The 144179-nt window shown below is 42.5% G+C and overlaps 5 protein-coding genes and 2 non-coding genes across 10 annotated transcripts; 3 read left to right on the forward strand and 4 right to left on the reverse strand.

Moving 5' to 3' along the window:
- Positions 1–2108: 2108 nt before the first annotated feature.
- ENOSF1 (enolase superfamily member 1) lies at positions 2109–25048 on the forward strand. Of its 2 annotated transcripts, XM_060028758.1 has the most exons (16): positions 2109–3114; positions 6590–6698; positions 10604–10719; positions 12629–12715; positions 13044–13070; positions 15114–15186; positions 15296–15334; positions 15764–15846; positions 16627–16661; positions 18564–18651; positions 20099–20233; positions 21057–21098; positions 21907–22036; positions 22276–22375; positions 23962–24043; positions 24662–25048. In XM_060028758.1, exons 1-16 carry the CDS (start codon positions 3031–3033, stop codon positions 24761–24763), a joined length of 1332 nt encoding a protein of 443 aa, XP_059884741.1. In that variant the 5' UTR covers positions 2109–3030; the 3' UTR covers positions 24764–25048. The 2 variants fall into 2 exon arrangements, with proteins under 2 accessions (XP_059884741.1, XP_059884742.1); XM_060028759.1 differs by lacking the exons at positions 2109–3114; positions 10604–10719 and having other exon boundaries at positions 6636–6698.
- Positions 25049–25156: 108 nt separating this feature from the next.
- TYMS (thymidylate synthetase) lies at positions 25157–37061 on the reverse strand. 2 transcript variants are annotated; one of them, XM_060028757.1, is made up of 8 exons: positions 36805–37061; positions 34912–34985; positions 32350–32524; positions 30008–30109; positions 29134–29309; positions 28308–28379; positions 25921–26095; positions 25157–25493 (listed from the first exon to the last, which is right to left on the reverse strand). In XM_060028757.1, the coding sequence occupies exons 1-7, from the start codon at positions 37013–37015 to the stop codon at positions 25958–25960; spliced, it is 948 nt and encodes a 315-aa protein (XP_059884740.1). In that variant the 5' UTR covers positions 37016–37061; the 3' UTR covers positions 25157–25493; positions 25921–25957. The 2 variants fall into 2 exon arrangements, with proteins under 2 accessions (XP_059884740.1, XP_059884739.1); XM_060028756.1 differs by lacking the exon at positions 25157–25493 and having other exon boundaries at positions 25722–26095.
- An 8701-nt stretch (positions 37062–45762) lies between these two features.
- CLUL1 (clusterin like 1) lies at positions 45763–71484 on the reverse strand. The gene is made up of 7 exons (XM_060029508.1): positions 71373–71484; positions 70066–70214; positions 64966–65133; positions 62628–63060; positions 58417–58554; positions 49853–50067; positions 45763–45951 (listed from the first exon to the last, which is right to left on the reverse strand). Exons 1-7 carry the CDS (start codon positions 71476–71478, stop codon positions 45763–45765), a joined length of 1398 nt encoding a protein of 465 aa, XP_059885491.1. The 5' UTR covers positions 71479–71484.
- On the forward strand, positions 65249–65324 carry TRNAE-CUC (transfer RNA glutamic acid (anticodon CUC)). Its single transcript has one exon. It is a non-coding gene; the product is annotated as a tRNA-Glu (tRNA).
- A 1107-nt stretch (positions 71485–72591) lies between the features above and the next one.
- Positions 72592–72702, reverse strand: LOC132436703 (U6 spliceosomal RNA). Its single transcript, XR_009521855.1, has one exon. It is a non-coding gene; the product is annotated as a U6 spliceosomal RNA (small nuclear RNA).
- An 11179-nt stretch (positions 72703–83881) lies between these two features.
- On the forward strand, positions 83882–84310 carry LOC132436593 (endothelial differentiation-related factor 1-like). Of its 2 annotated transcripts, XM_060029510.1 has the most exons (2): positions 83882–84091; positions 84143–84310. In XM_060029510.1, the coding sequence occupies exons 1-2, from the start codon at positions 83882–83884 to the stop codon at positions 84308–84310; spliced, it is 378 nt and encodes a 125-aa protein (XP_059885493.1). The 2 variants fall into 2 exon arrangements, with proteins under 2 accessions (XP_059885493.1, XP_059885492.1); XM_060029509.1 differs by having other exon boundaries at positions 83882–84310.
- A 16960-nt stretch (positions 84311–101270) lies between these two features.
- CETN1 (centrin 1) lies at positions 101271–101789 on the reverse strand. Its single transcript, XM_060029512.1, has one exon. It carries the CDS (start codon positions 101787–101789, stop codon positions 101271–101273), a length of 519 nt encoding a protein of 172 aa, XP_059885495.1.
- Positions 101790–144179: the final 42390 nt, after the last annotated feature.

A 144179-nucleotide genomic window follows, 5' to 3' on the forward strand; every position in this document is an offset into this window, starting at 1 on the left:
TTATGGATACTTTCTTTTACTCTGTCTTCATATTCACTAATCTTTTCTTTTGAAGTGTCTTTTCTGCTTATAATCCCATACAGTGTATTTTTTTAATCTTAGAAATTGTAGCTTTCATTTTTTTCTTTTTTGTATCTTTCATACCTCTCCTCTTTATGCTTGTAGTTTCCATCTTGAAGGTCCTTGTCTGAATTTTAGGACTGTTGGGTCTGTTTCTATTTATTGACCTTTATCTTGTTCATGGGCTATATATTCCCGCTTTTATATATGCCTAGTAAATTTGATTGGATGCTGGACACTATAAATTGTAATTTTTGGTTGCTAGAATTTGGAGGGGGGCATTCCTTTAAATAATGTTGAATTTTGATTCATGTACACTTTCTACCCTGGCTCATGGGGACAGGAACTATTTTAAGCCCTGTGGAAACTCCAGGTATTATTTTGTCTAGTCTTAACTTGGAATCAGTTGAATCCTTCCAAGTTTTGCATTCAAGTTCTGTTAGATCCAAAACAATCTTTAGTCTTAGGAGACTTTTTCTGCCAGTAAGGCAATACCCCGTTGAGGGTTCTACCTGATGCCCCATGTATTACTAAATCTTCTCACTCTGGCTGGCAGGAATAGGTACCATTCCCTACCTTGTGCAACCTCCAATAATTTTTTTGCCTATTCCTTTCTGGTGACTTTCCTCAAATTTGAATAATTTCCTCTAATTCATGTGCATATCCACACTCAGCCAAAGATTAGAAGAGATTCTTCTGTTTTCTGCCTCTAAAATTACAGCCACATTGGCCTCCTCAAACACTAATATTAGTCTTCTCAAGTCAGTAACGCTGCTAGGCTCAGTTTGGGACCCCCCTTTCCAGTAGCCTCCAGCCTCCAGACAGTAAGCTGGTGCAACTGTAGGGTGCTTTGTTTTTCTTCTCTCCAAGATCACAGTTCTGCTCTCCTGTGGTCCAGTGTCTGAAGTCCTTTCTTCCAAATATTTTAACTGGTTTTCTAGCTGTGTAAGATGGGAGTATAAATCCTGTCCCTTTTACTTTATTTTTCCTAGAAGTAATGGGGCTATTAATTATAGGGATTTGGATGGGGGGTGTGGTCAGCATTTGGAATAGCTGGGTAGCCAGGCCTCTCCCTGTATGATAAACTGATCCAGTCAGTAAGCTGGAATATTAAACCAAAGGATATGCCCAGAACTCAACAAAGAGTCAAAAAAATTGTGGATTTTTTGTTTTTGTTTAAGTTAAAGCATGGGTGACAGATTCAGATTTGAACTTAACAAACCAACGTAAGTTCCAGATGAAGAGGAAGAACCAATGAAAGGAACAGTAGAGAAAACTTTCCAGAGCAATACATTGCTTCTGGCTTGAAAGAATCCATCAGTTGTAGAGTAAGATTAATACTTAAGTTCATCCTAAACATATATTAGTAATATTTTTAAACCATAAAGAGAAAATCCAAACATTTTCCAGAGAGTGGGAAAAAAACCCAAAACTCAGCGTATTCTTTAAAGAATGAGACTTAACATTACTTTAAAAAGTATTCATTTGAACTAAGAATTCTATACAATAAAATCCTTCAGATCTGAAAGAAAAAGACATCTTCAGAACACAAAGTACTCGGAATATATCACCCAGGCCAGAGACCCATTCTGAAAAAAATAAATTGAGCATATATTCCAGCCACATACCCCCAACCCCCAAAATCAAGAAAGCAAAAAATAGGGGTGAACAAATAGGTAACACAATTAAGTGTTAATAAATGTTGATCCATATGTAAAATTATCTCTATCTAAATGGCAAAGTGGGTAGGACAGGGAAAAGAAGGGCTATTTCCTATTAACATCCGAATTTCAGACTTCCCTTGGAAAATGTGAAGATGCAGCAATCCGGGCTCTAATTCCCACAGGGCCACAATCAGCTGGAGCTAACTGGCTGCCCCTTAGCTGCAGTGACTGTCTCTTGCCTCACGCCCCGCCCCCACACACACCTTTGCTTCTTGGTGTCCATGCAGCCTCTGTAGGCGTTTGAGTTAACCATCTCAGTCTTTAGCCAAAGGAATTCATTCAACGGGGTTTGCATCCTTGAGCAGCAGAGGTGACCTGGGTATCCCTGAAAACATCCTTGCCATACCAACAGGAACATATATTAATGGAATATCTATACAGCACTGCTTCCCAAACATTTAATTTTCAAAGCAGTCCCCAGAAGTAGGAACTGAAAGGTGGCCTGCTGTACTACAAGGCAAGGGGTCAGTGACCCCCGCCCCCCCAAAATGGTATAAAAACTTACATGTGCACGTTGGAGGGGGCGGTGTCCATAGCCTTCACCATGCTGTCAGAGGGATCCTATAGCTCTGAACCCCAGAGTCCCTGCAACCCAGAGGACAGAGCCCTGGGTTTGCAGCTAGAACTCTCAGCCACTTAACTAGCTTTGTGGCCTTGGGCACGTCTCTTAAATCAATCTCTCCAAATCCCCATTCCTTCACCAATAAAATGGACATGACCTGCCTACTTGTAGAGTTGGGCGGATAAGAGGTCATGTATTTAAAGCACTCTGCATCAGCAAGGGTGTAATAAATCGTGAGCCGCCTCTTTATCAGGTGGTAAACAGGCTGAGGTCACTTAAAAGACCCTTAGGATCTTCTAGCCCAAGGCTATCCTGGCTGACCTTCCGACTGAGGGCAGGTGCTGAGCTGACCCGAATCTGCTGCTAGGCGATCTCACTCTGACCGGACACGCACTCTCGGGCTCGCACTCTCGGGCACCGCTCCCGGTAAGGTCACTTTGCGTGTTTCTAGTCTGGGCGGAGCAGGGTCCTGCGGGGTTGCCGACGCGGAGCGAGGTGGGTGGAGAACCCGAACGAGTCCGCCTGTGGTGCAGCTCCCCCAGTACGGGCGGAAACTTGGCGCGAAAAACGTAGGAGTCATGGGACCCTGAACTGGGCTGGCCACTCCAGTCGGGCCAAGTTCACTGAGTTCGCCAAGTTCTCGAGCGCGGCCGTGAGAGTTGGCAGCCTCGGGGTGCGGGCGACATGGTGCGCGGCAGGATCTCTCGGCTCTCGGTTCGCGACGTGCGCTTCCCCACGTCGCTCGGGGGCCACGGCTCGGACGCTATGGTAAGCGCTGCCTGACCGCCGGTGCCCTCCCGCCCCTCCGACGCTGGGCCGTTTAGGCTCGGGGCACCCCACAGGCCCCAGGAAGGTTCCCAACCTTGGAACCGTTGCTTTTGTAAGTGGAGAGGTCGGGAAGGGGAATGAAGGTATCTAGAGACTCTCCATTCTCCTAGGTTTTTTTCTCTTTTCTTACTGTTCCTTTCTTTGCTGACATTTAGTATTTCCTGTTTTTACATTTACAATTCTCATTTTGCTGGAAATGCGAATCGTATTTGCAAAACGATGTTGTTAGGTTCCCACCAGTGAAACTCTAAAACACAGCGCTAGCTTCTCAACCAGAAGGAGACCAGGAAGACCCGGGCAGGGTGTTAGGTGGTGATCCTGCTTCCGCCACAGCTTGCTGTGTGACCTGGGAAAGCTCCTAACCCAAGAGGCCCATCTGCGAAGTGAAGGAGTCACAGTCTGGCTGGAAAACCAGACGAACAAACTCGCAGTAACTGGGTCGTGTAAGAGGGGGCTCTCATGAAATTACCTGAAAACATGGTTATAGAGGATGTGTCACATAGAGTTAAGTAGATGTCAGCCTTTGGAGATGCAGTAAAGTAAGCACTGAAGGGCATTTTTGCTCCCTGAGAGTGTTAGCGGGACAGCCCACGCCGCCACCACCTTCTAGTGCAGTGGTTCCCAAATATGAGTCCTGTGCAGGGTCTCCTCCAGGCCTGTCCCCACTGGATCCTCACTGCCCCTCCCGGCCCACTCACACATGGCACACTGGAAAAACAAAGTTGCAGGGTATGTAATGAATGTGTGAAACATCCGTGTTAGGATAATGATTATCTGTTACTTGTATGGAGGGAGGGGAATTGAGTACCCAAGGACTTTCATTCACACTGTAAAGTTTTGCCTCTTAAGCTGGATGGAGGGCACCCTGATGTGTATTACATTCCCTATGCTCTTTGTGTACCTGAAATGACCTTTTGTTAAAAAGTGCTAAAGTTACTTAAAAGAATGTCCTTTATTCTGAGATTAGGTTCTTCCTGCTTTTAAAAACCCTTATTTGTCCTTTCTTATATGATGTTATGGTAAATGACAAAAAACACCCACTGGGCAATCCTTTGTGGATCTCCAAACAAATATTTGAAATTTTACTGACTTGTAAAATTCAAATACCTGATCATGTGCTATTGCCTCTGCCCCTCTGAGGTGTAGCAGCTGTGGGGAAACCACACAATCTCTCCAGGCCTGGGTTTTCTCATCTGTAAAATGGGTGTAACAGTGTCTGCTTTATACATGTAAATGAGATGTGTGTAGAGAGCCTGACACAGAGAAGGCTGGCAATAACTGTGGCTGTAATTACTGTTTACATATGAAGAAACTGAAGCAGAAGAGTGCTGACCTCCATTTTTCTCTTCTTTGAATTTGTGAAGTGTTAAGGTTGCTGGCTTACTGTGGAATAACTTAGGAAATGGAATTTGTCTCTGGCCTGAGTGGTTTATGACCTCTGGGTCAGGAGAGATTATTATCTGACAGCTGTATTGCAAGCTCATAAATACTGAAGTATTATCTCCCAGAGATATGGTGTGTGTTGTATGCTGATTTCCAAGTGCCTTCCTTTTAATTAATTAATTAATTAACTTATTTATTTGGCCACCCCGAGGCATGCAGGATCTTAGGAGATCTAACTCGTGCCCCCTGCAGTGGAAGCGCAGAGTCCTAACCACTGGACCACCAGGGAACTCCCCCCAAGTGCCTTCTTAATCGCAAGTCTGCTTGTCAGTCCTCAGCAGTACTGCCATGACTGAGGATTGCTCCCCGCACCCTCACTGCACGCAGCACTCAGCAGTTCAGCTCCCTTAGCACTTAGCAGCAGAGCGAGTCTTCCTGATCACAAGTAGGGTATTTTCATGAAGGAGCCCTGAAACTGTTCCCCATATTTGTTCAAGCAGTGGGTTCCAGTTACGATTTCTTACCAGCCTTTTAAGAAACGTGGAGCCCTCGGGCCTGCAGTGCTCTTACCAGCACTTATGCAGGAGCTAACTATGGTTCCAGAGAGCCCAGCTCTGCTGAGCCTGCCACTTCCCAGCCCGACTTTTTTTTTTCTTTTCCATTATAGTTTATATTAGATATTGAATGTAGTTCCTTCTGCTATACAGTAAATACTTCTTGTTTATCTATTTTATATATAGTAGTTTGTATATGTTAATTCTAAACTCCTAATTTATCCTTACCTGCCTTCTCCTTTGGTAAGCATAAGTTTGTTGTCTATGTCTGTGACTCTGTTTCTGTTTTGTAAAGTCCATTTGTGTGTCATATTTTAGATTCCACATATAAGTGATATCATATGGTATTTGTCTTTCTCTGTCTGACTGACTTCACTTAGTGTGATAATCTCTAGGTCCGTCCATGTTGCTGCAAATGACATTACTTCATTCTTTTTTTACAGCCGAGTAATATTCCATTGTATATATGTACCACATCTTCTTTATCCATTCATCTGTCAATGGACCCTTAGGTTGCTTCCATGTCTTGTCCCAGCCATACTTTTCCTCTCCATTCCCCGTTGTCTGCTGAGCTCCCTGGAGCTGCTGTCCAGACCACTCTCTCCCGCCTCTGCCACCCAGTCCTGTGCCACTGTGTCACCACAAAGACTGAAGACTAATGCGCCCTTGGCCCCATCTCTGCACATCAGCCTCCAGCCATCCCTCTCATCTTTCCCTTTATTCTGTAAGGCATGTCCTTCTCCAGAACTGATTTATGCCTGTGTCCCCATGCCCACCTTTTCTGACTGCCAGGGCCTGTTCCCTTTTCATTTTAAGCCTCTCCTTTTCTAGTGGCCCCTCTCCATCCCACATGGACAGGGCTTCCCACTTTGGAATAGTCTTTACTTGGCCTCTCCACCCCCTTTCTGTCCCTTCCCCACCGAACCCTAGATTACTGGTCCATGCCTGTTGCCTCCATCCGTTCATCTACTTCCTCCTTAACCTGAAGTTGACCTGTGTCTCCTTCCTTCTCTTGGAACTGCCCTTTCTATTTCTGCATCCAGTGTCCTTCACCCTGGTCTACATTTCTTGCTGTCTGCTGCCCATCCCTCCCTCGCTGACCACTTGCCTCTCTGGCTGCTCCTTCCTATACTGACCCCCTTCTTCCCTCTCAAGGCTCAGGCCTCAATGCCTTTCCTGTCTCATCACACACTCCCATTAAGACCCCCTCTGTGTTCATGGCTTCAGTGACCACTTTTATGCCAAAGACTCCCAGATCTCATTCCTGGATCTTCACTCTCACCTCAAGTCCAACTGCCATCCTTCAGGAGGACATTCCTTTTGTCCATTCAGAGCTCCTGTGTTTCCTTTGGGGAACATGAACAGTTCCCTCTGATGGGAACTCTTTTTGGTGTTTTCTGTTCTTACGTGACATCATTCCCGGGTTTATTTGGGGATTTCTCACGTTTGCGGATTTGGGGGGATCATTTCCCCTCCAGCACACAGACCCTGATTACTCAGCTGCCTATGTTGTCTTGGAGACGGATGCGGAAGATGGACTCAAGGGCTACGGAATCACCTTCACTCTGGGGAAAGGCACTGAAGTTGGTGAGTTGAACATCCCTTGAGGTTCCAGAATGCTTAAGTTTCATTTACATTCCAGTTCTGACCTTATTTTCCTCCGTATTTACACTGCTTGAAGTGAGTAAAAACAATGTTTAATGGTTTATTTCATTGGGATAAATTTTTAAATAGCAGATTTTGGCTTCTCTCCTTGTAGTCATCCATAGACTACAGGTGAATCCTTGAATCTCAGCCGATTTCTGTGCAGAGCTTTGAGGACCTGAACTGTGTGAGTGAGTGAGGGACATGACGTAGGCAGGCATGCATTCACAGGACAAGGCTTATTGTTGTGTGCAGAGAGCCTACTTGCTTTTCTGAATATTCCACACTGAGTTGGTTTCAAGTTCACTGCTCTTCTGGGCAGAAAAGGCTGTAGGTCCTGCCCAGTTTCAGAACTCTCATCTGGAAGAGCAGATAGTGAAGAATGCACATTGAGCCGTGAGTAAGCCTGTCTTTTCTCAGAGCTGGACGAGGGCTCAGCAGTCTTGAGAGTCCACATTTTTGGAGATAAGGAAACTGAGGCCCAGACAGCTGCTCGGTTAGTCCTGACTGCCCGAAGTGCTTTCTCTCCGGAATATTTACATACAAATTATTTGCTTGTTTTTTTTTAAATGCATAATTGTTTTTTTTAATGCACGCACAGTGTACAAAATTCAATATGTACAAAAAGAAGACCTCTGACAGATCAATTTCAATGGCTCATTAGGAGCTGAAGCCGAATTATGATAGGTTGAAGGGTGAGGGTCCAGGAAGGGAGGAAATAGATTCTCTAACTTTGGTGGTGATGCGATACCTCCCTCATGGATATTTGTACTGTCAGCCCTTGCCTAGTTGTAGAAGAAAACTCTTGACCCACCGAACGATTTTGGTATCATCGAGCAGATAAAAGGTGTGTGTGTGTGTGTATGTATGTGTGTATGAATGTATGTGTGTGTGTATGTATGTGTGTGTGTGTGTGTGTGTAGGACAAGGGAACCTTTCTTGAGCGTTATGTGGATGCCATCAGGCTCTTCCAGCTCCTCCCAGGGCTGCCGTCCAGTCATCCGTCAGCTGGGCCTTCCGCAGACACCTCCTGTGTGCTAGGCGCTCTGCCAGGCACTGCAGAAATGACTTTACAAACAAAGAGAGAGAAAGGGGACAGAGTCCCACGTACAAGGAGAAGGAAATCACGAACTTCTCAGGGAGACAGACATAAAAGAATCAATAGTGCAGTGCGAGAAGGACTTTTTTTTTTTTTTTTTTTTGAGTACAAGCTACACGGAAAGAAGTTTAGTTCATTGTCCAGGAGGGTCAGGACGGCTTCAGAGCAATGATGAGGTTTTGAGATGAGCCTTGAGGGGTAACTAGGAATTGGCTGGGCAGAAGGAGGCACCTCGGCAATGATTCCCTGACCCCCTCCCCCTAAGTCAACCATTCACTGTTGATGTTTTCTCCCAGGCAGTGACCGCTGACCCCCACAGGTTGCTGAGCTGTGTATCAGCTTCTCCTGCAACTTTAATTCACTGGTGTAAGTTGAGCACTTTATGAAGCTGCTTTCTCCAGCCATACAGGGCAGCCCCCAAAGTTTGTACAAAACTCAGCAGGCTTACAAGATGTGTTCTGGGACAAGCCATGAGAACCACTCTCTGTTAACAGCCAGGACCTGGAACTGGGCCCGCAGTGGAGGGACGCTGCACTGTCACGTGGTCCCTGGGACAGATGTGTTGCTGAGTTCACTGTGTGGGGACCTCCCTGACCCCTCCCCTCCCCCACACTGTCCCAATGGATGCCTCGAGCAGGAGAAATCAATTTCCATCTCTCTGTGCCTGGAACAAATGGCTCTTTTGTGGTGATGGAGGTGGCTTCCGCCTGTTTCAGACCACAGCATGACGGAACCCATTTTAATTTTAACCTTGTTGCATTTTTCACTGCCACTGCCGTCTCACTGAACGTGTTACATGGTGTTCAAATTAAAGTTGAAAAAAATTCCATTAGCTCATCACGGTTCTTCTGCAGCCTTTATCAGCCTACTTACCTAATCATCTTTTATGATCCAAGAAAACAGAAAGAAAACAATGCTTTCCTCATTACTGTGAAGAAAGCGCCTATATGTGAGAGAGCGGGGAAGTTATGGTTGATTTTTTATGTATAAATGAGACCAATATAGTTTCTTTTAATAGGAAAAGAAAAAGAGGTGAAAAAAGCATAATTTTTAAAGAGAAAAGATGGCCACAAGCGTTCTTGCCAGCATGAGAGCTCAGACCCACGGTCCTCCATAGCCTTTACTGACTTGTCCCTCCCGGGCAGGAGGTCCCAGGAAGTGAGTCCTGGAGAGATGTAGTCACAGGAGAGAACCCTGGCCTCAGTCAGCACGGAGCTGCCTTCAAGGCCGAGTGTTTCCAGACAGATTTCCCACCCATTGCTTCAGATGTGCACACCTGAAGCAGACTGTTCTCCACACTGGAGTCAGACCACCACCGCCCAAATTTCTGTGGAAGGCACCAAATTTTAGTAAACTTCCTGCAGTGGCCTCAGTTTGAGCAAGGAGAATCCACATCCTCTAGATGAATGTGTTAGTGTTGCTTGCGCTTCTCTTAGAGCTGTGAAAGATGAGCCCATCCTTAACATTTGTTAAATGTGTTTGCTTTGTGATGTGAACAGTCCATGGTTTTCAGCAACCATCTCAGTAGAACAGAGGTTTAATGCAGATGATGATACGAGAGTCGCTGACTTACTCTTCAGATGTCTTTAATCCAAGAGCACCAACCATCAAGGACTGAGGAGCACTCTGTCTTCTCACAGTTCTAGGGACTGAGCACCTGAACTGGAATCAGTCTGCATTCCATTAACAAAAGCCCTAGAGAACACAGAAAGTGTGGATCAGCCCTAAATGCTGTATGTGAGAGCCAGTGCGAATCATCTGAGGGCTGCGTCACAGAGACCAAGCAGATCCTAAGAACATGTTTTAAATACTTTCAAAACATCTTTCTCCTAAGATCTGACTGATAGTAAAACTGTGCCTCTACAACTATCCTGTGAAATGATGTGAGAATTTTAATATTGAAGCAGTGGCTATACCAAACAAAAGTCGATCAAAATTTTTTATAATAAATTCATTGCTTTAGGGCTAAGTTGATGACTTGGTTTGATTATTTTGGCCTTTTACACATAGACTGAGTGTTTTATAGACTGAGCAAAGGATAGAAGGATCTTTCCCATACAGTTTGTTACTTTACTTGTTCATCTGAAATAACACAATAAAGTCTTTTTTAAGTAGAACACCAAAAATAAGTAATTGATGGTAATGCTGACCCAAATGCAGATTAACTTTGAAATTAGTTATGAAAAATGTAGTCTATCACAAGTCAATGGTAAGAAATTTAATGTTTATGAAAAGTGTTTTCATGTAGTTTAACATTTTACATGTAAGTATTAAGCCATTTGCAAATTCATTTCATTTTTAATAGAGTTATGCTGTGAATTCAAGATACTTTCTATACTTGACAATGATCAAAAGGCATTTTTTAAAAAAATTCTGTAAGTCAGAGTCTTATTCCTTAGGAACAATGAATTAGCAAGGTTTGGTTTTGAAGCTGACATATGGACACTTTACAAAGTGAACAGGAAAATGATTTGGGAACGTGATTTAAACTTTCAGATCTATGGCTCTGTCAATCAAAATGGGTTTGCTCTTTTCAGAAATTAAGCTCAGTATATAGATTAACAGTCATTCTATCGTGTGCTATTAGTTATGACAACCATAGAAGACATATTTGGGGCAATTTTTAAAGGCATGTACCTTTTGTATTTAAAATTATTTTCATTAATGCCCACATTAGATTGTTTGTGGTGCTTGCGTGTCTTAATTTATTTACACCAAAACTAAACAAGAATTAAATCCCCTTTAATAGTTGTCTGTGCTGTGAATGCCCTGGCCCCCCACCTGCTTAACAAGGACCTCGGGGACATTGTTGGTGATTTCAGAGGCTTCTACAGACAGCTCACGAGCGACAGCCAGCTCAGATGGGTAAGGCACCTGTTTTGTAAAACACTTCTATAAATAACTCAGGTCTCATGTCCTTTGATTGCAGCATTTGTGAAAATAGAGACAGGTTTACAATTTTAAGGTAAAACATTTTATTCAGATAAATTAGGGCTTGAACCATTTGGACAATCAGTATTTTGAGGTAATCTGTTCCTTTCTGTAAGACTTGAATCTGGACATATTTGGATCCTGAGAGCTATCTCTGCCCTTATGGACCTCATCTCTGCTCCCTGGATGGGGAGAAGTGGTCTAGACTCTCTAGAGGATAAAGTGCTGAATGGGCAACATTTTTTTTTTTTTTTTTTTTGTGGTACGCGGGCCTCTCACTGTTGTGGCCTCTCCCGTTGTGGAGCTCCGGACGCGCAGGCTCAGCGGCCATGGCTCACAGGTCCAGCCACTCCGCGGCATGTGGGATCCTCCCGGACCGGGGCACGAACCCGTGTCCCCTGCATCGGCAGGCGGACTCTCAACCATTGCACCACCAGGGAAGCCCATGGGCAACCATTTTAAGGGAGACATAATGTGAGTAGAATTGAAGTTGTGGGAGGCACTTATTAAGGACAAACGTAAGAGAAGAACAAAGGTTAAGAAGAGAAAGACCAGAGCACCTTTATGTGTATAGGGCTATATTTGAAACCTAAGTTCAAAGCATGAAGAAAATGAGGTTCTAGAGAGAGGATTTTATCACAGTAAGGTCAGTCTAGCAGCAGAGACCTTGCCGATGTCTCCTGACATCAGCTCTGTCTTTTCCTAAGTGCTCAGTCTCCTGTCCATGCACAGAGAAAGGCTTATTGTCCACATTGCCTCGAATTTCATTCTTAACTTCTGCCAACCAAGTGAAACTTGCTTTTAAAGCATCCCCTCGAAGGAGTTCCCACTGGTCGAATCTGGGACAATTCAAGCATCAAGAGAAATGTGGTGGTGATGTGTACAAGTCACTGAATAACCTAAGACTCCATGAGTCTGTTCAGATAGCAACCAACCAACCAACAAGGGAAACTTTGTCATTACAATCGAATACACACTAATATAACAGGAATGGTAACATTAGAAAACCACCATATTACAACCATACCTGTAATTGACTGAGGCAAGAATCACCAATGGATGGTAAAACTTGGGGGCAATATTAATCTCCTTACTTAGAAAGGGAAATGGTAACCACACAGTGGGGAAGCCTAAAGGATACGTCTTACCCAAGTGCTAAAAGATAATAGCCCTAACAAAAAAATGTGGTGGCAACGTTGCAATCTAATCATGATGGGGCTGCAGACCAACCCAGGTGGAGGAACATTGTGTAAGTCAACTGGCCTGTACTCTTTGAGAATATTGATATCATTTTTAAAAAGAAGAAAATTTGCTCCAGATAAAGAGAGACTAAAGTGAAATGTCAGCTAAATCTAATATGTGAATACAAGAAAGAACATTATTGGGACAGTTGGTGAAATTTGATTATAGACTGTCTTTGTAGGTAATAGTATTCTATCAATGTTATATTCCCTGAATTTGATCCTTGTTCTATGGTCATGTAAGAGAATGTCCTTGTTTTTAGGAGCTACATTCTGAAGTATTTAGGGTTAAAGGGGCATGATATTTGCAACTTACTCTCAAATGACTCAGTAAAATAAGTTTATATAATATATTTTATTTTTCTGTACATATGTGTATATGTGTATATATGTATATACAAAGAGAGAGACAGAGAAATATATAGGAGTTCTTTGTACTATTCTTGCAAATCTTCTATAGGTTAGAAACTATTGAAAAAGAGCTTATCCTCTAAGTGAGTTTCCATCGCTGCCTTTTAATTCATGAAACATGTCCCTGGCTAGAAGACCTAAATATCTTTTTCTTTTCTAAGAAGTGCTGGTGTGTTTTGCTTCCTAACCAGATCGGTCCCGAGAAGGGTGTGGTGCATCTGGCCACGTCGGCCGTTCTCAATGCCGTGTGGGACCTGTGGGCCAAGCAGGAGGGAAAGGTAATCCTCCAGGCAGCACCTCTGTGACCCTGCAGCACAGACACTTCCTCTATGAGCAAAGGCAAACGCACAGCAGGCTCCCAAGTGACATATGGAGAATTGTTCGATTATTCGTCTCCGCTGAGAGGTACTGGCCACAGTCAGGTTGTTGTTGGAGTAGGTTAGAAAGGGCTGAGCAAGAAGGGGTAGCAGAGGCGAGGGGCTGGGAGGCAGGTGTTAGTCTGATAGTGGGAATTCGCCACTAGTGCATTTACTGTCAGAAAACAAGTGGGTACTTAACACGTTTTGGGTACTTCACACATTTTACAAATCTTTTCTTTTCTTCAAGCCTCTGTGGAAGTTACTTGTTGACATGGTAAGTAAATTCTTTAATATTCTCATTGTTTCTGTAAATGAAATGGATTTCATGGATTACTTGCCTTTTGATAATCAGTAAATACATTCAGCACTGCCTCTGGATCAATCACTATAGTGCTGATCAAACAAAACCCAGTAAAGTCTAATATTCTTTTTTTTTTTTTGGCTGCGTCGGGTCTTTAGTTGTGGCACACGGGATCTTTCTTTGCCGCGCGCGGGCTCTTCATTGCGGCATGTGGGCTTCTCTCTAGTTGTGACCTGTGGGTTTTTTCTCTCTCCAGTTGTGGCGTGTGGGTCTTTTCTCTCTCCAGTTGTGGCGTGCGGGCTTCTCTCTAGTTGTGGCTCATGGGCTCCAGAGCGCGTGGGCTCAGTAGTTGTGGCACACAGGCTTAGTTGCCCCGCAGCATGTGGGATCTTAGTTCCCCAACTAGGGATTAAACCCACGTCCCCTGCATTGCAGGATGGATTCTATACCACTGGACCACCAGGGAAGTCCCAAGTCTAATATTCTTTTTCTGGTATTTGAAGTAACAAAGAGCTGTGCTCACACAGGCAGGGAGGTCCGATGGTCCCACCTCCCCCACTGTGGCACTTGTTTCCACATGTAACACAAATTCTTGAGTTTCCGCTTCCTAACTGTGAAAAGGGGATAATCATAACTTCTCTAGAAATTCCGTAGAATTGGTTTAAAGACCAATTGAGAAAAGTGCTTTACAAACTCTGACGAGCAAGATGTTATTATTGAAATATTATCTGGTCACTTTGACTCCAAGAGCAAATGGCAGATCAGACTCTTGAGCAAGGAGCCCACAGTGAATTCTAAAGATGTGCCCCTGCCGTTTCCTTTCTCCCTGACCTGTTGATATCAGGGATGAGCACCTGGCTGCCAAGGAGGAAAAAACTCTGGGCAGGTTAAGGGGAGTGAACTTCAGACCCAGGCAGACCTGGCTTTGAATCTGGACTCCACCACTTCCTGGCTGTGTGACCTTGAGCATGCTGCTTAACCTCTCTGAGCATCATCTTGCTTGGGGTAATGCCTTAGATGGTTGCTGAAAATCTGGTGGTTAACAAACGAAGGTCCTGGGACTTCCCTGGTGGTGCAATGGTTAAGAATCCGCATGCCAGTACAGGGGACACGGGTTCAAGCCCTAGTCCAGGAAGATCCCACATGCCTCAGAGTAACTAAGCCTGTGTGCCACAACTACTGAGCCTGCACTCTGGAGCCCACGAGCCACAACTACTGAGCCCGTGTGCCCTAGAGCCTGTGCTCTGCAACAAGAGAAACCACTGCAATGAGAAGCCTGCGCACCGCAACGAAGAGTAGCCCCCACTCGCCGCAGGTAGAGAAAGCCCGCGTGCAGCAATGAAGACCCAACGCAGCCAAAAATAAAATAAATAAATAAATTTACTAAAAAAAAAAAAAGAAAAAACAAAGAACCATGGCCTTCAAGACTGTTGGGCCGGCAGACGTTGTCTCTTCTCTGGAGGAAAGTGAAAATGAGAGGCTGTAACATCATCTCTCTGACATGGTTGCGGGTGGCATGGGGGCGCCATCTGAAGGGGAAGGACGTGGACCTTTTGAGCCACCTGCAGGCTCAAGGTTGGCCTCTGAGAGGGATGTTGGAGGTGGCCCCCAGAACTGAATGATTTGGGGCCACTAGGAAGGTGCCTGAAATCCCACCTGTGGACTTTTCATTCTTTTGGATCCTGTTCCGTTTCAATGCCAGTGGTCTTAAAAGAAGCAGAATCTCGGCATTGAGAGCTTTTATGATATTTAAGGGTTACAGCGGAGTACTATTGGTCACAGTACAACCTGCTTCCAAACTGACTGACTTAGATTGGGGTGGGGAGGTCTCGCCAGAGACCCAGCCTAGAATGTGGGCCTCCCCAGTGAGGCCAAAGCCCCGACTTCGGGGAGGGAGGAGAAGGGGACCCAAAGGTCCTTTCCCGGTCAGAATAAGCCCATGTCCAGCAGATTCTTAGAAACATAATCCACTTGTGAATTGATGTGGGCCTTTCCTACCTGCTCTCTTGCTGCCAGGACCCCAGGAAGCTGGTATCCTGCCTAGATTTTAGGTACATCACTGACGTCCTGACAGAGGAGGAAGCCTATGGTGAGTCATCCCCAGGAGCTGGGAACTTTCTGGTCCATTCTTATATGGAAGCAACAGGGCCGAGTGCTTTGTTGTCTAAAAGAGTGATAATGCTTTTTATTTTTTCCAGAAATTCTGCAGAAAGGTCAAGTTGGGAAAAAAGAGCGAGGTGGGTTGTGAGGAAATTCTCTTCATTATTTTTGCTATCATTGTGCACTTTTGAGTGTCCCCGTCCTTGAGTGTCCAGGGGTTCGCATCATCCCCCTGCAGCAGGCCCACGGACAGACGGTTGAGTCTAGATGCAGCGGCCTCCTGGTGTGACCTCTTAGGTCAGAGTTCACTTCGGCCACTGCTGGGAGCAAGGCTGTTTTTAGGGTTACACCACACGCCACGGGCAAGGCCTTGGCCAGCAGGGCGTCCCAGAGGGTATCCCAGGACCTGGGTGTGACATCCTTGGGATCCGCACCGCCTCCAGGTGCCTGTGTAGGGCGGGCAGGAGAACAGCTGGATTCTCCATGGGCAGCGCCTTAGCCACGGGCAAGTCTAAAGCTGAAGGTCCCGCAAACACAAAATGTTGACGAGCGTTGTGTTTCCACAGAAGAACAAATGCTGGCGCACGGCTACCCCGCCTACACCACGTCGTGCGCCTGGCTGGGCTACTCGGACACCACGCTGAAGCAGGTGGGCGCTTGAACCTGGTTTTCTAGACAGGCTTTCTGGAGGGACATCATGTTTTCCTCTTAGCCTTTCTGAATCGTTAAGGATCCCAGGCCTTGCCCTGGAGGTCCTTGGATGTGAGCAAAAGGAAAGCCGTTTCCGTTGTGGACGCTGGGCCCGTGAGCTGGTGAGCCCCACCTCGGCCCTGGAGGGGGAAGCTGATTCCCGGGCAGAGGCAGCAGCATAACATGGTGCAATGTGAGCCCTAACCGTGCTCTGCCTCAGTTTCCTCACTGCGAAGTGGGGAAATAATAGCTGTCCGGGGTGGAGGGGGTTGAGGATTCCGATGAATGCTGCCGTGGTGTGATGCTCGCAGCACATGGTGGCACCTGATGGGTGGTCAGCGCCTGCCTGCTTTACTGCCCTTTCCCATCACCCTGTGCTCACCTGCCGCTGAGAGCGAGAGAGAGGGGAGACTAGCTTCTGTTCGTTACTCTTTTATCCACTCTTCCTGTGGATACCACAGAACATCCTGGCTTTAAAAAGAGGGACAGAAATGCTCCATTCCCCAACCAGGAATGTTGTGACCATTAATGAAATGGTTCCCATAGAGATGAGGAAAGAAAGTCACCAAGCGGTCATGCTCTGTTGGCTAAGCTGTTTCTGCTCTGAATTTCAACACATGGTGGTTCTTCTGGTTCATGGTACAGCCGTAGCATTTGTGAAGCCAAATCAGAGATGGCCAAGGTGCTGCTTAGATCTAGGAGTGTGTGTGTGGTGATGGCTCTGCTCCTCTCCCCACAGCTCTGCAGCAAGGCGCTGGAGGACGGCTGGACCAGGTAACTTATTTGGGTGAACTTGACTCTCCAGTTAGCGAGAGAGGCTGGTTGGTGGAGAGGAGCCAGGATCCAAAAGTACCAAGGAGGCCAGGATTCGCCCGGGGCAGTCTGGTGTGTAAGGACACACCAGGGAAATTTCAGCTGAAGCTCTTTCTCCAAAGACGAGTTATGAGTCTAGTTAGAATCGTGGAACATCAGAGTTGAAAAAGATAATTGATTTCCAGCCCCGATCTAGAAATCTACTCTTTACTATAGTAACAAGCGTTGATTCAGCTTCTATGTGAAAACCTCCAGAGGCAGCGAGCTTGTGCGTTGTTGGAAGGCTCTGAGTGTTGGAAGAGCTTCAATGTAGCAGACCCTTTGCTTCCCTATAACTTCCAGCCACTGGTCGCAATAATTATCTTCGGAGTTCTTCTCCCAAGAGTCTGGCCCCCCTCTTCCCCAGGCCACCTCCTCTCCAGACCAAGCCTCTGCCTTCTCTTCTCCTTCTCCCTCATGGTTATGGACCCCTGGGCATCCTGGGGTTTCCTTGGGGTAAACTACGGTGGGCAGTGGCCCCGAATCCCGAAGCTGTGCAGGACACAGGGACCATCACCTTTTGATCTGGTCACTGAGCCCATCCATGCGGCTCAAGGTGGACATTGTGCCTGTGAGCCGTCACCAGGCTCTCTGCGCGACAGTCTGGCCACCTGCCTCCTGTCGCTCCAGGTGTGGTCTGTGGAGCAGCAGCACTAGCGTGCCCTGCTGCTCGCGGTAGATTTAGAAAACCATTTGTATAGGTTGCTTAATAAGTAAGGACCAAAAACAAGATCTCCCATCAACTTTAAAAAACAAGTGCAGAATCTTGGGCCTCACCCCAGACCTGCTGCATCAGAATCTGCATTCTAACAAGATCCCTGGGTGATCTGCATACCCACTGAACTGTGAGAGGCACTGAGTTATGGTTGAATCCTCAGCTACGTAAAGGGTTGGGGACTGAGAACTTGATGGAGGCAGCATGAAGCAGTGGAGAGGCTTGGGATGTGGTGGATTTGGAATCAACATCATGCCTTTTCCTTTCATCTCCTGCAGTGCCTGCCTGCTGTGTGACCATGGGCAAATTGTTCAACCTCTCTGAACCTCATTTTCTCTCTATAAAATGGGAATCATAATATCTCATGGTTTTCAAGGTTGCTGTCTCTGAAAAGGACCAGCACAGCCAGGATTGGTAGCAGGTGCTCAGTGAGTGCTGGCACCTTCCCTCCCTCCATGTGCCCAGGAAAGGCTGGAGCAGACACCGCTAGGAGTCAGAGAAGGCCGAGGAGAGATTCCTAGGCCCCTGAGCATGGGAAGCCCAGCATCCAGAAGCTAAGGCTTCCACCCAGGATAGAAAGGTCATCTTTAGTGTGTTTGGTGTTGAGCACAGGGGAGAGAACAGCACAGGCTGTGAGAGGGGCTTTTTTGTTAGCACAGCGGGTGGGCGTTGTGGAGAGGAGGACCTTGGGCCATCCTGGCTCCAAAGCGGCAGCCTGATGTCCGTGTGTAGGACAGAGAGGCTGGTGAGTGAGGCAGAGGATGCCAGCTCACCCGCCAAGTCTGACTATGCCTTTTCCGTTCTTAACTCTTCTTCATGGCACAGCAAAAAACTCAGTTAATGTTATTAAAGATCTAGCTGCTCTGTCCATTGCTGGACTTCAGGACAGTAGGTAATTTAGAGTTACTGCCCCGATACTGAGTAAAAAGATACACTTACAGGGTTATTTTTGAGTGGCTTGTCTGAAGATTGATTGGGAAAGGGCAAGAGTTTACTAGAAAATGTGACCTGTGAATTATTGACAGAAACAGTTACTTCTGCAGAAAAGCCACGTGTCTTTGCCAAGTCAGGGGACAGATCTAAATTATGAGACCAAACTTATTTTATAGGTTTAAGGTAAAAGTTGGTGCTGATCTCCAGGATGACATCCGTAGATGCCGACTCATCAGAAACATGATCGGCCCTGAGAAGACGCTGGTAAGTAACCTCCCTGCCACTGAGAAGTAAGCAGCTGTATGTGAGAAGCCTTGTCCAGGGCCAAAATACAACTTGTTTCAAGCAAGGATTAAAGAACATTGGGAACTTTAACACCGTATGTCAGAAGTACAGCTTTGAGCTCTTGGAGTAGGCGAATTGTTTAAAAAAACAAAAAACTGAGGGGGCTGATTGATAGTTTTTTATTCTGCGGAACTAAGTAAGATCAGGTTTAGGGATTTGTTCCTTTGTGCTAGGACAGATGCGCCTGAGCAAACAGGTCTCCCATTGGCGCCCCAGGTGTGTCAACCATTCAACCCCCCCCCTTCTTAAATCCGCCAACCCGCCTTCAGGTAGGTGGGTCTCAGGGAGCCATTGCTCAAGAAATGCTGGAACTTTTGCCGAGATAAATGTTAAATATCAGTCATTCCTACCTATTTTTATAAAACATTTCTTCCTATGTGTAAAATATTTTCATAAAATAGTCACAATAAGATGTTTTTATATCTTTTTTGGAGGCATGTTTCATATATTAAAATAGAAGTTTGAGTCCTGGACCTAAGATCAAAAGTCCCACTATTTATACATGAATTAATGTTATTTTTGTCTTGTGAGGTCATGCTCATCTAAATAATTTATGACAGGAATAGATTCTGGGCGCACTATCCTCTGGTTCCCACAGAGTCCCACAAGGGACCTCTTGCCACTCAGCACATTCTACTAAAGAATTCCATCTCTGTGTCTGGCTTCTCCAAGTGTGATGATATCGGGGATGGAGGGGCCCTTTCTTGTCTCTGCACACCCTGGCTTCCTGGCAGTCTCACTGCACACAGAGGGCCCAGGCCTTAGAGTGAGAGGCCTGGATTTGAACTCGCCATTTACTTACTGTCCTTGAGCAAGTTACTTCTCTGCTTATGTTTTCTTGTCTGTAAGATGGGTTAATGTGAACTGCCTCATAGAGTTATTATAAATATTAAATGGAACAAAATCCATTAAATGCCTAGTGGAGTAGATGCCTAATTAATGGTAGAGTTTGGGTTTATTATTGTGCCAAACACATAGTAGGTAATAGCCAATAAGTGACTATTGAACAAACTCGGTATTAACTGTGCATGATTCAGAATGTGATAAAACAGTTCCTACAAATGATGAACCCTGCAAGACAAATGTATTTGGGTGGTTTCTAAATGTAGATCAGGCTGGAGCTCCAGGGCCAGCAAGCACTTCTGCACCTCACAGTGGCTCCCTGAGCAGCTTGCATCTCCTGAGACAGTATCTGGAGCCAGAGTTCGTCTTGGTGGCTGCTCTTGGGGTCCCTTTGTTATGGGTGTGTGCTGGGCCCCAGCAGTCAGGGGCACCAAGTGGCAGCGTTTCCTCCCTGGGAGCCACAGCCTGCAGCAAGGTCAGCAGCGGGCACACCTCCCCATGAAGGGTCTCTCCCTCCTTTCAGATGATGGATGCCAACCAGCGCTGGGATGTGCCTGAGGCCGTGGAGTGGATGGCGAAGCTGGCGGAGTTCAAGCCCCTGTGGATTGAGGAGCCCACCTCCCCTGATGACATTCTGGGGCATGCCACCATTTCCAAGGTAAAAAACCTGCTGCTGCTGCTAGAGTGGTGGTCACAGATCCTAAGATTGCTGGGCTTATTCCCTTTCACAGTTCTATTTATTTTAGAGAAACTAAATTGCTACCAGTTGAAAGGCTACCAGCAATCCAAAGGTTAACAGACCTGATTCCCATACTTTGTAAATACAGAAATCTGACTGATACTCAAATATTTTACTCACCCAGATTGAAACAAAGTGTAGATTCCTCTGGCTGATTCACAAGCAAAGGTTTGCTTAGCTAATGTCAAGTTCAGGCCTCCCCATGAGAAGGCTGCCCATCCGTTTCCACAGAGCCCTTTAACCAGGGCGCTTCCTGGGCAAACTCACCTGAATTTGGGCCGGCTTCTCTCCCTTTCATATGTAAGAATATGTGAGAAATATCCTGTCTCTCAGGGAGTCTCCCATTAGCCGGGTTCACAGCACAGATCTATAAGCCAGAGCGCCAGGTGGGTCACTCATAGGAGAAAGTGTAACTTCTGGGAGCCCTATATTTTTGCATCCTCTGACAGAGCGAGCTCCATGAGCAGCCCTATTTAAACCAAAGGCTGCCAGATGGGTGAGAAATCAGGGAGGTACTGGTTGTGGGATGGAACACGTGCTGGCGTCAGACAGAGATGGCCCAGTGTACCTCCCCCACCCGCTCTACCACTTTCTGTGGCTCCTTAAACTTCACACGGCTCGATGGCAGGGCTGTTTCCTTCTTCAGCTCTAAATAGCTGAACAGCTCTAAATATTTTTAAACATTAGGAGTCTCAGTTCAAAAACTTAGGAAAATAACATCAGGTTGCCTTATATTTTACAGGCACTGGTCCCCCTGGGAATTGGCGTTGCCACCGGAGAACAGGTAAGAGATGTCTCCTCAGGGTCAGCACACACTGGCCACCGACTGGGGACACTGGCATACGCTAGGCTCCATCACCTGTGTTGTTGTTCTGAGTTGGGAGATTTTCTTCATCTTAGAAATTGGGTCACCTTAGACCACTTCATAGTCTGGAGTAAGACATATATATAGTCGAGTTTGCATGTTCTTTTACAATTCCTATGACTAAGGTCATTTATCTTTTTCAACGTAGCTCCTCGGAATTTACAAGGCAGCAATTTAAAGCTGCAGGGGCCTAATGTGCACCATGTGGTTTTAAGAAAGCCAGCTTCCAAACTGGGTAAACATGATTGCGTTCCCTTTTTGTGCTTATAAACGAAGCACAAGTGCCTGCCAAAGCCCGCGGCAGGCGGCCCACGAGTAGAGCTCTGTGAGGGAACAGATTCTCGGCTTTCCCAGCAAAAGGAGCAGTGCCGTTCTGCCACGCTTCTGTTTTGTCGCCCGTGCCACCTGCTCATCGCCATCCCCTTATTTCATCCTGATGCTTTATCTCCCACTTAGAGGTGGCGGTTATGCACTGATAGATGGTGAGTGGTGTGACTTTTACATGACACACACGTGGTTCCGCCAGCAAATCTGTAACAAAGTGATCAGAAGGTCCCTGCCTGGCTTGTCAGGGCTCACCTCATGCCAAGTGAGAACAAAAAATGAATACAGTCCGGGCTTCCAGGAGGCCACCAATGAGAGACTTGGAATGGGGGCAGTGCCAGGTATACAGATCCTGAAGGCCGAGGCTGACTCTTCTGTTGGTGTATTTTAATTCTATTTCCAGTGCCACAATAGAGTGATATTTAAGCAACTCCTACAGGCAAAAGCCCTGCAGTTTCTCCAGATCGACAGCTGCAGGCTGGGGAGTGTAAATGAGAACCTCTCAGTGCTGCTGATGGCCGAAAAGTTTGACAGTAAGGGCACCGCGGGGTCGCGGACCAAACACCATTTCCCTACCTGGTTCCCTCTGGAGTTTCCCATTTTGACTTTTTTCTAACTCTCAGTTAGGCTTAATCAGGGAATCTTTGATGATTTTCATTCCTAACTATTAACGATTTAATCACCTGCAGGCAAAAGAAAAGCCACAGGTTCTCCTTCACTTCTCCCTCGCTGCCCTACTTAGCACTCAGTGGAAATCTGTCTTCACTTTTAGTTCCTGTGTGCCCGCATGCTGGTGGAGTTGGCCTCTGTGAACTGGTGCAGCACCTGATTATATTTGACTTCATATCAGTCTCTGCAAGCCTCAAAGACAGGTCAGTGATGCGGCATTAACTTCAGTACTGTCTCTCACTCCAGGCCAGACCCCTGGCCACTGGCACATCCCATAACTCAAAGGCAGTTTGAGCCCCACTACTGAATAGTCTTTTTTCTTCTAGAGGGTGGTTTCCTGGTAGCTGACTTACTGTTTTCTAGGTACATAAGGGGGATGGGGAGAGTCTGCAACCAAATGGAAACCAGAAACAGCTCCTGTTTCTGATTTTCTAAAGCCCCGCTTTCATATGTATACTCTCTGCTTCTGTCCAATTTCTTCCCAACACTGGAGTCTTCAGGATCTGGCTGCATCTTTTAGTTCCGTCTTATTTCTCAGCATGTGCCAGGTGAGCTTTAAATTAGGACAGTCTCCTTCCAGTCACCTGCAGACATACAACTTTATTATGCCTTTCTCTCCTCCAAGAATTAAATGCAATAGTGCAGAAAGATCACTAGGAGTATACAGTGAAAGCATGAGGACATGCACGGGAAAGGTGAACATCAAGTTCAGGATTGAGAAGTGGGACCTGTGAGGGTCTACGGGGACTTCAACTATAAAGTAATGGTTCTTTCTGCAGCTGGGTATTTTAAACCTGAGATATTTTAAACTAGAAAAACGAACACTCCTAGGTTATTCTGCTTTTGCCCCCTCATTTCAGTTCCTTAAAGCAGGACTAAGGGAGGGGCTCCAACCAACCTTGACAGGTCCTGCAAAGTTTTGAGGAATACAAAAGAGGGTCAAGCTCTGACCCACTGGGCACTATGCCCGCCCATGAGTGGGTGAGAACCTCATGCCACCCCCTGAAAGCAGACCTCACTGTTTGGGAATGCCACCATGCAGGAGGGACAGCCACCAGACAGAGATGCCGTGTGCTGTCACCTGCTTTGTAACCCTGTGTGTGGAGCACCGCTTCCCTATTCATTCTTCAAGGCCCGCTGTCCTCTCCCAAGCGGCCGGTTCTTCATCTGTAGCCTGTTCTTTATAGATTATACACAGTACATATTATAGTCAACAACTTGGTATCTACGGCCATTGAAACCACAAGGCCCTCTCTTACCAGTTCCTTTGTGTCCCCAGCACTGGACACATGGCCTGCTCATCTCAGCTGTTCATTAACCAATGGCTGAAGTAAGGCAGTAGAGTTAGGTCACTTGCCCCAAGTCACAAAACTAGACAGTGGCTGACACCAAATTTGAACAGATTGGTCTGATCCTAAAACCTGTGCTCTTCTAAATCATTTGTGTAGCTGGAAGGGACCTCATTTGGTGACTTTAATCTGTTCACCTTTTGGCTAGAGGCACCCAAATCCCAGATACGTCTAAGTCTAAATTGATGCCTTTTGGTTCCCAAAACCTTAAGTTAAAAGATACTTCACAGTTCATTTCATCCAATCCCCCATACTGCTTTACCTTACAGAGAAGAACCTGAAGTCCAGAGGCTGAGGGACTTACATAGAAATACATGGTATCAGCCAGGCCTTGGCAGAGTCCATCCTTTCTTAGTGGTGCTCGCCCCTTTGCCCTAACAGCACCACATGAACTATCTAACTGAAGGCATTTTTACCCCAACCCGATTCCTTCCTCCCAGGATGTGTGAATACGTCGACCACCTGCACGAGCACTTCAAGTACCCCGTGATAATCAAGAAGGCTTCCTACATGCCTCCTAAGGTGAGTTTGGCCAGGGAGGCCCCACCCCCATCCCCGAGGAGGCACTGCCAGCCCTGCCCTACTCTTCTCAGGAGCTAGACCCCAGAGCACAAAGCTTTGTCTCCTTCAAGTCTGTTTTCAATATCTAGAAACATATCGCTCTTTAGTCAAATTCCCCAGACCTGAATGAAGGTCAGGATGCCCCCGACAAGGCTTCTCTCACGCCAGCCTTTCCTCACCAGCTGGACCTGAAAACATGCACTCCTTGGGTCCTTCCTGCCCCAAACAAAACGAAACTAAAAAAAAACCCCGGCACCATCTAGCAAGTTAGTGAAAGGTTTTGACTGCAGTTGTGTTGTCTGCGCCATTTATCCGTCTATTCAAGAGATCGGGGCTCATTTTCACCAACAGAGGTTGAACTATCAAAGGGTGTGAATAGTTCACTAATCCTGAGAAGCAGCCAATAAAGGACGTCCCTCTCCCCCATTTCAAACAACCTGCAAACTTATTTTTAAAACATTAATTCAGTTGCCTCTGACTTAGATTTAAAAGCATTTCTAGGAACAGCAGAAATAAGTAAAATAAATGACTTTTGTTCTAGGTGGTTATTAACAAGTTTCCATTTTTTGTCTTTGATAGGATGCTGGCTATTCAACAGAAATGAAGGAGGAGTCTGTAAAGAAACACCAGTATCCAGATGGTGAAGTTTGGGAGAAGCTCCTTGCTGCTCGAGGGAATTAGAGCTGAATGCTTAACAGCTTTTGCTTTAAGTGAAAAGGCTTAAAATTTCTTGGGTATGGTTTTACAAAAATAGAAAAAATAATTCATCCTACCAATCAGAACAAGTTCAGCTGAAAGTCATACTAACCTCAGGCATCAGCTTAGTCATCATTACTTGATTCTTTCAGCAAAAAACATTCTCCTATGTAATCTTTAAACAAAAGTAGATCCAACTGTCTCAAAGTCCAGGAAGATGTTAAAATTTCTATCAAGTGCTGGTACCTAGACATTAAACTTTGAAAATAAGCAGCATGTTGGAATAATTCCTTAATCTTTTTAAAAAACACACTTGTCATAAATTAGCATAATAAAACAGTCGTGCAGCACTATGAGGTATCTGATATGCAGCAAAGGTAAAAACATTCACTGATCAGCCCTGAGGTGGTTTAGCATCTTTCTCTTGCTCAGTCTAAGCACTGTTATTAGAGAATTCACCATGCTGAAGCTAATGAGGGTAAAGGGATATTTCATAGACTATTTTTATAACCCTTAAAGCCTTTATCCCAAATAATCATTGTATTTTAATGATAAAATGCAGCTAGAATTAGATGAATCATAGAAAAATAGGGTGAAATACAGCTTAGTCAGCATTTCTAAAATATACCTTACCCATCTAAGCAGCATCCAAAAGAGAACACAGCACAGGTATGTTTGTTTAGGAGGGTTCAGTTAAATCTGTTTTAGGCAGGAACTGAGCAGATAAATGGCAACATGGAATTAAAAAACAAAACAAAACATGAATGCAGAACATTACAGCAAGATATAAAACAAATATGTTCATAACCACACTAGGCATTATGACTGATGGTGTTATCCAGCTTGCTCCAATTTGGGCAATAGTTATACATAATTCTTGAAATTCACTGACCATTTTCATAAAAACATAAAGTTTGAATTAAGAGTATATATATTTTCTCCTTCCTGTCCGTATTCACAATCTCTACATTTACATACATCCTCAGTGAGTTACCCTAACTCCAGGTCTTTTATTACTAAGAGAACCAGCACAGTTCTATCTGCCAGTGGCAACATCCTTAAAAGTTAATGAATAATAACTGATAGATCACCAACAGGTTTTGACCTAGTTCCTTCTCCTTTAGAGCAAAATGAACTTTCACCTGTAAATATCCTTCAAACAACTCCTTCAAAAGCACTCTAAACAGCCATTTCCATTTTAATGGTCGGGTGAGGATTGTAGCCTTCAATCTGAAAGTCTTCAGCCTTGAAGTCATCAATTTTCTCAACTTTTCGAAGTATTTTGAGCTTGGGGAAAGGCCTTGGTTCTCGCTGAAGCTAAAAACAACATAAGGCCATTATTTTGCCAGATCCATACAACCTGCTTTAATTTTGCTCCCTGTGTCCCTTCATGAAACAAATAACAGTATTTTACCAATAAAGTATCAATATTATTTTTCAGGGGTGGAATACTACAGATACCTTGTCCCTGGTTATTCAATGCTGCTGACCAATTCTTTCACCCACGTGGAGAGTGAAGGGTGTTCAGTAGAATCACATGGTGTCAGGAGCCTTGGTGGCTCACCAGGTTTAAGTTCTTATAATCGACTGCTCTTGGTAAATTTGTTAAAGACAGGGCCTAGTCTTCTACTTTAATAAAAAGTAGCTACAGAATGGTTACTTGAGTCCCTTGAACCCTAGCCCAACTGTCCCTGGCAGAAAGGGCAAAGAAGATGACACGTGTTGACAACAGAAAGGGATGCAAGCCAGGACTCCTGGGATGAACAGACAGCAGCAATGAGGACATGGACACAGGTCACGACCACATAGTATTCCGTCCAGCATGACTGGAGCAGACTGCCAGAGAGGAGCATTTGGATGAGCCCTGGGTCACCCTCTAATCACAGCAGCCAAGCTCCTCAAAGACTTGCCAAACCCAGACCTAATCCATAAGGGGCTAAAGGTTTTTGGTTTGAATTTTTTTCCTTGAGGTTCATTAAGCACACTCATATTTTTATTGCCATCTTAAATCATCCTTTGTTGGAAATACATAAGACATGACACCATAAAACGCCTAGAAGAGAACATAGGTAAAATATTCTGACATAAATTGTATCAATGTTCTTAGGTCAGTCTCCCAAAGCAATGGAAATAAAAACAAAAATAAACAAATGGGACCTAAACTAACTACAAGCTTTTGCATAGCAAAGGAAACCATAAACAACACCAAAAGACATTTCTCCACAGAAGAAACACAGATAGCCAATAGGCACATGAGAAGATGCTCAACATCGCTGATTATTACAGAAATGCAAATCAAAACTAAAATGAAGTACTATCTCACACCAGTTAGAGTGGCCATCATTAAAAAGTCTACAAATAACAAATGCTGGAGAGGGTGTGGAGAAAAGGGGAACCTCCTACACTGTTGGTGGGAATGTAAGTTGGTGCAGCCACTGTGGAAAATATGGAGGTTCCTCAGAAAATGGAAAATAATATTACCATATAATCCAGCAATCCCACTCCTGGGCATATATCCAGACAAAACTGTAATTCAAGGATACATGCACCTCTATGTTCACAGCAGCACTATTCACAATAGCCAAGACATGGAAACAAGCCAAATGTCGATGGACAGATGAATGGATAAAGAAGATGCAATACATATATACAATGGACTACTACTCAGCCATAAAAAAGAATGAAATAATGCCACTTGCAGCAACATGGATGCAACTGGAGATTATCATACTAAGTGAAGTCAGAAAGGGAAAGGCAAATACCATGAGATATCACTCATGTGAAATCTAAAATATGACAGAAATGAACCTATCTATGAAACAGAAACACGAACAGAGAGAATAGACTGGTGGCTGCCAAGGTGGGGAAGGGGTGGGAGTTCAGGATTAGCAGATGCAAACTAGTATATATAAATGGATAAACAAGGTCCTACTGTATAGTACAGAGAAGTATATTCAATATCCTGTGAAACCATAATGGAAAAGAATATGAAAAAAATGTATATACATGTATAACTGAGTCTGCTGTACAACAGTAATTAATACAACACTGTAAATCAACTATACTTCAATTAACAAAACAACAACAAAAAACATCCAAAAAACAAATCCTTTGTTGGCTGCTGTAAATTATGGAAGTGAACACAGACTTTTCAAAGTTCAGACCTAAATACTGTACGTTAGCATAAAACTAAGGGAAAATATTTGCATTTAAACACTCTTCCAAGTAAAACAATGAATTAAAATGCCACCTCTGGGAAGGTCCTAAACCTTCTGGTCCAAAGATGGCTCCTCCTCTCTGGTACTGGTACTTAATACCTCACAGCACGTGTCATGTAAAGTGTCTGTGGCCATTGAGGCCTGTCTGCCTTGTCCCTGCCTGCCCACCACCCCCCGCAAACCTGGAAGCAGGTCCTCTTATCTCTGTCAGAGCACCGAGGAGAACACTTATTACAGGAGGGATGTTTCCATATCGACCTTTTATCAAGAGAAGGTACCAAACCCCAAAGTGTGACAGATACATTTCTTACCTGAATTTTCAGCGGCTCAATGTGATTCAGGTAAATGTGTGCATCTCCCAAAGTGTGTACAAAGTCACCTGGCTAAACCCCACAGGAGAAAGCAGAACAGTAAATTCTTTAGTTTGAATTCCTTTAAAACACATCATGTAGAAACACATGATACAGAGTATGCAGACATCCCAAAGCTTTTCACAAGGAATTTAACCAGCGTCAATTTTGAGAAAAGTTGATTCATCAAAGTTATAATAAATAACCTATACGATCCTGTTAGTTTATACAGAGCAAAAGGACGGGAAAGCTCCAAGGAGGTTACAGAGTAAGCCAGTTCCTCATTTACATCTATCACATTTAAAGACTAATTGGAGACGAAATTCTCTGCAATTAGTTCTTCCACGTTACAGGATCTAAGAGCTCAGTGCTTGGGACTTCCCTGGTGGCACAGTGGTTAAGAATCTGCCTGCCAATGCAGGGGACACAGGTTTGAGCCCTGGCCTGGGAAGATCCCACATGCTATGGAGCAACTAAGCCCGTGTGCCACAACTACTGAGCCTGCGCTCTAGAGCCCGTGAGCCACAACTACTGAGCCCACGTGCCACAACTACTGAAGCCCATGCGCCTAGAGCCCGCGCTCCGCAAAAGAGAAGCCACCACAATGAGAAGCCCACGCACCGCAACAAAGAGTAGTCCCCGCTCGCCACAACTAGAGAAAGCCCGCGCGCAGCAACGCAGACCCAATGCGGCCAAAAATAAATTAATTAATTAAAAAAAAATCATTGAAAATAAGAGCTCAGTGCTTTAGGCTGGCAACAGCCGTTCCTCCCCGAGAGGAGCCCACCTTCAGGCCCGTGATGTGTGCGATCATGTAGGTGAGCAGGGCGTAGCTGGCGATGTTAAAGGGCACACCCAGGCCCATGTCTCCTGACCTCTGGTACAGCTGGCAGGACAGCTCACCGTTCACCACGTAGAACTGGCAAAGGGCATGGCACGGGGGTAGGGCCATGAGAGGGACATCTGAGGAGACGGCAGAGGAAAGTCAGGAGGGGCAGTGGTTTTAAAGAACACAGCTCTAGGCAAAGCGAAACAGAACCAACTCATACAGCGGAGATGGTGAGAAAGAGCCACTGGGCCAGCGACCCCCATGACCCTCACAGACCGTTCCAACCCCAGGGATGGCATACGGTCGACAACAGAGACCTGTCCATCAACGTGAGACTTCTATGGATGCATGCTGACAACTGAAGCCATGCTCTTCCACCCGAGCTGAAATGAATTACTTGTGCTACCACCATGGCACCAAACCACAAGTATAGGAGGAATGAATTCATTTGCAGGGGCCACAGGATATTGGCCACTCAGGCACACCTTCCCGTATTCAAAATCTCTATCATAAATGCAAATATTCCACTCTGGGTATTTAGTACACCTTGGTAGAGTTTAGTTTTACAATATAATTGTTTAAAATGTTCATAATAGTGAGGGGGAGGTGATCTGAAATTCCATCTGCCTCAATTTAAAATGTTAAAATTTTCATGTGTAATTTTTATAGGCAATTTAAAGCCCATAAAATACAAATTTCATCTGGGCCCAACCTCACCCTCTGAAGGTGAAAATGGGACCACGTGCGACATGGCCAGGGTCACAGGGGCAGCCGGGCAGCCTCTGCAGGAGGTACAGTTAAGACATGGCAGGGTGACTGGGATGCAATCAACCTTTTGGATTCCAAGCACACAGGATGATTCTTCTGTCGTCAGGGTTGGTTTTGATTGTGTCAATCACTTTTTGCAGTTGATCTACTCCTTTATCTGAATAATCTGCAGAATTGGCAAAAAGAGAGAACACCTCACACGTGAATCACAGCATCCCATGAGAGGGTCTCAGAGGTCATCGACCACACTGTCCTCCCACGGCCTCCCCTGGCGCACAGTTACATGATAGCCAATGAACAATACAAATGTCTTATATTTCGTCGGGTTATATTGAGTCTTGGCTCCTAGGTCTGTCCTCTGGAACCGTAACAATGTCTATTTCTTACCTACTTAAGAGTCATTTAAATACTTGGCCATGGTGCCCCTCCCCCCCCTTCTCCTATCGCTAACCTTCTTCAGCCTTAACAATCTGTTTCTTCCAGTGGTCCCCACAGGACGTAGTCTCTATACCATCAACCAATCTTGTCACACTCCACTGCCAGGCACAGGGCTGGATCTTCACTAATTTACCCTACAATACACGGTCCAACTAACAGAGGATGAGAATTCCTTTTTGTCATCTAGACACTATCCTTCCAACACTCCCACCTAAAATTACAATTTAACAGCTAAATACCTACTGACTGTAAATATCAGGAAACCTCTAATTATTATACCACCTTATACTTTTGTCCCATTTCTGGTCTCTGGACTTTTAAGTCCCTGCCTCCTTCTGAAATGAACTGGAAGCCGAGATGTGCAGAGCTTCACACCCCTCTGGTTAAACTTCCACTTATTGGAGTCAGACTATGCTCAAGTCCAGTAGTTCCAAATTTGGGGAAGAAAGTCCTATCACCATCACAGTTCCAGAAAAGTAACATCAAAGATTTAAAAAAAGATGAACTGTGAAGGAACAGTTCTGTATCTTGATTGTGGTGGTGGTTACCTAAATCTACAGGTGCTAAAACTGCACACAAATATATAAAGCTGGAGAAATCTGGTAAGTGCTGTGGGTTTTACAAATGTTAATTTATGTGAGAGGTTACATTTTCTTGGGCAATTTCCTGGGAACCTATAATTATTTCAGGGTAAAAATTAAAAACAAAACAAAACAAAAACTCTTGTACTGAAATCCAACAGCTAAGCGTTCATACAACTCTAAACTAAGGCCATAATTTCATCAGGTCCCTCAAGGAAGAATAAATAATTGAACATGAGGCAGGATTTAAGGCACAATTAAGCCAGGGGTGTAGCCTCACATCCTGAGGATGTCCTAGGACGGGGGCTACATTCTAACAACAGAAAGACCATTCACCTGCAGAGAAATTGTTTGGCCCACAGAGCATTTTTTTTGGTGTGTGGCAAAATTTATATAACATTAAGTTGACCATTTTAACCATTTAAAGGTGTGCAGTCGGTGGCATTAAGTACATTCCCAATGTTGTGCAACCATCACCACTATCCATTCTAAATCTTCTTCATTTTCCTAAAATGAAATTCTGTACCCATTAAACAACTCCCCATCCACTTTTGGTCTCTGTGAATTTGCCTGTTTCAGGTTGGCATGGCATTTTGAACTTACCAAAGTTGCCACCATTCCAAAGACTTAGCCATTTATTGAAAAACCCAACAACATCAGGCCCAAATCCCTCCAGCTGGCTAGAGCTGAGGTGTGACTGTCCCCTTTAGATGGCACAGGCTTTCCAGGTAACTGGTTTTTGCCCAGCCAGCAAACTGTTACTTCCTGTGTGTATGCACATGCGCGGCGTGCGCACACACACACCCCCACCCCGAGGTAGGCATTTGCTTTTGCAACTCCTGACCTAGGGATGGGGGGACAGGAAGGGTCAAAGGACCTGGACTGGATTCTGTGACAGTCAGCAAGTGGAGCCACCAAGTGACAGAGGAGGGTGGGCGCCCAGGGGTGAGATGTTTCACCTTCCTCCATCCCACCAGGATGGGGAAGAGAGGGTGACCAGAGACCGGTCCCCAGCACCACTACAGTGTGCTGGGCAGCTCAGTCTTTAAAAGGGGAGATCAAGGCCGCCACAGGGCAATCCCTGACACTCTTGTCCCCCAGATGAACTTCCAACCCTACACCCAACACACTGACCAACCACCAACCGGGTCACTATCTGCTGATGAACAAGGTATGGAAGGTGCTAAGACCCAGCAAGTGCTAACCACCCTGCTATGATCTGATCTGATCCTCCACCTGAATCTGAAGCGCCCCTCACAAGGTCCAAGTTATACATCCACTTCCCCATCACCGGTTTCCTATCCCCCAGGCTCCACTTGCAACATTGGAACAAACTCAGGCTGTGAGAGGCACTCAGGAAATTTGAGGCCCCACTCCGTCTCCTCACCTGAATCCATCTCTTTGTATTCGGCCCCAAAATGCCTCCACTGAAAGCCATAAACTGGGCCTAAATCCCCTTCTGCTCTGGTGGAGAATCCCAGGCTGTCCAAGAAGTCTCGGGACCCATTAGCATCCCAGATTTTCACTCCCTTGGAAGACAGCTCCTTAGCGTTTGTGGATCCCTGGAAGAGATGGGAGAGAGCAGCATCCAGTGAATTCTGTGCCATCAGTCGATCCCCCAAAAGCCTCCTCCCAAGTGGGCCTGTGCTGACAGACAGGGGACAGCACCTGACACATCCCATCATTAAGCAGGCTGGTCCCAGTCCAGACTTTCTGAGGGCCCCCAGGATGGTCCAATCCTTCTTTGCAATCACAATCTCAAATCTTTTTTCCTATTCCCCTCAACTAAAATTCGAAACACCTCCAAGTCCTTTAATTACTTCCATCTCATCTAACAGTTTTGTGTTTCTTAACTAAATGTGTTCTGTGTCTAAGTGTGATGCCCCAGGATGAATCTAATGCCTCATGTGCAATCTGTTTGGTGTATCTTAGACCTGGTATATCAGATATTTCCACCGATTGGCCTAATCAGTCTTAGCTTTTCTGGCAAATATGTCAGTCACACATCTTACAAGTGCCACTATCAAGTCATGTTTACCCCCAACCTATATTTGCAAAGTTAAGGTGTGGGTTTTGGGGGGTTATTTATTTATTTTTTTGGTGCCAAGTACAAGCTTTATTTTCCTTATATTTTACCTCATTAGATTTGGCCCATGTCATCCTAACCTGTATTCTGATGGTGCATCCAGGTCAAGGACAGACCCCACTGGCCTCTGGGTATGATATGCTGTAAGGTTCCAAGCAAGGCTATGAGGCCACACACACCTGGGCCCCATGCCTCTCTTCCTCCCTTCTCTGACCAGCTTCCTGACCCCTCTAGCCTCACCATCTGCACCCAAAAAAGAGCACAGCAGTAGTAACCACCACCCATATTACTGTGAGTAGAAAATACAAGCAAAACGCTTGGCACTCGACCCAATATTAACTATTGCACAGACCATACATCTCCATATTGCCCAAAGATCCCAGCTGAAGTGCAGGTAAACTCTGACTGCTGTATTTTTTTTTTTTTTTTTTTTGCACCACACAGCACGTGGAACTTCCTCGACCAAGGGTCAAACCCGTGCCCCCTGCAGTGGAAGCACGGAGTCTTAACCACTGGACTGCCAGGGAAATCCCTAACTCCTGTATTTTTGAGTCACCCATGGAGTGATGATCAGAGGTGAGTCTGATGTGTTCCTGACAAGGATTTATTAGAATCCTGCACTCAAGCTTTAAGATAAAACAAGCGAATACATTTTATTTCTGAGCATCTCAGTTCCACCCTTTGTCGCTGAGTTTGTACTAATTTTTTTCACTTCCAACAACTCATTTCTCAACCTTTCACATGTGGCTTCAAAAGTCTCCCTTCCCATCTATTCAGACTGGCTCTAGCTGCTTTACAAACGTCCTCTTCTGAGATTTGCGCTGGTGTATTTGGAAGTAGAAGCTCGCTCTCAGTTGAGATAGGCCAATGCAGAAGAAAATACCCCGAGAATACAGAACTAAGGGAGACTGGATTGAATCCAAATCTAAACCTTTTCTAAAAGGTGTTAAGAGGCCTTGGGCCTGCTTTGGCCCAAGACAATACAAGCCACATAAGTGCCCTGTAGAAGGGATCCCAACCTCTAGCCCAGCCCAGAACAGAGCCCATTTCCTCAGGTACCCTGTGACCAGCACTGGCCAGAATATCACTGGTCTGAACCAGATGGAGCGAGGGGAAGCCCAGGTGTGGCTGCTGCCCATCATCACTTCACTCTAGCTTGTTACTCAAGAGACCCTTCCAGCTTATCCCAACACAAGAGCACAGTTGGGATCTATATTCAGTGATCACTCCATGTTGAGTGCCTACTGTGTGGCAGGCTGTGTCTCAGGGGATGCAACAGTGGACAAGAGAAATTCTCTGCCCTCATGGAGCTTCTAATACTTTTCTAAATTAAAAAAAAAATTATTTTTAAATATATTTTCATTTTAAAAAATTTTATTTATTTGATTGTCTGCCTTTACCCTTGAAGGGGGTAAAGGGGGAGGGCAGACCTTATACATAAGGTATTTCTCTGTAGAGAAAACAAAGGAGGGGTGGGAGGAGAGGGTGGGGAGGTAATCACAGTTTTAGATCCGAGGCAGGGAAAGCTCACTGAGCAGAGACTTGAGGGTGAGGGAGCGAGTCATGCTACATGGAGCAGAAGGTTCCAGGGAGCAGGACCAGCGGGTGCCTGGGCCCTAGGTGGGAATGTCCTGGTGTGCTCGAAGATTAGCAAGGAGGCCAGGGTGGGAGGGGCAGAGTGAGCAGGACTCTGGCGGAGGCCAGAGCTGAGACAGGATGGTAAGGACCTTGGCTCCTACTAAGTGAAATTGGAGCCACTAAGGGCTTTAGGCCGAGGAGTGACATGGTGTGACTTTTAAAAGGATCTAGCTGATGCTGTACTGAGAACAGATTATTGATTTCCGATAGCAGCAATTTCTTTACCTTGATAAACCACAGCAACTCCTCCAAAACACCCTTCCAGAAAACACGTTTGGTTGTCAGCAGAGGAAATTCATCTGGAAAACAAAGTTTATCGTATAATTTCAAGATGGGAAAACAGAACATGCCATCCAACTTTCTCTGTAAAAGCAAACTGCTCCAGGACACAAGGCCCTGGAGTGACCACAGAGCAGCTGGAAAACTGCAACCTCTGCCACGTGGGCACCCCCGGATCAGAGTGGAGCTCCCAAGGCTGCAGCCCCAAGTCAGTGACACAATTCAGACCGAGACCACCCTCCTGTGCCCCTTGACCACCAGACACAGGAATTCCACACAGTGATTTGGGGCAGGGAACAGGCAGGGATGCACGTGTACGCAGGGAAAGAGCTACCACCCACTACCTGGTTAGCGTGAACCCTTCATCACAGAGGTGCGAAGACAACACATAGAATGTGACCTAGGACAAAGCCTGAAGGCTCCTATTCCATGATTATCCTGCCAGGGATAACTTGCTCAAGGCCACGGGATAGTAGATACTGCCCTGGCCCAAAATGAATAGTTTCTAGATAGTCGCAAAGAAAATTAACCTCTATTCTTTTAAGTGTAATAAAAATAGTTAACTGTTTAAACACTTGATATGCATGATCCTATTTGATCCTCAAAACAGCCTTCCTTGAGGCTCCATTATGACCTCCCTTTTTACAGACACCAGGAGGTAACACGTAAGTTTGCGTCAAGCAACACAGAAAACTGTAAAAGCTTCTCTCTAAATTTGGTACCTATTCAGTCGACATTATCACTTGTACAGGTGATACTCATGTAACAAGAACAGAGTCTTCAAGCACCTGCTTCCCTCCATTTTGAGGATGATTTCCTCCATTTTGAGCACATGGGGACGCTGAAGATGGGAAAGTTAAGCCACTTGCCAAAGGTCTAAGCAAAGGGGCGGGGGTAGAAACGAGGTCTGTGTTTCCCCGGAGGCCACTGCGCTGGAGCTGCAGGAAGGTGGATCCCTCTGCTCAGGGATCCCTCCCTAGGCTGTCCAAGCCACATCGGCCACTGCAGCCCCGTATTTTCCAGTCTCTCCAATGGGTGCGCGGCGGAGGGTTTCTCTCCTGACCTGGGTCAATCTGCTGCACCAACAGTTGGTCTCCCCACTCACAACCGCCCTCCACGCCTGTTTCAACTTTCGTCCGGTGCCGACCCCCACCCCGCCCCTCTGTCCCCTGAAAGCCCAACCCTAACAGCCCCCTAGACACACTTCTTCCCAGGAGCCACCCTGTTTTAAAGACAAAGACAAATAAATATGAACTCCTACTCGGACTCTCGCGTTCCTGTTTCAAGGTTTAAGAGGAAAGCTGGTTCGCGGGACCAAATGGCAAAACTGTAGTGAACCACAAGTTCCCGCCCTTGCTTTTCGGCTCGCTCCTCCCAACGCGGCCTCGCCCACGTCATCTTGGCTCCAATTTTTAAAAACTTTGCAAAGCGAAACAGCAGACGCGGAGGGAAGAGGAGGGGCAGAAAAGGGGCCCTCCAGCCAAGGCCCCGGTCAAGCCCGAGCAGATCCTCTCCCACCCTCTAATCTGGGGCAAACGCTGCAGGATCGCGCCCGCTTTGGGGAGACAGCATAACTGCGTGATTAAGAGCCAGAGGACCTGGTTTTACCTCCCAGCTCTGTCCCTCCAGTTCGTGTGACCCTACGCAAGTCATCTCTCTAATCCGAGCCTCAGTTTCGGCGTCTGCAAAGTGGTGCCAAGGCCGCTTCCCCTCCTCGCGGGGTTGAGGTTGAATAAACGCCGACCGCGGGGCCCGGCCTGTCCGGAACGCTCTCCCCACCGCAGCTCCGTGCGCACCGGGCGCGCCCGCCTTCCCGCCCCCGTGGCGCGTCCGCCTCACCTCTCAGGCTGTAGCGCGCCTGCATGCCGAACACCGACAGGGTGCCGGTGCCTGTGCGGTCATCCTTCCGAAAGCCGCAGCGGAGAATGTGCTCGATCTGCCCCAAGTACTGCAGCTCCCCGTGCGGCGGCGGCGGCCGCGACTCGGCGCCCTGCTCCTGCGCGGCGGGCGGCGACATCGGGCGCGGCAGCTCGGAGCCGGCGGCGGGCATAGCGCGACAGCGGGCGAGGCGACCCGCCGCTTTCAACGGTCCTCTTTTCCCGCCGCCGCTCCTGAGACTCCGCCTCTTCCATGACGTCGGCCCCGCCCCGACCCCCTCGGGGCCCCGCCGTTCGCGTCCCTTGAGCGCGCTGGGCCGCCAGCTGGGACCGCGATCGCTTTCCCGAATCGCGTAACCTTTATGGCATTTTAAAAGTCAAGAACCTTTGGCCTAGAAGGAAATCCTAAAGCTGTATCTTGGTGCGTTGCCTGAGACAGGCCGCCCTCGTTGGAAAGATTCAGGGTCGACCGCACGTTTAGGTGATCAAGGGGACCCTGAAACAATTTACACGTGTTCGCGCAATCGAAAAACAAACGAAACCCTGTTACCTGCGGTGTTTCCTACAACTGAGGGAGGCTGCTGCAAGTGATTTGCATTTCCATTTTCCCGCGTCCTCCCTCAAGGCCGGCAGCTGGAGCAAATAGAATAAGGCAGCTTTTTTACTTGATTAATAACAGCCAGCCGTTTTCAGTTTTGAATACCAAATTTTTCAGTTTTAGCGTAACGTTTATAATATAAACACTGGTGGGTAGAAAATATTTGATAATGAGTTTAAAAGGTACTAATACATGTACATGCAACAGCAGTCTTTTGAATCACCTGTTTATTGAGCACATAGTAGATGCTCAATAAATTTCTTGATGTCGCTGCGTCTAGGGTTACCAAGAAGGAGATGTGGGCTCTCTCTGAAACATACTAAACACTATTTCTTTCCATTCAATAAAGTCGATGGTTTTTCCTTTTTCTCCCCTCTCCTCCCCCATCTCAACTTTATTGTCTGTGGAAGATTCTCGAATCTTTCTGCTAAAGGGCACTTCTCAAACTCAAGGTTAAAATTTTTGTAACAGGAAAACATTCTGGGAGGAGATAAATATCTTTCACCTGCAGCTCTGCCTAATCTGCTCGGCAAAAACAATGTTACATTTGTGTTTTCTTTTGGGTGGAATGTTCTTGCTCTTTGGTTGTATGAGTGCTCACAAAGGGTAAACTGAAATGCACTGGATAGCAGATGTTTTAGATATATTTAATCTATTAAACCTATCTAATCCGTCACCTGCTAGGCTGGCCTTTCCCAGGTCAACTAGATTCATCCTTCTCCTCCCCCAGCACCTTCCTCATCCCACCCCCCACGCCCACACCAGTGTAATAATAGTATTAAAAAGTCACCTGTATCTGCTTTGGGGATGATGGCCGTCCTGTGTTGCGCTGTACTGCTTGGATGGGGTGGACGTGGTGGCTGTCTCCAGACGCGGCGGGCTTTTTTTCTGATGGTCATTTGGGCAGAGACTGCTCTGTGGGAAACCTGAACTCAGAAAACAGGCTTTAGACAGGGATGGGGACTCACGTTGTCTGCCTTAGCTTGAGAGCGCCCCTGGGTGTGAGAAGCTCAAATGCGATGTGGAGGTGCAGTCTTCGCTGCGAGGGATCGTCCCACACATTAATTACCGCAGGGCTGTAGGTACCTGTGCAAGGCCAACTAAATGCAGATAGATATTCCCCCAATCCCACGCCGAGCAAAAGTGTCTCCACACATTTCCAACCATGTGCCTGGTCCCAGTCTGAAAATCTCCCAGATTACCTAGTTGCAGTTACTCTCCGTGTTTATTTCCCTTTTGTTGTTTTGAGCTGAGTTTAATTGTTCCAATTGAATATCACTTGTACCACAGGGTTAATCTTGGGACACAAGTGTAGACTCCCCCGCCTGTGTGGAGACTCCTCTTCCATTGTAGTACTTGGAGGACCTTGGTTTGATGATAATGGAGAGAGAACGGTTTCCTTCCCGGTTACTGCTCTATAAACAAATGATCCTCTCAGACAAGCTTATCATTCATTCATTCATTCATTCATCCAACAGCGTTTACATCATAGTGCCTACCACGAGTCACCAAGGAGCAAGATAGACAAGGTCACTCTCACAGCCTAGAGGAGCAATTTCTAAATCTGAGAACAAGACATCTGCAGAGAGCGACAAGTGCTATGATGATTACATAACCGGGTTCAGAGAGAGCACTTTAGATCCCACCATCAGGTGAGGCCTCCCTGAGGAGGTCACATTTGAGCTGAGATCTAAATAGTGAGAAGAAACCAGCAGGGGATGATCTGGGGAAAGAGCATTCTAACCTCAAATGCATTACACCAGCAGCTTTCACAGCACTCACATCTATAAAAACGCAAAATAAGGATGATATTGATGCTGAATCCTATCTCATTCTAGGAAGAAATAATAATTATTAACGGATCCATTAACTTACTGGAGGAAAAAAAGCTTTTTCTTCTCATTAAGAGATCTATTTCTGTTAAAAATTTCACTGTTTATGTTTAATAGCCATAGAAATGTGTAATATATTTATTTTGATCAATTATGTACAAGTAATAAATTACAATGATAACTCAATCCAGAATGAATATTTGATACCTAGATTTTTGTGTCCCAGGAAATTTTTAATTTTCAAAATTTAAAAATATTTATATTTTATTGATCAATAAAGATGTTTAAGCATAAAATATATTACATTAGAATAAAATTCTCTGGAGAAAATAGAATGAAAATATAAGAGTTTAAGGAGAAAATGGAATGAGATAAAATTTCTTACTGATAAAGAAAAACTTGTGTATTTGTTTAAATGGATGATACTGGATATCAAATTGCCATGATATGTAGATTCCATTGGGCACATTTCAAAAAAGGATGAGATATTTTTAAAGATGCTACTATTTACAATACATGGGAAAATTAAAATTCCCTATTCTTTCAACTTATATTGAAAAATCATGTGCAAGAGCATATATACATTTTTCAGTTTCCTTTTCAGTGTGTATGAGAGCAAGAACATTTGAATATTATTGGTCTGGATATTGATTCTTCTTTACACGACAAATTCTCAAAAATGTTGGCACAATTAGGTAAAGGAAAGCAGGAAACTAAAATTTTTGAGAGCCAACTATGAGTCAGATACTAAATAATAGTATTATTTATATAGTCAAAGCTACCATCGATTGATGCTTATCATTATGGATTATTTACTGTAGTTCTCACAACTACCCAATAAAACAAAAACTATTACTTTTATCATTTTATAGATTAAAAACACAGAGGTTCAGAGAGATTAAGGATCTTGCCTAGTCAAACACCTATGAAATCTGGCAGCCAGGATTAAAATCCAGGTCAGCCTGCACGGGAAGGCTTTTCTCTGCCAGGTGCTTTGATGCCAGTATCTTCCTTTCCTTTCTTTACTCTACAAGGTTTTGATGGCACATTGGCTATAGTCAGGTTCCCTTTATAACTTATTTTTTGGCACCTTCTCTGACAAGTATATCAAATGTATGGCTGAATAGGCTCTATTTATTTGAGATTTACTGTACATTACGGTATCCAGGATTCTATCAATAGTATCCTTTTTTTTAAATATAGCCTTCAGTTATGATAAAAACAGCTTTGTCTTCATTTGGAATTGACTATATTCGATGGGCTGCCTTTGAACTCTAAGTCTCTCCGACAAGCTTTCCTACCAAATAGCTCAACTGGGTGAAAAATGCTTTAAAGGTTTCAAGTTCTCTCTTTATATTTCTTTTTATAATTTGAAAGACTGACTATAAATATATCCCCAGTGTAATCCTTAGTGAGATATACTGGCAAAAGATTCTCCTTTTGTATTGCACCAAGGTCCAAATTCTGAGGTTAAGTAAGAGTCAGTCAAAAACACTTTGTGTTTTATGTAAAATCTGTATGACCTTGTTAAAAAAGAGCACTGTTGTGTTAATTTTTAAAAGAAACTATGCAGTACACCCATATGCATGGCAGCACTCTCCACTATGGGCAAAAGAAGGAAGCCACCCAAGTGTCCAACTCCAGATGAATGGATAAACAAAATGTGATACTCACGTACAATGGAGTAGTATTCAGCCTTAAAAAGAAAAGGAATTCCAGCATATGCTACCACATGGATGAACCTTGAGGACACTACCCTAAGCCAATTGCAAAAGGACAAATACTGTATGATTCCACTTATCTGAGGTCCCTAAAGTAGTCAGGGTTGGGCAGATCGTGGCTGTCAAGGGCTGGGGGACAGGGGAGAAATGGGAGTTATTGCTTAATGGGGACAGAGTTTCAGTTTAGGAAGATGAAAAAAGTTCTGGAGATGGTTAAGGGTGATAGTTGCATAACATTGTGAATTTACTTAATGCTACTGAACTGTGCACTTAAAAATGATTAAAATAGTAAATTTTGTTATGCATATTTTACCACAAAAAAAAAATCTATGCAGAAGCTATAGATCTTTACTAAACAAAGGAATGAATTACAGATTTTTTCAAGAAGTCAAATATTTTATATTGTAAAAGCAAATTGAAAAAAAGAATCTTTGTTAATTAGAAAGTGGCACATTTGTAGTAGAAGTGATAGAACACAGACCCCTTGGTGATTTAATATTTAATATACAAACTATGAATATACCATAGAATACAGTAATATTTACATTTGATTTTTTAAAAAGGAATTTTCATTTTAACTCAATTTGAAGTTATTAAACTGCCATTCAGCATAAGACAATTAACAGTACTTTACAATATATAACTGACATACTCTCCTGCAGCTACATTTCCTGCATTATCTTATGTATTTCTGGATTTTCAGGTCTCAGCTGAAGAGGTAATTCTACTTGCCACATATAGGATGCATCAGTTCTTACCTTAAAAAAGCATCAATAATCAAAATATTAATAAATTACTTATAGACTGAGTGCATTTTTCTTGGAATAAAGTCCAGAATGAGTGACAGAATAAATACCCTTGGCTTTTGAAAAAATTAATACATAGCAAAATAACAGAAAACTCATCTGTATGGATATTTTAATAACACTATTCAAAGGGATCTTCTCAGTAACCCTGGATTATTAAACCTTTACAATTGCCCCTGCCTCTGATGTGAAGATACTCATTCTGTATTCTACATGCACATAGTACTTGTTCGATAAACTTCTACTGTTTACGACACATTACTTTATTCAAGGTGTTTCTTCCCTTTGTGTGCCCTTCATTCTCATAATGACGGTAAGAACCAATCACCAAATGCTTATTGGATACTTGGGATGTGCAAGACATTCTGTTACAGCCTGTAACTGTGGATCCCAACCACAGTTACAGCTGTGAAAGTCTGGAATAGGGAAATAAACACATCCCAAACCAATCAATAAAGTTAGGCATTTAGGATGCTAGATGACTAGATGAGAATTCCAGAGGGTTCTTAATATATGTTCTACCCTATAAAATTGGGATTCATGTTTTAACGAGCTACATTCTTGGAGTAAGGGCCTAACAAATATTCATATATTTGAATGGAAATGACAGGGTGATTCTTTTCCCCCATCTTTCCTGTTATTTTCCTTAGTATGTTGCTATTTCACTGTTGGCAGGTTTGAGAGCTTGGTATGTTGATCTAATCAAAACACACAAAGTCTTACCCACTGAATTAAATAGGATGCACAAAAGAAGAAATTCAGGTAGTAAGCAAACTTGGAAAAATGTACATTATAATCAAAAACATAAAAGTTGTAATAGTAAGAAAAGTTTTCATTTATTAGTAAAGATTTTTTTAAATTGAAATGTTAGGATATGAGAAAGTAGTACTTTAGACATTGCTGCTATCAAATTTGGCAATATATATCAATAAAATGTTAACCTTTAAACAAATAATTCAATTTTTTGGAATCCATCTAAGAAAATAAGTGGAAAATGTGAATAAGAAAAAATAGTAAGATGATAACAGTTTTGTGAAGATGGTGGGACTGTGGATAATCTTTGCCTTCTAAATTTTGGGGGGAATTCCCTGGCAGTTCAGTGGTTAGGACTCCGTGCTCTCATTGCTGGGGCCTGGGTTTGATCCCTGATGGGGGAACTAAGATCCCGCAAGCCGGGTGGCATGGCAAAAAAAAAAAAAATTAAAAGAAAAACAAATAAAGTTTTGGAATTTGTGATTTTGTTACTTTTAGAATTAAAGAACTATAAATTAAAAAGAAAAAAATTAGTACTGCCTTTATGAAAGATCATTTTGTGAGCCATATTAGTAAATAATTTGTTCACTATCTCAATTTTTCAACATATTTTCCATTGTCATTGCAGCCTCTTCATTCCAAAATCTGTGAAAAGATTTTATTGAAAATATATTTATTATTCAGTCATAAATAAATCATCAATACCCATTTGAACAATAGCACACTGTTTCTTCCCTCAAAATCCTGCAGTGTCTCACTGTGGCCCACTGAGTTTGGGCCCTAGGCACAGCTGCCCAGCTTCCCCACTCATTTTGTGAGGCAGACAGTATCCTTCCATGTCTTTTTTTTTTAATATATATATAGAATATTGGAAGGTGTTTAAGCCCTTCCTATATTCTTTTTTTTAAATAAATTTATTTATGTTTTGTTTATTTATTTGTGGCTGCGTTGTGTCTTCGTTGCTGCACGTGGGCTTTCTCTAGTTGTGGTGAACGGGGGCTACTCTTCATCGCGGTGCGCGGGCTTCTCACTGCAGTGGCTTCTCTTTGTTGCGGAGCATGGGCTCTAGGCACATGGGCTTCAGTAGTTGTGGCTTGCGGGCTCAGTGGTTGTGGCTCGCAGGCTCTAGAGCTCAGGCTCAGTAGTTGTGGTGCATGGGCTTAGTTGCTCTGCGGCATGTGGTATCTTCCCGGACCAGGGCTCGAACCTGTGTCCCCTGCATTGGGAGGCGGATTCTTAACCACTGCGCCACCAGGGAAGCCGCCTTCCATGCTTACAAGTGAAGAAAGAACACAAACTCATATGGGGGAGGTTCCTGGATAGAGGGAGGTGCAAAGGGCCCTGGTGGGAGTAGACTCATTTAATAGGACTTCTCAGCATCCCTAGTATCTAGACACTCCTGTCTTTCTGGCCCCGTTTGCTCACATTTTCCCCTATTTTTGGAATCTTTTTTGGAATATTCTCACCTTTATATTTTGACCATATATATATATGCACATATGATCAAATATATTATTTGATCATATATATATGATCAAACATATATATGATATATATCATATATATTTTGGTGGGGGATGAAGGGAGAAGGGGGGGGAGGGAGGGAAGGAGGGAGGGAAAGAGAAAAGAAGAGGAAAATATGAGGGGGATAGAAGACCGATGGAAAACGAAGAGGAAAAAAATGGAAATGTACCACACTGAGAAGTTTCTCCTCCATGGTAAAGTAAAGACACTCCCCTCAACTCCTAGAGGGCCCCCTTGGGCACTCACTAAATGCTGCCTCCTATTACTCTTCTGTGTGTCTTGTATCTCTCAAATTCATCATTTTCTCCTCCACCGTACCTGGGTCTTGTGCCTTCACTTAGTAGATGCTAAAAAGATATTGGTTGATTGATGTAACTTGAAAAGAAACTTCTCCGAAATTCAGAGGTAAAGGGAGAGGCAGCAAATCCAGTAATATTCAGCTTAATTATACACTGATGGTGACCTACTAACAAGATCCCTTATGAATAATAACTTAGAATTAAAAATTATTCTTTTAAGATTGATCATGTTACCAAAGGAGACTATTATGTACAGTTTTAATTGTGCCACTAATTTAGATCATCCTAAGTTTAACAGAGATGGTGACTAATGTATGCCTGAAATGTCATTCATTTATTTTCTCTGCAGACTTAATAGATTTACATTTTATCTCAATGTAGGATTATCATGGAATGGAAGTACTTATACTAAGGTTTAGAGATGCTGAACACATTGATACGGTTCGATCTACATTTACCTAGCTATTTTAGCAAAATAACATCTTCTAATTTGAAATCTTAAAATTATTTATTCACTACAGAAAATTGTAAAAATATCAGAAAATGGAAAGTTTTTAAAAGAAATCATCCATTTCCCATTGTAATTCCTGACAATCCTTTTTATTTTTAATGCAGATTTTAGATTTTTTTGATCATTACATTTATAGAGTTTTGTACTTTTTTTTTTTTTTTACCAAATGTCCTAACAGGAACCAGTATAATGTGGCAATTTTGAGTCAGAGAGAACTGAGTTAAAATTTGACTCTACCACCTGCTGACTTGAATAATTCATTTAACCTTGGATCCTGAGTCTCAAGTTCCCTTTCTGGAAAATGGTAATAATAATATCTACCTCACAGATAGGCTTAGAATAAACCCTTGTTCCAGTAGTTGTCATGTTATGATTTAAATTTTATAAATATCTTTAATGGTTTCATAAGACTTACTGAGCATATTTAGCCATAATCTTTTAACCATTTTCTTATTTTTAGATGTTCAGATTGTTTTTAACATTTTAAATAATTTTGCAAATATAGATCTTGGGGTAGGAACTTTTATTCAAATTTAGATTTATTCCTTCTGATTGATTCCAGAAGTGGAATTAATGTATCAAAAAGAAATTTTATGACTCTTGATATGTATAATTGAATAGCTTTTCAAAAAGGCAAAAACAGTTTATGTTCCCGGCAATAACATACGGGAATTCTCATTTCATCACATCCTATCAGGGTTTTTTTTAATTTGCAAATTTAATAGGCAAAAATTGCTATCTTGTCTTAGTTTTCATGTCTTTGATTATTAATGAGGTTGAATATATTTTCAAGGTATTTTAAAACTAGTTTTGTCATTTTCCCCTTTTATGAATCATCTATTCCTGTTGACAAGCATTCCTAATCAAGCACTCTGCTTACCAAGATTTAAAATGTTCCTTAAAATGCTGTACAGCTTTGGCCAGCATGTAGCTAATGAAGTTAGAACTCTCAGCACTTTCTTCATGAGGGATGGTGAGTGTGAAATTAGGGGAAAGCAGAATGCTTACCTCTGTCATCGTTACATCTCGTTTGGAAAAATTTCCTTCATGAACACCTGGAACTACCTAAGAAGAAGGATTATACAACAAAAGATTACTAAATTCCAGCACACATTCAGCATTAATTTAATACCACATTAGTCAGGATAGGCTAAGTTGTGCTGAGGTAACAAGTTAGCCCCAGCATTCCAGTGGCTTCTTATAATTTATTTTTCACTCATGTTACATGCCCATTACAAGGGCTCTGAACCACCTAGATGCTCAGGACCCTGGCTGAGAAAGGAATATCATCTCACATGTGCTGTAGCACATGTAATAACGCATGGCTTTCTTTACATCCTCATCAGAGAAAGAGAATGGATAATCACACACAGACTCTTCTCTATCTCAGTCTAGAAATAACTCTTTTCATTTTTGTTCCCATTTCATTGGCCAGAACTTAACACATGGCACCACTTAACTGCAAGAGGAGCAAGAAAGTGTGAGTGGGCGGATGGAATATTTGGTGAGCGCTCCTGTCTGTCACAAATGTTAATGTGATGTACCAAGTTTTGTACTGAGTTTCCACAGGAAATTTACAATTTATGGTTGTATGTGTGATTTTTGTAAGAACCAGTCATCTGAAATGCATGTCGTTTACTTTCTTAATAAGTTCTCAAGGGCATATACTTTGATTTTAATAATTTACACGAAACTGTAATGACATGCAACTTGATGTAACCTTAAGAGAACTACTTTGGGGCTTCCCTGGTGGCACAGTGGTTAAGAATCTGCCTGCCAGAGAGACTTCCCTGGCGGTCCAGTGGTTAAGACTCTGCACTTCCACTGCAGGCGGCGCAGGTTCAATCCCTGGTTGGGGAACTAAGATCCTGCATGCCCCACGGTGTGGCCAAAACATTAATAAAATAAAATAAAAATAGGAGAAGAATCTGCCTGCCAATGCAGGGGACATGGGTTTGAGCCCTGGTCCGGGAAGATCCCACATGCCGCGGAGCAACTAAGCCCGTGCGCCAAAACTACTGAGCCTGTGCTCTGGAGCCTGCGAGCCACAACTACTGAGCCCATGTGCCACAACTACTGAAGCCCGTGTGCCTAGAGCCTGTGCTCCACAAGAGAAGCCACTGCAATGAGAAGCCCGCGCACCGTAAAAAAGAGCAGTCCCTGCTCGCCGCAACTAGAGAAAGCCTGCGCACAGCAACAAAGACCCAACGCAGCCAAAAATAAAATAAATAAATTTATATAAAAAAAGAACTATTTTGAAAATGTGTTCAAATAAATTTCCCTATCAAAAAAACTAAAGCAGAATATTAAGAAGCCAAATCAACACTGGTGATTTCTTAATTCTAGTTTATAAAGCTAACATAACTTTCCCCCTTTTCCTTTTGATACATGTAACACACATAAAAACTGCATAAAGCGTTTACGTCTAGTTGAATAAACAATTATAACGCTAACATGTAACTACAACCTAAAAAGCATAACTTTTTTCACCTGCTGGAATTTGTATATTTTTTTACAAAAGATTCCTCTTCAGTATGTGCTGTTTTACAAATTTGCACTTTCCATTACATGATGAAATAAGAGCCGTTTAAAGAAAAATAAGTTTTACAAGCGGTTCAGCAAAGTGGTTAAGTCCAAGGATTCTGAAGAAAAGCTGTTTGGCCTTGAATCTCAGTTCTACCATTTACTAGCTGTGCGACCTCAGACAAGTTGTTTAACTTCTCTGTACCTCATCTGAAAAATCTGTAAAACAATCATACTCACCTTATAGGTACACAGAGTATTAAATGATCTAATACACGGGAAAAGTTCTTAGAACATTGCCAGACAAATATTGAGTGCTCTTTAGCAGTGATTATTATTAGAAAAATATACCATTGAAAACCATAATTTTATTTTCTATGGAGTTTTTTGTATAGAAGTGTCTTTGTTATCAATATCAAAAATTTTAGTTAAATCAATTAATGTTACTCAGAGCCACTAGAATGGAAGCAAATTGAAGCATAGAATGGAAATCCTGACGACGATGAAAACAGTTAAATATTGGCTCTACTTTTCTAAAGATTGAAAGCATTGCTAAAATTTTTCTTAAAATTTTATTCTTTCCCTCATTCCTTACAAGAATTTTTCCTTTTTAAACTAAAAGTCTATATTTGTGAGAATGATCAAATATATCACATTATTTTACTCTCCTAGGGAATGATCTATCTAATGAAGTAATAGAGAGTCAGCAGGAATTGATAGTGGCTTTCAAAACCTTTTGACTATGGTCTACAGTTATAAACACATTTGTCATCATGACTCAAAAACACACATTTCTTAGAAAACAAACTTAGGGTTACCAAAGGGGAAAGGCGGCAGAGGGATAAATTAGGAGTTTGGGATTAACAGATACATACCACTATATATAAAATAGATAAACAACAAGGACCCTGTATAGCACAGGGAACTACATTCAATATCTTGTAATAACTTATAATGGCAAAGAATCTGAAAAAGAATGTATATATAAAAGAATATATTGACATATATATAACTGAATAACTTTGTTGTACACCTGAAACTAATGCAACATTGTAAATCGACTATACTCAAATAGAAAAAGAAAATAAACCACATCTTACATATAAGTTATACACATATATAAACACACATCATGGAAATGAAAGTTCCAAGACATATGCATCTGACTTATTAAATGCAATGCACTCTAATATTTTTTCTTCTGGTGTGTTCTATTCTGCTTTTGTTTGTTTGTTTGTTTAATGTGCTGGTTGTGACTCTCTAAACTTATTTCTCAAACCACAACCTTGTACCTTGAAAGAGAGTGAATCACTAGGATACAGAATGTCTTAGGTCAGACTGCCTAGAAGCAGAGCCTGAGATTCTGACACAGTTATTTATTAAGGGTGCTTTCAGTAAAACTTTTAGGGGGATGAGGCGAGCAAGACAGAGAAGAGGGAGATGCTAATCTGGGAGGTGGCCTTCAGGTGACCTCCAGCCTCAGCCTGATCCTGCAGGGAGCTCTGGAGCATAAGTGCCCCCAAGGACAACCCTTTGGAGAAGATTTCAGGGGTGAGCAGTTAGCAGCAGCACCAGCTGGAGTTGGTAAAGGGATCCCGGGGGATTGTTAACATTACATGCTACACAAAATATTGTACCTTCAATTGCTCTGCAGGTGATTTTTGTATCTGGGCCTTTTTAGGAGCCCACCAATACCAACCTCATCAGAAATCACTTGCCCGGTGCATTGTATATTAATGTAATATGGTGTGTGAAGGGGGTGCATCAGGGAAGAAATTCAATCACTATTTTATGTTATGCAACAGGAGTTATTGATTGCAAGTGGGAGACATGGTATAAGTGCAACTTAAGATAGCAATGTTTATATGTGAATATTAATATATAACTGTGTTTAATTTTCAAGGTAAGTCAGTAGCTTGTTGTGTCAAAAGCTAATGAGAGCTATAATTTACAGAGCTCTTGTTTTGGATAAGGAACTTATACTCATTGTTTTACAGACATTAATTTTAAGGTAGCTATTATTATTCCCATTTTCCAGATGGAAAAACTGAGGCCTAGAAGGATTCTGGAACTTTCCCAAACTTATTCAGCTGGTAAGTTTCAGAGTCAGCCTTTGATCTCAAGTTGCTTTACCTGAAAGTCTTCTCCCTTAAAAACGACATTGGCCAGGTTTCTTCATGGTTACTTGTATCAGCACTATAGCTCTAAGCAGAATTAGCCATCTCTGGATTAGAAAGTATTTTGTGTTTTAAATTGGTTTTCTTTATAGAGTTTCTTGTTTTCTAAAGACCATGCACAAGTCAGCCTGAGTACAATCACAATGGAAGTAGAATATCCTTCTAGAGCCTGTTTTCAAATTCAGATGTAATTAATAAGTAAATTAACAGAAAAATCAATGTATGCACACTTAGTCTCCATAACTGCTCTTGAGTCTCTCCATTACCTTTATGAAATTGAAGATGTTCTTGGTTCCTAGGGTCTGGTTTGCCAGTTCTGTCACCCAGCCAAACTGCTCTCTCATCTTCTCCATCAGGTATGTAGTGTCCTCCAAGTGATGCTGGGTCATCTGGAGAACCTGGGCATACTGCTGATTGGATATGTTGACCAACTCAAGGGCCTCATCTACTTTTGTGTATAGTTTAGGAACATCAGGACAGTCTAGCAAAGAAGAAAGTAACATGGTAAAGAAAAATGTATGTGGGACTTGGAGTTGGGTGTTGTGGATTTAAGTCCCAGCCCTTAAGCTTTCTACTTCCAGCCTTTTGACCTTGAGTGGGTTTTCAGCCAGGTACAATCGTCACGAATGAAATAACACTGCAGAATGCCTGCTCACAGAGCCAGCACACACTGAAGATTTAAAATGTTCCTTTTCCTTGTCTTCCTTTCCGTAGTGTCTCTGAAGGTCATTAGGGCTGCTCACTTATACTCTGATCAGGACACATGGGAGATTGTACTTTTCTGCCACCTGGAAGTTGAGCATGGCCATATTCAAAGTGATGTGTCTTACTGCTGGAGGAATCCTTTAAGAATGGTTTAGGATTTATCACCCTCCCTCCCCTGACAGTGGAACTAGTTTTGCTCCATATGGTGGAGGCTCCATTATCCTGAGTGAGGAGATGTGCAGCAGAGCTCCCATGCAAGCTGTAACTGACAAGACAGAGAGAGAGAAAGAAAGCTTTGTGTTCACAAGTCACTAAGATTCTGCAGCTCTGTGTTATTATTGCACAACAGTCCTTCTGAACTGAAACAGGGTTAAAGGAATTTATAGAGCTGCGTTGATGAGCATCTTGATACTGTGTAAAGATTATTTATCTGCAAACTACAGAAGTGTCTATGTGTTAGGGCATCTGGGATCATAAAAGATTGTTATTGTAGAAAAAGATCACAGGTTCTTTCGACTATGTCTTCTGCTGTTTACTAAGAAACCATGCCTTCAGGAAGATAGGGGTGGGGGAGAATCCACAAACCAGAAGCTAGGTGACTACCTCATCTCAAGTCTTAAAAATCAGTTATTGTTTCTTTTTGATATGTAGATATAATGCAAGATCCTCCAGCCTTCACACTTTTCCAAAATTTGTGTTGGGATCTTCAGGAAAGGGAGACCTTTGTACTTGCAGGTAAAAAAATTTGCAATAGTTTACATTTGAAAAGTAATTCAAGAAAATATTTTGAAAACAAAGAGAGTCACAGTTAACAAGATACATTATACATTTGAAAGGAGATCCAGATATTCTTTTAAAATGTCTTCATTTGCAAGTTTAGAGTTGTTAACTTTTAGAATAGTGGTGTAGTTTTGTTTTTTTTTTAATTATGGGGGAAGAAGGTGGTGAGTTACCTCATGATCTTAGGCAAGGAGAATTCTACAAGGGACACTCATTTACTCTTTTAGAGAGTGGAAAAAGATTTCCCTAAAATAAAGGTGAAACTTTGTGCAAAACACAATTGCATGAGAAAGGAAAAAGTAAAACTATCTCTATTCATAGACGACATAGTCTTGTATACAAAATATCAAGGAATACATACACACACACACACACACACACACACACACAAAACTATTAAAGGTAATAAGTCAGGGCTTCCCTGGTGGTGCAGTGGTTAAGAATCTGCCTGCCAGTGCAGGAGACATGAGTTCGAGCCCTGGTCCGGGAAGATCCAACATGCCGTGGAGCAACTAAGTCTGTGTGCCACAACTACTGATGCCCGTGTGCCCTAAAGCCTGTGCTCTGCAACAAGAGAAGCCACCAGAATGAGAAGCCTGCGCACCTCAATGAAGAGTAGCCCCGCTCACCGCAACTAGAGAAAGCCCGCCTGCAGCAACGGAGACCCAATGCAGCCAAAAATAAATAAATAAATAAATTTTGTTTTTAAAAAAGTAATAAATCAGCAAGGTTGCAGAACACAAGATCAATATACACATATCAGTTGTATTTCTATACACTAACAATGAACAAACCAAAAATGAAATTAAGAAAATTCCACTCACAATAGCATAAAAAGAACCATATGCTTATGAACAAATGTTTTAAATGAACTGTAAGACTTGTATTGAAAACTAAAACACGCTGTGAGAAAAATTAAAGATGACTTAAATAAATGGAAAAACATCTATTTTCATGAATGGGAAGACTTAATATTGTCAAGAAGGCCATACTCCACAAATTGACCTATAGATTTAATGCAATCCCTATCAAAATCTTAACTGCCCTTTTTGTAGAAACTGACAATCTGATCCCAAAATTGACATGGAAATGCAAAGGACCCATAACAGCCAAAACAATCTTGAAAACAAAGAACAACATTGGAGCATTCACACTTCCCAATTTCAAAACTTACTACAAAGTACAATAATCAAGACAGTATGGAATTGGCATAGGATAGATATATGGACAAATGGAAGAGAACTGGGAGTCCAGAAATAAGCCCTTACTTTTGCTGTCCATGGATTTTCAACAAGAGTGCCAAGACAATTCTACACAGGAAAGAATAGAGTTTTTTAACAAGTGAAACTGAGACAACGGGATATCCAATTGCAAAAGAAAGATGCTGGATCCTTACCTCATACCATATACAAAAATTAACTCAAAATGCATCACAGACTTAAATGCAAGAACTAAATATATAAAACTCTTAGAAGAAAGCATAAGCATAAACCTGTGTGACCTTGGATTGGGCAATGGTTTCTCAGATATGACACCAAAAGAAAAAAAGAAAAGAAGAAATAAAGTAGACTTCATCAAAATAAAAAACTTCCATGCTTCAAAGGACACCATCAAGAAAGTGAAAAGACAGCACATAGAATGGGAGAAAATATTTTCAAATAATATATCTGATGAGCATTTGGTATCTAGAATATGTAAAAAAAAAAAAAACTCTTACAACTCAACAATAAAAAAACAAATAACAAAATTAAAATATGGACAAAGAATTTGAATAGACATTTCTCCAAAGAAGACATGCAAATGGCCAATAAAAACATGAAAAGATGCTTGATATTATTAGTGATTAGAGAAATACAAGACAAAATCACAATGAGATACCACTTCACATCCACTCGGTTGGCTAAGATAAAAACGATGGGCAATAACAAGTGTTGACAAGGATGTGGAGAAATTAGAACCCTCATACATTTCTGTGAGAATGCAAATGGTACATCCACTTTGGAAGAGAGTTTAGTAGTTCCTCAAAATGTTAAACATAGAGTTACCGTATGACCCATATATATTTCATGGTATATACCCAAGAAAATTGAAAACATATGTCCAAACAGAAACTTGTACACAAATGTTCATAGCAACATTACTCACAATGGCCAAAAAGTAGAAACAAACCAAATATCCATCCGTTAACGAACGAATAAACAGAATGTGGTATATCCATACAATGGAATATTAAGCAGCCATAAAAAGGAATGAAGTTCTGAGAGATGCTACAGTATGGATAAACCTTGAAAAAATTATGCCAAGTTAAAGAAGTCAGTCACAAAAGACCACAAATTGTATGATTTCATTTATATGACATACCCCGAATAGGCAAAATCAGAGACAGAAAGCAGATTATTGGTTGCCAGGGGCTGGGTAGGGGAAAGGGGCGGGGAATGGGAAATGACAGCCAATGAGTATGGAGTTGCTTTTTGGGGTGAAAATGTTCTGGAATTAGATAGTGCTGATGGTTATACAACCTTGTGAGTATACTAAAAAACACTGAATTGTATACTTTATGGTATATGAACTGTATCTTAATGCTGTTACTTAAAAAAATACACTCACATGATCAGTACCTTAAGGCATTTTTTTAGTCACCGTATAGACATGAGAATGAGTGTTTCAAGAAAAGGAAGAAAGAAAACCCACATTTAGCAGGTGTCTCTTATGAAATGTGACAATATGCATCCATTAGCTTTTGTTGCACAACAAACAAATATTTATTATTTCTCATGTTTTTGTGGGTTGGTTGGACTATTCTTATGTCTGAGCTAGCTCAGCTGGGGCTGGATGGTCTAGACCCTCACATTTTGAGGGTCTCAGCTGGCATGGCTGGGACCTCTCATCTTTCAGAAGGCTAGCCTGGGCTTGATCACGCAGTGGTGGATAGGCTTCCAGTAGCAAGAGAGGACAACTTTAATTCACAAGCACATTTCAAGCCACTCACATTTGCCAATATCTTGTTGCTTAAGGACAGACCCATGGCCGAGCCCAGATTCTCAGGTTGAAAAAACAGACTCCAGCTTTTGATGGGAGGAGCTGCAAAATATTGTGGCTATTTTGTCTTTAATCTAGTGTGCATGTATCACCTTCTGCCTGTGAGAGTTTCCAGTTTATACCTGTGGTTGTCAAGCAATTATTAATATTGCCTACATCACTTTCAAAAGAGATTCAGTTTAATTGATAATTATATGGTCTCATGTAACAAAAACTGGGCTGGAGACAGACATTCCTTGGTATAAATTCCATGTGCCTACCTCCTATATTAAGAAACAAAATATAACCCAAACAGATGAACCCCCCCACTGTGACCATTCCACATCAAACTCCTTTATCTTGAAACTACTATTTTGAATTTAGGTGTATACATCTAGTACCAGTAACTGGTATGGGAAAAGAGCTACTTACAGTGAGTCCATTTAAAATTGGGACCAAAAATGTATGGTAAATAATGAAAAAAATGATTTATAATGTTTTGGAACATATTTCATTTATCTTATATTTTTCAAATATAAGATTATAATTACAGCTGTATGCTTAGTCTTAGAACAAAGAATGAGTTAAATGTTGATAAAAGAGGCAAAATCATTGTTTGACAAAACATACAAGAGTTGTTTGTAAAATACTGGAAGCAACTTAAATGTGCTTCAGCAGGAGAATGGATAAATAAATTGTAATGTGCTTACACAGACTAACATACAACAATGAATTCGTGAAATTAGAAACACACGCATTCACATGACTAAATCTCCCAAACTGTACTGAGTGAAACACCAAGGTGCAAAAGAATACATAAGCGATAACATTTATACTATTAAGAAATATTATCCAAAACTTGGAAACAATGCAGAAGAATGGCTGTGTGTCCTTTCAATGTCACATAAAGTATTGTCTAAGAGGTCCACCCAAAGATTACTTAATTCTCTAGGGAAATGATCCTTTGTTGGATTTACTGGTCACTGTTGATTTGGGCCAGACTCCACGAAATTAGATGTAAATTACAGATTGAAAAGTTGCAAATAATTTTTGTCCAGTAGAGACATAAATTATTTTGGTCTGACAGAAATCATAACTGCAAAAGTTACAGTTTTATTACCCTTCGGAACATCAACTAGTTTTATATCTAACTTTGCAATCTTACTTCAACATTCTGTCCTTGACTGTAAATACTTCAGTCTCTCCTGTACTCATTTAAACCAGCTTAATCATTCTGCTCGTTCCCTTGTTAATGGAATCAATCTTTTGAATTTTTTTTTTTTTTTTTGCGGTACGCGGGCCTCTCACTGCTGTGGCCTCTCCCGTTGTGGAGCATAGGCTCCGGACGCGCAGGCTCAGCAGCCATGGCTCACGGGCCCAGCCGCTCCAAGGCATGTAGGATCTTCCCGGACCGGGGCACGAACCCGCGTCCCCTGCATGGGCAGGCGGACTCTCAACCACTGCGCCACCAGGGAAGCCCTAAATCAATCTTAACATGCTCATTTTGTACTTGTATGAGTCATATTTTTAAGCTTAAAAGTTATACTTTGACAATATAAAAACTAAAAACATGTAAAACGTTGCTATGTATGGTATATGTGTGTATGTGTGCTATATATAAACACATGATAAAAGTATAAAGAAACACAAGGAAAACAACAAGGTCCTACTGTATAGCACAGGGAATTATATTCAACATCCTGTGATAAACTATAATGGAAGAGAATATGAAAAAATAATGTATATATATATGTATAACTGAATCACTTTGCTGTACAGTAGAAATTAACACATTGTAAATCAACTATATTTCAATAAAATAAATTTTTAAAAAAGAAATACAAGGAAATAATAAGCACCAAATTCAAAACAGAAGTTTCCTACACTGTGGGGAATATAGTCAGTGATGGTGACAAAGGTGGTTAAAAGTTACAAACTTCAAGTTATAAGATGTTAGTAATAGGGATGTAATATACAACATGATTAATATAATTAACACTGGTATATGTTATATATGAAAATTGTTAAGAGAGTAAATCCTAAGAGTTCTCATCACAAGGAAAAAATGTTTTTCTCTTTTAAAAATTTTTTTACAGGAGATGATGAATGTTTACTAAACTTACTGTGTTAATCATTTCACGATGTCAAATCATTAAATTTATAAGTGCTGTATGTCAATTATATCTCAATAAAACTGGAAGAAAAAAAACCCCAAAACGATTTCCTTATAAGGGGATAAAGAGGATGTGATGTGGAAGGGGCACCAGCGGGGGCTTCATCTATTTTGGTAATGTTTTATTTCTTCATCTAGTATTAGCCACATGTGTTTCTATTATTTTATTCTATATACATTTATCATAAATATAAAAGTTTAAATTGTATGGGAGGGCTTTCCTGGTGGCACAGTGGTTAAGAATCCGCCTGCCAATGCAGGGCACACGGGTTCGAGCCCTGGGCCGGGAAGATCCCACATGCCACAGAGCAACTAAGCCCGTGTGCCATAACTACTGAGCCTGTGCTCTAGAGCCCGCGAGCCACAACTACTGAAGTCCATGTGCCTAGAGCCTGTGCTCCGCAACAAGAGAAGCCACCGCAATGAGAAGCCCACGCACCGCAACAAAGAGTAGTCCCTGCTCACCGCAACTAGAGAAAGCCCGCGCGCAGCAATGAAGACCCAAAGCAGCCAAAAAAAAAAAAAAATTGTTTGGGAGCACATTAGGACAGCCTTTCCTCTGTGTTTTACCTTTGCAGCAATCAATTTATACTGCATGTATACTGTGTGACTTGATGTATACTGATTATTTGATGTGTTTATATTGTATTATCTGATTTCTTATATATTGTCTTTCTTTTTCCAGTTTTGTTGAGAAATAATTGACATACATCACTGTATAAGTTTTAGGTATACAACATGATGGTTTGGCTTACATATTCACAATATATTCTGAATTGATTACTGTTGTGGGTTTAGTTAACATCCATCATCTCATACAGATACAATAAAAAGAAAAAAAAATTCTCCTTGTGATGAGAACTCTTAGGATCTACTCTCTTAACAACGTTCCTATATATCACACAGCAGCTTTAGCTATGGTCATCAACTTGTACCTTACAGCCCTAGTACTTATTTATTTTGTAACTGAAGTTTGTACCTTTCAATCACCTTCTTCCAATCACTTCCCCCACACCCCCCCCCATCTTCTCTATTATCTTATGACAATCAGGGAGAGATTATTCTTCAAAGCTTTTAACTGGAAGTTACAGGAAGTTAATGATACATAGGTGGCATGTTTGAGTGGGACTATTTTTGTAAGAGGTCAGTATATTAGTGTATATTTTTCTCTTGTAAAAACTTCTGTTGTCTGTATGCAACCTTGTAACTGTGACTTGAAAAACAAACACTTGAATAATGAGAATCATGAGTACTTCAGACATTTTATTTAATCCTCAAAACACTTGTGTGAAGTAGCTATATTAATTTCATTTTCCAAATGATGAAACAGAGCTGCAGAAAGTCACGCAGGGAGCAATTCTGAAGAAATAAGACCCTCATCTGCTCTAATAAAAAGGTCCAGCGTATATTCAATCTCTTGCTTCAAATCTTAGCCACATTTTTTAGAATGTCCTTCCCTTAGGGCTTTGGCAAGGTAAAAAGCAGAAGCACAGGAATCAAAAGCTCTTCTTGGATTTTTCAAGAAAATTTGCGTTCAGACCCTAGCGGTTGGGAAGTGACTTCAGCTGGGGAGGAGAAGGGACAAGAGGGTCGGAGGAAAGGGGGAAGGGCCGGTGGAGAGAATTTTTCACCTGGGGAAGGAATGAAAGCTGCTCTTGGTCAGATCTGGGAGGAGGCGAAACGCGCTGCTCAGGGCTTGGGAGGAGAAGCTACTATCTGTATTTAAATACTAATTAGTAATTAACCCACCATCTGGAAAGAGTTAATGCCATTTAAAAAAAACTTATTTGGCAAAAAATTTGCTTACACATTTTGAAGATTTCTTCATTGGTGGTTTTCTTTCTTTGCAGTAAGAAGAAAGAAGTTACCCTGATTTGCTGAGTTCTCTTTTGCACACAAGAGTGTTCGCTTGGTCTTTAACCATAAAAATTTTTCACGGGAATAATGAGGGAATTTTTTAAAAGGGGAAAAGTAAGTTGACCTACTTTTGAATAATAAACGTTTATAAACCTGCCCTGAGCACCCCCAGACGGCAATGAGCACGCCAAAAAGAGCTTGAAGGGAAGCAAATGAATCCACGATGCCTGTAAAAGCGAGATTTGTGACCTCTGACCAGAATACAATCGAAACCCTGAGAACATAATAATCATTTACCTTCCTGTAGGTAATCCTGACATTTTTGGCATCTTGCGTGAAATTGGAAACATTCCGACGAGTTCTGGCGAAGCTCTCCGCACAGCCCTCGGCCCCGCACAGGCAATGCCGTCCTACTCAGGCCGCCGTGGGCGGAGTCTACAAGTAACAGCATTTTCACATCAGTGTCGTTAGAGAGTTTGAACTTTAAAGGCATGGATAGAATGTCATTTCTCTTTCTAACCAGCACTTGCAAAATCTTTGTTCTGTATGCAATCGTAGGAGTGCATACTGGTGCAACCAGTTACTAGGACAATTTGGCATCTATTAAAAAGTGCATGTATCGGGCTTCCCTGGTGGCGCAGTGGTTGAGAGTCCGCCTGCGGAGGCAGGAGACACAGGTGTGTGCCCCGGTCCGGGAGGATCCCACATACCGCGGAGCGGCTGGGCCCGTGAGCCATGGCCGTTGAGCCTGCGCGTCCGGAGCCTGTGCTCCGCAGCGGGAGAGGCCACAACAGTGAGAGGCCGGCGTACCGCAAAAAAAAAAAAAAAAAAAAGTGCATGTATCCTTTAATCCAGCAGTCTCATTACTGTCATTATTACTCATCATTACTATTATTACTACTTGCTTCCCCCAAACCCCACTCCCCACACAGAGGTTAATGCATATAATTTTATTTTCAGGAAGGAATCATGAAGAATTATTCATAGTAACTCTATTGGAAGAGAGACTTGATGGGGTGGGAGAAGGCAGCTTTCATTTCTTTTGTTCCTTTGTATATTTAAATTATTTTAAATTTAGTGTGTCTTATTTTTATCATTATTATTTCTGATATCATTGGGGTTAACTAGACAGGGAATTGTAAGCCACTTTTCTCTTTGGGCGTCTATTAAAATTTTTTCTAGTAATTATTTTAATTTTTTCAAGCTGTAATTCGAATGTGTATTGGAGTTCCAAAGATATTGGAAATGTCTGTTTTTTAAACTGGGTGGTAGGTATTTATTACTATTCTTTTTTGCATTTCACATATATAATGTTATAAACAGTACGTCAAAGATTTAGGAAAACATCTAAAGCAGATCAATTTTTAAGAAACTTTTTTTTTCCTGGAATAATTAACCATCCATATAAAAATGATGTAAAAAGAAGTTGTCCAACAGCAAATTGACAATTCCCAATTGAGTGTTTCACATTAGGAAAAATTTGTTATTAATTTTTAACCTGATGATATTCTGTTATATTAAATCCTTGATGTTAAAAAATGAAACATTTCGAGATAAATTGTGAAGTTTACTGGGACTTCCCTGGCGGTCCAGTGGTTAAGACTCTGTGCTTCTACAGCAGGGGGGCAGGGGTTCAATCCCTGCTCAGGGAACTAGGATCCTGCAGGCCGCGTGGCACAGCCAAAAGCAACAAACAAAAAATGTGAAGTTTATTGTTTAAAAACCTACAAGGCATTTGCTAGATCATCTGGTGGGTAAGGCAGCCATCCCCTTGGTTGAATAGGAGTCATTTTCTCCCATTCCCTATAGATTTAGTGGCATCTCCTCTCACCCCAGAGAACCCCTGTGAGTTCTACTGTAGAGCAAGTCTGCATTATGTGCTGTTAATTTTGTCTTCTCTATTAGACTCTGAGTCCTTTGAGAGAGGGGATTTGGTCTTGTCATTTCAATCTTGTCATTCTTCCATAACTTCCTCTGTCATTTCACTTAAGATATGGTAGTGCAACTGTTCACTGACCTGTTTTTCTTTCTCTGGACTAAACTCCTAAAAGTTAGGGGCTGTGTCATCTCTGTCATAATCATTGCTTATTCACAGCATCTAGATGAATACTTGGTATATTCAAGGATGGCAAATTGAGGGCTATCTAAACCAATTCCCCATGCTATACTCATGAGAGTAGCCCATCGCCTACCTTCGGCCATGCCAGAACAGAGCCTGAGGGCCCTTCTAGGCAGTTACTTCTAGTAAATCATCTACCCTCCCAACTTGCCTGTTTCCCCCATGGGAAAATTAAGGACAGCAAAATTCTCCAGGGCAGGATTAAAACCCAGAACTCCCAGCTCCCAGCACCCAGCACTGTGTGAAGCTGCTACACCACAGTTTTACTGAATGGATCTCATCTATTCTCTCTAGGGATTTGTAAGCCAAGGGAGGACAACTGCAAAAGCTATCTTATTCTGTTTCAACAGATTCAGCAACTGAAGTCTAGAAAGAACAAAGTGGGAAAGAAATTCTTTCATATGGAGACTAAAATGAAACAACAATCAATAAATTTAAAAAATATATTAAACAAGATATTTCATATTTTTATCACCTTTTTCCTTTTAACAGTGTTCATTATTCAATTTTAGCTACTTTTCTAATTTTGGCTCTTAGGATGATCATGACAAATAAAGCCTATCTGTGAAGGCTGCCAGATACTAGTTTACACTCAGAAGATATTAACCACTGTAATTGACAGGAGGCAGCTTTCCTAGTGCTATTGTAACAGATTCCACAGATTTAGTGGTTTGAACAACATAGATTATTTCACAGTGCTATAGGTCAGAAGTCTGAAGTGGGTCTCAGTGGGCTAAATGAAGGTGTTGGCAGGGCTGTTCTTTTCTGGAGGCTCTAGGGCAGAATCCATCTCCATGCCTTTCCAGAGTCTGGAGGCCCCCCCCCGCCCCCCCCCCCCCCCCCCCGTTGCCTCCTGTTCCCCTTCCTCTATCTTCTAAGCTGGCAAAGTAGGGACAAGTTCCTCTCGTGAGGTTGTCTCTATTGATTCTTTTCTGCCTCCTTCTTCTACTTTTAGGAGCCCTTGTGATTTCACTGGAGCCACCTGGACAACCCCAAATACTCTCCCTATTTTAAGGTCAGCTGATTAGCAACCTCAATTCCATCTGCAACCTTACTTTCCCCTGCTGTGTAACCCAACATTTTCACAGGTCCTGGGGATTAGGATTTGGGTATCTTTGGAAAGCTATTATATTATTCTGCCTACCGCAAGGGACAAAGGTTTATTCTCATTAGGTGGATTTTCTAGGGGCAATAGGTTTATTCCTCACCTACCACCAGTCCAGAAAAGTGATGGAAACTACACGCAAATACCCCACAGCCCCTGCCTGCCTATTTTTGGTAAACTGTCCTCATGTACTCATCTGGGAAGAGAATCTGTTGAACTTGCTGTCTGGTTAGGGTAGGGACACTGGAGAGAGAAGAGTATAAAGGTGTAACAAAGGCTTTTTTTGTTTGCTGTTTTGTTTTTACTTTCTGCACTTGCAGGGGACCCTGGATCTCTAGATTATCACTGAGGTGATGGTGGTGCAAGGAAGGAATTGACTAGTTTAGGTTCCTCATGTAAGTGGGATATAATATTTGTCCTTCTGTGTCTGGCTTATTTCACATAGCATAATGTCCTCCAGGTTCATCCATGTTGTCACAACTGGCAGGATTTCTAGAAGGAGCCCGTTTCATTTTTTGTTAGAGAAGAGCATCCCTGTCCTTGACTTAATGTTCCATAGAGATATGTCCAAGGAAACACAGATTCTACCTGTGGCCCCCACGGCAACTCTCATTTCTGAGATGCTGCCTCCCAGCTCTCCACAGAAGCCCAAAGAAGTTACCTCCTTCTGCCTTAACAACATAAAGCAGCATTGCTTTCTCCAATATGGAATATCAGAGGGCATGAGTGGTATTGGTAGAAGGCGATTATTATCATTTACAGAAATTTCTCTATCATGTCTCTGAGTATTTTCTCTGGTTTTGTGCATAAAAGATGTGATCTAAGGGATTACAGTAGTGATGCAGAGGAGGTCCTGGAAGGCACTAAATATGACCTGGTTTTACATGGCACTAAGCTTTCTCCCCAAACTGGAAGTTGAGGAGCCTGGACTGATTTTAAAGAAACCCCATGGTGTTCAAGCAGAATAGAGCCAAGCATCTGCCTGAGTTTTAATAAAGGAGGCAACTGTCTTTTTCAAGTTCTTACCTTACCAGCATTTTCTTTCTCAGCTTTGAAAATTTGCTTTAGAAATAGAGAACAGCCCCACAGAGCTCTCAACAAAGATGGGAGAAGGCTAGTGTTTGGCAGACCTCAAAGCTTTTTCTAAGAGGCTGTGAGACTTTGATCATCCATAAACCATCACTCTCAGAAACATTGTACAATGACTTAGAAATGGCTACCATTTCCAAAGTTAAATAAAACTCAACTTTAGTACAGATATCTAAATAATCTTTTAATACTTGCCTTTGTCTTGTTTTGATAAATCCTCGATTGCCTTCAGCATCTCAGTAACTGTTGCACTGACACTTTGATAAATAGAGAGACTGAAATTACAAAACAGCTGGAAGAAGCTGGGAATGTCCCAGCTTTGCACAGGATGTGCTTTTTTTGCTGGCTCTTTGGAAAAAGCTGGAAAAAAGTAAGGCTCCATGAAGTCTGTATCTGACATGAAATACGATTGAAAAGCCTGGTCAAATTCTTGCTGCATCTGTTTGAAGACGTCAAAACTCCTGTTATAGAGAAATCCCACATCCACAGTCAGTTGGCTGAACATGTTCTCTATCTGGGTCAGTTGTGCATCTTCCTCAACGAACTTCTCACCGATGGGAAGGTCTTTTTCATTATCTTCATGGAAAGGAAACAGAAACTGATATATCTTCCCGAAAAAATGTTCAAGCTGTGGGGTGGGATGGGGGACAGAAATGAAATAAATTGATTTTCTTTTGGACTATTTTTTTATTGTGAATTTTTATGTCAACTTACAAGTAGTCATTCCAAATCAAGAACAGTTCTGGGCAAACTAGGAAAAGGTGATCCACTTTAAGATAATTTATTAACATTCATGTACCTGGCTTTGGCTTTGACCATGGAAATAGGGTCTGAAGTTCCTCCTGGTTTCTGTTTGTCTACCAAGGCCTAAGAAGGCCAAGTTTTCAATATTATTGACAAGCCACAGTCCTGATGTACTGGTTGGCATGCATGGTTTTAGACCGTGCAGCCTGAAAACTGTGAAGAAGGCTCTTGTCTTTCACCTCTGCCTTAGTTCTTTTTTTTTTTTTTCTTCAGTGGCATGCTATTCATGTCTTTATGCTCTCCTCTCTCTCATCTCATAAATTAGTCCAGGGAAAAGATCAACACATTCACACTGAACTATAGATGCTTAATACAGCTAAATAGGTTACTTCGAGATGTTACATATTACCGGTGATCAAAGCCCTCCTTGGCTGTAGTCAAAGGAATGAAGCTCTAATTATAGAATTTCCCATTCAGGGGGAGATCTTCCAGCAGTCACACCATGTTCTACTTCATCTATGTGACACATAAGTTCGTGCCAGAACACAGTTGCCCTTGTATGATAGTGATATGACCCTGTTGTATGTTTTGGAATGTAGCAACCATCAAACATCACTGTGGGAGCACTCCTCACCCCTGCTCAAGGGCTGTTCAAAGAATTCTCCAGGGATTCTTAGAAGACTCATGCCTTTCTCAAAAAGTAATCTGGGTGGATCATCTGCCTCTCCCTCTGCCAGCTTCTGTTTACCTGAACCCAGCCACAAAAATGAAACTTCAAAGGCCCAAGAAATTGTCATAAGGTCACACAAAAGGTGCAGATAGGAATGGTCTCCAAAGCTCCTGACTTCCAGCCAGTGCTCATTCCAGTATACTCTGGTATGTTAGAGAGTGGCTATAAAAATAGAGCAGATGCAATTAACAGTGGAGGCAAATTAACTTGGCATATGAATTATCCTAGGGGTTGTTCCTTCTGTAATTGGGGAAGGCATTGCCAAGCCAGGCGCAGACTCTGATTACTGCATGCTCTGATATGGAGAGGGGAATTTCTCTGCATTGCCTACTCAGCCCACTTCTTGAAGGGGAAGGGAAATTCAGGCCAAGAGAAGAGGAGCCTTTTATGGGTCAGAGCTCATCCTAATCAGGTCACCACCCTCTGTGATTCCCTCTGCCCAGAAAAGAGCCAAAGAGGACAAAAAAGAAAACATGCCAGTCCTACAGGATGTGCATGGATTGGGGTAAAGGGGACGTGAATGTGGGTACGTGTGTGCACGGGCATGTGTGTGCTGCCACAAGAGGGCAAGCCCGTTGAAGGAGAGACTCAGGAGGCAGAGGACGCCTTCAAAGGCTTGGCCTCCAGAGAAAACATTAAAGCAGGTTGAAATCAGAGACTATAATACTATTATTCAGAATGCAATTCAGCAAACATTTATTGAATGCCTACAATGCTTAAATGAAGGCAGATAAGATATGGTTCCTGCCCTCAAAGAGCTTACAATCTAGTGGGAATGTGTTCATAAATAACAAATACAAGGCAGAAAGAGTCAGGGTGTTTCTAAGAGATACACAGTGTCCTGAAAGGGAGGGCAAGAACTGGATGGCTGTTCTAACTTAAAAATTATATATCCACAAGTGATTCATACATAAGCATGAATGCTAGATTCTAGGTTGCAAAAGGCCAACATCAGATCATCTATATCTATTCTAAATATTAACATAAGTTAATTTTTAAAAGTAAGCTGAAGCACATACCTTAAGAACTTAGAAACCTTGAGCTCTATTTTTCCCTTACCTTGTTTTTCATAGAGGACCAACTGTTTGGGCAGGTTGTATAAAATCTCATGCAGTTACTTTCCAGGCAAGATTTGCATTCATCCCAGGAACCTGTCAAAGACACCTGGCATAGCCTTTCTTCCTCTTCTAGATGTTCTTGAACTTCATTCATAAGTTTCAGAGCCTCCTAATTAAAAAGTAGAAACACACACCCTATTTCCATTTCATGACTCTATGTGTTGTACCTTGGTTGATTTCACTCTTTACAAAATGTGCGTATTCTAAACTAAACCTCTGGGAATTCCCTGGTGGTCCAGTGGTTAGGACTCGGCACTCTCACTGCCAAGGGCCCGGGTTCCACGATCCCTGGCCGGGGAACTAACATCCCACAAACCCTGTGGGACAGCCAAAAATTAAAACAAAAACAAAAAATACTAAACCTCATTCCTTCTTCAAGCCCTTAGCATCTGACAGTTCTACCCTGGAGCTTTCTGTTAACTTAAGAGCACTGCTTGATCTCTATTGAAGACCAGGCAGTTCTTATTCACCTGTTCATTCGTACAGTCAACAGCTATTTATTGAGTGCTTGCTATGGGATGGACATTCACTGCCTGTGGGTGAAGCAACAGTGAAGACACAGCCCCATCTCTGCTGAATGACTGTAACTGATCTGTTTACTTGTCTGTATTCACTTCTAGTCCTTGAAGGATGTGGAAGATGGGTTTTTAAGGCTTACAAAGTTGATACATTTATTTCCTTCATTTATGCTGCTTTTAATTTTTGTATGTTCTTAAACACTGCAAGGAAGCACAATTCTTGTGTATCAAATCAAATCTTGTATATCAAATTCCTGTGTACTGTATATCACAATTCTTGTAGTGAGTTGCATTCTAATGGCAAAGATGCTGTATTCTGAGGGGCTTCGTTCTTCTCATCCACATTCCAAGCACTCCCCCTTGTGGTGCCTGCTGTACTCGGCCAGGTCCCGCCCAGCAGAAGTGACACCTGTCCCTGAGAACGTCAACCCTGCCCCCAGAGCTCCCCCCAGGCCAGCCCCACGTAGACCCCACCCCCACCCCTGTCTCCCTGCAAGTGTGGGCTTCTGCAGACCGGCTCCCTCCAGGCCTGAGAAGTAGTTCAGGGGATTTAGGGGATATAATGGACCTGTCCATAAGGAGAAAGCCTCAGAGCGGATGAAGACTCCCTTGAGTGAAAAAAAACACGAGGGAGCACAGTTTCTAACACCAATGTAGTATGCACTTTTACCTACGGGAAAAGAAAAAGAAATCACCCTTTCCTGGCATATTAAGTCCAAAGAAACACCTGGGCACTGACAATCCCCCCACATTTCCTCTGCAGGGCTCGGATTTTTTCAGCTGCTCTCATGGTAGAATCCTGGGGCTAAGCTGGGTGTCATTTGCTACGTCCCACATAAGAAACCTGGCAGGGCTCCAGTCCGCCAAATGCACCTCGTGATCCAGACAGGTTTAACTTGTCTCTTTGGGCTTTGCAGAACAATTTTGGAATCCAACAACTTCTCAAGAAAGGTTGCCTCACCAGGACAGGCAACAGTACTGCCCAGATTTTCTCAATCAGTCTTTTAAATATTCTGCCCATTGTCACTATAAACCGAAATCCCAATATTTCCAATTACAAACTACACTCACTGTGGACCCTTGGGCAAATTATTTAACATCTCTGAGCCCCTGTCTCCTTCTTAGCAAATAGGAATAACTGTAGGATCTACCTCTTAAGGTTTCGTATTAAGTGAGATGAGCAAGCAAGGCACATAGTCCGTAATCATCTGATTTCCTTCCACTCACCTCCAAGAGTGTAACAAGAACCAATGATCAAATCACATGGCCCAAGTTTTGGTACTGAAATGTTGCCATGGAGGAAGAAGGTCTCTGGTTTAGGAATGCCTTGTCCATGCCTTCTGCTTCCCCCTAAATGTCCCACCCAGCGATAGATTCCATACTTAGAACTCTCTTCCTGCAGTTCAAAGTCCCACACAAACCTGGATGGGGGTGTGGGGTGTGGGGAATCACTTGAAGCTGCTTTAGGGTTTCCCACTTTAGTAAGAGCAAGTTTCAGATGCTCCCACTAAATATAAATAGGGAGAAGCTGATGAGGAGGATCGAGATTACACTGGATCACCTGAGGATGGGATGTGTTTTGTTCTGGGAGACTTGGGGGCACCCACCCCATATTTGTCAATTCGTGATTTGTGTGAAGTATCCTTTACTTTAGATTGAAAATAATTTTAGGGAGGGAAACTCAGGGTTAAACAGGTGTTTCCTTTTTTTTTTTTTTTTTTTTTTTGCGGTACGCGGGCCTCTCACCGCTGTGGCCTCTCCCGTTGCGGAGCACAGGCTCCGGACGTGCAGGCTTAGCGGCCATGGCTCACGGGCCTAGCCGCTCTGCGGCATGTGGGATCCTCCTGGACCGGGGCACGAACCTGTGTCCCCTGCATCAGCAGGCGGACTCTCAACTACTGCGCCACCAGGGAAGCCCGGTTTTTCCTTTTTGAAATGAATTTTTAAATGAATACCCAAACCTTAAGAGTATAATTCAATGATTTTTTAAAAAATAAAATAAGTACGTCTTAAGAAATAATAAAAATTCTACTAGCTCCTGGGATTCTTCAGGGTCAGAAATGGAACTAACACTTGTTAACCTGACTTACAGCAAGCATTCTTTCCATAGCATGTGCTCCCTCCTTGGCTTGCCAGGAGGCCCGGGAAAGGGAGAAAAACAGAAAGTCACTGGGTCTTCCACAGGCACACCACCAGTGGACTTTGTCCTGGGTCAGTCATGACAGGGTTACAACATTGTAAAGCAACCATACTCCAGTAAAAATTTAAAACAACAACAACACCACATTAATTAACATCTCAAAACTCAGTTTCCTTAGCTGTAAAATGAAAGTGATGGTTTACTCAGATGTTGGAAGGACTGCAGGTGATAATGTGTTTTATAAAGGGCCTGTGAATGATATCTAGTGTGGTTATTCCCGGTGGCCAGACTCACAAGCCCACCAGGGAAGAACACAGCTAGAGGGGCTTCCACATTTTCCTCATGAGGAGCTGGTTTTCATTTCCTCAAGGTCTTTTGATCTCTGCCAAAAGGGAGGAGGGCTTCCAGCTGCTGGTCAAGCAATCTCCTTTCCTCGACAGGGGCCCTGTGTGGTGCAGGGAGAGGGATGGCTGCAAAATCAACCAGCTGGTGACAGGCTGACTACAGCTTTGGGGTCCCAGCCTGTGATGTAGCCCTGCTCCAATGGATCAGGGGACACCCAGTGGCCACCGTGAATTCCAGCAGCTCCGGAGCTTGGCAACCCCCAACTTTATAGGTCTACAGGTCTAGGTGTAGATCAAGGTCTAGAGAAGAGATATTAGAACTTGTATTTGTGTTTTTTAAATTTAAAAATCAACTATGGAAAGGAGAAATGGGGGGTTGTTTAATGGGTATAGAGTTTCAGTTTTGCAAAATGGGATGAATTCTGGAGATTGGTTGTCCAATAATGTGAGTGCATTTAAAAATATATATTTCTTTATTTATTTGGTTGAGCCGGGTCTTAGTTGCAGCTCGCTGGTCTTAGTTGTGGCATGCATGCAGGATCTAGTTGCCTGGCCAGGGATCAAAGCCGGGACCCCTGCATTGGGAGCATGAGTCTTAACCACTGCGCCACCGGGGAATTACTGTGAATGTATTTAATACTGTTGAACTGTACTCATAAAAGTGGTTAAGATGGCAAATTTTATGTTATGCATATTTTACCATAATTAAAAATGTTTTCATGAAAATAAAATTGAAAAGTAATTTACTCCCAATTTTAAAATTTAAAATATTTTCCAAATTATTTTTATAGTTTTGATATTCTCTATAAGGGTATGTTGGAAAATAAATTTAAAAATTTTTTAACTGTTCTGAGTGTTATGTTAATGGTTAATGATATTAAACTATGAGCCATGCAATGTCTATAATTTAGAAATGTATTGAGCTTTATACTGTAACATATGAACAGTTTTTAATATGGCCCATAGACATTTGAATATAATGTATATTCTCCATTGATAAGATACATAGTTTGGACAACAACTATTTTTTTTTTGTTTTTTTATTTTTTAACATCTTTATTGGGGTATAATTACTTTACATGGACAACAACTATTAAGTTAAGGTATTTGAATTAAAAAAATTGATGAGGCTGATGTACTATTTCACATGCACTGGTGCTTGTGTCAGGCCATTGTGTGTGGCTAGCTGTGCGTGAGGACCCTGCGGAAGAGACACTGGTTGCCTCTCTCTGTTCACTTGGAGCCAATTGCAATGACTTGCCATTTAAGAGAACTCAGGTAAATGATGTTTTTTAACTACTTTTAACTAAACTAGCCCTCACAAAATGAACAGGAGGCTTTAAAAGTTTCTTGGAAAAAACCCCCAGCAGATTAAAAAATATGAATAACTTAAGCTCAAGTAGATAAGAAGCAAATGGCAGGGCTGCCACTTTTTCATTACAAGCTCTTTGGCCTTGTGTCAGTAAAAATATGATGATCTAATCAGATTTGGCAATAAGCTAAAATATTTTCAAAATATCTAGATGATTTGAAATATGGACTTACACCTACCCAAGCTAATGATGATCCCTAACTGCCTTCTGTGCCTTGAGATAATAACGGTAGCAATTCATGTGTCTAATTTAATAAATTAATTAAAATGCATATATTCAGGAGTGGATGCTAACAATAATTATGGTAATAGGGATGGGAAAGAAAAAAACTTTGGAGGCCACTGATGTAGCCAAAAACTCCCAGACACTTTTGACACAATATTCCAACTCAAAAGGCACCAATAAAGCATTTTTAAGAAAGCAACACTTCCCAAACAAAGCCGAATCCCCCAAATTCCCGAGTTTGGAGGCCAGCGAAGGCCTGATCTACAAGGAATATCTTCTTTGGAGAAATTTGAAATTTTCTTCAAACTCTTCCTCCAGTAAGGGCTGCTCTCCAGAAAATCTATGATTAGGGTAAATAAGTAATTCCTCCAGTGCACTCAGACATGCACTATTTATGGTCCAGATATAGTTAAGGACAGGTGTGATTTTCAATGACTGTACCTGCTTTTCTTCTCTGCATTTCTTCAGGGTTCTCATTAGGTTGCTATGTTCCTCCTCTCTTCTTTCCATCAGGATTTTCATTTGCTTCATGCCAGTCAAAGCCTTCTTCACCTCTTCATCTATATCTATCTCCCCAGCCTTGGAAAAACCTAAAAGATTACGATGTAGTTGTAGTTTTTTCTTTTGAGATCTGATCAGATTACAATGTATCAGAATACAATGAGTTCGCCAACTTTTCATGTTCCCCCAGCAGAGGCTTAATTGTTTTTTTTTTTTAACAGCATCAAACTTTGAAAGCAGATCACAATGATTTGGGCTGTCAGCTGCCACATGGACATGGCTACCACCCAGGTGATATCTTCTGTTCCTCACTTCTGAACTGCTAGCCAAGTCAGAGTTCATTTAACCCTATTCTTATCATTTTCCTCAGGGCCTGTTTTCATTTATCCAATTGTTTTTCTTTCCCTTAAAACTCAAGTGTGTTTATATTAGAAGAAAACATTGAATTTTCTTCACAGACAATTTATATTAAATGCCCAACTGGGAACCTTAAACAGAGTGAACAATTTCCTTTTCTTTCAGCTTCAGTTACCTTCCCAGGAGGCATAAAACCTAGAAAGCATCTTGTATAATGCAAGATTCTTTAATAACCTACTGGACATCTCTTACACCCCTTTAATAAGCCTTTAGCGAGTATGAAATTCATGGTTTGTCATTCTCTCTTCACAATAGCCAATGTGGCCACCAGAGGAGCTTAATCTGGCCTCCAAATTTAATTACAGATCCCCAAAAAAGAAACGTTTAAACTAATTTATTTTCCTGTTAAGTACTCAAAGCATATCTCATCAAGCAAAGGCCACAAGTTAATGAGCACAGACCAACCAGATTCAATGTCATTATAACCCATTCTTTCACTATCTCAAGAATAACTGCATGGATTACTTTAATTGTTTAAATTTTTCAAATGCTAGAAAAGAATTTCACTGTTCATTAAAACTGTGCTCAGAGGACACCAAACATCTGGATGAGACCAAGCAATGCAACTCAAAACGTTGGCAAGTTTTATCTCTGTGATGGCAAACATCTGGATATGTGGACCATTCTCAGAGACGCATTTGGAATTTTCTATTTTTATCCAGATGCTTGGCGTCTTGTCTACTTGGCTTAAGTGCCTGGAGAACATCTCACCGTGAAACTAGAGGGCATCCTGAATACGGTTATCTCTCAACTGTAAATCACCGTAAATGCCTGCAGGACATGCAAACAGGCAAACGGGACACAGCGCAGATAAAAAAACCAAACATTACCCTTCAGGCCTCCATGGATAGCAGTTTTGTCCTTCCACGTAGGTGCACAGTGACAATCTTTCAACCACAGCAGATACACAATAAACACCAAGAGTGGCAGCTTCATGTTTCCGTTGTGACTGCAAAGGAAAAATAAACCTGCATCAAATGCCTTAGGTTAAGTTAGTTTCTACTGGCATCAATTGAAAACACATGGTGATCCAAAGCATTTTTCTGTCAGTTTTTCTTTATGACTTTAGACAATGTATGCTGATATGGCTGAGACATAAGGAAACCTGAAATCTAAATAAATTTTTAAAAAAGACAACCCAAGTCCCTATTTTGTTTACATTCTTCCTGACAGTTAAATAAGGTCATCATCTGAAGCATTTGAAATTCAGGGCAACCAATAGCATGGATAACAGCCCCATAGAATCCAAACTACATTTTATTTCCTTGTCAACAGTAAATATCCCCAAACACAGAATTAGGTATGTCAAAGGGACTGTTTTTTTCAAAATTCAGAGTCCACAAGTAAGTTTTAACCTAAATGGCTTACTACTTATTTTTTTATGAAAGCAAAAACCCCTCAGATTTTTCTCATACATCTTATAAAGTCCATCAGGATGTATGAATCATGCACAGTTAAATTTGTTTCTTCTCAGATAATAAATTTCCTTTTAAATTTAATTTGATAAATATTAGTTGCAAACATTCCAAATAAAAATGTATGCTTTCATAAAGTTATATCTATAAAATAACTTAGATTATCTTAATTCCTCCCAAAGGGGATATTTATCTGCTTTATGTATATTTGTTATTTAAAAAAACTCCATTATTTAATCAACATTTGGGGTATCTTTTAAAAATACTAGTATTTACAAAGCTATCACATTTTATATCTACAGTTATCATTTGGACTAATTCTCTTTCTATTAAGACCCTATTTACCAAATGAAGTTTTAATATATTTACCACCAACTTTGCAGGCTCTCCCCAGTGAGGTTGTCACCAGCTTCTGGAAGGACCTTCACTTTTCTCTGATTTAATTTTTGTCTGTGTCAGGGATTTTGCCTTGTTCTATTAATTTGATGACACAGTTCTTAATCCTATTAACCTAGCATTTTGAGATTATGGTTTAAAATGCGGTAGGGTTTAGAAAGAAACACTAGAGGGCGGGCTGTCTACACGATCAGGAACAATGACCTTGAGTTACTTTATCTTACACAAATTTTTTTTTTTTAATGTGGAATGCTTCATGAATTTGCATATCATCCTTGTGCAGGGGCCAAGCTAATCTTCTCTGTATCATTCCAATTTTAGTATTTATATGTGCTGCCGAAGTGAGCACACACAATTTTTTTTTTAAGATTTTTTTGATGTGGATCATTTTTAAAGTCTTTATTGAATTTGTTACAATATTGCTTCTGTTTTATGTTTTGGCTTTTTGGCCTCGAGGCATGTCTCGCGAGGCATGTGGGATCTTAGCTCCCTGATCAGGGATTGAACCCACACCCCCTGGAAGGCGAAGTCTTAACCACTGGACTGCCAGGGAAGTCCCCACAAATATGTTTTAATAGGACTCATTAAAGCCTTAAAAAATATATATATATATATATATATTTTTTTAATTTGAAATTTATGGGACTTCTCTGGTGGTCCAGTGGTCAAGAATCCACCTTCCAATGCAGAGGATGCAGGTTCAATCCTTTGTTGGGCAACTAAGCCTGCCTGCCACACCTACTGAGCCCACATGCTCTGGAGCCTGCGTGCCACAACAAGAGAGCCTGCCTGCTGCAACGAAAGATCCCACGTGCTGCAACTAAGACTGGACGCAGCCAAAAAAAAAAAATAATAATATAATAAAATAGAAATTTATTCTATGTATATTCTTTTATAGGCCAAACAAATTTCTTTGATTGAAAGTATAAGCAACAATATGAAATAAAGTAAATGCTTAGTTAAAACATTTTGAGATAACTAATAAGGACCTACTATATAGCACAGGGAACTCTACTCAATACTCTGTAATGACCTATATGGAAATAGAATCTAAAAGAGAGTAGATATACATATATGTATAACTGATTCACTTTGCTGTACAGCAAAAACTAACACAACATTGTAAATCAACTATACTCAATAAAAATTAATTAAAAAACATTTTGAAGATTATTTATAGTCATTTGGCATTTTAAAAAATACATGCAAACACATTTTAACTAAAGTGATAACACTGAGCATATAAGTGAGTATTTTACTACAATTTGATAATTGATTAGCTGAACTGAAAATTCAGCGAAAAATTCATTTAAAAGCAATTTAGAGAGTCACCATAGCCAGGTGTTGTCTGGGTCTCTCTGGCTACTGAAATCTCAAGATTGTCTTGGGCCCCCTTTGCAAGTTTTGAAGGATTAGCCAATCAATACTTATTAGATACTCAATACTTTCTAAGCAGGTCACATTGTTTTGAACTGGTTCACCTGCCTTTCAGGGCCCTTAGAAGTTGATCCTTGTGTCTGAGTAACTTGCAGTCTGGAGTTTATCTCTGCTCTGCTTGGACATAGGGATGGGCAATTACAGGACACATGTGAAGTCCTGCCTACACCTCATTTCAGCTGTTTTGACTACCTGCTGAATCTCTGATTTAGTGGAAAACCTCTTAGCTCTGTTGGAAAACAGATCAGTTCAAAGCAAATTGACCTATTATCATTTTAAGAAGCCTCACGTCATTTTTGAGCAACTACAATCCACACCTACAAACAGATGTGTCCTATCCTGAGAGGTGATTGGTTGGCCAAAGGAAGAAGCAGTACTTTGGGTATTTTTCTCAGAAAGAGGAGAGCACAGTTCTGGGAAAGTCAATCATGGGAAATTGTGCCGCATCAGTGCAAACTCTGACCCTGAGAACCTTTCTTGTTAGTTTGCTGTTGTCCAAGTTTGGACCCATTTGAAGTCCTGGCTGGCATCTACATGCTCTTTTTCGACAACCCACATTTTGTTGAAAGTGGAACCAATGTTTAGGAAGACTGGTGGTTCATTCTCTAGTGGTAGATTTTTTTCTGTATTCCATGTTCCCCCTTTAAGTGTAATTTCCTAGAAGAGAACTTTATTGCTAACTAGTACTAATTACTTTTAAAATAGCCTGAAGCAGGGCTTCCCTGGTGGTGCAGTGGTTGAGAGTCCACCTGCCGATGCCAGGGACACAGGTTTGTGCCCCGGTCCAGGAAGATCCCACATACCGTGGAGCGGCTGGGCCCGTGAGCCATGGCCGCTGGGCCTGCACGTCCGGAGCCTGTGCTCGGCAACGGGAGAGGCCACAACAGTGAGAGGCCCGTGTACCGCAAAAAAAAAAAAAAATCCTGAAGCTTCCAAAAACTTTCTTCCTCTAATTGTTTCAGCTGTTTTCACAGATGCCATTTTGTTCTTAAGATTAGGTAACACTTCGTGTGAATCTGGTTACTTTCATAATTATGACATCATTACATTCAAGATTTAAGTGGGTTGTAAAATATTATAGCTAGTCAGTAACTAAGGACACCTAGAAGCAAGGTCATCTTAATTAAGAAGGACAACAAAAAGAGGCACAGGGTATTAACTGAGAAATAGAGAAGTCAGACAGATGGACTTCAAAATGTCAGGTTTATTGTTGGTAAGTTTGGGCTTGGACAGAGCATCTTAGATGTGTGCCCATAATGGACTTGCTACTATGTCGGCCCACCGACATAGTAGGTGGGCTGATTATATCGGCCCACCCTGCCACTGGCATAGCTAGACAACCTCTGGGCTTCCCTTCGGGTAACTACTTGGCACAGAGCAGGCCAGAAAGCCTGTGCCACTTGTGCTGTTTCTTCTGTGGAGCCCAACTCCAGGATATGATGTCCGTGGTCCGTGGAGCTGTGTAACCCGGCAGCCCTGCATGTGTCCTGTGGATAAGTTGGGATTTGCTGTCTTGCACCAGTGAGGTCAGAAAGGGGAGGAAAGAGAGCGAAGCCTTAATGCTTTTGCCACAACTTGGATTCTCCCGTGTGTCAACCCACTCCCGCTTGGGAGGGAGTGCTACTCTGGCAGAAGTCCCTTCCCTTCCCACCAAAAAAAAAAAAAAAAAAAAAAAATCAAGGAGGGAATGCATAAGAGAAGTAAAAGACAAGAGCATAAAGATCCAAATAAATGACTTATGTAGATTATAATTAAACCGTGGGTAATTATTAGTCAAATCCATTTTACCTGCCTTTGCTAATCAAGGTCATTTTAAGACTTGCACATCCTCCAAGCAGCAGGCAGCTGAAGCAATAAGATGTTTGCCCAAGTTATTTTCCAGGTACTTGGAGTCAGCTGTGTCTAGTTGGAGATGAGCTGGATAGGACCAAGCTGAAGTGGTTAACACTGGTTAGGACCACCAACCCTCCAACTGGGCATGTGTGAGTGTCCAGTCAGTGATGTTTCGATGTCAGAGGGCCAAAAACTCCACCCTCAGGACCATGTTAAGCACCTCCAGTTTTGAACGTGCAGAGGCCTTCATAGAACGATGACAATTACCACACCTTTTCCCAAGCACTTTCCTCATGCTCCCCACGTTCCTTACCCCTCAGACCATCCTGCTTCTTTATTCTTTATCTCCCAAATACCCCAAGGCCTTTGCACCCCAAAGGGGGAGGATGGTCTGAGACTTGTTCTCCCATCTCCTCACTTGACTGCCTTGTGAATAAACCTTCTCTTTGCTGCAAAACTTGGCAACTCAGTGTTTTGGCTTGCTGAGTGTCAGGCAAAACGATCCTGGTTCAGTAACAATAGTAATAATTTCCCTAGCTCTGCTTCCTTCCTTCCTCCCTCCCTCCCTCCCTCCTTTTCTTCCCTCCTTCTTTCTTTCTTTATCTTCATCTATTCAGCCATTCATTTAATAAAATTAAAGATATAATTCACATCAAAAAGCAAAATTTTGAAGTAGACTGTAAATACTCTTTTGGGGCAAATGTTGGCAGAGAGGACCAAGGGTAAAGTATAAAGTTCACTGATTTAAGAATCAGGTTCTGTCAAAATCCTTGCCTCGTGGTGGGCTCTGGATTTCTCTGTGTCCTCATCTAAAAATGAGAAATTATTGGAAGAAATAATCTCAACACTTACTCCCAGCTCTAAATATCTGTGATTATTATTCTTGTATTCTCATCAAGCTTCAACATAGTTTGAGTCCATCTGTAAAATAACACAGCCACCTTATCTCTTGTATAGAGTTACTGAACAGGTCAAATTAGTTAATACAAACAAAAATGATTTATTGAGCCATAGAGCACAATGTAATTGGAAGGTAGACCAACAACCTCTTTTAAAAAATTCAGACTAAACTAAAATGATTGTTTTAGGCTCATATAACATAGGCAGCAAAAGTAGGCATTGAATCCAGATTTCAAAATCTTTCATGAAAAAGACCAACCTTGAATATAATAAGAAGAATTTATATCCCATTTAACCTCATCATGAAATCAGAATTTATCAGAACAGACCAGCACCACAAAAATTTAATTATTGATCAGGATGTATATAAATACCAAAAGCATTCTAGAATTTCCATGACACCGAGCACGGTTCTTCTCTTGCGTCCAGGGAGTTCAGTCTTGGAACAGCTCATTTATCAGCAAATGTATGTTGGGCAGCCTTGTGTTCCACACACTGAGGTTCTACGGACGTTGGGGCGAGACAGAATAGATGGTCCCTACCCTGTAGGAGCTCCTGTTACATTCCAGGGGGAGGGAAGTGGACACCACGCAAATAAATACCTAAGCAAGAACATATCAGAGCGTGAAAGCTGTTACAAAGAAAATAAAACGGGATAAGGGGATTGCCTGTGTTTTGGAAAGTGGGGGCAGCTTTAGTCTGGGAAGCCAAGGGAGGCCTCTCTGAGGAGGGGACGATCCCTGAGAGCAGAGCCCAGTGCAAAATGGAAAGGTGAGGCCCCTCAGTTCAAAAATGAAGAATTTCAAGATGCTAACAGCGGAGCATTAAACCAATATGGGGCCATAGGGATCAGGGGGTGCAGGATTCATGCGCAAGAAGCAAGCCCTGCCTGAAAGATGGAATAGCAAGTGCAAGGGTAGGAACAAACCCTGCACGTTTGAGGAACTGAAAATAGGCGCACATGGCGGAGGGCAGCGAGAGGAAGGGGAAGTAGGATGCTAAGAGGCAGAAAGTGCGGATCATGTAGTATGGCAGGGTCAGATATGAACAATTATTTTTAATAACAGGATCACTGTGGAGGATTTACAAAGGGCAATGATATGGTCTGATTGACTAGTTTTAACAGACCCCTGTGGCCACTGTGAAGGACCGATTATGGGACAGTCAGGTGGGAGGGGAACCAGGGGGGAGGGAGTTTCCATCACCTGGACAGATGGCCACACAAGGGTGGCTCCTTGGGCGGAGTGAGAAGTGGTCAGGCTTGGGACTTATTTTGGAGGCAGGACTGGATTGTGAGCTGAGGGAAGGAGCAGAATCACTGGGGACTGCTGGGGTTGTGATGCGCTAAGTGTGTCCAACGATGCCCTGCCCCGGATGAGAAAGCCTGGGGCGTGTAGCCCTCCCTCACTTCCCACGACTCCTGACCTGCAGCCTGGATTTCACTCTCTCTGCCAGTGGGAAGTTTTATTGTTAAACACATCACGGAGCTACTGATCACCAAATCCACGGCTTACTTTTTGTCCTCTTTCTTGTCCTCCACGTGGCATTTGGCACAGTTGACTAGCAACTACTTTTTTTTTTAATATAAATTTGTTTATCTATTTTTGGCTATGTTGGATCTTCGTTGCTGTGCGCGGGCTTCTCATTGCGGTGGCTTCTCTTGTTGCAGAGCATGGGCTCTAGGTGCACGGGCTTCAATAGTGGTGGCTCGCGGGCTCCAGAGCGCAGGCTCAGTAGTTGTGGCTCACGGGCCCAGCTGCTCCGCAGCATGTGGGATCCTCCTGGACCAGGGCTCGAACCCATGTCCCCTGCATTGGCAGGCGGATTCTTAACCACTGCACCACCAGGGAAGTCCCGCAACTTTTTTTTTTTTTTGCGGTATGCGGGCCTCTCACTGTTGTGGCCTCTCCCGTTGCGGAGCACAGGCTCCGGATGCGCAGGCTCAGCGTCCATGGCTCACTGGCCCAGCCGCTCCGCGGCATGTGGAATCTTCCCGGACCGGGGGACGAACCCGTGTCCCCTGCACCGGCAGGCGGACTCTCAACCACTGTGCCACCAGGGAAGCCCCCGCAACTATTTTTTTAAAGCAGCTGGTCTTTGGTATTACTGAACCATTCTCTCTGGGTTCTCCTCTTACTCCTCAGACTGTTCCTTTTATTTGTAGCAGGATGGGGTTCACCTTCCCCTTCATTCTTTTAATTCCACCTAGTCTCACTGAGTTCTCCATCTTCTAAATCTCCTTTATCTCATCCATCCCAACCCCTCTGCAGGAAGAGGGTCTTTTAGGATAATAACAAACCGCAATTATGCTGTGAGAGGCAGTGTATACTGCTCCCCCTGCAATGATGTGATGACACAGGCAGGCGGGAAGAGATCCCTGGGGTGAACCAAGCCAGGACCCCAGAGAAATGGAGAAGAGGCACATGTAAGGGAGACCAAGGGCACGTGACGTGGACGCAGCACTGACCAGAAGTGATCTGAGAAGAGTGGTCGACATGTTACATGAACCTCTGGGTCCAGGCACATTTCTTTTTTTTTTTTAATAATTCTACAGCATTTCTATTGATTGATTGATTGATTGGCTGTGTTGGGTCTTCGTTTCTGTGCGAGGGCTTTCTCTAGTTGCGGTGAGTGGGGGCCACTCTTCATCGCGGTGCGCGGGCCTCTCACCGTCGTGGCCTCTCTTGTTGCGGAGCACAGGCTCCAGACGCGCAGGCTCAGTAGTTGTGGCTCACGGGCCCAGTTGCTCCGCGGCATGTGGGATCTTCCCAGACCAGGGCTCGAACCCGTGTCCCCTGCACTGGCAGGCAGACTCTCAACCACTGCGCCACCAGGGAAGCCCCAGGCACATTTCTGACTAGTTACAGGTAAGAGTGAGCTGAGCCTGTTTGCCCAACCATCCTGCTGTAGATCCCCATGGCTGCGTTCCGTATTCTTTCACAGTATTTGCAGAGTGCCAGCTGTGTGCCAGGCACTTAATCAGACATTAGACACCTGCTCGGTCTTTTTCCTGACCTTCTTCCTCTGTCCCAGCCTTAGATGTTTATATTCCCCAGGACTCTCTTCTTGGGGAAAATGCCAAGCCATCATCTTTGGCTGATGTGACATGGAACCTCAGACACTCATAGCCAGCCTTCTACTGGCTGCCTCTCGGACTGCATGGCCCACAGGGATTTCAGACTCAACAGTTCCTAATCCAGCTTTTTCTCCTCAAGCTTGCCTTACCATGGGATCCCAGTCACCAGATCCAGACATTTGGGAATTATCCCAGACTTCCCTCTCTTCTTCAATCCAGGGGCCAACCCAAGCAGACTGCCAGACGATGTGTTGAATCTGGGCTCATGGAATGTCAAGACCCATGTGAGTCAATGGCTCGAGAAGCTCTATTATTATTGATAAACTAAAGCACGTAGAAGTCAACAGACCGTCAGAGCAAACAAGCAAAATTATATATAACTGCAAATCAAGTTTTTCTTTAAATTCTGACTACATTATTATGACCCTGGCAAATGTGTTTTAATTTGGTTCTTGATCTCCATGGCAACAGGATAGGTAAAATACCATATGTATTTGATGACAACTGGAGCCTATACCAATGACCTGTGGAGGAATAAATCATTCTATCAGTTGGATAGTACATTTCAGCCTCACCTTCTGATCCATAACTGCCTAAGTAGTTGCAAGTCCAAATTAAATAATAAAATATGAACAGGAGCATATAAATAATAGAATATATCACCTGGCTTGTTGGGTTTTTCTGAGCAAACTGGACTTTTTTGTTTAAGGTCGTTTACTTTTTAAAAAATTTTTTGGCTGCGTTGGGTCTTTGTTGCTGTGCGTGGGCTTTCTCTAGTTGCGGCGAGCGGGGGCTACTCTTTGTTGTGGTGCGCGGGCTTCTCGTTGCGGTGGCTTCTCTTGTTGTGGAGCACAGGCTCTAGGGCGAGTGGGCTTCAGTAGTTGTGGCGCATGAGCTTAGTTGCTCCACAGCATGTGGGATCTTCCTGGATCAGGGATCAAACCCATGTCCCCTGCATTGGTAGGTGGATTCTTAACCATTGTGCCACCAGGGAAGTCCAAACTAGGCTTTTTCTACATGGAAAAAAAAATTCTTCATGGGTACTGACTGCAAATTTTTAGAAGAAGGCAACACACCTAAAATATTAAAATGGGCAAAGAAATTATACACGTATCTTGTAGATAGATCAGGAGCCCTTACAAATGCTCTTTGGGTTATTGCCAGATTTTTATCCAAAAGGAGGCAACAGACTTGCCAGGATGAATTATCCTTATTTGAGTATTGAAGGAAATTGTGACTCTGGAAGGCAAAAAAACTAGGGAACATTTTGGGTTATTTGTAAATTCATTAAAAAGTAGAATAAATAAAACAAAAGTAAAAGAAACTATCCTGGAATTATTCTAAAGTAGGTGACATAAAATACCATGTGTGTTTTCCTGAAATGTGTCCTTCATCATTTTTATTTTTGAACTTTCTATGGGTAGAATGTTCTTTCTTCAAATTAGAATTAATTTTAAAACTCTTTCAGGAGCACAGATACAATCCTGCATAATAATAATAGCACATTGCAGAATAGGAACTCAAGCAACTAACAAAACAGAATTTGTAAAGCGTCAGAATTTTAAAAATGCCAGATCACAACAAAGATCCTTTAAAATTTACTTAAATATTTAAAATGATTGTACTGAGAGCTGTTGTCTCTTGACAACGTAAATATGTTGTCAAGTTTTACTTTAGAGTTTTAAATTCAGTTTGCTTATCTTAAATTGTTTTATTTTAAAAGATACCATTTGATTATTAATAAAGTATATGTATACATATGTATAAGACACATACATATATGAAACAAAATAAACCCTTTTTGTAGTACTTGGTGGCTGCACGTGCTTTGGGGTTCATTTTTTACTAACAATGTCAGGCTTCATCCCCTACAGCTGGTCACTGCATTCTATCCATTTTATCTCATTCATTCACTCAAAAAGTATCTAGGCTGTATACAATTCTTCATAGCAGCTTTGTTCATAATAACCCCACACTGGAAACTACCCACATGTCCTTCGGTGGGTTCAGTGGGTTGAACAAACACTGGTACATCCATGGAATACTACTCAGCAAGAAAAAGGAGTGAAATATTGATACACACAACTTAGATGAGCCACAAGCAAATTATGCTGAGTGAAAAAAGCCAATCCCCGAAGGATCCATGATACACGATTCCATTTATGTAACATTCATGAAATACCATAATTATAGAGATGAAGAACAGATTAGTAGTTTTCAGGGGTTAGGGATGGCAGATGGATGTGGCCATCAAGAGGTAACATGATGGCTTGAGCGTGTTGATTATGGTGGCGATGCTACACATACACACGAGTGTGTGTATAACTGATGAGATCTGAAAACACTGTGATTATATTAATGACAATTTCTTGGTTTTGATATTTTACTATAATTGTATAAGATGTGAACATTGCAGGAGGCTGGGTGAAGTGTACATGAGGTTTCCCTATACATTTCCTTGTAACCTCCTGGGAATCTATAATTATTTCAAAATTAAAAATTAAAAAAATTCTCAGATTTGTCTGCACTGTCCTGGGCATTGTCCTCCTTTTTGATTTCCTTTACAATATGTGTCCCCTCTTTTACATCTCTACTGCTGCCCTGTTTTAGATCCCCTAAGAGCAGGGATTGTTATTTTATGGTCTAATGAATCTCCAGTGCCTAGAACAGTGTTTGGCAGAGAGAGAGAGAGAGGCAGGCAGTGTGCATGTGAAATGAACAGAATTGCTTAACATCCTTACATGTCTTGAACCAAGTCTATTTCTCCACACTATCTCCCTCTGCTGCCTTCCCTATACTTAGTGCTCCAGCTGCCCTAACCTGCTAACAGTTGCATGAATACATCCTGGTGAGTTTTCTCTCCATGCTAGACATTGCCCCTTCCAGGTCTTTCTCCCACTTATTATTTATCCTTCAGCGTTCAGATCAAGAAGCATTTTCTCATTCCCATTCTCTGGGCATTCTTGAGCATGCCCTCCTGTATCACACCATTCTACTTGAGTATATACCTCTATTACTTCACTTACCTCCTTTAATTCAGTAGTTTATTTACCTATTGAATCAGTCAGGGTTTGTACAGGAAACAGAAGGCACACTCAGATGAAATCATGAAACTAACTTTATGAAGGGACTATTCACAGAAGTGGGCAGAGGTAAGGAAATTGATTATTGGCTAAGGGAGCCCTGCAAGTGCTGGAGGCTTGGAGGAGAGAATTACAATCACAGACCAATGGCCAGAGCTTCAAGCCAAAACAATGCCTCCCATTGGCTGAACTCAACCAGAAGCCACAGAGCAAGACAGCCCCAGAGATGCAGCTCATAGAGGTCAATCCTTGAGGCGTGGAGCAAGGCAGAGAGAGGGCGAGAATGGATCTGGGGGAGACAGTGGCAAATAGAGACCAAGTGACACATGTTTCTCTCCCCATTAGATGGAAGGTTCCTGAGGGCAGGACCATTTCTCATTCGTTCTTGTAGTCCCAGCACCTAGCACAGGGCTTGACCCAGGATAATCATCCAATAAATCCTCGTGGAAGTGAATTACAATGTTAGGGCATATACTATATTTAACTTAATATTTATAGGAAAGTAGGCGGGAAGGCGGGCAAGCTGTTTACAATCTATCTTTGGCCCCTTTTAATTTGCTTTCACATGGAAATGTTTTTATACGTTTCTTGATATCATATCTAACTTAGATGACAAGAGCACAACCAAGACAGAATCCACTGGAAAGGCTAATTTTGGTCATCTTGCTTTGCTGAGTTCAGTCTAATAGCTCCAAAAGCAACACGAACCTGGAAATAGTTGTATCCACGTGGGGCTATCAGCATAAGACACAGGGCGTGAGACACACAAAATATTTCAGTTAGGGATGCTTGTCTACTAATTGTACATCATCTCCAGATCCTGGCCCCCAGCAGGCAATGAATAAAAGCTTGCTGACTGTCTAGAGTCAGTCAGGCAAGCCATGTAGATTTTTGAGGCATGAAAGAATCCAGATACTCTATCTAATGATATACATCAGGCCATTGCGTAGGGTGACCAACCATCCTGGTTTGCCTGGGACTATCCTGGTTTTAGCACTGAAATCCTTCAGCCTGAGAAATCTTCTGTCTCAGGTCAGCTGGGACAGTTGTTCACCCTACAATTAGGGTTAATTTAAAAATACAGATTTAGGGAGCGGGGCCGCGGCGAGCCCCGGAAGCGGCCGAGCGACAAGGGGACGTCGCGTCGCCGGGTCTCGAGCAGCTGCCTCGGAGCCGCCGGACGGACCACCTGCCCCACCATGGCTGAGAGTGACTGGCCCAAAAAGGGCCCCATGGCCGCCCAGGCCAAGGCCAAGTCCTCCTCTCTAGCAGCTCAGAGAGGAGGAGAATATGTGGAGGCTTCCAAGAAATGGGCTGCCGGCCAGAACAAACAGCATTGGATCACCAAGAACACAGCCAAGCTGGACCTGGGGACTGAGGAGCTGCATCACGACCGGGTGAGCCTGGAGGTGGGCAAGGGGATCCCGCAGGGCCGGCAGAGCAAAGGGCTGACGCAGAAGGACCTGGCGACGAAAATCAACGAAAAGCCACAGGTCGTCGCTGACCGTGAGAGGGGCCGGGCCATTTCTAACAACCAGGCTCTGGGCAAAATCGAGAGAGCCATCGGCCTTAAGCGCCGGGGGAAAGACATTGGGAAGCCGATCGAGAAGGGGCCCAGGGCGAAATGAACACAAAGCTTCGAAATCAGCGCGTTCCAGCTGATCTTGTCTGGCTGGTTCCGCGTGACCACCAGCGCCAGCGTGGGTCTCTTCACGCGGCCACGCGGAACACGGGGCGGTAGCCCTGCCCGGGAGCCCCCTCTACCCCTACCTGCTGTCAGACTAACAAACAAAACCTTGCAAAGTGTTTGCTTCTCCTGATTATTTTCCTCCCTGTCCCCGTCCCTCACGTGGGGTGCGGAACGCTACCTTCCTCTCCCCTGGGGTCTGCCCCGTCACCAGGGTGGCTCCAGGGAGCTCGGAGGGGGACCACCTCGCACAGGGTGGGCAGCCACCGTCTGGGAGAGGAACTGCGTCTCCCGCCTGGCTCGTAGAGAAGCTAATAAACATTTGTTGCCCTTCCAAAAAAAAAAATATATATATATATATAGATAGATAGATTCCTCACGATATAGCTTCATTGAGGCATTATTCAGAGGTGATAAAGCTATTCTAGCTCTTTGACAGTTACCTTAAGTTTTGTAAAACTTAGAATCTTCTTTGACTGGGATCTGGTAACTTCGCTGATGAATCAATTAAGAAGTCCTAAGAAAAACCCTCCACTGACAGTATTTTCTTAACCCCAAACCTTACAAACATACTTAATCTAATTGGTTCCTCAGGTGTAAAATCAAAATGTACTCTAGCATATTTACAGAAATAACAAGCCTCTCTTTCCACTAATTTCCTCAGGTTTCTGGATATATTTCCGAACACCTTGCCAGCCTTGTCTGTAAACTGCAAGTCTCTTCTGATATTCTACGGGAGGAATATGCACTCACAGCTATTGTACCAGTGGCCATTTCTAAGTTTCGTATTTATATGCCAAGTGAGAAAGCAGTTGAGAACTAGTTAAGGCTTTTTGCAGCAAGTCTTCATCCTCAAACTTTTGGCTGAACTGTGGAAACTCAGTATTGCAATAAAACTGCCTGGTTCTGGAACCAGAGACACTCCTTTTATTAGTGAGAAACATCATATAGATACTGATTTATGTCCTATATGGAAGTACAGGAAAGATTTAGCCTGTGTATAGTATTTATAATTTATGAGAGATTTTTAGGAAAAAAATTGGCAAATGGATTGCCTTGAATCTTGGTGGGAAAGGCTAAAGCTACTGAAGTAAATTAAAAACAAAAATCCAACTGCTGTATATACAGTAACAACAAGTGATAGTTTGCAAATAAGAGGAATAGTTACCCCATTCCAGTCACCAAAATTAAGATTTGCCTCTGTGATGTGACACTAAGGGAAATAATTTCATTAATACTTTAATTAAATTATTTATTAAATTAAAGTTAATTTAGATCAGCAGTCCCCAACCTTTTTTGCACCAGGGACCGGCTTCGTGGAAGACAATTCTTCCACGGACCAGGGTGTGGGGAGAATAGTTCAGGCGGTAATGCAAGCGATGGGGAGTGGCAGGTGAAGCTTCGCTCACTTGTCTGTCACTCACCTCCTGTTGTACTGCCCGGTTCCCAGCAGGCCGCGGACCGGTACCAGTCTGCTGTGGCCCGGGGGTTGGGGACCCCTGATTTAAATCATTATTAATTTTTATAATTGTGACAATATGACAATTCCATGATAGTGACAAAAATGTCACTGACATTTTTGGTGCTAAAAATAAATCCTTTAAATAGTTTTGGGGGGTATACTTTATTTTATTTATTTATTTTTTTTTTTGCGGTACGCGGGCCTCTCACTGTTGTGGCCTCTCCCGTTGCGGAGCGCAGGCTCCAGACGCGCAGGCTCAGCGGCCACGGCTCACGGGCCCAGCCGCTCTGCGGCATGTGGGATCTTCCCGGACCGGGGCACGAAGCCGTGTCCCCTGCATCGGCAGGCGGACTCTCAACCACTGCGCCACCAGGAAAGCCCCTTGGGCGGTATACTTTTAATGAAGGAATTGTGTGATATGTGAGTTATATCCTTTTTTCTTCCAGTTTTATTGAGATATAATTGACATACAGCACTGTATAAAGTACAGCATAATGATTTGTCTTACATCCATCACTACCACAAGAAGTAATGATTACCACGAGAAGTTTAGTGGAAATCTATCATCTCATATAGACACGAAATTAAAGAAATAGAAAAAAATTTTTTCTTGTGATGAAAACTCTTAGGATTTTACTCTCTTAATAACTTTCATATATAACATGCCACAGTGTTAGTTATATTTATCATGTTGTACATCACATCCCTAGTACTTATTTATCTTGTAACTGGAAGTCTGTACCTTTTGACCACCTTCATCCAATTCAGCCTCTGGTAACCACAAATCTGATCTCTTTTTCTATGAGTTTGGTTTTTTTTTTTTTTTTGGAAGTATTGACATAATTGACCTGCAACACTATGTTATTTCCTAGTGTACAACCTAGTGATTTGATATTTCTGTACATTATAAGATGATCACCACATCATTTAAATAATTTGAAAAATCAACTATTTCTAAAGCTTTAAAAAAATTTACTTAAGCATCTGAAGTCACCATCACCTGAGAAAACTACAAATAATGAGAGTTGCCTTAATTGAACATCTTACACTGTGTCAGGCACCGTTAGACATTTTACACAGAATCTCATTTAATCCTTTCAACCCTGTTATATGAGTATTACCAACTCCACCTCACAGTTTAATAAAACGAGGATCAGAGAAGTTAAGTAATTTGCCCAATGTCACAAAACTTTTAAGGCAGAGAACTAAAATTCTATCTAAACCAGATCTTTTTGTTCTCTCCACTATATCACACAATTCCCTTAAAAACAAAACCAAAATCACTTAAAAGTGTGTAAAAATACTATTCCAGTGACTATATTATTTTGCTTCTCTCTCTATAATCTTCATTGTATGTTGCTAATTAAGAGTGAAGTTAAATAAGAAACCTTATATAGCATTATAAGATCTATACTGATGCTTTTTGTGTATTGTAGAAGTATTCGTACCTTGAATGCTTGCTGAATGGTACTGGCTAATTCTACTCATTTACTAATTTGCTCATATATTTCCATTTCTGAAAATGTTGCCGAAAGCTGTTAAAAGGGAACAATGGGCATATTTTTAAAGTTTAGTAAATCAAAACAACATGGGCACATGCTAAAGATTAATTTGGGATCATTTACATATATGGCATTCTAAAACAAAAAAAGAGGAGGTACTGTTTTTTTGAGTGCAGAAAAAGGAATGCAACCTATTTCTTGCAAGGGCATAGGAGCGGGTCTCATATTCTCACACATGGCTTTGTTTTCAAATTCTTGAAAGTGCAGAAATTCTTTTAATTTAAAGGTGAGCCCATGGAAAATCTGGAACAGCTGTAGAAAACCGTAGAGGAACGCAGTGCCACAGCCACTTTTCCAGTTTGTGACACCACCCCAGGGAGATCTGACCCTCTGCTCAGCACTGTTCTAAATTATCAAAGAGGCACCCCCGTCCCCATTGCTACAAACAAGATGCTTCCATGGAATTGATAGTCTCATTAACTGCTCCTGCCTAAAGGTTGTAAAGTGCAGAGAGGAACTCAGATAACCCTTTAGACACGAGAGAGACTCCAGGCTGTCCAAGGAAGAAGGCTCAGAGCGGGTCTAAACACAGCCTACTAGATAGTAAGTCTTGGGAAACAGCCATATCTCAATCCACTCTCCCAGGGACCTGGCAGAACATCACCATGACTTTCTGCAAGGTCATGCAAAGTTTAAGTGATTTTTACTCTCCCACATTCCGACGTGTCCTTCTCTGTCGATTCATTTCCCATGGTGGTTCATCATTCTTTATTTATGGCACCTTTATTAGTTAACAACATCTCATCTCTCCTAGTAATTGTGCTGCTGCATATTTTTGGAAGCTTCTGCGGTCACTGTCAGGAACTGAGGGATTTTCATCAATGTTGAAGGGAGAGTTTGAAAATCCTGTTCTCAAATGAGACAGGTAAAAAATGGTCTTATTAGGATTCCTGTTTCCAATGTCCGGAGAAAAGTCCCAGGGAGAGAAAAACAGATAACAGAGCCTTGCCTTGTCCACTGGTGAGGTTTGTACATTGAAAGTAGGCTAAGCTAGCGTAATCGGCTTAATCTAGCCATAAATAGTGTATGCAGCTCTTCATTTCATTAACACCATTAACCAGGGCCCATCAGGAATGTGGATTGAAATCACTGGGCCCTTTCGCGGTTTCCTCTGATGCTGGTTTAGCCACCTGCGCGGAGAATGCCATGATCTGCCTGACGCTGATACACAAGTGTCAGAGCGATTCTTCCGCTGTTTTTTTTTTTTGCCAATAGATTTGTAGGGATGGGTTGTCTCCTAGCATCTACCTCCTCCTCCCGGCTGTTTTGATAAAGAGAAGAAACGTCCTGGAATAGCCCAGGAGGTGGCTTGAGTTTAGCTGGCAGCCTCTGAAGTAGCCACCACTGTTTGCACGTTCCCCAGGAAAAAGAACAGGGGGTGGCTTTGTTCTGCCCACACCGGAGAGGCCCCATATCCACGGGGTTTGCGTGACCAGACAGTGCCTTTCTCTGGCTTTTGGTAAGGAGAGAAATTTCTTCCTCCTAAAGGACATCATGCCTCACCTATCACTCGTATGCGGGCATGTGCTGCCCCCTGAAGACGTTCACCAGCTGTGCCACTAGCTGGAAATCAGATCTGTTAGCCCAGAGCGTTCGTTTCCCCTCCACCCCCAGCCCCACCCGCGACCCCCCAACCCCTCTCAACCCCCGGTGGCGGGGGGGAACCTAGGAGGCTCTCTGGCCTGCGGAGAACCAGCCATCTGGGTCTGCAGCGAGCAGTGGCCATCTGGCTCCAGCTAAAATGTTGTCAGGAAGGAATATGGGCCTACTGTGGAAAGATCATCCCATTTTCCGAAAGAAGCTAGGAATATAGAATCTTGCATGAAATCCCTGACTTTTCAAACTTGGCAAGCTAACTTGGTTAAAAAAGAAAAACAAAAAGACCCCTCTGATGGCAGGCCCATGCGTAATATATACAATGCTTTGTGCAAATTAGAAAAAAAGCACCCCTCTGGGCAGATAAAGCAGGGGAAAAAAAAAAAGCAGTCAGTGCATGTGTGCCAAGTAAAAGGCACTTCTGGGCAGTTGTTCCCTGTGCCAGGCGCTGGGTTTAACGAGAGCATCCTGGCCAGGGTTCAGCCTCCACTTGCCCGCTGGCTGCGCAATGCGCGAGGTACACCGTGCATAGCTGCAGGCAGCTCTCCTTCAGCTGCCAAGTCAGTCTCTACAGGCCAGATTCTGCCCCTGGGCCTCCGCGGGGGGCGGGCAGATTCACAAACTCTGGGTGATGGAGGAGGGAGCAAGTGAGCCAGGAGGCCAACAGAAATTGCAGGCCTATACTTGCTAAGGAGCCATAAAATTTTAAAATAGTTCTTCTACACTGTGTCCCAAACTTGCTCTCAGTGGTCCTGGGGGGTGAACGGTGAATCAGTAGGAGAGTTTATTTTAGACAGCATTTTTCTGAGGTTATTGAACTCTGTATGTGAGGAGGATGTACTCGTTTATCTACTTTGCCTTTCTTAGTACACTTCATCTACAATTATTTTTAACATGTTCCCTCTATTGGTCTAGTATGGATCAGATCCCTTTATAGAAATTATTTCTAACTCTGATAACATCCTGAAAAGATGTTGTTTTACAGATAAAGATACTAAGGCTCAGAGAAGTAATATTTCTGCCAAAACCAGCTAGGAACTGGCTCTGTTCTGGGCTTCAAACTTAGGTCTGTCACTAGGAAGCTATTGCTGCCCTAAGATGATATGATGACTCTGTTACTTCTAACTGAGATTCCAAAGGCTTTAGCTTTTCTCCCTAATGGCACCTAATCAAGATCTGTGTTATTCAAGTACATGATGCATGGAAATCTCCTATTTGGTGCCTTCTCCCTTCTCCTTTTTATTTCTTGATAAATGCAAGAACAGGGACTTCCTTGGAGATCCAGTGGTTAAGACCCTGCGATTCCAATGCCGGCGGTGCGGGTTCGATCCCTGGTTGGGGAGCTAGGATCCCACATGCTACATGGCCAAAAAAAAGAAAAAAGCAAGAACAGTTCTTTTACCAAGCAAAGGATGCATCTGTGTAGTGTATAACTTTGAAAATAACAACATCACCAGATGGACATATCCCAGTGAGTGTTGTTCTTTCAAAACACTGGGTTGCTATGGTGATTAGAGACTTATTCCAGCCATACTGTCATCAGTCACCACCTTTCTTCTCTTTTGGAAGAAACTTCAAAGCCAGTTTACAAACCATTCAGAGAAATTAGGCTCATCATTTCAGTGGCATTGATGGTTTTAAATGTCAAATGATAACATCCAGCTTTTCCAGCCACTCTGTCCATCAGATTTGACTACAAATCACTTGAGGCTATTTCCAAAGCTTAAGTCCAGTCTCAGTGGAGTTAGATTTGCCTCTTGAGAATGTTCCAGAGAATATGCTGGAGGTGTTTAGATTGTATCCAAAAGAGAACTTCCAAAAATATTCTGAGCCCAGCAGTACCATTGGTTAAGCGTGACTTTTGAAAGGGACACATGCATTGGGGAGTAAGTAGACAGGTCCTGACAAGCTGATTAAATTAAAGAGTTAGGGTGGTGGGCAATGTATACATTTCAAGTCTAGACTTAGGAGTCAGACAGACAGGATTCAAATCTTCCTTTTACCACTTACTAGCTGTGTAACCTTGCACAGATTACTTAATCTCTTCGTGTCTCAGTTACTGCTTTTGTAAAGTGGAGATAATTATTGAATATGTAGAAGCTCCTAGAACGGTGGGTGGTACAGAGTAAGTGCTATTTAAGTGTTGGCTATTGTTAAAATCACACATAGCACTTTATAGCATCACCTCGAATTATAAATGTATCAGGCAAGATCCGTAACAGGGCAGACATTTTCTATAAGTGTCATCACCAACTGTAGTAATAAAATGTTCTTATGTAGGATAAATAATTTTGTTTGGTTGTTAACATCAAAGTGGAATTTGCCACGTCTAAAGGTTCTCTATCTAAATACATTGCATTTCAGATATAATCTGTAAAAGACTCGAAGCACTATGCTGTACACCTGAAACGAACACAATATTGTAAGTCAACTATACTTCAATAAAAATATATAAATAAATAAATACACTCCATTTCACTTTACATCCAGGAATCCCAAATGAAAATAGAGATGCTTGGTAAGGTATCACAATATCAATAGCTTGAAATACCTGTGGCATACTGGCAAAATATTCATCCAACCCATACCTCTGAACCTTTATGACAGGAACATAATCTTTATGCAGTGCAGTCCGTCTTTGTGCAGCTTTGGTTGCTGAAAATTCTTCCTGATACGAAATTGAAATCTCTTTCCCTTATCATTCCTTCTCTCTGAAACCCCTTGGAGCCCCGTGGAACAAGTCCTATTTCTTTGGAAGTCATATTCCTCGAGAGAATTTTCTTTTCAGAAGAAACAGCCTTAGTTATTTTAAGCCATTTCTCTTAGGATGTGGTTTTGTATCCCCTCACCCTATTTATCTCACTGCTGTCAACAGGCCTTGATTTCTTCAGTTCCTTTTAAGATGTAAAACCTACAAGTGAGCACAGTCCTCCAGACCATAGAAATGCGTCTCACTCCTCATTCGGTGAATTGCGCTTTTATGAATGTAGCCTGGGAACACATTCATCTTTATTTTAGTTTAGTCCTTACTTTGACAGCATACTGCACACTAAAGTGCCGAAAGAAAAGAACTGACTACCCAGAATCCTGTATCCTGTGAAGGTGTCCTTCAGGATGAAGGGGGAAATGAAGTTATTCTCAGAGAAAGAGAAAATAACTAAGAGAATTTGTCATTAGCAGATCTACACTAAAAGAATGGGCCTAAATAAACTGATTAAAAGACAGATATTGATAGAGTGGATTAAAACTAAATACATTCTACAAGAAATTCAATCCAAATATAATGGTATAGGCAAGTTGAAAGTAAAAGGATGTAAGATGATATATCTTGCAAACATTAATCAAAGGAAGCAGAAGTGATATATTTATATCATATAACATAGGCTTCAGAGCTCATAAAATTATCAGGGACTGAGACAAATGTTATATAATAGTAAAAGGGTCAATCCCCTGAGAAGTCACAGCAATCCTACATGGCTGTGCACCAAACAACAGAGCGGCAAAATACGTGAGGCAAAAACTAATAGAACTGAAAGGCGAAATAGACAGATCCTGAATTATAACTGGAGACTTCAATATCTCTCTCTCAACAGATTGATAGAATAAGTGGACAGAAAGTCAGCAGGGTTGTAGAAAAACTCAACATCATCAACAACCAACAGGACTTAATCATCATTTAAATAACAGATATGCTAAGGGCACTAATGGAAAAAGTGGACATTATGAAAGAACAGATGTGTATGTAAGTAGAGAGATGGAAACTCTAGAAAATAGTCAAAAGGAAATGCTAGAAATCAAAAACACTGAAACAGAAATGAAGCATGCCTTTTTTGGGCTCATTAATAACCAAGGAAAGAATCAGTGAGCTTGAAGATATGTCAATAGAAACTTCAAAAACTGAAATGTAAAGAGAAGAAAGAATGAAAAAGATAGATCAGAATGTGTAAGCGGACTTGCCTGATGGCGCAGTGGTTAAGAATCCTCCTGCCAATGTAGGGGACACGGGTTCAAGCCCTGGTCTGGGAAGATCCCACATGCCACGGAGCAACAAAGCCCACGTGCCACAGCTACTGAAGCCTGCACACCCTAGAGCCCGTGCTCCGCAACAAGAGAAGCCACCACAATAACATATGTATAAAGGGAATACCAGAAGGAGAAGAAAGAGAGAAAGGAAAAGAATAAATATTGAAAATGATGATGGCTGAGAATTTTCCAAAATTAATGATGGACACAAACCACAGATCCAGGAATCTCAGACAACACCAAAAATCTGCATGTAATTATCAAACTGTAGAAGTGGTGAGCCTTTTGTAATGTATAGAAATATTGAGTCACTGTGTTGTGCACCTGGAACAAAGAGTGTTGTAGGTCAATTATACTTTAATTAATAAAATAATAAATAAACAAATAAATACCATACTATGTTACCATAAATGATAAAATAGAGTGTATTTACAGACCCTATGTTTAAAACATCTTTTTATTTTTATGAATCTCCTTTATACTTTTAAATACACATTAGCTAAACACCATGGTATTTTAAATGCTTCCTATTTGGTTAAAAAATGTCCGGGCTTCCCTGGTGGCACAGTGGTTGAGAGTCCGCCTGCTGATGCAGGGGACACAGGTTCGTGCCCCGGTTTGGGAAGATCCCACATGCCGCGGAGTGGCTGGGCCCGTGAGCCATGGCCGCTGAGCCTGTGCGTCCGGAGCCTGTGCTCCGCAGCGGGAAAGGCCACAACAGTGAGAGGCCCGAGTACCGCAAAAAAAAAAAAAAAAAAATGTCCAAGTATCTCTTAATATTTAAACTTAAGTTGTGAAACTATAAAGCAATGACATGTGCCAATGACATTACAATTAAAGCCTTTCATTATCAAATTAAAAAAAAAACTGCAGAAAATCAAAGACAAAGAGAAATTCCCCAAAGAGGCCAGAGGCGGAGTGGGGGAAACACCTTACTTTTAGGGAAACCAGGAAAAGAATTGTACTGACTTCTCTTCAGAAACCAGGCAAGGAAGAAGAAAGCGGAGTGAAACATTTAAAGTGCTGAAAATAAAAAACATTAACTTAGAATTCTGGTTTCAGTGAAGTAATCCTTCAAAAGTGAAGGAAAGGGCTTCCCTGGTGGTGCAGTGGTTAGGAATCCACCTGCCAATGCAGGGGACACGGGTTTGAGCCCTGGTCCGGGAAGATCCCACATGCCGTGGAGCAACTAAGCCCGTGCGCCACAACTACTGAGCCTGCGTTCTAAAGCCCGGGAGCCACAACTACTGAAGCCTGTGTGCCTAGAGCCCATTCTCTGCAATGAGAAGCCACCGCTCTGAGAAGCCCGTGCACCTCAACAATGAGTAGCCCCCGCTCACCGCAACTGGAGAAAGCCCGCGTGCAGCAATGAAGACCCAATGCAGCCAAAAATAAATAAATTTATACAAGACAATATAAAAACAAACAGACAAACAAACTCATAGGAAAAGGACCAGAGGCAGGGGGTAGGGGAAGGCGAATTGGATGAAGGTGGTCAAAATATATAAACTTCCAGCTATAAGATAAAAAGTACTAGGTTTGTAATGTACAACATGATTAATATATACTTAACACTTCTGTATGTTATGAAAGTTAAGAGAGTAAATCCCAAGTGTTCTCATCACAAGGAAAAATATTTTTTGTCTTTTTCCTTTATTTTGCATCTATATGAGATGGTGATGTTCACTAAACTTCTTGTGATAATCATGTCATGATGTATGTAAGTCAAATCATTATGCTGTACACCTTAAACTTATGCAGTGTTATGTTTCAATTATAGCTCAATAAAACTGGAAGAACAAAAAGAAGAGCATTAGAGAAGGAATAAATGAAGGTAAAATAAAATCTTTTATTTTTCTTGTTCTTAAGTGATCTAACACCAATTAAAAGACAGAAACTGACAGAGTGGATAAAAAAAACAATACCCAACTATATGTTGTCTATAAGAAACCTACCTGAAATATAAAGACACTGGTTGGTTAAAAGTCAAGATATTCCATGCTAATAGTAATCAAAAGAAAGCTGAAGTAATAACATTAATTTCAGATAAGGCAGACTTCAGAGCAAGGAAAATTATCCGGGATCTAGAGGGGCATTAAATAATGATGAAAAGGTCAATTCTCCAAGAAGACATAAAATTCTTATGCACCGAAAAACAGAGCATCAAAATATGAGGCAAAAACTGATCCATGTGTGAAGAGAAATAGATGAATCCACTATAACAACTGGAGACGTTAACACCCCTGTATCAGAAATGGACAGATCTAGGAGGCAGAAATTCAGTGAGGACATAGCTAAACTCAACAGCACCATCAATCTACTGGATATAATTGACATCGATAGACGACCGCATCTGAGAACAGCAGATGACATATTCTTCTCAAGCTCATGCAGAACTTTCACCAAGATGGACTACATTATGGGGCATAAAACACACCTTAACCCATTAAAAAGAATAAATCTCAAAAAGCATGCTCTCAAGCCACCGCAATGAGAAGCCTGCGCACCGCAACGAAGAGTAGCCGCTGCTCACTGCAACTAGAGAAAGCCCGCGCGCAGCAATGAAGACCCAACACAGCCAAAAATAAATTTTAAAAACCCACAAAAACAAAAAAACAACCAAACAAAAAACACAGTGCTTTAAAAAAAAAAGCAAAGCATGCTCTCAGACCACAGAGAATTAAATTAGAAAAGATAGAAAAATAGCAGGAAAATTGCAAAATATTTGAGATCAAACAATAACACATGGGTCAAAGAAGAAGTCTCAAGAGAAATTAAAACATATTTGGAACTAAATAAAAATGCAGTGGGGGGGACTTCCCTGGTGGTCCAGTGGTTAAGACTTCACCTTCCAATGCAGGGGTACAGGTTCCATTCCTGGCTAGGGAGCTAAGATCCCACATGCCTCAGGGCCAAAAAACCAAAACATAAAACAGAAGCAATATTGTAACAAATTCAATAAAAGACTTTAAAAATGGTCCACATCAAAAAATCTTTAAAAAAAAATGCAGTGGGATACAACGAAAAGTGGAGGGAAATGAATAGCACTGAATGCATATGTTAGAAAAGAAGAAAGATCTACAATCAATAGTGTAATCTGCTACCTTGGGAAACTAGAAAAAGAAGTGGTATATCTGGGGAAATTCCTTGGTGGTCCAGTGGTTAGCACTCCATGCTTCCACTGCAGGAGGCATGGGTTCGATCCCTGGTTGGGGAACTAAGAACCCGCATGCCTGGGATCCGGCACAGGCAAGTCTAGAGGACCCAAGTAAGCTGCGTGAGGAGAAGGCCCCTGTCATCCATCAAATTGCACCAGAGCCCCTCCCTCAGTTCATACCTGTGCCCACGTGGGGGTAGGTGGTCCTTTATTACTAGCTGTTGGAAGAGTAAAAATGCTGAAGTTGGTTCAGGGATACGTCAGCTTTGGTACAACGGACCATAGGTTCATTACACTCAAAGGTGGACCAGAAAGATATCAGTGAAAGAGGAAACCCTCCCAATGGACAGAATTTCTGATAGACCAGAATCCACTTTGTGTGGAAAGAAAAGTGGCCTGAAATTAGAATACATGTGGGCTCTGACAGTGGTGACCGATCAGTTGGCTGATTGTTCAGGACTCTGGAAAAGGAAACATCAGGAATAAAAAGATCTAGAAACAGCCGCATAGTACAGGGAGATCAGCTCGGTGCTTTGTGACCGCCTGGAGGGGTGGGATAGGGAGGGTGGGAGGGAGGGAGACGCAAGAGGGAAGAGATACGGGAACATATGTATAAGTGATTCACTTTGTTATAAAGCAGAAACTAACACACCATTGTAAAGCAACTGTACTCCAATAAAGATGTAAAAAAAAAAAAGATCTGGAAAAAAGGTACATAGATGGATTTATGGCAATGGGTAGGAAGTGTAAGGAATTCATATTAACACCTACCAGAACATTTGTATCGTATAAGAGATGCCAAACAACTAGGAAGATAGAATGACTTGGCCAGTTGATGCCAGTCTACCTCTGTCATTGCCACCCCAGGGCTGGCACAGTACGCACATGAATGGAGTAGTCATTGGGCAGAGATGGAGGCTGTGCGTGGGTCCAGCAGCTCGGACTCCCATTCAGGAAGGGTGATATAGCTACTGTGGACACCAAATGGGAAGAGCACCATCCCCCAAGGAGGCCAACAGGCCTCCTGGTGTCAAGTAGTCTGACTAGATCCCTTCCACCTGGAAAGATGAGCAACTCATCTTGACTGGACTTGACACACATTTTGGTCAAGGGTTTGCCTCTCTTGCTTGTGGAGCTTCAGCCAGGACCACAGCTGAGTATTTACTGACATAAGATCCCACATAATATTCCATTGGACCGAGGCACCCACTTTATAGGAAAGGAAGTGCAACAGTGGGAATTCAGGCCCAGAGTCTACTGGTCCAATAACACACAGAAGCTTTTGACCTGATGGAGCAGTGGAAAAGCCTGCTGGCGATGCTGCTGAGGGGCCAGCTTGGGCATCACAACCAGTGAGGATGCCTTGCCACCCTCCAGGATGCAGCACACACTCAAAACTGATGGCCATTATATGGTGTGGTGTCACGTGAGTCCAGCAAATCAAGGGCGGAAGTCATTCTTACCACAGCTGCCAGGCATTTACCCTTTAATTTGTGCTGCCCGTCCCCACAACTCTGGCCTCTGTGCGTTTAGAGATCTTGGCTCCCAGAGGGGGAATGTTCCCCTCAGTAGGCACAGCGAGAGTCCCAGTAAATGTCAAACTATGCGTGCCACCCAGTTACGCTGGGTTCCTCGTGCTGAGAGGGCGGCAGTCCAGGGAAGGTGCCACCACCATGGGTAACTGCTCCTGGACATCAGGAGGATGCAGAGCTGTGGGCAGAACGTGGGGACAGTATGCTTGGCACCCAGGTGACACACTTGAACGTCTCTTGGGGCTCCTGTAGTCAATTTTGAGGGCAGAGAGATGTGTGCAGCAACCAGAGCCTGAGAGGGGCGTGGTGATTAGGGGCCCAGACTCCTCAGGGATGAGGATCTGGGTCATCCCACGAGGCAAGTCATATGTCAGCAGAGGTGCTGAGGGTGAGGGGAATCCAGACCGCGTGGTTGGGATGAGCACTACTTGTGGTCTCGAGACCAGCTGCTGTGACAGAGGCTGAAGTTCATCCCTCTAGATTTCCTTCTAGATCTAGAAAGATCCATCAGAATCCTGAATTAGCCAGTAGATCTAAGTGGTATAAGGTGTGGGGTGTAGTGGACACCGTGGGGCCCTGCCCAGATCTCCCCTCTGGCCTGTCCCTCAGAACTGAAGTCATCCCCCAGGTGCTGGCAGTCTTGACAGCTAATAGTTTGCAACTGAATTCCCTCTCCCAGAGACTGACTGCCCTTGACTGAGGCCAGTCACCTTGCTCAAGGTCATACCCTCTTCCTAGGGACAGCTCATGTCCAGTGACTGTCAGTCAATGACAAGTTTTAAAGGCCCAGCTTCCTCGTCACAATTTGGGTCATCTGCAGGGTCACCCTTGCCCCAGAGCTCCCCATGAGATCAGCTGAGGCCTCTGTTAGTGACCATATCATAGCCCAATTTCTCCCTCTGCCCTGTCTTGGTTTCTTTCCCCCTCACCCGTGGGATCCAGAGAACTCAAATAAACTTCCTGTACACACATCTAAGACTCAAAGAGCCTGCTTCCCATGGAAACCAACCTGCAACAGTTTAAAGAGTTGGACCTATCCCATCCTCAATCTTCTCATCTTAGACATAACTAAGATGCCTTTAAGGAAAAAAAAAATTCCTTTACTGTCCTCTGCTCATTTGGGGCATTAGCTCCCTTGATAGCAATACAACCTTGAGACTGTCATATTTTTATCCTTGGCCTGATGCTCTGCTTTTCACCTGTTAACATTTATCATTAGAAAGCAAGAGTTTATCAATGAGCTCCCTACACAGTTTCTTTGCTATACTTCCTGCTTCTTTATTGGGACCATTTGTAATAGTGCCAGTAAAGTGAAAACTACTTTCTGAGTTCTTCCCAACCTTTATAGCTGAGTTTACTCATCTGCAAAAAGGTGTTTTTAAATTTTCATTGAACTTCTTGTGTTCTATTTGTGTAAAGACTGGGATACAGGTCTGACCCAGCCAGACGTGTATGATTTACTTCTCTTAAAATTCAAATGTCAATCTAGGTCTGCTCTAGTTGTTCCCCTGCCCCCGATTTACCCTCCATCTCCCAGAATACGTGCCGACTGAGAAGCAAAACTAGTAGTCCATGAGAGGTTCTTCCTTAGCAGTGAATGGGATTCAGGAATATTCTGGAGCCCCTTCCTGTGTGTAGGACAGACTGTGTCTTTAAGGCAACCCTTTAAGTCCTGGGCTACAGCCTCCACAGTTGACCCCATGGTGTCTGGGCAGCTTGATTCCTGGGCTTCAGCCTGGGTTCCTGGTTTTCGCTTCTATCCTCTGCTGGGCCGGGAGCCAAGACTGAACCCAGTCCAGTTGGCCAAGGCTCTGACCCTTTCTCCTAGTTCCTGCCAACTTTCTTTGTTTCTGTTTTTTCTACCTTGATCCATATGTAGATCCTTGGGCCGAGACTCTGGTCATCAGGATGCCAGGAACTCTTGTTTCCCAGAATGCCATGCTCCTCCCCTTGCCCTCAGATCGGGCCCCTCACGCTGTCGCTGGTCCGAGCTGCACCTGTATCCCCTACAACTGCACCTGAATCCACACTAAGACATTGAACCTGAACTGTTAGCATTTGCAGTCTGGGTGAGTTCCCCTGCCCTGTGCCAGCCGCCTCAGCAAAATCCTTTCTCACAGTAAATGCCCACATACCCATCACTTCAGCTAGTACTGCTGCTTTGACAAATTAGTCCCTGTTAATGAGAATTAAACCCAGAGTAGTAGTTTTCCTGATTGGATTAACAATCCTCTGAAGGGTAAAACTGCTGGCAAAGCAAGTGAAAAATTTTCCAGAATTTCACATTTATTTTAATGGGACTTTGTATGAAGACTTAATTTAGTTGTGACCAAAATATCTTGCCTGTTTGCTAGTTTTGTTGCCTATTATCAAAACGTTTGTCCAGGCCTCCATCTCAGCAGATAGATTTCATTACCTTCCCACAGCTATATTATTTAACTTTTCTCTAACTTCATATTTGTAGATGTTCAAATGGGTAGGTATTTTATTTCAAAACAAGAAAGGTTTAATTTATAACAGAGAACAAGTAGTATTAATGCATACACAAGCCACAACAAATAGTTTCCTGGGATTATAAAATAGAGAACTACTTAAATGCCAGACATTCTGGCATCAACTATACACCAGAGGAGGGGAAATTAAGTATCAAGAACCAAGATGTTCTAAGAATTAGAAGGTAGACAGTGGCTTGTAATAAAGCAATAATAAAATGACTAAGGTTATAGTATAACTCGTCTAATAACTAAAACACTAGTTTATCTTTCCAAGGACAGATAAGTAGCTCAAAGTGTGTTACAGATATTTTTTTACAACTTCCTAAGCTAAGATCTTACATTTATAAATATTTACTCAAAGTCATTAGTTAGCTTAACCTCTTAAGCCAATCATACTTTGCTTGGGCCAATATTAAATTCTGTTTTTATTCTGTAGCCCAAGAATACATTGTGGCCCCGATAATCCACAGTAGGTAATGTACACACAAATCAAGAATCATTTGCATGTGATGAAACCAGAGAACCGTTTAAATAGCACCATTTACCACCAGCCAAAGGCAAGCCTATCCTTTAGAGCAGTACCGTTCCTGAGCCCAATAAATGGCTGCACTGTTTTCCTTCAAACCAGTATTCAGTTAAGTGAAAATCAATGGCTAGGATGACCTGCTGGTGATTCCACCTTATCATGCGAGAACAATGACTTGAATTTAAGGAATAATATATGAACCATATATTATATATATATATATAAACTGAAGGCAGTATGTCTTGCCTTCAGTTTAATGGGTGTCCACCAATGCAAGGCAAATGGTGGATGGAAAGAAGTTTCAGAATCTTTGATTCAACCTACACTCCTCCAGGTCTGCTCTTGGGAATGAAAAACCAAAACTCACATTAAAAGCATCTTTAAAATTCTATAATTGAGCTAGAGATTTGGAAATAGAACTATCTAGACCAGCTGGGGGTAAGAGGAGAGACAGTGCTGGGCTCTACCTCAAGGTTTCACAAAACAGAAACAGGGAACCCAGCAAGTCAACTCAATCTCCCTACACATGCTTGCGGGAGAAACCGACTTCAGTAGAGGCTGGTCTTTTTCATGATCCGAAGAAACTCTTCCTCGTTCACTTCACCATCTCCATCCCGATCTGCTTCGTCAATCATTTCCTGCAGCTCCTCATCAGTGAGGTTTTCCCCCAACTCGGTGGCCACGCGCTTTAGGTTTTTGAAAGAGATCTTCCCGGTTTCATCATCATCAAAGAGCCTGAAAGCCTTCAGGATTTCTTCCTTGGTGTCTTTCTCGGCCATCTTCTGAGTCATCACAGCCAAGAAGTCATTGAAGCTGACTTTCCCTGTGCTTTCCTTGTCCACCTCGGCGATTATCCTCTTCATCTCCTCCTTCCTGGGTTCAAAGCCCAGTGCCCTCAAGGCCACCTTCAGCTCCTTCACGTCGATGGTGCCGCTGCCGTCGGCATCGAAGAGGGCAAACGCTTCGCGAATTTCTTGCTTCTGATCTTCAGTGAGCTCGGGCTTAGGCTCCACCTTTCTTTTCTGGCTGGTGGAGGCCACGTTTGACTTCTTGAAGCTGGAAGCCATCCTCTGGCGGCGGGGGCGGCGGCGGCGGCGGCGGCGGCGGTTGTTACCTTAACGCTTGTTGTCACCGCGCTGGAGCTAGGGCGCCACCGCCAGGAACGCGGGCTCGGGGCCTCGGCTCATTCATTCCCAACCGCTTCCCTTGTGCGCCCCCAGGGAGACCCCGCTCAACTAAGCCCGCCCCATCTTCGAAATCTGACATACGTTAAAACCCACAGTTCCCTCAGTTATTACCGAGTTTCCACGACCTGAGAGACCTGAGCTGGTAGCCACCAGCCACATGGTCTTCTATAACATGCTGCACCTGTTCTTTCCAGGCCATTTGCCAGCATCCATAGGACCAGGTTTACAGGGTAATTTGGAAGTTTTTCCTCTCTTTTTCCATACAAATTAAAACAAACAAACAAAACAAAACAAAAAACCCCTCTGGGTCTGAGGTTACCTAAGGGTAAATTTAGGATAATCAAGATTGAGTTTGATCCCTTGTCATAAAATGCGGGGAAGAAGGAGGAGAGAATATTAAAAGTCACACCATGTGTTCAACTCCATAAATGGAAAACAGATAAAATGGAAAAACTTATGTAGAAAATTTGTAGACGTTTGTCTCCTGACATTACACTCAACAATGATAAAAATGTCACTAGCTTATTTGGCATAGGCTGAAATACGAAATGCAATATCCGAATGTAAGATTTACTTTCAGTGTTTCAATTTTACATGCTCAGTATAATTGCACTTGAGTACAGTCATCATTTCATTCAGTAGGCTTTGATTTGGAGAGAGGGGGGCTGCAGTACTGTATTCTGGTATTCTGGAATTTTAAAAACTCTACCAGCCTATTACTCTCACTGTTTGTCATCCAATTGGGGTTGTGCTGAAGCCCACACTCTGATTGCCCTGCTTCGGCAGTGGACACAGGAGGAGGTGATGCAGGGCATGTTGGGACTCAAAACTGCCTCCTGAGAACAAAGGGGCAAGAGGAAAATGGAAGCTTTTCAGGTGAAAAGAAAGAACAAATTCATCAGTTAAACCCATAAGGGAATTGTGTTTAGAACTGCTCTGTAGGTGCTAGGACTCAGCTATTTTTGTCTGACCTAAGGCTGGACATCTTCAGGGTTTTCCCTTCACATAAAAAAAATGAATGTTTCTTGCTAAAGAATTAAAAATAATTCGAATAAACTATTGTTGCTTTTGGTGGTAAAAAAAAAAAGAATTGCTCTGTATTTCTTTAAACAGTTAAAAAAAAAACCAGAAAGCTGACAATGGTAGCATTCTTTTTTTAAAAATAAATTTATTTATTTTTGGCTGCATTGGGTCTTCGCCGCTGTGCGCGGGCTTTCTCTAGTTGTGGTGAGCAGGGGCTACTCCTCGTTGCGGTGCGTGGGCTTCTCATTGCGGTGGCTTCTCTTGTTGCAGAGCACGGACACGTGGGCTTCAGTAGTTGTGGCACAAGTGTTCAATAGTTGTGGCTTGCGGGCTTTAGAGTGCAGGCTCAGTAGTTGTGGCGCACGGGCTTAGTTGCTCCGCAGCATGTGGGATCTTCCCAGACCAGGGTTCGAACCCGTGTCCCCTGCATTGGCAGATGGATTCTTAACCACTGAACCACCAGGGAAGCCCTTACAAATTGTTTTTAAAGTTAGTGATCAGATATTGTTTACATGACATGTTTAAGTAGCCAGATCTCACTACCTGCCCCAGTTGATACGTGACATAATGGACAGAGGGCCTCGGCACAGGGTTTCTAAAGGTAAAAGCACCTTACCTGGGACATTCCTCTCAACAACCCCCCTTCCCGGCACGTGTTGTGGATGGTGTCAACTCAAAGCAGGCTTTGGCAAGTAGACACTGCCATTGCCCATCTTCCAACTCTGTAAATCCTCCTGCTTTCTTAACCAGGTCAAAAAGCCTGGGGTCTTATCTCAAACCTTATTATTTCTGTGACCCTGAGAAAGCCACTTAACCTCCCAGACTCAGCTGAAACTTCTGCAAAGTAGGCATAATAATAGAGCTTCGTACTAGGCTCCTGTGAGTGTTGAATGAACTACTCCAGGGACAGTTACTACAGGGAGCTACTCCAGGGGCCATACAGGGCTGGGTGATTCTTAGTTGAATCTGAATTCCTCCCAGATATTTTGCATTTCTTTTGACACCCACTCTTCTGCCCAAATTCATGCCAAGCTATGATGTGTTGGGAAAAACTGAGGGATAGAAGCTGCTTTATATAGAGCTATATTTGGGCCAAGTTGAGCTCAAAGCAAAACAGTTGTCATAGTTTCCAGATGTGTGCAATCAGCAGTCACAACAAAGGGCCACCAAGAGCTCCCTTCGTAGAAAACAGTGCCCTCGGCCAGAGTCAGCTCTTGGTGGGGAGTTACTTTATGTGCATAGCCTGTGATCTGATTTTAAAAAAGAAGGGATGCTTACATTGATAGTGTGCCTAGCACTGGGCTTGCTTCTCTCATCTGCTGTCTCATTTAATCCTTGTCATCATTTCTCATTTTGCAGATGGGAAAAAGAAAAAAAAAAAAGAGGCCCAGGAGGACCTGTCACGTATCTAATGGTGCACAGCGAAAAAACGGTGGCTCTGGGATTTAAACCTTGGCTGGTCTGAGTCTGATGCTGAATCTTCGTTCACCACACCATGCTGCCTTCTCCAGAAGTTGAGATCATTACCAAAATGCAGTATCACTGGGAAGCTATGATACTGATTTTCTTCCCTAAGCCTAACAGCAGTTAAGCATCTTGCCTAGAAAGATTTAACAGGATTTTGTGGGATCTCAGACAGGGTCCCATTCGGGGGTGAGTCACTGAAAGAAAGAGCAGTATGTCTGGACTTTTGTTTACATTTGTTCTTCAATTCTGCTTCACCCCATCCCCTCTGGGTACGAGTTAGTGGGAAGCAGTCTGGGCAAAGTGTTTTTGGCCGGCATTAGTCAGAGTCTATATAATGCTGGTGAAAATCAGCTTCATTGCTTTAAAGTCATTTTTCAAGTTTGAAGAAGACCAACATAAAGTAAATGAGATGTTCTGATAAACCAATGGCTAGGAGTGGTTTTGTTTTGTTTTGTTTTCTACTCTGAATATTTTTTGTACTGCGATGTCCTAGGTAATATGCTAACTCAGTTGTTGATTATCTGAGATGGGGAGAGGAGGGAAGATAGTTGTTTAGATCTGGTCATGGAAGTTTAGCAGCTGGAAGCGGGAGTGGGGAAGAGGTGTTAGAATTCCACAGCAGGGTCTGGAGTCAGCTGAGAGCAAGAGAAAGGACCCACACAGCTAGCTTATTCTAATTATTTGGTTTTCCATCTGACTCAAATGGCATGAAAAAGTGAGGCTCAGGGACCTTTTAAAATTTAAGGTGCTCTCAGCAAATTCAGCAAATTCCAGGTGCCACCCAATGCAGAAAACATGCATAATACAATTTCTTTATTGGTGCCTCTTTACCTTCCAACAAATGCGGAACAGAGAGAATGCCAATGCTTGATACTTCTGCATAAACAAGATAACTGTGTGCGTGTGTGTGTGTGTGTGGGTGACTCCAAAACCAACAATAACAGAACTAAACTATTTATTCGTGAATATGTGGAGCCATTTACAAGAAATGGACTCAGCATCAACAGTTTTACAATCCCGGTGGTCTCAGAGTGGGAATATGTAGTCCAGTCCAGTAACTCAACCCAAGCCTTTTTGGCAAGTCCAGGAACAGACTTAAGTGTCCAGCCAAGGACTACATAATTTCTCATTCCACGAACCCCAGAAATAAAGAAATACTCCTCTCAGATACAAAAGCAGACTGTGTTTTAGAAAAGAATTTACCAGAATCTCACACTGCTTCTCAAACTTTCACCCAGATACTCCTAATAGCAATGGAGATGTAAAGCACTCCCTTGGGATCCAGGGAAACATTTGGAAGAAGCCTACAGGAGGAATGAAATGTCTTTATGATCCTGTGTTTTGTCTTTTTAAAAAGTGAATTTTGCTTTCTGCTTCACTGCAAGTTTGCTGGTCTTAGTATAGTTTTAAATGACTGATCATCGAGGAATTGATTGCTTTCAAAAAAAATGCACTGTGCTTATTTGCTGAGTTTAAGTATACCTCCAGGGGTTAGGAGGACCTTGTATGTTTTAGCAAACTTGGACCTAACGTGGAGTTTGCAGTGAAAAAAATAAAGATGGACAATGTTTCCCACTCCTACCCAACCAAGATCTGCTCCACTTATACATCATTTGGATTTGGGTGTCAAAGAAAAAGAAGGAAGGAAAAGTGTGAGGAGGAGAAGAAGGAAGATGAATGAATCTCCAGAGCATTTGGAACTTGAGAGGTGGGGCAAAATGAAATGCATCCATTGAAAGAATGGCTGCCCTCTCTTCCCAGAGCCCAAATCAGCCCAACTTAAGCATTGCTTTGCTGGCAACAAGCTGAGAAAAGACACAGTCTATGTTGACATAAATTCAAAGCAGAACCTCATGGGGTTTATGACCCAGAAGGTGACCACCCTGTAAGTAGTCTGCCAAGAGCCACCAAGTTAAGGCACACAACAGAAAATGCAGAACTAAGAGGACCCGAGTGGCTTAGTTGGATTTTTAAAATATCTCATAGACTAAGCTATTGGTTTCCTCTTTGATCCACCCTTTTTCATTATCCAAGGCCCCTGAGACTTCAGTGTCAAAAGCTGAGTCCTCTGTTAACTAAGGAGAATCTTCTGGTCACCAGAGGCAGAAAGGTCAAAAGCCCACGGGGGTGTTAGTGACACAGAATTAGCCAAGTGACCTGCATGTTAAGGGTATATTTAGGGATTAGCAGTGACCTGGAGAGCTTGTGCCCTTTTAAAAGACATTGAAATTCAAATTAAAAAAAAAAAAATAACTGTGCAGGCCCAAGAAAACAGGTCTTGTGGAATACAGGTCAGGCAGAACTTGGCCTGTTGGCTGCATGGTGTTTGTCCAGTCCTTGTACTGGTCACTGGGGTTCAAGTAGTAAGGACACTTCTCAGAGAAAAGGACAGACAGAGGGAAACTTGAATTCTGGTCTCAAGCCTACTCATGCCTAGTTCCTTTAGCACAGCATCAGTATCTTTTTTTTTTTTTTTTTTTTTTTTTAATTTTTGACCACAAGGCATGTGAGATCTTAGTTCCCCAACTGGGGATTGAACCCAAGCCCCCTGCATTGGCAGCATGGAGTCTTAACCACTTGACCGCCAGGGAAGTCCCCGCAGCATCAATATCTTTATTGAAGTATAGACCCTGCTATAGGAGCAGCCCAAAGGGAAAGTGAACTACTGCAGATGTAGCAATAATCTGTTTGATTTTCTCCCCTGAACCAGCTTGGTAGGAGAGGAGCCCACTTTGCCTGCCCATATCCCTGTGGCCTTTTCCACAAGCACCCCTTTGGGAATAGAGGGCCCCTGTGATTGGCAGTGAGGCTGATCCAGGTAGGACCCTAGAGGCTACTCTTGAGTCCCGTGCTTGGCACCATGAGGGAGCAGGATAGCGAGGGACTGTACCCCTCCTGCACGTATGACACAACTGCCCTGTTATCAGAGGTCTGCTCCTCAGTTCACTGGGGACTGAGGAAACCAAATGAAGGTGACAGTAGATGGTAGAGAAAACGTATGCTTTTTTTGTTTTAAGTTTTTATCTTATCTTTTTTTTTTTTTTGGCTGTGTTGGGTCTTCATTGCTGCGTGCGGGCTTCCTCTAGTTGTGGTGAACGGGGGCTACTCCTCGTTGCGGTACGCGGGCTTCTCATTGCAGTGGCTTCCCTTGTTGCGGAGCACAGGCTTCAGTAGTTGTGGCACATGGGCTCTAGAGCACAGGCTCAGTACTTGTGGTGCATGGGTTTAGCTGCTCCGTAGCATGTGGGATCTTCCTGGGCCAGGGATCAAACCCATGTCCCCTGCATTGGCAGGCTGATTCTTAACCACTGTGCCACCAGTGAAGCCCACGTATGCCTTTTATGAAGAAAGGATTTGCATTAACAAAAAATTGAGAAGTAGATTTCGACTAAAAATCAGTTCTGTGCTGCAATATACGTTTAAAAAGAAGCTTCTGAACTAAATTACAGTTTGACTGCATTTCAAAGTTTAGCAATTGTGTCAGCAAACAAAACATCAAAGGAAACCAATAGGTCATGTTAGTCTCCTCTGAAGCAGCAATTAGAAATCCCTTCATCAACAAATAATCATATTACAGCTCCCTCCTGTGAAGCCTCTAAATAGGAAAGGGGTGCAATCTGGGCAGGAGGAGATGATGTCTCCCTCATCCTTTCCAGCTGGCAACTGACCATCCCCGCGGTGGTTTTTCGTTTAGATGTTGGTGAAAACGTCTATTGAAACTTGGTGGGTTCACCACCCAGAGTTGCTGGCCCCCCTACTTGCCTTCATGTTCTGCATTTGCTACTTTGCATCTACAAAGCCCTTTCCAAATTCCTTTGGTTTCTGGATCATTCTTATCTGAAATCCATGTTCTTTTGTTTTTTTCCTTTGGCATAGGTCAGGGTTTCTTTTGCCCTGAGTACTGTGAATGGGACAAAGCTTAAAATGAAAAAGAAGTGGTTTACTCGTGGTATTTTTTTCAGTTACACCTCATACAAAATGTCTGTCTGCCAAGGTGATTTCAGGCTTCAGTGCATTAATGGGAGCCTATAGTTAGTTAGTTGATTTTAAAGCTCTCACATCCTCTAAGAATTTCACACAGGCATTTTCAATAATATTTTAAGGATAGCAGATGGGAATGAGGCAAGGGGAGAAAGCTGGCTCTCAGATATAAACTCACATTTCAACCTCATCCACCAAGTTGGGTTGAAAAAGGCAAGGAGGATGCATACTTCACTCCAGGCCTCTTCGTGACTTTATCAAAATTGTGAATATTTAGCGAATCCTAAGAAAGTGATAGACATTATTTAGCCTCTCCTTCTGCTTTAAAACTGTGAACATCCTAATTTCCCAACACAGTCAAATTTTAGAGACTAAGACATAAACAATTTTATGCTTACATATGGTTCAAAATAAAAGAAAGAATGCCTTAGAATCCCCATTCATTAGGATTAATGAGAAAGCACAAAACCAAATACATACATTTAGCATGGGGGCTCTGCAGACATTTACAAGGCTGGGATTAACGGCTAGATAAATGGAATAAGATTAAGAACATGTTCAGAAACTGTATTCTTCATCTTAGTGAAGAGCTCACAGGCAGAGAGATGTCTCTCCTGCATCTCGGCCGGGGCAGCCCCAACAGGAGAAGCCGGAGATCTTGCAGCTCTAGGGTACATTTATTTTTTTAAATCAATTAATTAATTAATTAATTAATGGCTGTGTTGGGTCTTCGTTGCTGTGCACCGGCTTTCTCTAGTTGTGGCGAGTGGGGACTACTCTTCCTTATGGTGCATAGGTTTCTCATTGCGCTGGCTTCTCTTGTTGCGGAGCACAGGCTCCAGAGTGCAGGCTCAGTAGTTGTGGCGCATGGGCTTAGTTGCTCCGTGGCTTGTGGGATCTTCCCAGACCAGGGCTGGAACCCGTGTCCCCTGCATTGGCAGGTGGATTCTTAACCACTGGGCCACCAGGTAAGTCCCTAGGGTACATTTTAATCTGAGACAAGTTGTCTACATTATGTCAGTGGTCTGCATATAGGGGGTGCTCATATGGCCCAGGTGCACAGGCATCTGTGTGATGAGAGTAGCCCAGAGCCCGGGGTACCACCTTCCAATGCCAGCGCCGCCCACTAATAGTCACGTGACCTTGGGCAAGCTAAGCTTCAAACTCCTGGAAAACGGGGTGGAAAAGCAGTTAGCTCATAGTGTTGCAGTGGTGATTAAATGAGCTAATCCGTCTAAAGTGTTTAACACCATGTCTGGTCCACCGTAAATGCTCAGGAAATGTAGGGCATTATGGTTTACAAAGCACTTCTAATATTATATATACGTAGCCTTGTTTCACTTCTCAAAAAAGCCTGCGAGGTACCGGTACATTTTATTGTTGCCATTTTCTCAGTGAAGCACCTGAGGTTAGAGATTCTCAGCCATTTTCCTATTCACACAGCAAGCAAGCAGCAGGGCAAGGACTCAGCCCATGTACTCAGCTCAACTCCTGTGCTCCTCCCTTACAATCTTCAACCCCCATCGCCCCCCATCCTCCCCCCCATCCCCACTCCTGCCTTTTAAGCACAAGGCAGGTGAACTACTTATTTTAGACCTTCTAAAGTCCCAGAGAATAGCAAAGCTCACAGTTTCCCTCAATCAGATCTAGCGTAATGGGTAAAGCATGGGCTTTTGAGGCAAACAAACCTGGGTTCAAATCCCAGCTCCACCACTTCCAGGTTGTGCCGCCCCACCTCTGTGTCCCTATCTCTTCCTTCATGATGTGGCACCCAGTTCCCCTTAGATCACCGTAGGCACTTTGAAGGAATGTTATCCTCAACGCTCTGTCCAGTATGGTCGCTTATTAGCCATTAGCTACAAAGTTTAATTATTCAGTGGAAATGTATTTAGTGTTCCATGGGCTATTTCATTCTTAAGAATTGGTGTGATCTGTGATATAAGATAATCATATTTGTAAAAGAATGCATTGTTTCAGCTTAAAATACTTTGGCAAGGCAAGAATGTGTATATTTAATAAGGTATTTGGAGGAGCTCTGTTTGGATGGCAACACCACCCAGTTGATTCAGTACCAAGTTGTTAGACTGTTCTTTGGTGTCATGGACTGAGCCACACGGTGCTGAGATTCTCAGCATGATTGTCATGTAGACCATGGGTCTGCCAACTGTTTACTGACACCTAAAATTTTTATTCACTGTCTAAACAAATCCCTCCAGTTTGATGTTTACAGCTTGTGATTATCAGACTTATCTTTTTTTAGTTCCCCAAATAACAGTTGCTTCAATAAAAGAAATTTATTTCTCTCTCTCATACAGTCCAAGCTCACATGGCTACTCAGACATTCCCAGGGTGCCAACAACCTTCGATATCATTGTTCCAACCCTCCCAGGTAGTTTGCTCTGGTTTCAGGTCTGAGACAGCTCTCCACTAGCATCTTAGCCAGCAGGAAGGGGGATGTATCACACTGTTTTGAGCAGCACTTCTAATCCTCTCAGCCCCACCTAACCACTCCTGGCTGCCCACAGCTGTGCAGCCTTTGCTATTTTGCACAACTGCATCCAGGCAATGCCTCATCTTAGTCCATACTCCATGTTTTCCACTTTCTGTTCTGGGGCTTCTAGGCCTGTACAGGAAGTGCAACCTAGCGGTGTAGGAGAATTTACACCTTGACCAATGGCAGTCGGTTGTCAGTTGGTGTTTCCCCCTTTGTATCTCCCCATCAGAAGGTCCTGTGGGACTGAGCGCCGTTCACCTATGATACTGGCCCGTGCAGTAACGCGTTCTCGTGTGGGCTCTCCCTGGTTCCTCCTCACACCCCTCCTTGTCACCTCACTCCTGCTCCCAGAAGCCACTTCCCAAATAAACCTGCAGTTGACCTTTACCTTCAGATTCTACTCTCAGGGGAACCTAGGAGGAGAGAGGGGACCACACGGTCCTATGAACAGGAAGTTGCCCCCATCCCTTCTGTCACAATCCATGGACCACGTGTAGCTGCAAGGGAGGCTGAGAAATGACTTCTTTATTCTGAGCGGCCACGCTCCCACTTAAAAAATCCATTGGAATGGATGACATCTCTGCACATGCTTCTTATGGATATTTCTCTTAGTTAGATGAATTTGAATTTGCACAATACATCGTGGATGGACCAGAGAGGTGGGACCTGAGTTTTTGTCCAAGCTCTTCCACCCATTTTCTGTGTTAACTTAAGCAAGTTGCTTAAGTCTTCCGGGGCTAAATTTCCTCATTTGTGAAATGGTGATAGTAATAACTCTTTTCTCTGGGTAGTGGTGAGAAAAATGAGTTGGAGATGGGAAAGTGCTTTAAAACAGATAAAAGATGAGATATAGGCTAGATTTGGTTACGGCCTAGATGTAAACAATAAACCAGTGGCAGAATGTCCCATTTCATTCTGTCATTAGATTGCCAGACAGATACACCTACAGCGCAGGATCCAATTCACCCCAGAGGTGGGCGAGGTTGCCCAGCCCACCATCCCGCGAAACAGTGATCAGCATGAGATAAACATTCGCTGCTTAAAAGGTTGCCCTAAAGTGGGTTTTTGGAGATACTCTCTCTTAATGTCCTTCTCTTTCAAAAGATTATCTACCTCTGGAATTTATCCTTTAAAAATAATCCTAAAGAGAAGAAAGCAGAAAAATGTTTCTCATGATACGTTACGTGAGCCTAAGGGACAAAACTGCATTCCCTCTCCCCATCAATAACCTACACTTTCAAACATTAAGGATTCCTCTGGACTATTTTAAGAAGCAAATTTATTAGTTCTATAGCATCTTGTAATCCTGAGGTATTTAGGAAAACTGCATTCTTTGGATTCTGAAACCCTGGCTGTTTCCCCGAGCTACTTCAAACAATGCAGCTTTTGCTGATGGGGCACTCGGTGGGCCAGCAGTGTTGTTGAATTGTAAGTAAATAATCTTGAAACAAATCCGTGGTTGACACGCTGTCATATTATGTTTACTGCTCCAGAGGAGGGATTTATTCTGAGGATATTGAAAAATTCCATTGCTGGTGGGGGGAAGTGACAATTGGGATCACCCATAAATTAAAGTGACTGCCCTCTGTACCACAGATACAGTCCAAAACACTGAACATGCACTAAAATGTCATATGCGAAATAGAACAGCACTGGATAAAAATATGTTACGTCACTAAATAAAAACAGATACTGTAGAAATGACAGAAGCTTAAATTGCCGAGTCTGGCTAGAGCCAGCACTGTTCTTCTCCCAGGAGTAATAAACATGGGAGTTCTAAAGTGGAGCAGAAAAACGAACTTCAGTTCAAGTGCATCCTGCTTCGGTTTAGCATAGAATTCATGATGTAATATAGGTTGCCTTTTTTTTTTTTTTTGGAATGGCTTAATATTTAATGAGCCAGATACCTCTTTTCTTGTAAGAAGGGCATTAGCATTGTAACGTTCTAAAAACCGGTACCTGCTCTGCCGTCTCCCCCATGCCTGGCTCTCTTGGGGGTTGGCCTGGCTTTGCAGATGCCAGTGTTGGTGAGGGATGCCGTTTAATGTGACATAGGGCTAAAGGGTGAGGAAGGCAACCACCATGGTCCTTTATCTCAGCAGAAACTTCTCTAGGCTAACTCCATCTAAATCCCAGCAATGTGCAATTACAGAAAATCAGGAGCAAAACTAGGATTAAACTACAACATCCCCTTGTGTGCATAATAACCTTCCTCTGATACCGTCTACAGTCTCTTAAATAGTGAACGTGTGCTTTTTGGAAACTATGTCTCTAGGTATAACGATGACCGCAGAGACACGAGAAAAGAGTTCTTCCACGATTGTGGAATACTCAGTAAGGGCCAGTTCCGCAGGGTGGAAGGAGTGAGAATCGCTGTAAATAATCGTAGCTCTCCGCCTGCAGTCAGGGAGTGCCTCCTACAGAAGGCCCCACTGGAGCCCACTCTGGCGGGGTAGCTGTGAATTGTCCGGGAGCAGAAGACTGTCAGGTAGAGGGAACAACACACACAAAGGAGTAGAAGCAAGAAAGTGAACAGCAAGTCCAGAGCCACAGGTGGCCTTCCTGGTGGAGTACTGGATGTGTGTGCGTGTGAATAGGAGGGTGGGGCTGGCCAGGGATGGAGGTCTGCGGGGCGCCCATGCGTGGAAGGCATGGGGGTGGCAGGTACCAGCCACAGAAATCCTGGGAATGAGAGTCGGAGTCGTGGAATGGGATGGTCTGGGGGAGATCCGGGTGTCCTGTCGTAGACCAACCCTGGCAGGCGGCTGCTGGCGGGTGCAGCACAGCAGGACGACCATAGCGCTTCACCTGCTTGTGCACTTTCTGTGGCCAGCCCACAGGCCCAGGTCCACTGCAAGGCCGTGAAGGTCATCATCATCATCAGCAGCAGCAGGAGAGGGGACAGCCTCTCACACAGCTCGTAGGATCTTCCACGGCCCCCTTCAAGGTCTCACTTCTGCCCACAATACCCTGCCTACCTGGCTGGACCTTCATGCCTGCCCATTGGATGTGTTCTAGCCAACTAGACTCTTCCCCATGAGTAAAAAACTGGCAAGTCCCCCTTAAATTTGCTCCCCTTCTTTTTTTTTTAATTTTAAAAATATTTATTATCTTTGGCTGCGTTGGGTCTTTGTTGCTGCACGCGGGCTTTCTCTAGTTGCAGTGAGCGGGGGCTACTCTTCGTTGCGGTGCACGGGCTTCTCACTGTGGTGACTCCTCTTGTTGCGGAGCATGGGCTCTAGGAGTGCAGGCTTCAGTAGTTGTGGCATGTGGGCTCAGTAGTTGTGGCTTGCAGGCTCTAGAGCACAGGCTCAGTAGTTGTGGCACCTGGACTTAGCTGCTCCACAGCATGTGGGATCTTCCTGGATGAGGGATCGGACCCATGTCCCCTGCATTGGCAGGCGGATTCTTAACCACTGGGCCACCAGGGAAGCCCTCCTTTTCCTTTCTAATCTACTCTATGTTTTATTCTTTATATCAAGGAATGCTTACTGTTCAGTTAATCTGTAAATATCCTCATTGTTTCAGTTCTCTTGTGAGAGATTTCTCGTCCTCCACCCCCTACGCCTCCTCCTCTTTCTCTGGCACACACAATAGAAGGGAGAATAGTATAAATGAACCCCCATTAGCCTATCACCCAGCTTCAACACTTACCCACTCATGGGCATAACCGTTTCATCACTACACCCATCCATAGGTCATTCTGAAACTAGTTCCAGACATTTCATCTATAAATAGTTCAGTATAAACTAAGAAAGATTTGATTCCTGTGACAATCTGATGTCCCTATCCCAGCCCCCGGCCATATTTAAAAGTATTATTTTTCTGTTCGTTGCCATCAGAGTGTTCTCAGTGAGCAATTTATTGTAAGGCTATTTACCACTTGAAAAAGCATTATCTATGCTAAATGTTTATGTAACATATAACATTAGAACTAAAAATATTAGAATAACATTACAACAAACACCCATGTAACCATGATTGAGCTAAAGAAAGAGAAAGAACATTACCAGTGTTTTTTTTAGTCTTTTTTTTTTAAATGTTATTTTTTTTAACATCTTTATTGGAGTATAATTGCTTTACAGTGGTGTTTGTTTCTGCTTTATAACAAAGTGAATCAGCTATACATATACATATATCCCCATATCCCCTCTCTCTTGCGTCTCCCTCCCACCCCCCCATTCCACCCCTCTAGGTGGTCACAAAGCACCGAGCTGATCTCCCTGTGCTATGTGGCTGCTTCCCACTAGCTATCTATTTTACATTCGGTAGTGTATATATGTCTGTGCCACTCTCACTTCATCCCAGCTTACCCTTCCCCCTCCCTGTGTCCTCAAGTCCATTCTCTAGTAGATCTGCATCTTTATTCCCGTCTTGCCCCTAGGCTCTTCAGAATCTTTTTTTTTTAATTCCATATATATGTGTTAGCATGTGGTATTTGTTTTTCTCTTTCTGACTTACTTCACTCTGTATGACAGACTCTAGGTCCATCTACCTCACTACAAATAACTCAATTTCGTTTCTTTTTATGGCTAAGTAATATTCCATTGTATATATGTGTCACATCTTCTTTATCCATTCATCGGTCAATGGACACTTAGGTTGCTTCCATGTCCTGGCTATTGTAAATAGTGTTGCAGTGAACATTGTGGTACATGACTCTTTTTGAATTATGGTTTTCTCAGTGTATATGCCCAGTAGTGGGAGCCTGATTCCTCCAGCTCCGTTTTTCTTTCTCAAGATTGCTTTGGCTATTTGGGGTCTTTTGTGTTTCCATACAAATTGTGAAATTTTTTGTTCTAGTTCTGTGAAAAATGCCATTGGTAGTTTGATAGGGATTGCACTGAATCTGTAGATTGCTTTGGGTAGTACAGTCATTTTCACAATGTTGAGTCTTCCAATCCAAGAACATTTTACCAGTGTTTTTTTTGTGTGTTTTTTTTTTTTTTTTTTTTTTTTTGCAGTACATGGGCCTCTCACTGTTGTGGCCTCTCCCATTGCGGAGCACAGGCTCCGGACATGCAGGCCCAGCGTCCATGGCTCACGGGCCCAGCCACGCTGCGGCATGTGGGATCCTCCTGGACCGGGGCACGAACCCATGTCCCCTGCATCAGCAGGCAGACTCTCAACCACTGCGCCACCAGGGAAGCCCCTTACCAGTGTTTTTGAAGCACGTTGTTTTCTTTCCCTTTTTGTCTCCTCTAGTTACCCTCTGTCCTGAAATTTGGGCTAATCATAGCTCAGTGAGTGTGTGTGTGTGTGTGTATTCACCATATGTAAATTTGGACCTCTAAACAATATATTGTTGCGTTTTGCCTATTGTGAGCTTTTCATATAAATACGATTACACTGAAGTATTCTGTGACTTCTTTCCACTCCAACATTATATTTTTGATATTCATCCATGTTAATGCATGTCTAGCTGTCAACCATTCATTTTCACTGCATTATAGTATTTCATGATAGAGTCTACTGCAAATTATTTATGCCTTCTATTGTTGATTGACATTTGGGCTGTTCTTAGTGTTTTTCCTCCCAGAAAACCTCCTAAGAATATTATTGTACTGGTCTTCAGGGCATCTGTTCAAGAATTTCTCCAGAGTGGAATTGCTTATGTATATGAATTCATCTTTACTAGGTGATGCAAAATTGTTTTCTAAAGTAGTGTATCATTTTACATTCCTATTATCTCTGTACAATAGTTCCCACCAACACTTGGTCTTACCAGACTTTTGAATTTTTGTCCTTTGGTCCGTTTAATCTTTTTCCTCGATGAGTAGTGAGAGTAAGCATCTTTTCATATGTTTATGGTCCCTTCATATTTTCTTGTCTATGAATGTCTGTGTTTTCACTTTTTGGGGTCTTTTCCTTGATGATTCATAGGAGTTCTTTACATATTTTGAATACTAAAACTTTGTTGGCACATGGAATATCTGCAAAGAAGGCTGCCAGCAATTTCTCCCATTATTGTAGGCACATATCCCCTTCATCAGGAGCTGGGATCTGTATCTCCTCCTCTTGGTTCTGAGCTGACCCTGTGTCTTGCTTTGATCAATAGAATGGAGCAGCAGTGATACTGTGTGACCCCGAGGCCTCAGCCTAGAGGCCTTACAGCTTCCATTCCACCCTCTAGGAAGCCAGCTGTCTTGTGAAAAGTTCCAGCTCTCCTGCTGGTGAGAGAGACCATGTAGAAAGAGAGGTTCTTCAAGATGAGAGACCGTGCAGGGGGAAAGGGAGGACCAGTCACCCCCTAACCTTTCCAGCCACCGCAGCTCATGTGGTGTACATGTGTGTGAAGCTGTCTTGGAAGTTCTAGCTCCAGCCAAGCTCCCAGCTGGATGCATATATGACCTCAGCTAATGCCTCTGGAAGAAGAAGAACTGGCCATCTGAGCTCAGCCTGAATTCCTGACCCACAGAATCATGGGCAATAAAATAATTGTTTCCAGCCAACAAGTTTTGGAATAGTTTGTTATACCATAGATAATAGAAACAATTTATTGTATATGTTTCTAAAAGTCTTCTCCCAATGTCTGGCTTTTTTACTCTCTCTATGTTATCTGTTCACTGTCAAAAGTTCTGACTTATACTATAGTTGAATTTTCCAAGATTTTCTTTTATGGTTAGTGCTTTTAATATGTTATTTGAGAGATCTGTTTCTACTTTAATTTAGTGTATTTTCTACTAAAAGTTTCAAAGTTTTATCTTTCACATTTAAGTTTCTTAATCTATCTTGAATGGGGTCCATTTTCCTTTTTTTCCATTTGGAAAACTGAGCATCATAGTTTGAATGGTTGTATCAGTTTCCCAAGTACGCTGAGTCTGTGGCTGGACATTTAATTCTGTTTGTCTGTCGCTACACCTGAATCTCTCACTGTTTAAATTACTACAGTTTTACAATAAGTCTTAATCTCTGGTAGGGCAAATCCCTTTTATTTTTCATGAATGTCTTGGTTATATTCTTGACTGTTTGGACTTCTTTATAAATTTTATTTATCATCTTGTTGAATACCATAATGAATTCTCTTTGGGATTTTGATTGGATTTGCATTGACTCCATAAATCTTTTGGGAGGGGCGGATTTATGTCCTAAATATTGTGTGTTTAAATCTATAAACATCTCTCTCTTCATTTTTAAGAAAGTTTTCTTTAAGGTCTTTTTTTAAAAGTTGTATGATTTTCTACATATGCCTTGCACATCTCTTGTTGGACTTGTTCCTAAGTAGTTTATATTTCTTGTTGCTAGTTTTAATGGTATTTTTTTCTTTTATTTGAATATTCTAACTGGCAGTAGCTGATGAAGAGAAATCCAGTTGGCTTGGTATACTGATTTAGTATTTTGGGAATCTTGCTAATCTTATTTTAATTCTAATAATGTGTAAATTTATTTGGATCTTCCATGTACAACTATATCATCTCTGAATAGCCGTTTTGTTTTCCCTTTTCCAACCCCTATAATTAAAAAAAAAAAAATCGAATCTGGACTTCCCTGGTAGCACAGTGGTTAAGAATCCACCTGCCAATGCAGGGGACATGGGTTTGATCCCTGGTCTGGGAAGATCCCACATGGCGCGGAGCAACTAACCCTGTGTGCCACAACTACTGAGCCTGTGCTCTAGAGCCCATGAGCCACAACTACTGAGTCTGCATGCCACAACTACTGAAGCCTGCGTGCCATAGAGCCCACGTGCTGTAACTACTGAGCCCATGAGCTGCAACTACTGAAGCCTGTGCACCTAGAGCCCGTGCTCTGCAACAAGAGAAGCCACTGCAACGAGAAGCCCACGCACCACAACAAAAAGTAGCTCCTGCTTGCCACAACCAGAGAAAGCCCATGCACGGCAATGAAGACCCAACACGGCCAAAATAAATAAATAAATAAATAAATAAAATTAAATTAAAAAAAATCTAATCTGTTGCAAGGACCATCAAGTGCTACGTGAAAATCCTTATCTTTGTCATGATTCTAAAAGGTTTACTTTTTAAGTTTCATGATTGATTATAATGTTTCTTCTGTGTGTGTGTGTGTGTGTGTGTGTGTGTGTATTATAATCAGATTAAAGATATTCTCTTCTCCGTCTAGTTGGTTAGGTGTTTGTTTTATAATCCTGAGTGGTAACTGGATTTTATTATTTTCCTGCGTGTTCTACGAATATGTTTTCCTCTTTTATACTGTTATATTACTTGACTTTTTAATATTGAGCCCACCTTATATTCTTAGAATAAATCTAACTTGGTCATAATATATTATATTTTTCATACATCATTGGCTACAGTTTGCTAGTATTTTGTTTAGGATTTTTGCATCTATGTTCCTGAGCGAGATTAGCCAATGCTTTTTCTTTTTTCGTTTTTTTTTTTTTTGCGGTACGCAGGCCTCTCACTGTTGTGGCCTCTCCCGTTGCGGAGCACAGTTTCCGGACGCGTAGGCTCAGCGGCCATGGCTCACAGGCCCAGCCGCTCCACGGCATGAGGGATCTTCCCGGACCGGGGCATGAACCCGTGTCCCCTGCATCAGCAGGCGGACTCTCAACCACTGCGCCACCAGGGAAGCCCAGCCAATGCTTTTTTTTCCTGGTCAGCTTTGGGTGTTAAGGTTAAGCTAGCATCATGATATAAGTTTGGGATTAATTTCTCTTTTTCTATAATCTGAAAACATTGTAAAGCTTGGAACTTTTAAATCCTCGAATGTTTGGTAGACCTCAACAGTAAAACAATACATCTGGTATTTTCTTTGAGGAAACATTTTTAATTACTTCAATTCCTTTTATGAATTCAATTTCCTTAATGATTTCTTTTATGGCTCAATTTCTTTAATGTATATAGAAATATTATGATTTTGATCATTTAAATTTTTGTAGTAATTTGTGTTTCACTTACAATTTTGAAATTTATTGGCACAAAGTTGTACATAGTATTATTACATAGTGTTTTAAATCTCTTCTGTTACTATTCCTAACGTTATTTATGAATGCCTTATCTTTTCTATTCCTAACATCATTTATGAATGCTTTATCTTTTTTCTTGGCCAGTCTTGCCAGAGATTTGGCAATTTTATTAGTCTTTTCAAATAACCAAGCATTGGCTTTGTTGATCCTCTTTCGTATAGTGTTTTCCCCCATTAATTTCTTCTATCTTTATTATTTTCTTCCTTCTACTTTCTTTTTTCTTCTCCTGCTACTCTTTTTAACTTCTTAAGCAGCATGCCTAGTTCACAAATTTTCAGGCTTTATTCTTTTTTTTTTTGGCTGCGTTGGGTCCTTGTTGCTGTATGCAGGCTTTCTTTTAGTTGCGGTGTGCAGGCTTCTCATTGCAGTGGCTTCTCTTGTTGCAGAGCATGGGCTCTCGGTGCATGGGCTTCAGTGGTTGTGGCACATGGGCTCAGTAGTTGTGGCTCACGGGCTCTAGAGCACAGGCTCAGAAGTTGTGGCACTCAGGCTTAGTTGCTCCACGGCATGTGGGATCTTCCCGGACCAGGGCTCGAACCCGTGTCCCCTGCACTGGCAGGCGGATTCTTAACCACTGCACCTCCAGGGAAGCCCCCAGCCTTTATTCTTTACTTTAATGCATTTAAGGCTATAACATTTTTCTATTCCCCTTTAAAATATTTCAATGTTTAATAATTAGAAATAATCATTAATATTAGATATTTAAAACTTTTATTAATGTTAAGCAATCTTTGCTGTCACTTTGTCAAAATAGTTAATACACTTCATATTTTAAATTTTTGGTTTAATAGCTTATGATATAACTACTTGAAAGTAGTTGTACTGGTTCTAAGTTCAGTTTATTTCTATACTTGATGTTAATGACTATCTTAGCTGAAAAAGATACCTCACAAAATATATATAAATACCAAAATGAAAAATGTGCATCATTGGGTGCACTTACAGATGATGGTATCCATTTTTTTAAGTTCCAGGCAAAAATTATGCAAAGTTTTTCTTAATATGTGGTTAGGAAATTTCCATCTACGCTGATCTGCTGATCTGAGGATGTTGTTTTATCTATATTTGACAAGTGGTTCAAAAACTACTGACGTTCTTCATCTGGAAGAGTTAAAAAAATAATCTTTTCCCAAGTCTAAGCAGGCAGATAAAAGAGTTCTAAGAGCTGAAACACATCTTTTGGGCAAGAAAGTTACATAATCATGGAAAGATTTCTAAACATACTGTGCAGAAGCTATCTTTTCTCTAGTTTTTTATCTTGGACATAAAACATTTTACTAAGTTTTAGTTCAGCTGAAGCCTCCTACTGCCTTGTGGGTATTTCACTACACTTCATCTTGTTTTTTTGAGGTAAGGAATACAACTTTATTCGGAAAGCCGGCAGGCCAAGAATATGGCAGACTACTGTCTCTGACACTTCATCTTTTTTTTAACATTTTATTTATTTTTACTTTTGGTTGCGTTGGGTCTTCTTTGCTGCACACTGACTTTCTCTAGTTGCGGTGAGCGGGGTTCTCATTGCGGTGGCTTCTCTTGTGGAGCATGGGCTCTAAGCACGTGGGCTCAGCAGTTGTGGCTCAGACTCTAGAGTGCAGGATCAGTAGTTGTGGCGCAGAGGCTTAGTTGCTTTGCAGCATGTGGGATCTTCCTGGGCCAGGGCTCGAACCCATGTCCCTTGCATTGGCAGGTGGATTCCTAACCACTGAGCCACCGGGGAAGCCTGACATTTCATCTTAATCATAGTTTTTTAATGTCAGAAATCTAGACAGTGGATTGTTTTAAAAAGCTTATTTTTATTTATTATCATTATTTACATCTAACTGGCAGGTAGAGAAATTGAGACTATGACCATCCACTCTCCCTTTGTTTTGACCCAGGTGACCTCAGCATTCACTTACACCCCTAGAAACTGTGTTTCATGGTAATTGCCATACAGTAGGCATATGCATACGCAGTAGGCTCTCAATAGGTAATGGACGGGCAAATGTATGAATGAATGAATGACCTTGTGTTTGACTTCCTCTGTAGACCATGATTTGACGGGAGGGACCACTTCTTATTCATTTCTGTATCCCAAGTATGTAGCATAATGCCTGTGCATAATAGGTGCTAAATATTTTCGGGAAGAAAGAAACAGAGAGGAGAAAAGGAGACAGAGAATAATTGTATATGTTCTTGTCTGGATGTTTTAGTTAAAAGGAATGCTTGGTAGATTTGGCCAGTTCAACTTTGACCTTATTTAAAGCTTTTCCATGCTTATTTTTCATGAGAGCAGTCAAAAAACATTCTCAGGATGGCGATTACCTCTCTCTATGTGAAAATGTTTTCCCAAGGGCCAGAGGAACGAGTGAATTCTATTTTCAGAGAGTCTCAAGGCTACCTCTCATTGCCTCTGGATTGGAAAATAATCCTTTGTCTTTCATATTATTCTTTCACTGTCTTTTAAAAGATAACAAGCCAGCAGAGGTTTGTTGCTGGATGATGCTCCTCTGCCTCTGCCCTGGAAGTCCCTGGAGGGTTCAGATACTCAGAGCTAGAAGGGAAAGTGAATAAAGCCTAGTGAACAAATGGCTGCAAACATTCAGCACGGCATGTTTACATGCAGGATGCACACTCTCACGAGGATACTTCACCTCATGCCAGGTTGTTTAATCAACGCCTCTGACCAAGTTACATGGTTACCTGCAGTGAGATTCTCATAATACTTTTAGAAACCAACCCACCGTGAGCTCTCGCTGTGAAGGTATTTAAATAATTAAAAACATTCCTCTATCAAAGGAGTCTCCTTCTGACAGTGGAATCCATAACTTCTGTAGCTTTTCTTTTCAAAACACTTAGATGAAAGAGGTGGTTGTGTTCTGTGCGGCCCCAACAATTAAAAAAAAAAAAAAGAGGCCCAACTTTGTTCAAAACCTTATGTGAAGAGAATCTTAATAATCATAGTTTGGGGCACCCAGCTTCTTACTGGGATAAGATGTAAAGTCTTTCTCAAGGAGGAATGAATGGTATAACTGGGCTACAAAAGATGTTTGTATTTTTTTGTTTGGATCTTGATGAGCTGCTTTTGTTTACACAGGAAGTCACTGGACAGGAAATCTCAGCAGTAGGTTCCAGGCTCAAATCTCTGAAGATCAGTGAGACGGTAAACAGAAGTGCCTGAATGCCCGCACACACAAGCATCACGTCTTACTGATCGTGGAGGAAATACAAACAGCCTCAAGAAAGGCCCTGAGATTTAAGACAGGACATGTCTGGAGGGGGAGGTCAGGAGTGGGATGTGACGATGTCCCAGTGAGGGAAATACCACCCCCTGAGCATTTTTTAAAAAAATGACAACCATTACAACAGCAATAGTTTCCAAGATTGAAGCTACTGAAATTCACCCAGACAGGTCCAGATGGTCTGAAGCCCTCTCAGAATGAAAGGGCCCTGCCGTGGAGCTTAGAGACGTTACTGATGAAATTAACATGCCTCTGGAGCTATCAGAAGAAGCAGGTACCATCTCTGTCACGTTTTGTCCCTGAATTGTCACCCACAGTGAAAACTGGATGGTACAGAGAAGACGGCATGTTGTCATGGCAACAGAAAGAGATGGTCATCTGGGAACCCGGAAATGGAAGCTTCCGTCTAGCACACCAGGGAATTCTGATGTGTGTAGCAGGTGATTCCTGCCACAGAACAGACTTGGATCCCGCCAGATGAAAAGCGAACTCTTTGCAGTCGAATCCTCCATTCTCCAGGCAAACTTACAAGAAAAGGCGGGCCCTGGCCTGCAGGCCAACTATGAACTTCTCCATGGCACACATCGGCTATCATAATTGAGAGATGTGTTCCCGGTTCATAAATCATTTTTCTGAAGTTTGGTTAGTGTAGACAGTCATTCTCCAGATTCCGACACCCCCGAATGAACTGATTACAGCAAGGTTTTCAACAAAAAGTAAAATATGAGGCCCAGCCTCCAGGCCTCTGTGACCTCATGACCTCAGCTGCTCAAAAGCCCCCAGCTGACCAGAAGGAGTGCAGGGCACAGCTGTGACTCCAGACACCTCGAGAGCCCAGGAGAAGACCAAGGGGGCACGTTTTAAAGTCAGCTAGGTTTCTTCAGTTTGTAAAAATTCTCTACTTTGTGCCTTTTCGGACCTTTGATTTCAGCTTTCAGTGTTAGTACCCTGGACGCCCCATCTTCTTTTAGTCTGATTTCCTGCTCACCTTTATGGAGCACCTCCTGTTTATAAAGCCTTTCATATTCATGGTCTCATTTGGCCAACATAAACACCCTGGGGTGTAGGTGCTGTCATTATTCCGATTTCATGGATGAGAAAAATGAGGCTCAGAGAAGTGAAGTCACCTGCACACGCTCTCTCAGCTTGTAGGCAGTGGAGCCAGAACCTGAACCTGGATGTTCTGGTCTGATTTCTGTTTTGATGTGTTGTTTATACCCTTAAACCACTGATAGACACAATTTTGTTTTTTCCTCCTTTATTTATTTATTTTTTGGCCGCACCACGTGGCTTGTGGGATCTTAGTTCCCTAACCAGAGATTGAACCCGGGCCAAGGCAGTGAAAGTGCCAAGTCCTAACCACTGGGAAACCAGGGAATTCCTAGACACACTTTTTTAAGCCTCATATTCCTGTGAAAATATTTGAGTGTGTACTCTAAACATATGTATGTCGACTTATCTACAAATTGTAAAATGTATGACAGGGACTTCCCTGGTGGCACAGTGGTTAAGAATCCACCTGCCAATTCAGGGGACACGGGTTTGAGCCCTGGTCCTGGAAAATCCCACATGCTGCAGAGCAACTAAGCCCATGAGCCACAACTACTGAGCCTGCACTCTAGAGCCTGCAAGCCGCAACTACTGAGCCCACGTGCTGCAACTACTGAAGCCTGCGCACCTACAGCCCGTGCTCCGCAACAAGAGAAGCCACCGCAACGAGAAGCCCGTGCACCACAATGAAGAGTAGAGCCCACTTGCTGCAACTAGAGAAAGCCCATGCGCAGCAACAAAGACCCAACATAGCCAAAAAAAAAAAGTATGACAATGTTAATATACTAAGTACATTATAGGAAATACAAAAAAAGACATGAAAGGGTAAAAAAATAAGGGAAATGCTGTTTAAAAAATAATTCATTTAGTTTATTAATTAAGCAAAAACAAATTTTGCCCTAACTACAATTATTAATGTTAATTTTTAGGAAGATACTGTGATGGTCAAAGCTTTAGTATTTATGACAATTTTGGTGACTACTTTGTGATGTAGTGCTTTTCGAGTTTAGCCCTCAATTTAATGTATTTTAGTTCTTTTTAAAAAATAACCTTTTTATTTTGGAATAATTTTAGATTTGTAAAAAGTTGCTTAGATAATAGAGTTGTGTACCTTTCACCCAGTTCCCCCCATTGTTAACATCTTACATTACTGTGGTTTATTTGTCAAAACTTAGAGACTGACGTTAGTGCATTATTGTTAAGCAAACTGCAGACGGATTTGGATTTCATGAGTTTTGCCATTAATGTCCTATTTCTGCTCCAGGATCCAATGCAAGGTCTCCCATTACGTTTGTTGTCATGTCTCCCAGTTTCCTCTGGTCTGTGACAGCTTCTCAGGCTTTGTTTTTCCTGACCTTGACAGTCTTGAGAACTATTAACCACGTACCCTGCAGAATGCCTCTCAATCTGTGCTCGTCTGATGTGTTTCTCATGATTCGACTGGGGTGATGTTTTTATGGAATGAATAACACAGAGGTAAAGTGCTCTTCTCGTTATATTATGTCAGGAGGACATGAGAGTTATATGACATCACAGGGGATGTTAGCCATCACTTGGTTAAGACAGTGTTTGCCAAGTTTCTCTACCGTAGAGTTACTATTTTTCCTTTTTCCCACTTATTCTTTGGAAGTGTGTCTAACCTATCCTCATGGCAGAGGACATGATGGTTGGAATTAAGCTCTACCTCCTGGGTAGATGGGTTGTATCTACACACGTTGTTTGGGATTCTTCTGTGAGCCTTGTCTCTTCTCATCCCGTTTATTGATTTATTCAATCATTTATGTCTATCAGCACTGACTCATGGATATTTATTTTATAGATTGGGTTATAATCCAATACTATGCTATCTATTTTTTTGCTCAATTTTTCCAGCTTTGGCCATTGGGAGTTCTCTTAGGCTGGTTCTTCTATCCTTTTGACATACCAACCCACTTTCTTTTTTTTGGAGGCAATTCCTCACTTGCTGCTACTACACAATACACCAGGTTCATCTTGTACTTTCCCTGCCCAGCCCTGGAATTAGTCATTTCTCTGAGGAGTCCTGGTGCCTTTTATTGGAAAATGGTATTTAGAAATCATTGTCTGTTCATTGCTTTTGGGGTGTCATTACTTCTAGGCCCATTTAGCAGACAGAACTAGAGCACACACACAGAGATACGTACACTAACTCACATTTCCACGCATGATAATTGGTTTTTAACAGACAACACAGAGAAAATAGCCCTAAAGTAGAATTGTATCATTGAATTTTCTAAAAAATGATACTAATTTTCAATTATATCAACCCGTTATACAAAGCTTTTTGTTCAAATCCATTTAACAAACCTAAATATTTCCTGACGTTAAATCAGTTGGTTCCTGCAATTTAAGGTGTTGCATTTCTGTATGTGCATTTGAAGATGGATTAAAAACCCACTGAAACTCTTCAAAAGAAGCTATGAAGTTGTCTTTTTCCAAGCTTTTAAAAAGAGCAGGTATCGGAGTTTTATAGGTGACACATATACTACTTTTGGAAACAGAAGTCCATAATCATGGAAATATTTCCAGAAATCCAGTTTCACAATGCTTTTTTCATAGCACAAATTGCATTTAGACAATATTTACTTTCTCATTCATTGTGAACGTATCACCTTTATAATGAAGTGACAGAGTAAAAGAGTTTATTTTAATTTATTTATCTATTTCTTTATTGTGGTAAAACATATATAGCATAAAATTACCATTTTAATCATTTTAAAGTGTACAGTTCAGGGGGAATATTCATATTGTTGTGCAACCATCATGACCTGCCACCTCTAGAATATTTCATCTTGCAAACCTGAAAATCTGTACTCATTAAACAGTAAGTCCCCATTTCCCTCTCCCTCCAGCCCCCAGCAACTACCATTCTCTTTGCTGTCTCTATGAATTTGGTTACTCTAAGTACCTTATATAAATGGAATCATACAATATTTGTCCTTTTGTAACTGGCTTAGTTCATTTAGCCAATTTCCTTCCTTTTTAAGGCTGAATAATATTCTGTAATATGTATGTATCACATTTTGTTTACCCTTTCTTCTAATGACATTTGGGTTGTTTCCACAGTTTGGCTATTGTGAATAATGCTACTATGAACACGGGTGTACAAATATCCATTCAAGTCCTTGCTTTCCCTTCTTTTGGTGGAATTGCTGGATCATATGGTAACTCTAATGCTTAATTCTTTTAGATTTTCTTGGTCATTTTTCCATCTCACTACAATCTTATTTTTATAAAATCATCTCAACAAAGACATCTTTTTAAAACCCTGAAAGACACTGAAAGTGAACCCAAAAATTCTTTTTGCGTAAACAGAATGTGTGTGAACCTAACAAACTGTGGGAACATGGGTTTCAATGGCAGTTTACGTTAAGTATTAGGAAATCATTATTTTTCTTATTTTTAAAATGGAATTTCAATAAAGGCAGAAATCTTACTGTTTTCCTTCTCACACACCACAAGGCCACTGATCTAGATGGCAGAGGAGGGAGTGGGGGGTAGGGGATGGCCCGAGTCTCATTTTTGGTTTGCCTGTCCTGCCCTCTCCACCTTGCAAAGTTGTCACTAACTGTAGTGGGGGATGGGTGGACGAGTCTCGGGTCTCCCTCCCCCTGAGTGCACGACCACCAATCCCATGAATCGCTCAGGTCGTATTAACCCCTTGGCATCCCAGACCCTCACCCCAAAGCAGCTTGCTCAGAGTTCATCCATTTTCTTAATTTTCTCATAAGCAAATATAGCAGAAGCCTCTGAGTTCTGGGGGCACCTGTGTCAGGACTCACAGTAGGAATTTGCTCCGTGAATTTGCCCCTGGGATCGGTGCCACCTGTCGGTGTTGATACACATTCAAAAATTGCTAGTAGTTTTGGATTAATTGATGTAGATAGAAAAGCTCCTGCTGGGACCTACATATAGGACTTTGGCTGGCTATACATGTGATAAAATAGTCACAAGCCATTCTCACAGCTTTCTTATGGAACTCCTTAGTAGTGGCCCGTGCAGAAAACTGCACAGTCAGAATGACAACTCCTTCTGTGCCTGCTGCTCTGGATACGTGCTCAACTAAAATTTAGAACCAATACAGGCTTGGAATAATTCTACAGTCATGCATCTAGCCTGCTCATACTTCATTTGGAAAGACAGCCAGTTTTAGACCGTTTAGTGCAAGTACACTTATTAAACCGTCAGACAATCCACGGACTTAGGCTAGATTTCCCTCAGACACCCTTGGTGCTTCTCCTGTGACAGGGTCCCCCAGGACACTTATCAGCCCCTTTCCCCCCCCAAGGTCAATGCTGACACGCTTCTGGCTGAGAAAAAAAATTTTTTTTTCTCATTTCAACTTACTCATTCGGCAGAATCACCATGCCTACGTGCCGATTCAAAGAGAAGAGAGAGAAGGGAGCATATAAAAAAGGGAAGGGGAGGAGAACTGCTTTGTAATTAATCAAGGTTAATTAATATCAGCACTTCAGTTTTTACCCAGAAAATAACATTGTGTCCCACAAACTGACATTTGGGGTTTCAACTGAGAATGTAAGCCTTTTTAAAGCAGGAAAGAAGAAGATGTTGATGTAAAAGAAGGTACAAAATAAATTGAGCTTTTTTAAAAAATAAATTTATTTATTTTTGGCCGCGTTGGGTCTTTGTTGCTGCGCGCGGGCTTTCTCTAGTTGCGGTGAGTGGGGGCTACTCTTCATTGAGGTGCATGGGCTTCTCATTGTGGTGGCTTCTCTTGTTGTGGAGCACAGGCTCTATGCGCATGGGCTTCAGTAGTTGTGGCATGTGGGCTCAATAGTTGTGGCTCATCGGCTCTAGAGCGCAGGCTCAGTAGTTGTGGTGCACGGGCTTAGTTTCCCCACGGCACGTGGGATCTTCCCGGACCAGGGATCGATCCCATGTCCCCTGCATTGGCAGGCGGATTCTTAACCACTGCACCACCAGGGAAACCCCCATTGCAAATTTTTGAGCAGGAGAGTGAAAACATATTTCTACTTCTAGGACAAAGGGTCCTAGTTTTATGGCTTCTCTGAGGTTGAGGGGGAAAGCCAGTCTGACATGAAGAACCCCAGAACCTTTATACTGGTTTCACGGAGTCAGGCAGAGGCAAGGCAATGTTCCAAGCTTAACTTTAAGAAGTGAATTTTGACAAAGTGTCGTATATAACGTAATCCCATTTTCTAAGTCTACATTTGAAAATCTGTTCTCAGTTCATCTTCCCATTATCGTGAAAAGGCACAGGAGCCTTGTCTAGAGGGACAGGAGGAGCCAGCCTGTTGCCAGGACTTTTCCCCCAGTTAAGAGATGCTTGTCTTTGTAGGTATAATCCAGTGATGTTCATTCTTGGGGCGCTTGGCTTCCCACTTTCACTTCCTGAACACGGTGGAATCCAGTTTGGAACTGAGTACCCCTAACATATTGGCACCGAGGCCATTGCTAGGGTCCATACATATTTCCCCCAGTTTCAGCTTCAGTAGATCAGAACTCAACCAAAATTACATAAGTGTGTCAAATCATAGAGGGAAACATGAAAGCAACACCAGTCTCAGGCAAAATCGAACGGGCATCATCACCAACTAGCTTTACCCTTCAATCATCTAGTTACTAGTGGCTGTCTTCCCAACATCCATTCCCCTTTTTCCTGATATCCATTCCAATGTTAATTTAAATATCCACCCACCCAAGTGCAAGCTTTAGGGGAAAAGATTACATGCTTGCATGAAAGAGCTGGGTGTATGACTCAGCTAATCACATAATCTCAGCCTCTGGTCAGTATTCCTGGTCAGAGACTGTCACACAGTCCTATTTTGGGTAACAGGAAGTGAGGAAAACTTGGCTGGATCTTTGGAGAAGCATTCCTGGAAGAGCTGGCTGGCAACAACCAAAATGGGAAAGCCAGGAAGAAACTGAAGTTTATGGGAAAAGGTAGTTTTAGGTACGATGATTTTTATTCTTTCACTCAACAAATATGGCATGCCCGTCATGTACTGGGAACCAAGTTCCTACCTTCAGGACACACAGACCAGTGGGGGAAGCCTGGCACATACATAGGTCGTGGCAATAAAAAGAGGTGATTCATCACTGTGTGCCCTGGGCTCTGTGAGACGACTTGCAATTGAAAGGATTGGGAAGGCTTCTGCGTGAGTTACCTGCTGGGATGAGACTGAAGGTGGGGTTGGGTGGTTGCTGTGGGCCCGTGGGGCTGCAAGAGCCAATGCGTGGGGTACTCATGCGAGCTAAATAAGGAGCAAAGATGTTTAGGAGAGGCTCTTACCCAACCTTCCTCTGCAGGCCTTAAGTGGAACAGGGGATGTGGTCATCCTTGGTAACTGTGACCAATGTCAGTATCTGGACGAATAGCTCAGACCTCCAAAATTACACGCGTCTCCTCTAGGGAAGAGTGAGTGGGGAAAGAGGAATAGTTCCTGTTTGTTGAGTTCCTACTGTGTGTCAAGAAATGTGTTAGATGTTTTACATACCTTGCCTATCATATTTAATAATCAGAACAATCCTCTTTATAAGAAAGATGCATTTGAAATTCTGAGACGTTAAATCATTTTCCTAAGGTCACACAGCTAGTAAGGGGTGGGGCAGGAATCGGAATCCAGGTCATTCTGGCTCTGAAGCTTGACTCTACACTTACTTTTGTAGCGTACGTAGAATCAGCTTGAAACTTCAGTTTGAATGAAACCACTTGGTATTAATTAGAAGGAGAAATTGGCAAATGCTGTTTTAAATGCTTTGAACAATTCTCTGAGGAGCACATTAAATACCCGAAAGCAAAGCAAAAATGTATATTAATAAGAACACAGCCATTCAAAAGGCAATTGTTCACCATCAGTTCCAAAAAGAATAAAAGGAGGGGAATTCAATTTCCCCATTTTTTCATGCCAAGAGCTCGGGCTCCAAGTTTCCCTCACTGCTCTTTCTTCACCTCTTCTCCTTACACATTACACGTTACAGCTTCATTCCGTAAGATGTAAGTGGTATTTATAGGAAATGCTGATCACTGCCAACAAGTGAATACTCCCATTAAACACAATTTAAAACAACCTTCTCTCCAGTTGTTTATAATAACCTCTTGGAAGTTTGAAATTAAAATCTGTATCCTATCCAGCCTTTTTCCCGCCTCTTACATTACGCCAAGCCAAGAACTTGCCCTTGAACATACTTCAATTCCCTGGCCTACCACCCTGACATGTTCTGTAGCTAATTATCTCAATCCCTAAATATTAGTCTTTTCTCTTGTCTTCTCAGGTTTCCTGGACATGATTCACTCTCCCTGGGTATTTCATTGTTTATGTCAACGAACAAACTCTGTCCCTTCAACAGACTCTTTCCTCTTTCCTTGCCCTATCTTCCCTCAACACCTTTGCAAGAAAATGTGTGTAGAGCTTCTCTTCTTTCACAGGAAGAGACCCAAAAGTTGATAGTCCAAGCTCCTCATTAAAGAGACAAGGTCATTGAGACCCAGAGAGAGATGTAATTTACCTAAACTCACACAGCTGGGAAGAGGCTGTGACAAATTAAGAAGGTGGGACCCTTGGGTTCTAGTTCAAAGCCCTTTTCACTACCCTGCACCACACTCCTGATTCGCACCCATCCCAACAGCTTGTCAATTTGGTGTCAGATTCCATCTGTCCAAAGAAAAAGGCATGTCTGTTTTCATTGATCAAGTGAACAAGGCACAAGGGAGGTCCAGGTGCAGTTGCCGTGGGAAGTTTGTCTCATGGCCCAAATGCCACATGTGTGCTCATTATTCTGCAAGAGGGGCTCCTAAACCCAGGTAACTTGCCAAAGCCCTCCCTCCAGAGCTGTTCATGGGTGTGTGCCGTTCCTTTTCCGAGGACATTTTAAGAGGACGAGGTTTTCGCCAAAACATTTCAGAGCGAGAACTGTAAAGGCAAAGCTTGTGAGGTGGGGTGGGCTGGGGGGGACTTCTAAGGCAGGGCCCGGAATTGCTGAGCTATGCGGGATCTGGGAGGGATGTGACCAAAAAAAGCTTTGCTTTGCTCCCATTGCCTTAAGATTCATTGAGACTGTTGCTGGTCAAATAGAGCAGACCACTCAGGGAAAGGAACCCTAAAAGGCAGACTTCTCTTTAATGCAGAGTATGGTTCTACACAAAGATGCCCTTGAGCCGCTTTAGATCACTCCTGTCCTGACATCTGTCGGGGCAGATAGAGTCCTTCGTGGGCCTTTTAAGGCCTGAAATACTTGTAAGTACTGGAAAACAGAGGGTGAGATTCTTGACATCCAGAGAGGCGGCCTTGGTAAGAGAGGAAAAGCCCCAGCACCTGTATTTGGTGCAACAGGGCAGTGGTTACCACTATCCAAGGCTGGCTGGCTTCAAGGGCAAGCACATTGTGCTTGATTTAATCCTCTGCTGTCACTGCCTTGAAATTCTTAATAATGTTTGAAGTGAGTCTCACATTTTATTTTGCATCGGCCCCACAAATCCTGTAGCTAGCCCGGCTGCTGGCCCCTCCCTCACCTCATGAATTTTCACGTATAATTTCTTCTCTAAGCTGGACTAAAGGGACTATATTCTATTCATTCTTGTTTCTTATCTGTGCTGAGCGAATTGTGCATTACCATTAGACCACAGCTTTTTTTCTGCCTTATAAATGACAACTTTATTAGTGCTCAGAACGTCATTACAGACACACAGCTACATGAGGCCTTTAACTTTACTTCTAAACTTTTCCAAGCTCTAAGATTTTATAATTCTAGTTTCTTCTTGCTTGGATGCTAATTAATTTTGTAACAAGGTTATTTCCAGCAACTTCTAAAAATTACTTTCAGAAAGCTTGCGAGACTGCTTTCTTTCACTATAAATGAAGATAAGAATGTCTTATAAGTTGCTTCAGAATACAAGATTGTTCAAAACCTTTTTCTGTAAGATGAATAAAAAAACAGAAAGTCATTTAAATTTCACCTGGCCAATGATAAAAATTTTCTTCTAAGAATTAGCTTTTGGGCAACCTTCATGGATAAAAGAAAGCTATTGGGAACACGATAGCTGTTGGGAAGGAGAATAAATAGATCATTCTATTATTAACCATGTCTGGTTAATATCTTAATAATCATTTAATATTTACTAAGGTTTTATTAATTAGGCATAATTTTAACAGTCTTTAGTAACAGGGTACTGGGTAACTAGTAACTAATGTCTTGTGTGGAAGAGACCCAAAACAAATAAAAAGTAAAACAACATCACTAATTAATAGAGAAATGCAAATCAAAACTGCAGTGAGGTATCACCTCATACCAGTCAGAATGGATGGGCTTCATCAGAAAGTCTACAAACAAATTGTGGAGAGGGTGTGGAGAAAAGGGAAACCTTCCTATACTGTTGATGGGAATGTAAATTGGTACAACCATTATGGAGAAGAGTATGGAGGTGCCTTAAATAACTAAAAATAGAACTACCGTATGATCCAGCAATCCCACTCCTGGGCATATATCCAGAGAAAACCATAATTCGAAAAGATACATGCACCCCAATGTTCACTGCAGCACTATTTACAATAGCCAAGACATGGAAGCAACCTAAGTGTCCATTGGCAGGTGAATGGATAAAGAAGACGTGGTACATATATACAATGGAATATTACTCAGCCATTAAAAAGAGTGAAATAGTGCCATTTGCAGCAACATGGATGGACCTAGAGATTATCATACTAAGTCAGACAAAGACAAATATCATATGATATCAGGTATATGTGGAATCTAAAAGAAATGACATAAATGAACTTATTTATAAAACAGAAACAGACTCACAGACATAGAAAATAATTTTATGGTTACCCAAGGGGAAAGGTGGGGGAGGGATAAATTAGGAGTTTGGGATTAACATATACACACTACTATATATAAAATAGATAACAAGGACCTATTGTATAGCACAGGGAACTCTACTCAATATTCTGTAATAACCTATATGTGAAAAGAATCTGAAAAAGAATTGATATATGTATATATGTATAACTGAATCACTTTGCTCTACAGCAGAAACTAACACAACATTGTAAATCAACTATACTCTAATATAAAATAAAAATTAAATTAAAAAAAGTAAAAATCAAACATGCCAACATGAAAGATAAGACGCTTTTATGCAATTCTCCATAAATCTCAAATTCAGGCACTTCTAATGCAGGAAAGACATTGAGTTCCCTCGCTTTCACATAACGCTGGGTTCTTTCCTCATTTGGGAAAGCACAGTGGCTCCCATCATTCACTATAGGTCAAATGTGCCCATCCTCTTTGTAAGAGTTTACTGTGGACTTCTAAGCACAGATCACTGAGGGAGGTGCCACGTGGGCAGAGAAGGGATCAACTTCAGTTCTGCCTTTAAGGAGCTCATTCTCTGGGTGGGAAGACTGACATGGACACCAACACGTCCCGCCACCAGACTGTGAGTTTTGACCAAGATGTGAGCCTGTCTTAAATCGTTTTCCTCTAGTGCATGCCTAGCATAGTGCCTGGAATATCTAAATGTGGGATAAATATTTCATAACTGACTGGCTGGCTGAATGAACGAACAAATACTCATAAGTGAAGTAGTCACCAGCTTCCCTTTTTCTCATAGATACTAGCTCTCTGTAGGTGGCACCAGCGAAACCACTGAACAAACACCTTTCAGAGGAGAGTGTACTGGTCAGTATGTCAGGCTACACCAATCTGCCCTTCTATACTCTTTTCCATGTTGCCTTCAAATAGGAAAGGATTCATGACAAATGATTTAGATGTTACTGATGTTTTCAGTTAATAACGTGAAAAATCAAAGGCAACCTTAATTCAACAATCCAAAATTGGCTAGACAAGATATAGTACAAATATATAGGGGAATTCTATGCACCTATTACAAACCCTATACAGAAATGCATTTGTGGGCATGGAAAACATCCATGAGATAGCACTAAGTGACAAAAAACAAACAAACAGGAGAACACGTAGGCCCCCAAACAGCCTTCACATCACTTTTGAGTGTCACCATAACTGCGGATCTCCAGCAAAGGGCCTGCAGGTGGGTTTGCTGGGCCTGACCCCAGCAGCTGCTGGCTCTGACTTGTATTTTTCCTATGCTTATTGTTGTTCCTGCCCTAAAATGTACCTGTGCTCCTTCTATCCTGAATTGCAATATGGAATTGAGGATAAAATAGACGAGACCTTAAATCCAGAGTCTTACGTTAAGAGAAGATGTTGGAAAACTGTGTCTGGATTGACCATGGTGCTTACAGATTGAGCCGGGAAGCACAGTTGGAGCAAACAGACTTTTCCCCAGTATATGTTTTTTTTTCAAAATTCAAGTAGTTTATTTTAAAACTGCTTATTTTCATCTTGAAATTTTAGAATGATCATATTGCACCATGATTCTCATGCATTTTAAAGTACGTTATTTAAAAAAACATCAACTTGAGGCAGCAAAACCCCAATCATTTCATAGCACTGATTTCACACTTAAGAGCTTATCACTTGGGACTTCCTTGGTGGCGCAGTGGTTAAGAATCCGCCTGCCAGTGCAGGGGACACGGGTTCGATCCCCGGCCTGGGAAGATCCCACAGGCTGCGGAGCAACTAAGCCTGTGTGCCACGACTACTGAGCCTGCACTCTAGAGCCCGCGAGCCACAACTACTGAGCCTGCAGGCCACAACTACTGAAGCCCGCGCACCTAGAGCCCGTGCTCTGCAACGAGAAGCCACCGCAATGAGAAGCCCGTGCACTGCAACAAAGAGCAGCCCCCGCTCTCCACATCTAGAGAAAGCCCGCACGCAGCAACGGAGACCCAACGCAGCCAAAAATAAATAAATAAATTTTAAAAAAGAAAAAAGAGCTTATCACTCAAACCAGATAATTTCTGTTAACATATATAAATTTGTGTTTGCAAAATGAACCCTAAAATACAAGCAGGAGAGGACACAAGAAGACAGTGTGCGAAGCATTTGGTCTAAGACTCCAGGTCTCCAGCGCAGCCTCCACCACTCAATAGCAGGTGATCCCAGGGAGAATATTGCTCTTCTAGCCTTGTTGTTTGTATAAATAATAATAGCCGCTTGATCTAATTCCTGGGCTGAGTCCCATATGAGAAAGTGTTTTGTGAAGTGCAGAACTTGATAAATGTCTAAGGCATGGCTGTAATCAGACGATGATGAGGAATGTCTGGGGGATGACAAACTTGGGTCTCATCCTTGCTCTCATTGTATAATAACGGGAGACAATCACTTAAGTTCCTCAGTTTGGTTGACGCATGTCCTCAGCTTGGTTGACACACGGTCAAATGCAGAGTTTGCCTAGGTGTTTTCTAAAGATACTGGCAACATGAAAATTCTATTATGTTAAGCAAATCACCCTGTGTTTCATTATGACTTTCAGTTCTTCTCATATAACGGAAGTTTTAAATTTGACTTTGTGAGGCTATTGTGTGTGAGCGTGTGTCTGTGGGGGAGGGGAGTTGGAGAGCATGAGGGGAGAGGAGAGGATGGTGGGAAGAAACTGGGAGAGGAAATGGGAAAGGAGCAGAGTGATAAGATATTGCAACAGGCATCATAAGTTGGAAAAACAGACCAGCCAGGACTGGAGACCTCTGATTATGCGTCCTGAGGAAACAGAAAGCCCAGCATGGGGCGGGTGTCGATGCCCCAACAAGCCCTGCTCTGGCTGCGAGTGAATCCACCAGACTTCGCTCCCTCCACCCTCAGCTCTACCAGGAGCTGCCTCCACCATTCCCAGTGTTCCTTAGACCTGATTTTGGTGTGGTCTTTTGCTTTTTCAATTTCTGTCTCAGAGAAAACATGACTTTTATGTATTTTAGATACAGTGGCTTTGATGAGTGAAGAACCCTTTGGGAATAATTACAGACAAATCCACGCTGAACTAGGACAATTTTCTACTGAAATAGATTTCGTTCTACTGTTCCCAATTAAGATTCTGTCTTTTCCTTAAAAAACTAAAAATAGAATTACCATATGACCCAGCAATCCCACTCCTGGGCATATACCCAGAGAAAAACATAATTCAAAAGGCACATGCACCCCAATGTTCACTGCCGCACTATTTACAATAGCCAGGTCATGGAAGCAACCTAAATGCCCATCGACAGATGAATGGATAAGGAAGATGTGGTACATATATACAATGGACTACTACTCAGCCATAAAAAGGAATGAAATTGGGTCATTTGTAGAGACGTGGATGGACCTAGAGACTGTCATACAGAGTGAGGTAAGTCAGAAAGAGAAAAACAAATATCGTACATTAACGCATATATGTGGAATCTAGAAAAATGGTACAGATGAACCGGTTTGCAAGGCAGAAATAGAGACACAGACATACAGAACAAACATATGGACACCAAGCGGGGGAAGCAGTGGTCGGGGGTGGTGGTGGGATGAATTGGGAGATTGGGATTGACATATATACATTAATATGTATAAAATAGATAACTAATAAGAACCTGCTATATAAAAAATAAATTAAATTTAAAAAAAAAGATTCTGTCTTCTGGGATCCAGCTTCAAAGTTTGCATTTTCTCCTTGTGGAGGCCAGAAGCATCCTATCATGATTAGTATCTGGACAGCAAAACACCTGGCTGTGTCTAGCTGGGTCCTCCCACGCTAAGAGCAGCAGGAATCAGAGACTGCTCTCTGGTGAGGGAGGTCAGACAAACCAGTGCACCCAGGCAAAGGCAGGCAGTGGTCTTACAGCAACTGTTTTTGGCCTGAATTATTCTGGATGGTTAACTCAGTACTTCGTTTCATCCTGCCTTTCCAGGCACACATTCTGAGAAAGAAAATAAAGTGCCCATATTACATTCACAAAACATGTCCCTGTAAAAGGGCCCTTTCAAGATTTAAGATGGAGAGAGCTGGATACCCTAGAACAGCTCCCAGGACGGCAGAACGTAAGTGCTGGAGAGACTGTTACTTCACAGACAAGGATTCGGAGGTCAGAGGAGTTGGGCGACTTGCCTAAGTCCCTCAAGACTGGGCCAGTGAGAGATGGGACTCCTAGTCCCTGTTTTTGTTCTACCACATCACAAGCCCTGTTGAGTTAAAAAGAATTTTGAGCCTGAAACATAACATGTCAGAGGTAATGTTATAGAAAGACGTCATCGAGTCAACTTGACTAAACAAGCCTTTGTTGTGAAGTCTGAAAAAATAAGTACAAAAGCAATCATTTAAAAGATACCTGTTGGGGGCTTCCCTGGTGGCGCAGTGGTTAAGAATCCGCCTGCCAATGCAGGGGACACAAGTTAGAGCCCTAGTCTGGGAGGATCCCACATGCCGTGGAGCAACTAAGCCCATGTGCCACAACTACTGAACCTCTGCTCTAGAGCCCACGAGCCACAACTACTGAGCCCACGTGCCACAACTACTGAAGCCCACGCGCCTAAAGCCCATGCTCCACAACGAGAAGCCACCACAATGAGAAACCCGCGCACTACAATGAAGAGCAGACCCCGCTCACCACAGCTAGAGAGAGCCCGCATGCAGCAACAAAGACCCAACACAGCCATAAATAAATAAATAAATAAAATAAATTTTAAAAATAAAAGTAAAATAAAAGATATCCATTGGACTTCCCTGGTGGCACAGAGGTTAAGAATCTGCTTGCTAGTGCAGGGGACACGGTTCAATCCCTGGTCCGGGAAGATCTCACATGCCGCGGAGCAACTCAGCTTGTGCGCCACAATTACTGAGCCTGCGCTCTAGAACCCTGCAAGCCACAACTACTGAACCCGAAGCTTGTGTGCCTAGAGCCCATGCTCCGCAACAAGAGAAGCCACCACAATGAGAAGCCCGCACACCACAACCAAGAGTAGCCCCTGCTCACCGCAACTAGAGAAAGCCTGTGCACAGCAATGAAGACCCAACGCAGCCATAAATGAATGAATGAATTAATGATACCTGTTTCAAGAGAATGAAACCTCTAAGAACTTCCCTCTAAAAGTGTATCTGTTGAAAGTACATCTGTTGAAGGATGAAAAATTGAGTGACTAAGAGCACAAACTCTGGAGTCAGACCAGCCTTGAAGTCAGTTCTGATCCTCTGTCGTTCTACCTTTGGACAAGTTACCTAATTCCTCAAGTCCCAGTGTCCACAACTGTAAAATGAGGAGGATCATAGTATCATAGTATCTACCTCATAGGGCTGATGTGAAGATGAAATGAAATTAAATACATGTAAACTGCTTACTACCATGCCTGATACATTACACAGGCCTAAGAGATATTCACTGCCATCGTAATTCTAGTTATTGATTTGTATGGTGACTGAATTCTTTCATTCATTTCACAAATTTTTTTGAGCTTCTCTGTGCTAGACACAGAGGATAAAAGAGTATACATGATGCAGTGGTTGCCTTTACAAATAAGAGCAGATCATTACAAGGCAGTGAAAGGGCTAAGTCAGAGCCCCCAGGAGGGGTACCTGCCTTCTCCTGGGAGGGTTTAAGGGTCTCTTTCCTAGAGAAGGTGATGTCTGAATAAGTAGCAGTTAACTAGCTAAAGGTGGTGGGAAGGGAGTGGGGTGGGGGAGTAGAGTGGAAAGTGGTGGGAAGGGTCAGGGCCGGAGGGTGACAAACAAATGTGAAGGACACTAGGCTGGGGATAAGTACTGAGTCCACCTGCTTTTTTACGGTGCTTTCAATATGAATGTTGAAAAATTACAGTTTCGGTGAATTATCTTTAGTAGTTTTAGTAAATGTGTAGATTAAAGGCAGTTGCCAGGTTAAAATGTGTCCTATAAGTGATGTGCTCTTAATTTTGGATTGACCTTGTGGTTCAAGAGAGAGCCACAGAGAACTGCAATGTGGTTCATTTCAAGTATCAAAGCTACACCAAGAAAAAGAAAAGGGGGGAGGAGGAGAGAGAGAGAGAGAGAGAGAGAGAGAGAGAGAGAGAGAGAGAGAGAGAGAGAGGGAGGGAGGGGGGGGAGAGAGAGAGAGAGAGAGAGAGAGAGGGAGAGAGAGAGAGAGAGAGAGAGAGGAGTTGGATGGGGGAAGGGGGGAAAGAAGGAAGGAAGGAAGAGGGAAGGGAAAGAAAGGCTGTTCTTTGGAAGTGAGAGTTTGTCATGGAAACTGTTTCCTTTTCTGCATTATTTGTTTTGCACATTTTTCAGTGTTTAAGGTTGAGTTCATTTTAGTTTTGTAATGAACTTTGCTGGTACTCAGATTCCTTCCAATGCTGTCAATAGTGGAAATGTGATTATGTTGTAGTTACTGATTCTCACAGGCTATCTTTCAAAGTCCTGCAAAGCCTGATGAAGAACATGTAGGAATAACAAAATCTTGCTCCCGGGGGACTGACTTTCACAGGCCTATTTCGCTTTTCAGAGCCAGTAAGGCAAAGTTCTGAAGGCTGATTATCTTTCAGGTATGTTTAAATGCCTCAGTCTTGTGTTCAGTAAGTGTATCTCACTAGAGATAACTAGGCTTTTTTTTTTTTTTTACTAATGGCTTTTTTTCAGACTGTCAAGACACTGTGTTGAATGTCCCTAAAATTTAGAATTTGGAGATGTTAAAATTATTTCGAGTCCAAATGATTTTCCAAACTTGGGAACTTCCAGATGACAAAAGGGGAAGGATTCCGCATATGGACAGAGCACAAAATGAACTTACATCTCCTAGAATGTGATCACCTCTGCAGAGACTTCTGGCCTCCCCAGGGAGACCATGTCACTCCCTCCCTGTTCCACTCCTCAGAACGGCTTACACATCTCTTACACAGCACAGACTATGCTGAGACAATTTGGTACCTGTCTGTCTCCGCACTGGACAGTCAAATCCCCTAGGCGCTTTGTAGCTACCCTCAGCATCTAGAACACTGTCACAAAAGATACCGTCAAGAAAAATGTGTTAGTATGTTAAATAAATGAGTCCTGACAATGAGTGATTATTATCTGAGTAAACTTACTCCATTATGAGATCTGTCCAGCATCTTTGTCTTATCTCTAGCTTGATCTAAGACCAATGAATAAAATAGTGACATCATTTGAAGTTATGCTCAGACACACCTTTTATCTGATAACCAAGATATCATCCTGTTGAACCACAGCCAAATATCTAATAAACATTATCACTAATCATCTCTCTCCTTTATCCAACTAAAATTGAGGCATTGAAATTTTTTCAATCCAAAAAGTCAGCATCAGGTGGGTGGGGGGTTGGGAGAAGAGATGGATTGGGAATTTGGGGTTAGTAGATGCAAACTATTATATATAGAATGGATAAGCAACAAGGTCCTACTGTATAGCACAGGGAACTATATTCAATGTCCTGGGATATACCATAATGGAAAAGAATATGAAAAAGAATATATATAACGTGTATAACTGAGTCACTTTGCTGTGCAGCGGAAATTAACACAGCATTGTAAATCAACTATACTTCAATAAAATAATAAATTAAAAAACAAAACAAAACAAAAAACAAAGTCAGCATTAGTATTCCTGGTCTCGCATTTAGGTACTTTTCATAATATGATTTATGGTTTTTTCCACTTTGGTATACGGTGGCTCCAACTGTGAATGTTACATTGCCAAGGCCGCTCTAAATTTGACATCCAAGCAAGAAGTCAGGCTGTTTATCAAGACCAGGTTCATGAAGGTGGCAGAGGGATCTGACATCAGGTAAAGGAACTCACCTGAGAGGGCCAGGAGTATCGCGAAGTTTGCATCCCTAAGCAGATTGTTGCAGAAGCAAATGAGAGCTGACTGCCAGGGAGAAGCGGTGGGTCATAAACCGGGCAGATCTGGGCTCTAGTGCTGAAAGGTGTCACAGAGCCCATCCCGGCATGCATGCTCTCTGCAGCATCCCGCCAGTGCCTGTGATGAGTAGGCTGACGGCCAGCGAGAGGACCCCAGAGACTCAGGGCTATAGCTGGCTCTTTAAAGGGTCAACAGCTGATCAGAAATCAGAGCCTCCACACACAGACCTTGATTTTCACCTAGAGTATAAACTAAGCTGAAGGATTAGTCTGCCCTGGACCTTCAGGAATCAGAGAAGTGGTAGCCCTTGAGGAAGATAGAAGTGTGGGTGGCAAAGAACAGAACTGGTAATTCTGGTTAATCACGGGGCTCACACCCCGAGTTGGAGGGGTGAGGAATCTGTGGCAGAGAGCAATACCGTCAATAATCATCAGCATTCAGGGACTACAAATGATCAGGGCATGCACTCTGTTAGACAAGATGGAAGCATTCAGCGCAGAGAAGATCAGGAATCAATCAGCCAACATTCTGAACACAGGCAGTTCAACTGATCACAAAGATGAGGGGCTTTCAAAAGCATCGGAAAGATTGGTCATCAGCAATAGTTGGCACTTATGGAGAGCTCACTATGTTTTCAGCACTTTACATATATCATCTCATGTAATCCTCACAACAGTTCATATTATTGCCCAGATATTACACTTGAGGAATGTGAAATTCAGAGACATCAAGCAACTTGCCCAATGTCACTCAGCTGACCAATGGCCTAACCTGGATTCAAATCGAGGCTTGCATGACTCCACAGCTCAGGCTCTGACCCTGCGCAGCTGTGCTGTGTTTTGTCATCCACGTTTACTACTTCATTATTTCCTACAGCTGAGGGTCCACAGTGTGCTAGAAGTAGCCTGTCTTGTAGGTACCGCTTGCTGTAGAGTAATACGTATATTCTACTGCCAATCCAACACTAAAGAAAGATATGCTTATAGGTGGGGGATTTGCTTTCTGACCATATGAAGGCAAGATCTGGTCAATAAATAGTTGTATGTAAAATAGGAATTTGTTGAAAGATAGTCAACAGAATATCAAGATAGTAGTTGCGGGGCTTCCCTGGTGGCGCAGTGGTTGAGAATCTGCCTGCCAATGCAGGGGACACGGGTTCGAGCCCTGGTCTGGGAGGATCCCACATGCTGTGGAGCAACTAGGCCCGTGAGCCACAACTACTGAGCCTGCGTGTCTGGAGCCTGTGCTCCGCAACAAGAGAGGCCGCGATAGTGAGAGGCCGTGCACTGCGATGAAAAGTGGCCCCCGCTTGCCACAACTAGAGAAAGCCCTCGCACAGAAATGAAGACCCAACACAGACAAAAATAAATAAATAAAATAAAACGATAGTAGTTGCACTCATACCTGTACTTTAATCATTTTGAACGTACCACCTGAAAAATCTATTCATAAGTGGTCAGCAAACACAAGATTGAGAACTGCCTCTGTGTACTCACAGCAAAAAACAACCAAAAAATCAAGTCACTATAATGGAAGATCCAGAAAGTGAATAAATGGTTGCCAGAGAGGACTTCAACTAAATGAATCTCTATTCTTTAAAAGAGATGAGGAAATAAGATTAAGAATATTTACACATTCTTGAGATAGTCCTTGCTTGGCATGTTTTCTTAAGAACTAGTGCAATTTCACTTTATCAAGAAGATAACAAACACTGTTGAAGTGGCTGAAAAATGTTTCAAGGGATTTTTTAGCAACAATACATTTTACTAATTTATAACAATATGAATAAGGAAACAAAGGGTGAGAAAAGACTGTTTTTGTGCTCAAAAATGCAGAAAAATTTTCAGACAAAAACATTTCAATGAAAAAATCTCTCTCCGTCTCTCCCCCGCACTGCACACCCCCGCCCCATACAAAAACAGATTCTTTTAACTGTTCTTACTACTTTTTTGGATATGAGTTAATACTGGAAATAATGTACATTCAATTAGTGAAATTTATACAACCATCCTCTAGTAAGCTTGTAGTTTTGTAGCTAACATAGAACAAAAATTGCCTTCATGGCTAAAGATAAAAGCAACAAGAATTAAAATTGTATATTTAGAAAAAACTCAGTGCATACATAAAGACCAATAAAGCGCTTTCAATGAACACCATACTTTTCAATATCATTTTTTTGAGAAGGGAAAATCAGAGTACTCACCGTGAAGAATCAAACGAGGATTTCCACCACCTCTGAGAACAATGGAGGGAAAACGGTGAGAACAACGGAGGGAAAACGTTCAAAACAATCTTTCACCAGCCGATTGAAGTTCTCCACTTCTCATCACTCCCCTGCCCGGCAAAGAAACCAGAG

This window comes from Delphinus delphis, chromosome 13, assembly GCF_949987515.2.
Source record: "Delphinus delphis chromosome 13, mDelDel1.2, whole genome shotgun sequence".
Taxonomy (NCBI): Eukaryota; Metazoa; Chordata; class Mammalia; order Artiodactyla; family Delphinidae; genus Delphinus; species Delphinus delphis.

Excerpts from the sequence above, each read along its gene's own strand:
- ENOSF1 (XM_060028758.1), top strand. The coding sequence starts at position 3,031 with ATGGTGCGCGGCAGGATCTCTCGGCTCTCGGTTCGCGACGTGCGCTTC. Across the intron at positions 15,187-15,295 it reads GACAGAGGAGGAAGCCTATG|AAATTCTGCAGAAAGGTCAA; the intron begins GTGAGTCATCCC and ends TATTTTTTCCAG. Across the intron at positions 18,652-20,098 it reads TCGGCCCTGAGAAGACGCTG|ATGATGGATGCCAACCAGCG; the intron begins GTAAGTAACCTC and ends CCCTCCTTTCAG.
- TYMS (XM_060028757.1), bottom strand. The coding sequence starts at position 37,015 with ATGCCCGCCGCCGGCTCCGAGCTGCCGCGCCCGATGTCGCCGCCCGCC. Across the intron at positions 29,310-30,007 it reads GTGTGCTTGGAATCCAAAAG|ATGTCCCTCTCATGGCCCTA; the intron begins GTTGATTGCATC and ends CCGTCTCCTCAG. Across the intron at positions 26,096-28,307 it reads TTGAGCCGCTGAAAATTCAG|CTTCAGCGAGAACCAAGGCC; the intron begins GTAAGAAATGTA and ends TGTTGTTTTTAG.
- CLUL1 (XM_060029508.1), bottom strand. The coding sequence starts at position 71,478 with ATGAAGCTGCCACTCTTGGTGTTTATTGTGTATCTGCTGTGGTTGAAA. Across the intron at positions 58,555-62,627 it reads TTTATCAAAACAAGACAAAG|ACTCCGCCCACGGCGGCCTG; the intron begins GCAAGTATTAAA and ends TGTTACTTGTAG. Across the intron at positions 50,068-58,416 it reads TCAGGATTACCTACAGGAAG|ACTGTCCTGATGTTCCTAAA; the intron begins GTAAATGATTAT and ends CTTCTTTGCTAG.
- LOC132436593 (XM_060029509.1), top strand. The coding sequence starts at position 83,882 with ATGGCTGAGAGTGACTGGCCCAAAAAGGGCCCCATGGCCGCCCAGGCC.
- CETN1 (XM_060029512.1), bottom strand. The coding sequence starts at position 101,789 with ATGGCTTCCAGCTTCAAGAAGTCAAACGTGGCCTCCACCAGCCAGAAA.